The sequence below is a fragment of the Felis catus genome, chromosome A1 (genome assembly GCF_018350175.1).
Source record: "Felis catus isolate Fca126 chromosome A1, F.catus_Fca126_mat1.0, whole genome shotgun sequence".
Classification (NCBI taxonomy): Eukaryota; Metazoa; Chordata; class Mammalia; order Carnivora; family Felidae; genus Felis; species Felis catus.
Window position 1 is genome coordinate 112,168,242 of NC_058368.1, and position 141,525 is coordinate 112,309,766.

The 141,525-nt window shown below is 49.1% G+C and overlaps 3 protein-coding genes, 1 long non-coding RNA gene and 1 pseudogene across 12 annotated transcripts; 3 read left to right on the plus strand and 2 right to left on the minus strand.

The window, feature by feature from the left end:
* Nucleotides 1-60,009: 60,009 nt before the first annotated feature.
* LOC109500655 lies at nt 60,010-60,791 on the minus strand. The gene is made up of 2 exons (XR_002158350.3): nt 60,588-60,791; nt 60,010-60,397 (listed from the first exon to the last, which is right to left on the minus strand). It is a non-coding gene; the product is annotated as an uncharacterized LOC109500655 (long non-coding RNA).
* An 87-nt stretch (nt 60,792-60,878) lies between these two features.
* LOC123385901 lies at nt 60,879-65,297 on the plus strand. Of its 2 annotated transcripts, XR_006599156.1 has the most exons (4): nt 60,879-61,181; nt 63,313-63,768; nt 64,399-64,748; nt 64,832-65,297. XR_006599156.1 is itself a non-coding variant. In XM_045059199.1 (3 exons), the coding sequence occupies exons 1-3, from the start codon at nt 61,140-61,142 to the stop codon at nt 64,678-64,680; spliced, it is 780 nt and encodes a 259-aa protein (XP_044915134.1). In that variant the 5' UTR covers nt 60,879-61,139; the 3' UTR covers nt 64,681-65,297. The 2 variants fall into 2 exon arrangements, 1 of the variants encoding a protein (XP_044915134.1); XM_045059199.1 differs by having other exon boundaries at nt 64,399-65,297.
* An 8,599-nt stretch (nt 65,298-73,896) lies between these two features.
* SLC25A48 (solute carrier family 25 member 48) lies at nt 73,897-117,042 on the plus strand. Of its 8 annotated transcripts, none has more exons than XR_006599141.1 (9): nt 73,897-74,434; nt 80,133-80,176; nt 84,785-84,856; nt 87,535-87,793; nt 103,294-103,551; nt 106,023-106,156; nt 111,615-111,783; nt 113,376-113,505; nt 114,432-117,042. XR_006599141.1 is itself a non-coding variant. In XM_045059185.1 (8 exons), the coding sequence occupies exons 1-7, from the start codon at nt 73,924-73,926 to the stop codon at nt 113,496-113,498; spliced, it is 1,401 nt and encodes a 466-aa protein (XP_044915120.1). In that variant the 5' UTR covers nt 73,897-73,923; the 3' UTR covers nt 113,499-113,505; nt 114,432-117,042. The 8 variants fall into 8 exon arrangements, 3 of the variants coding, with proteins under 3 accessions (XP_044915120.1, XP_044915128.1, XP_019687881.2); XR_006599142.1 differs by having other exon boundaries at nt 114,436-117,042; XR_006599140.1 differs by having other exon boundaries at nt 116,603-117,042.
* A 9,298-nt stretch (nt 117,043-126,340) lies between these two features.
* On the minus strand, nt 126,341-130,177 carry IL9 (interleukin 9). The gene is made up of 5 exons (XM_003980893.4): nt 129,672-130,177; nt 129,332-129,367; nt 129,214-129,246; nt 127,872-128,003; nt 126,341-126,742 (listed from the first exon to the last, which is right to left on the minus strand). The coding sequence occupies exons 1-5, from the start codon at nt 129,783-129,785 to the stop codon at nt 126,632-126,634; spliced, it is 426 nt and encodes a 141-aa protein (XP_003980942.1). The 5' UTR covers nt 129,786-130,177; the 3' UTR covers nt 126,341-126,631.
* Nucleotides 130,178-134,447: 4,270 nt separating this feature from the next.
* On the plus strand, nt 134,448-135,470 carry LOC123379024 (annotated as a pseudogene).
* Nucleotides 135,471-141,525: the final 6,055 nt, after the last annotated feature.

A 141,525-nucleotide genomic window follows, 5' to 3' on the forward strand; every position in this document is an offset into this window, starting at 1 on the left:
GGGTGGCCGTGGGCTGGGCTCTAATCAGCTGTGTAGGGAAAGATGAAAAACCTGACTCTGATATCAGAGGACAGGATAAGGGCTGAAGGAACTAGAGAAGGTAATGCCTTTCAAGCTCGGGCTCAAGTTTGCAACCCGAGGGTGTGTTTAGCAGACCTTGGGTCAGGCCAGAGGATGCTGGGCAAGCTGAGCTCTGGAGTTGGGAGGCTGGTGGTCCTGGGGGAGCTGGTGGACACCGTGCCTCTGCCTTTCTTCTCCAGGAGGCCTGCTTGCTGATGTGGTGCCCTTGCCGAGTCTCACTGGGCTAGGTGACAGCCTGTAGGCTTGAGCCTTGTTTACTTCCCGCTCTGATATGGCATGCAGACCACTCAAGCCAATGTGCTATGTGTGAAGGGCTCCTCTTTTGTCTTCCCAAGGAAACCCAACCAGTGGTCTGTTTCCTGTATCCCTCGGTGCATATTTCTGCCGTCTGATATGGGGGCAGACCCATTAGCTGGCAGACCATCTCTGCTCCCATCTTGGGGGGAGCCCTGGCCTGTCGGCATTTGATGAGATCTGACACCTTCTCACTTTCCCTGCACAAGGTCAGCTGCCTGGGGACGTTGCAGAACATATCTAGGGGAAAGATATTTCCAAGAATTTGAAAATAATGTCAATCTTTTAACAAACAGAAGCCGATTTCATATTCATTCCTCTGCTTTGACCTATCCTGAAATGAGCGAATTTTTAAATTTATCTATCAGATCACACAACAGAAGGCATTAGGTTTTTTTTTTTTTTTTTAATCTCTCGCTTTAGAATTAACATTTTAATTTTAGAGGCAGAGTTAAAAGAAAAACATCGACACCAAGGTATCTAGCATTTCATGAGAAAATGGTGAGAATTTCAAAACAGGCAAGTTTATCAGGCCAGGCCCCCCGCCCCTGTTTTGGCCAATTTGTAGGAACTGACCTTCTCAGAAGGATTGGAAGTCTGAGCAAAGCCAACTACTAGTTTCCAAATTGATTTTCTAACCAAAATTGGAACAGTTCTCAAATGCTCCCGGGATTTGGGGCTATTAATACCGAAGAACAATGAGAAAGGAAAAAGTGAGTGTGTAAGAGGTGATTTATGACCGAAAGGAAGTTGTGAGCTCGGAAACTTGCATGCAACCCAGTCACAGAGCCCTCTGGAGAAGTTCCAGGGAAGAGATGGAGAATGTAAAGGGAGAGCGTTTCCGAGGGATATTAAAGCTTATAAAAGGAGGTAATGTGGGCTTTGGGCCTGAAATGAGCGAGCGAGGAGCGGACCATGTTGAACCACTCACAGTCACAGCAGGTTTCATGCAGCTGTCATCAGCGCCTGAGACCGCGCTCCCCCCCCCCCCCCACCCCGCCCCAAGCCTCTCCTTGTATTTATTTCTTACCATTACTTCGTCACCAAGCAGGTTAAATGGCAGGAAGAGAGTCTCCCCACCAGAGTGTGGGACTATGACCGCTGCTGCTCGAACCCGTGGTGTCGTCTCAGGTGTCAGGTTCTCGGGTGTCGAGGCTGAGGCTCAGCTGCTAACCGTGAGACCAGGTCGGAGTGGAGGTGCACGGGGCAGGGCAGTTGGGCAGTCACAGCCTGGCCAGGTGTTCTGGCAGTGGACACCGAACGTCCTCCTTTTTTTTTTTGCCTCCCGGAGTTCTTGCAAAAATTATCATTTACAGCTTTACTGAGGTAGGATTGATATTCAGTACATCTCTCATATGTAAGGTGTACAAATTGCATGCTTTATGTGTACACATAGGTGTGTATAGACATGCGCATATACAGACGTGCCTTTACTTGAAGGACTGAAGAGAATCAGCTAATTCATACAATGCTTTGGCTCTAGGCAGGGCATCCTCGTGGGATGTCCATACCAATCATATTCCTTTGGGATAACAAAACCAGGAGGAGGTAAGGCTGCTGAGGTGGGCTTCCAGCTCTTAGTCCCTGAAAGGCAAGAGGTGAGACCCATTTGCAAACAAAACCCAAGTGCCTCAAATGGCCAGGTAAACGACTTTTTTGAAAAATGAACAACAGGAAATAATCCCATCTAGGGAGCCAAAACAATACAGTGGGGCCGTCTTTTATAGACTTAAAACTCTCATACCACCAGGATTTCATCCAGGAGGTACAGTGTATCTGGATTGTTATGATTATAATTAATCATCATTGACCAATTCTGCTTCTTGGAAGTCATGCTGTGGCTAAATGGGAGCGGGAGAATGGGATTCACGTCACTGGAGGACTGCGGCTGTTTCTAAGCCCCGAAATCACTCTGGGGAATTCTCTGAGGGGTCGGCCAGAATGACTTTCCAGTGTTCCTACCTCTACTTACGCCACTGATCGCAACCCTCCACCGCCCAGACGGTGACTCCAGACAATGCACGTTGCTGCCAACAGAATGAAAGTGGAGAAAATACTGTGGGTGTAATCAGTGTTGGCCAAGGAATGGGGTGGGGGGGGGAGGGCAGGGGCGCAGAAAGGTCTGGGAATGAGGAGAGATCTAGTACGTGGAGAAGAGTCAGGCCTCATAAAGGCATTTTATGGTGTGGCTAGGACCAGAATTGTTGGCATCAGATATTTACTGGTCCCCCAGGATCTGCAAGAGCTGAGAAGTGCCTCCACTCCCAGTCTCTCCCTCTGCCAACTGGCATTCTTGCTGACTTAGCAGTTCTTGAGAAATTCACCTCTGATCTCACTTAGAATGCTTCAGTTCTATATTCATAAAGGGCATGAGGAAGAAATTTCTAAAGGCAAGGGCTTGGCTCACTGTGGAGGCAGAAGTTCTGTTTGGAGGAAGCATCTGGAAAAGCACACCACCAAATATGTGTTGAAGAGCTGGGTGGTCAGCAGCACCAAGGCAGGGCGAGGCCAGGCATCCAGCTTTCTTCCCAGAAATGGGCCTGGTGGGAAGGTCAGCTCCATCATCGTCAAAGTGCTCCTAACCGGAGGATACACACTACCTTGTAACTTTCCTGTTCTCTGAAGGATAATTTGGTTAGTGCCAAAGACCCGAGTTCCCTGGGTGACACCTGCACTTTGGAAGCAACCCTGCCGATTGCACAGGTAGGGATGCCTGACAAGAGCCATTTCTCCTTTCCAGCCCAGCTTGGATCCAGGCTGTCTCTGTGGGTTTTGAAACAGAAAAGGAATAATGTCCTCCCTGCAGGAGGCCAGAGGGTAACCCAGACTCTCTGATTTCGGTGCTGTGACCCAGGGTGTCTGGCTGGCAGAGACTTCAAGCTGCTGGCAATTATCTAAGGACCGGAAGAGTCCACTTAGGTTTTCTTAAGCCTCCTCTGCCTTCGCTTTTTAAAGGCATTGTTACTTTTTCCGTTTTGTCAGTAGGCGACATATGCCAACGATATAAATTTCAAAAACACTAAAAGGGGAAACCCTTTTAAAATTAAAAAAAAAAAGAAACAAAACTAGAAAGGGTCTCTCTTTTTCCCCTGGCCCCCAACCACCAAGGCCTCCTCCCCAGAGTTAATCCATATTGCACGTTCTTGCTTCTAGAAGTATTTTTTTTTGTACAATCAAGCAGGTATGTAAATGGATAATCTTTCTGCCCCTACCTTCATGCCTTTTTCCCTTACAAATGGTAGCAGCAGTGGTTGGTTCTATGGAAACAGACTCTGAGATGGAGATTGGCAGGGCCGGAGTCAACACCTGTGAGGAAGAGAAGGAAGCAGGATTGTCCAGACGGAGGAATTCTAACTGTAACGCTTTCACGGCAGAGGTTTCAGACCTCCCCACCCCCCTCCCCCATCCCCGACCCCGGGGAGCTCTGGAGCCAGAATGTCCCTCTGAGTTGTCCCAGTTTGGGCTATGGGGGGCCAGTCTTCGATCACTCTTTGCATATGGGCATAATCTTTGGTGAGGTGCTCTCTTCAGGCCTGGGCAACCCCCTGGAGAGAAACTTGGGGTCCCTCCGACACTCCCAGCAGCTGGTGAATCTAGGTGGGCCCAGTTTAGCACCCACTTTAGCAGCATATTATGTATGTTTGGTTTTTTCCCACTGTACAGTAGATCTTGAAGATTTTCACATGAGTACATAAAAAGCTTCCTTATTCCATTTTTAATGGCTTTAGAGTGTTCCATCGGGTAGGTATAGCATAATATAAGTTCTCCATTGATAGACATTTAGTTTATTAGCAGTCTTTCATAAGTACATCCAATTCTGTAGATTTGTCTTTTTACACATGTGCAAGTATACCTTTTTTTTTTTAATATTTTTTAACAGTTATTCATTTTTGAGAGTGAGAGAGACAGAGGATGAGCGTGGGAGGGGCAGAGAGGGAGGGAGACACAGAACCTGAAGCAGGCTCCAGGCTCTGAGCTGTCAGCACAGAGCCTGACGCGGGGCTCGAACTCACGGACCACAAGATCATGACCTGAGCCGAAGTTGGACGCTTAACCGACTAAGCCACCCAGGCGCCTCTGTGTGCAAGCATATCTTATAGTCAAATTGCAAGGTCCAAGACTATGTGTGCCTATAATTTGGAAGATACTATCTAATGCCACCCATTGAGGCTATATCAGTTTACCTTGCCACCAGCAGTGTATAAGCTTGGCTATTTCCCCTACTGTTGCCAGCATTATGCTATTAAACTCCTTTTTTTTTCCCCCAGTCTGAAAGGTTAAAAATAGTATGTCATGGTAGGGTCAGTTTGCGTTTCTCTTTTTATGAATGAGTGTGTCTTTTTGTTAAGTTTAATGCAATTTTCATCACCTTTTCTGCAAACATTTTAATTACAGTCTTTGATTTTCTTTTAGTTGGCTATTTTCTTATTGATTGGTGGAAACTCTTTATATAGTGTGAAAATCAGAACTTTGTAATATAATGTAGTATATTTAGGGAAGTTTTAAGGATTAGGCATTAAGGCCTGCAGTTTCCCTGGATCATTTCCACCTGGGCTTGGTTTTAGTGTGATCTACCTATTTCCCATCTTTCTGTCTCTCAGGTGACTGTCCCTGGAGCTGTAACACCCTGACTTGGGTAGATCTTCTTGTGGGGTGTGCTCTTTATTTTCACAGGCACTAGAGTCGGACAGACCTGAGTTTGAATCTTCTCTTTGTCACTTAACAGCTATGTCGTAGTATTATCAGCCTCTCGGACGTTCAATTCCTCACGTGTACAATGGAGAAAATAATAGAGATCTCTGTGGGTTGCTGAGAGGATTAAATGATATGCCCCTGTTTATCCCTCTAACCTCCCCTCTGTCTGGCACTGTCCCTCTTGCTACTTACACTCCAGCCACCCTGAGCCTCCTTTAGTTGTTTGGAGACACAGGCTCAGGCTAATGGCCACTCACCTGTAAGTCTCAGGGTAGTCTTCTCCTCAGAGAAACAGCCTTCTCTGGCTCCCCTGTGTGATTTAGATGCCCCTTCCAGGGTCAACCCTGGCATGCTGTGTTACAGAACTTTTTAAGCTTCTCCTTTCCTGACCATCAGTCTCCCTCATTAGACTGAGAGTCCCATAAGGGCAGGCCCACTAGATCTCTCTCCTAGACTCACATATATCCAGCAGGCACACCAAGTTTTCTGGAGGACAGATGGGTGGTTAGATGGACAGTTGAATGGAAGGATGGGTGGGTGGTGGATGGGTAGATAGGGAAGAATGGGGGCACCTGGGTGACTCAGTTGGTTAAGCATCCAGCTTTTGTTGTTGTTGTTGTTGTTGTTGAAGGTTATTTATTTATTGTGAGAGAGAGTGTGTGTGTGCAGCAGAGGAGGGGCAGAGAGAGAGGGAGTGAGGGGGAGTAAGAGAGAATCCCAAGCAGGCTCCACACTGACAGCAGGGAGCTGGATCTCACGAACCGTGAGATCATGACCCGAGCCGAAATCAAGAGTCAGAAAGCACCTGACTCTTGATTTCGACTCGGGTCATGATCATACGGTTTTTGAGATGGAGCCTCATACCAGACTCTGCACTTGGGATTTTCTGTCTCCATCTCTCTCTGTCCCTCCTCTGCTTTCTCTCTCTCTCTCTCTCCTATCTCAAAATAAATAAATTTAAAGATAAATCTTAATTAAGAATGGATGGGTGATGAATCACTGGATTCTACTCCTGAAATCATTATGCACATATGCTAACTAACTTGGATGTATATTTTTTTAAAATGAAGAAATAAATTTAGAAAAAAAAAGAATGGATGGGGTGGATGGGTGGGTGTGTGTGTAGGTAGTTGTATGAATAGATGAATTGCCTGGGGTGGGGGTCACCCCTGGCACTTGGGATGGGAGGCTTCATTTATTTCTGCAGGCTCTGACTTGGAAAGAAAGAGAAAATGCTTTCCTAGAAGCATTAGAAATCCGATAAGAACAATTTCTTCTCGGCAGAACCCAGGCCATGATAACTTTTTTTAAATGCACTAAGAAAGCATGACTGATTGTCTTGGCTCATTCAGGATCTCTGTACCCAAAGCCTGTGAGGCTGAGTCTCAGTGTCCTTACGCTCAGGAGCAAGCCCTCAGGGGACTAGGAAGAAAGCTGACATTAAAGAATCTCACTTACTTTCCAAAAAGTTTACCTACAGATTGAATGAGAAGGTGAACCACTTTACCACCTACATTATTTGAAAATCATTAGGTATGCGTTTCTAAAAAAGCCACTCATAATCTATGAAAGGATTAATCCTCAAAGGGTTTACAGTGGCACTTAGGAGTGTAGTATTTATACATGGAAAATGCTTCATTTACTGCCAAGTTGAGGAACATGGTGTTCCAGATGAGTGAGATTTCTTCTTCTTCTTTTAAAAAATGTTTTATTTATTTTTGAGAGAGAGAGCACGAGCAGGGGAGGGGCAGAGAGAGGGAGACACAGCATCTGAAGCAGCCTCCAGGCTCTGAGCTGTCAGCACAGAGCCTGACCCTGGGCTTGAACTCACGAACCATGATATCATGACTTGATTGGAAGTTGGATGCTGAACCAACTGAGCCACCCAGGGGCCCCTAGTGAGATTTCTATATAACGGAGGCTGGGTATTTAAATACTTGCTTTATTTTTCCAACACTACTGTTAGTTTGAAGCATTTTTGAAATCCTTCTTTTAAAATTTCCTTCAAGTTCACTTAGGACAAGTCTTATTTTTTTTATGTCACTGTTTTTATAGAGCTATAGTCCCTTCCCCGCTAAGGAAACAGACCACCTCAGACACAAGTCACCATTTCACAAAGATTCAGGCTTATCATTATAAATAGACCTTGTTTTCCTGAGTTCTTGTGTTCAAGAATGTTTTCTGGGGCTGCTCTAATCTGAAGGGCCGTTTGGCTGTGCGGGAAGTGGCCTGTAGCTGGTATGTCCATTACTAAAACTTCCTCCCCCCCTGTTTGTTTCCTTTCCTTTGTGGTGTCTGCCATTGTCCTGAGTGTGTCTCCTGTGGTACATGGGCTTCTTGATGGCCAGTCACTTCTCTGAGGCCTTTTTGTACAGCTTTCATGGACCTGGGCAGTTGAGAGGTTGACCTTACTGGGGGCCTGATTGCTAGGTCTGAGGAACCACAGTGCTCTTGCATTTCTAAAAAAAAAAAAAAATTTATTTAATTTATTTTGAGAGAGAGAGAGAGAGAGAGAGAGAGAGAGAGAGAGAGCATGAGTGGGGGAGAGCCAGAGAGAGGAGACAGAGAATCCCAGGCAGACTCCTCATGGTCAGCATGGAGCCTGATGTGGGGCTCGAACTCACAACCCTTGAGATCATGACTGAGCCGAAGTCGGATGCTCAGCTGACAGAGCCACCCAGGTGCCCCTTGTATTTGCTTCGGGCTTCAGGGATGTCTGTGAAGATGGCCATCCTGAAACCATGTGTTGCAGCTTAAAAAGAAATAATGGAAAGAAATTGCTCAAGAACCGATTCCGTGAGGGAACGTGGAGATTGTTGTCCAGGAAATATGGATCTAACATTCAGGTTTATTGTGCACATGCCAGAAGTGGAGGCTGAAGTGCCAGCCCTCTGCCTGCAGAGCTGACACTCACCCCGTGCAACGGGACTTGTGGTGAAAGTACTCAGCCCCTGCCGGCGGGCGTGAGTCCACGGAGAAGCGATTGTCTCGGTCACCTGTGCAGCGAAGGGAGCAGTAAGGGGGACTGTGAGTGAATGTTATCATCACTTGCCACCCCCTGCCTGAGCCTGGCTGAGCCCTCACTGGGGGTCCGCCTCCACAGGAGTCAGATTGGCAAATATCAATCCAGTCCCGCTCGATTTGGGGCCCTCTTAAACCACGAAGGTTGAAGATCTGGCCATTGTCCTTAGGGTGTTTGCATCTGCTTGGGGGCTTGGGGCTGAGGATGGGGGAGGGAATAGGAACAGGGAGCATTGGAGAAAGAGCACTTTGGGGGCCAGCCAGGTGTTTGCGTTCAAACTAAGGTGACCTAGTTTGCCTGGGACTGAGGAGTTTCCCAGGACAAGGGACATCCGGTGCTAAGGGACCAGGAAAGACCCGGGACCAGATAACCTCCTCACCCAAATGTTGCCAAACCTCCTTTTGTGCTTCAGTTTTCTTATCTGCGAAATCTGGACAATAACACCAAACCCTTAAAGTTGATGTGAGAGAGGATGGAATGTGATAAGGTTTGTAAAGCGTGGGGCACGTGGGAACACTAGTATATGAATGCCTCAGGACATCAGAAAGGGACAGAGTCCCACGGAGCTGTGGCGCATTCAGGAAAGGACACAGCCGGCATGAGCCGAAGTGAATTGGGGAAGACTGTATGGAGGACATGGGCTCCACAGAGCCTTAAAGAGCAGTGGCACTTGGTCTGAAATTATGCATGGAAGTTCGATTGTCTTCGAACAGATTGAGTGGCTCTAGAAATAACTTCTTCCCTGCTTCAAGCCTCTTATGTTTTGCACAATTTAGCCACTGCTCTGTTATGATTTTCAGTTCCCTCTATCCCCCACCCCCACCTATCTACTCTTTTCCTTGGGATTTGCTTCTGCTTTGCCATAGGCCGGGTCCCCCTTCTCTAAAACACCTGCTCATTAATTGGCCACCCGCCCCCTCCCCATGAGAGGTGTCTAGTGAGCCAGGATTAGGGAAACTTAAGCTCAGAGAGGTCAAGTGACTTGCCAAGAATCACCCAGCAGATCAATTTTGAATCCAGAAACAGGAACCAGATGTCTGCACCTTACTCCGTGCTTACTTTGGAAGGTGGAGTGTGGGGCCCCGGAGGCCCCAGTGGAAACTCAGAGCTCCTCTGGGAAGGACCAGGAGACCAAGAATTCCAAAGGCGTCCTGTAATTTATGGCCAGGAGTTCCCCATAAATATGTGTCAGGGAAAGGCATTTTTATAAAAATTCGTCTTTGAGGATACCCCATGGTTTGGGACGTTTTACAGGTGAAGGAAATTTCTGACTGTCACTAGGAAAAGATGCCACAATGAGTGAATTTAATGAATTAAAGATTTGGCACAAGCTCTATCAAGTATCAAGTAATGGGCTTTCCGTTTCCAGTCCCACATGCGATACTGCTCAATTCAGCCAAAATTGGCGAGAGTCAAGCTGGTTATTAAAGCAAAACCTGTAAAAGGCAATTAAGCACTCCCAGGGTTAAAAGGTTAACTCCAGTGGAAACACGAATCATAAATTTTGCTCACAGATATTCCTGTTATTCGGCACCCTGTGTGAGGGGAAGGCTCCTCACCCAGGCGCGGGGCCGTCAAGGGTGCGGATGGCAGATGGCGCTTTGCCTGTCCCAGGAAACCGCACTCTGGTGCTCTGTCCCGCTGTGGGCCACGCGGGGGTGGGAGCAAGCCGGGGAGTCCGGGGAAGCTCCATGTCTTTCCAGTCGCTTCCCCAGAGGTGGAGGGCACTGTTGGAGCCATCTGGCACGTGCTCCTTGGGCATTTAGAAATAGGCTGAGCAACCCGCCTGGACACTGAGGGGTGTCCTGGGATGCAGGACTTGGTTCAGCACTAAAACTAGAAAAATCCCAGGTGAACTTGGTGACCAGTTTGGTCACCCTGTAAGGGACCCTGGTAGTTTTCCAGGAGTCCTTTCTTCCTGCCTAGTAGTTTTGCAGAATGTTTAAGATCAGGGATGTTGGATATAGACGTCATGCTCCCACGTCCGGAGCTGTAAAGTGAGAAGCTCTGCGTCCCGCCACCTGGGGTGGCGTGAGGCTTCGCTGAAAGTAGGCGGCTGAGTGCCCAGCGGCATGCAGGGCCCGGACAAGGTCACTGCCCCTCGTCGCACCCATTTATCATCCACTCCTTGCTCCGTGTGGCTGCTTTAGGGGCGCTTCCACTTTACCTGCAGCAGCCCAGAGGGCTCGGAGAAATCCCGGGTTCTCACCAAGGGCTACTCACATCGTGCTCTCCAAGCTAACCTGTCTTCGGAAAAGAGGTGGGCATCAGCTCATATTAGTTCTTTGTCTGAAAGTGGGCCCCTTTTCAGAGCAGCCAGCCAGACGGGCCAGAGCTCTCTGGGGAGCCAGGCGTGCTGCCCTGAGGATGGCTTTATCTTGTGTCCGGATTAAACCTGTTTTGAACAATCAGTCGTGCAGGTGAAGAAATAGATGACCTTGGGTGGATTTGTGAAGGCTTTTTGGTGTTAAAGAATTGTATCCCACTTTGCCCTTTCCGGAGGATTACTTGCCATGAGAAAGTGCCCCAGAGGAGACGCTATGGGGAGAGAACGACTGTCACCCCCGGCCCCGAGAGCTGAGAAGAGCCGGCCTTGTCGGCGTGTGTTCATGTCTTTGGAAAAACTTACACGGCTGAGTGTCTCACTCCAAATTTACATGCGATGCAGTCATCCATGGAGATGCTGTCTTTGCTAATAATCTAGCAATTAAAATGCAATGTGGCTGCTCGTTAAGCCTGCCACTCAACTACAAGATGCGTATTTGTTTTCAAGCAGAGCTGGGTTTGTTCAGCCAGCCTTCCATGGGAGCTGAGGATTGAAGATTTGGATTGGAACCTAAGGCCCCAAGAGGAAAGTTCCTCTAAATACGTTTGGATTTTCTTTTTCTTTTTCTTTTTTTTTTCCCCCTTTTTAAATGGACTTTAATACCAGCTAAGAGCGAATCAAAAACTCAAACCAAATAAATCATCTCCAAGTCGAGAAGTGTTTGTCTTCAGGATGTGTTTTCAACATACTTTTTACTCATTTGATTTGTGGATAGAATTTTAATAATTTGAAATGTTGAGACGTGTTTCGCGTTCCACTTTCCTTAAGTTTTATCTGTTTAAAACGCCTGCCATTTAGCTTGGAAGCTGCTTAGGGTGCTGTGGGGGATGCCGGCCCAGAAAGTTCTGGGTTTGAAACCTGCCTTAATCTGCAAATAGGGAATTTTGAGTCCAGGAAAAGAATGGATCAGGCCTGGGTAGTGCTGGGCAGTCCTGTCCTGGGAGACCCACAGGGCCCTGAGTGGGATGGAATTGGGGAAGTGGTTCTACAGAGCGACTCACCTGCCTTCCAGATGCTCAGGTACACAGAGGAAGATGCAGTCGTATGCTGGCTCCCTTTCTGATGTCTCCACACCTGCCGGCCTGTGACAGGATTGGCAAATCAAGGCACACGCACCTCCAGTCTTTTCCCATGCTCAGGGCAGACATCCCTAATCTATTCTTTCCTTCCGTCCTCCTGAACCAAGAAAAGATGCGAAGCCCTTTTTCTCAAAGCAGCCACTGCCAGTTGAGTGGAGCAGAGGCTCAAGTGAGGCATGGCCACCATCCCGGCCACATGGCCTGCCGCCCGAGTGCCTGCCCGGTGAGGCAGGCCAGGTCTGAGATGAGAGGTAAGGAGGCAGGGCTGGCGTGCTACAGCTCCGTCCACAGTCTGAATGAGGATCCCAGGGTCCTCTTCCCCACTCCCTGAGCCCTGCTCTGACTCCCAGCCTGTGGAGTGCATGTGGGGAGACTGGCCTCCCCAGCTCCAGAGAAGCCTGCGGGACCTTCTCGCCTGCAGGCTTCTGGGGCTGGTGGGATGGAACATTCTGGAGAAGGAGTGTTGACTCGCCAAATGCTCTAAGGGGCACACTTGAAAGGCCGCGAGGAAGGTGTGGGTGGTGAGCTCCTGGCCACTGCTCACCTTTGCAGCCCTACCAGGTGTCTGTTCCCGGACGCAGGAAGCCAGACAGCCACGACAGTGGGCAGGACCACGGCGGGCCAGCACGGAGACACAGAGAGACTGCGAAGGAGGCTCTTGGCTTCTGGATGAAATGCGCCGGTCCCCTGGGTGGTCTGATGTGCTACATTTGCTATTTTTATCGAGCCACCGGCTGCACGGATGTGTCCCACCCACGCAGGCTTCCAGAGGCCCCGTCCTGGCCATAGGCTCCACGGAGGGGAGGGCTGCAGAGGGCCACACAATCTGAGCAGTCTTCACCCTGAGGTATATGAAGATGAAGCCAGCTCTCCTCTTAGCAAGACACTGCTTAGGTATTTAGGGATGTGAAATGGCTCCGGGACGTGGCTGCAAATGATATTAACATCGGACCTCTATCAGCTCCCATCGCCCTGCTTTGACTCTTCTCTCCAGAAACTCTGTGTCCTCCTGGCAGCCAGAGTGAGCTGCCCTTTCAGACCCCACCAGCTCCCTCTCTCCTCACGTCCTTCATCTTCTCCACTCACGACTTCCTGCTCCTCCAAAGCACGAGCCTGTTGGGGCCTCTGCCTGGACCGCCTTTTCCCGATACTTGCAGAACTGGCTGCTTCTTATTACCTGTGGATCGATTCAGGGGTCCCCTCCACAAAGGGGCCTTTCCTGGCACCCCGTCCAAAGCAGCCAGCCACCCCCTCCCCCCCGTTTCCGAGTCACTCACCACACAGAGCTCATCACTCTTGGAAGTTGTCCTATTTACTTTTTTTTTCTTGCTTATTGTCAGTCTCCCCCTATGAGAGTGTAAGATCTGTGAGAGTAAGACATAGCACCCAGCCCAGAATATATTCTCAGTATGTGTTTGACAATGAACTTGACTTTGCTAGGTCTCCTAGGACCAGAGGATTGGTTTTTTCTTGTTTTTTCCAGCTGGCTTTGCAGAGTGGTGAGCTAGGATGTAAGCAGTCTGAACCTCCTGGGGATGGTATGCCAAAGCTATGTATGCATATGCCCGGGTGACCCCTTTCCCTTCAGCCCTTGCTGGACACGGACAAAGGGCTGCTTTCCACCCACGGGAGCCTCTCTCGGGCCGGCCTCCCACCTCGGGGCAGCTGTGCCGGCACCTTCCTCCCACTGCCTGTGCTGGAGGCAGCTGTGTTTCCTCTTGGACCCCGGCTGCAGGACAGACACTCCTGGGAGTCTCCTCCGATGCTGGCCACGTGTTTTTGTTCCTGCCACCACCTTCCCAGGACACAGGCTTTTGGGTTCAGAAGTGAAAAGATTCCCAGCCCCAATGGGATGTGAGGGATGTTGGCCTTCCTCATTTGGAAAGAGAAAATACTGAAGTCTCACCACGAGCAGGATCTCTGCCCCTTCCTATCCCAGACAGCCTATCCTAGCCCAAGAACACACAGGTTTTTGCTTTCTAATCTGCCGTGACAAAGCAAAAAACCTAGGGGAGAGATACGTGAATCAGAGCCCTGTGACGTGCTGTGACCATGATCTCTCTTGAGCCTCAGTTTCTTCACCAGAAAAGGCAGTAACATCTATACCCAAGGGCAGTTTTGAAGAGTAGACTGCAAGCCATGCTTGGAAGGTGCCTGGCACGAGGTCAATGAGGAAACAACCAGGAAGGCCAGGGAGTGTTCAGGGAACACAGAGCAGCAAGGTCATAGGTAGGGACCAGATCGACTTGCCTCAAAGGGGATGGATCCTCCTCCCTGCTTTCAACTGAGGATGGGGTGGGGCCAGGAGTCATGCCAAACTTGGTGGTAGGGCCAGAAGTAGAGCATCTCTGAGTGAGAAGGATCTGAGTCGTACTTTGCTCAGATCCCGTGTGCCAAATTCTGTGCCAGGTATACAGTAGGTGTGAATGGGGAAAGAGATTTGCTTGGCCATGAAGTCTAGGAGGACAGTGATGCTCAGTGAAGTACGAATGAGTGAGTGAATGAATGAACGAATCAATCTGTCAAGTGTTGCAGTCTCCGTGGCTCCCGTCCTGTCCCCGCTGGGCCCCTTCAGTTGCATGCCGATTCAGATACATGCTGTGGATCAAGGGCAGGCCCGGGAGTACCACTGGGAGTAGGAACAGGAGGAGGCTGATGTGGGGGTCTCTGCTCCTCTCCAATACGTGCTGGGGCTGCAGCTCCCTGTGCACCTGTGGGAGGTCTCTGGATATGCACAGGTTAACCTTGGCCTTCATGCTGGAGAGCAGCTCTAGCCAAAACTTCCTACCTCCTGCCAGTCATTGTGCTTAGAGATGGGAAGCCGGTCCCAGTTCATGGTGACCTCTCCTCTGAACCAGTGTGGGGGAAGCAAGGATGCCCTGAAGGAGCGGGGAGATGGGGCTGGGTGGGACACATGACGTGGTGACAAGGTACCGCACAATTAGAGCCTCATCACTTAGCATTTACCTCAAGGAGAAAAGAAAGGTAATAGAAGGATAATTGGAAGCCTTCTTTCTTTATTTATTTACTGAAAGGAGAAAGAAGCGGAATGCCTGAGTGTGTAAAAAGTGCTATTTAAATTTCTTGTCTGTAGCATATACTCAAACCTATAATTATGGCTTTGAAGAAAAAGGGTAATTATGAAAATTTCTGGGCTCATTAAAGACACACAATTGACATCCAAAATTATTTGAGTTAGAAATGATGCTGGAATGAATCTCTTATGAGAGAGTCAGAGGAAAAGAACTTGGATATTTAAAAACTCGAAGTTCTGGCTGGACCTAGAGTGTCACAGACCACCTCACGTGATGCTTTTCTCCTTATGAAGGAGATGACATAGACGGTGCTCCCTCTGCAGGGCCAGCTCAGCTTGGCCTCCAAGGCTTAGGCTTGTCGGTCTCAGTGGGTGATGATTTTCAGGGGTTCCCGTAAGCGGCAGTCGCGGAGAGCCTTGCTGTCTGTTTTGCAGAGGCACCTGTCCTGTGCTGAACTGCTCAGGCAGCCGAGGAGGATTCAGAAACCGCTGGTCCATTTATTTCCTTGGGATGTGCTGTGACTCTAGAGTCAGGCTGCCCAGACTCAAGTCCCTATACCATCACTTGTGAGCTGTGTGACCTTGGCCATCTCTTCTTCTTTCTGGAGAGGTTGGACCCATGGAGTGTGGGCAACTGAAAAACCTCCTTTGCCAGAACTTGGACCCTGCTCTTCTGTGAGTCCTGGCAGCACCCTCATCTTTGAAAGTACAAAGAAGAGAGAGAAGCAGTATGACACAGTTTATATTAGTTTTAGCCAGTTCGTATTAACTCGTGTTATGATAAGAGCCGGGTCCAACTAATGAGAGGGTAGACCAGATGTACGAGGGGTAGCTAGTGGAGCCAGCAGGGCACTGAGGTTGTGGCAGGGTTTCTGGGAGAGACGGAACACCCCAGTGGCTTTCTCCCAGGGCCCAAGAGATGGACGTCCTTAGAGTGATAAGAACATGTCTCCTAGGCCCTAGCTTCCAGATGAGCTTACAGAGGAGGGCTTTCACAGGCTGGGCTGCTAAGGCATTTGCTGCTAAGGTCACAACCTTTGGGTGCCTCTCTGCCTTGCGACATCCTCACAGTGACCTCCCACTGCCTCTGACCCAGGATCCCATATCGCTCTATCTCTGGACCTGCCTCCCCAGCTGTCCAGACTGTCACTGAACCATGTGGAGGGCTCTGACCTCTGCTGCAAGCAGGCCCTGCCACCTTCAGGACTGACTACATCCAGCCACAAAGAGCTGCTAAGTCGTGTCATTTTCCAGGTTGTCAGTTCAGGGAGGCTTCTGAGGGCCAGCTGGACCACAACGGGGCGGGCCTCACCTGTATCCCGAGTGCTGTCTCCTGGTGGTCCTCCTAGGTCCCTGGGCTGGGATCTGCTATGGTTCCCAGGGCCACTGTAAGGTCATGCTGTGGTTGTCTGAGTTAGTAATTGGAAGTAATTGGGGAAGTCAACATAGCTTTTTCTTTGGCTGGTAGTTCTTACACAGGCCATTTGTGGCCTGTGGTCATTCAGCCACGGCTCTAACAAAGCCTCTTTCTTTGAACTGATATTATGTCTTTAGCCTGAGGCTTAAGTAAAGTCTGATCTTTTAAAAAGCCTGGGTGTTTTCTTAGCCTTTATGGCTCTAATTAGCAATTTTGAAAAATAATACTTTGAGTCGGATCATAAATCTAAATGTGAAACCTAGAATCAGAAAGCTTCCAGAAAAAAACATAGAGAATACCTTTACTGCCTTGAGGTAAGCAAACATTTCTCAGGCTGGATACAAAAAGCACAAACCGTGAAAAGGAAGAATTACAAACTGCTTGTTACAAGTGACAAAAGGATGCCTTTTACCTTCCACAGACACCGTTAATAAAATGAATGGGTAAGCCACAGAAGGGAAATATGTGAAATACATGTATCTAAGGAATACATATTCAGAATATATAAAGGAACAGTGTTCAGAATTTATAAAGAACTTCTACAGATCAAAACTAACATACAAGTCAACTTTGAGACCGCACAAAATAACACGTACCAATGGCCAATAAGCACGCGAAAAGATGCCCAGCATCATTAGTCATCAGGGAAATGCAAATTAAACACGGTGAGGTATTCTTTCTCACCCGGTGGCAGTATGGCTGACGTGGAAAGGGCTGGTAACAGCAGATGCTGGGTGAGGGTGTGGAACACCCAGGACCTCTCACACACTGCTGGTGGCAAATGTCAGATGGCAAAGGCCTTTGGAAATGGTTTAGCAGTCTCTTACAAACATGTCTCTTCCGTGACCCAGCGATTCCATTCCTGATTATTGACCCAAGAGAAATGAAAGCATCTGTTCACACAGAGATTTTGCACAACAATGTTTATAACAGACTTATTTATCATAGCTCCAAACTCTAAACAAACCAAATGTTCATCCGCAGGAGAATAGGGTTTGAGTGATGTGTTAATACAATGGAATACTATGCACCAATTAAAAAACCAAACTGCTAAAAAAGAAAAATAACAAACTGCTAATACTTGCAATACCATGAATGAACCTAGAAAACATTATACTGAGAGGAAAAAAAAAAAAGCCAGTCAGAAGAATGGGGCCAGGGAATGTACTTTATGATTCCACTTATGTGCTGTTCTAAAATGGACAGAGCTCGACTATGATAATGGCCATCAGAAATGGTTGCCTCTGAGGGCAGCGGAGGCAGAGAATGACCAGAACGGGGTGAACTGGGGTGATTGGAAATGTTTACTCTCTAGATCTTGTCTGAGGTGATGGTTTACACAGGCGTGTATAATTGCCAAAACTCCTCAAGTGAGACGTTTAAGGTCCGTGCATTCTGTCTTACATAATATTCAATGTGTTTTATGTTTTAATTAGAAAAATAATATCAACAGCCAGCATTTTTTGAACGCATACTCTGTGCAGCATTGTGACTGACCTCTCATCAGTGGCCTCAGCAATGCTCACAAACACCTAGAGGGGTGGGACCCATCATGACCACTTTTTTTTAATTATCATTTTTTTAATGTTTATTCATTTTTGAGAGGGGGAGGAGGGGCAGAGAAAGAAGGAGACCCAGAATCTGACACAGGCTCCAGGCTCGGAGCTGTCAGCGCAGAATCTGACACGGGGCTCAAACTCACGAGCTGTGAGATCATGACCTGAGCTGAAGTTCGACGCTTAACCGACTGAGCCACCCAGGTACCCCTTGACCACTTTTTATCTGAGGGGTTACAGGGCCATTTAAATGGGGGAGATAGAACCTAAATTCTGTGGCCTGAGGCTTCACCCACCCTAACTGTGTCTCTCATTCTTACTTGGTTATCTCCATGTCCCCATCAGCATTTGTCCCCAGGCCTTGCAGGCACTTACAAAATTGGAATTCCTGGCATTGTCAAATACTGAGTGAACAAATGCGGGCCATCAGGCACGGTGCTGAGGCTGAGGAGAAGCAGTGAACAATATGGGGGCCACCCCGGGAGCCCACAGCCTGCAGAGGTCTACGCAGGCAGACATCTGGTCTCCTGGGCATATGCTGCCCCAGTATCCCCCCTGACCTGTAAGCCCAGTCTTAGGTTGTATTTTTCTGATTCCTTCCAAGGCTCCACCCTGGTTCCAGAGGGGGCCCTGGTTGGAAAGGCTTCCCTCGATGGCGCAGGTGCCCTTTTATCTTCACAGACACTGGTTCCAGAAGCAGGTCAAGGCACAGACCTCCTGTCAGAGAAAGAGAGGGTTCTGAAGCCCCCTCGGGCTCCGGGTGCACACCTGGGCCTTTGCATGGTCTCCTCATCTCAGGGGCTCTTGGGGAACGTTCCTGCCAGCAGCAACACACTGGATGCCGCCTGTGCATGTGTTGAGGCCCAGGGGCAGGGGGCCAGGCCTGCCCTGGCTTCCAAGTTTCTAAAGACAGGTTTGGTGCAGGTGGAGACATCATGGCCCCCATAAATCACAGGGCCTTAGGGAGCTTGCTTTCCTGCCTTGAAATCCACAGGCTGCTTTGCTGGGCTCTGTCCCACCTGGAATCTGGTGATAGGCATTCTTCCCTATCGTGTGCACAGAGTCTCCTGGAGACCTCAGCCCCCAGCACCAGCCCCGGCAGCAGTGAGCAGAGTCATGTCCACCTACCTCAGAGTTTGGGCCATTGGGCACCCCGTCAAGATATCCTCGTGACAGACCTCTGCTGCCTACTCTGCTCTACATGGCCCAGGCTGTGCCTCACTCTGCTCTTCCTGCACCTGTCTGGTTACGGGCAGTCAAAGACCTCAGCGACGTGGCTGAGGATGGCTTTGGCTGAGGTTCAACACCTTCACATCTGAGGGGACTTTCTCCTCATAACTGCCTCCACCCTGTTCTTACCTACTTTGGGATGTGAGTCAGCCTGACTGTCTGACCGGGGCACTTGGCGACCCGCAGGGAGCAGCATTTTGAGGGGCATAATCCCTATCGTCAACACCATCCCACATAACATACATCTTGAGCACTAATTGCATATTACAGGGCTCTTTGCTGTGCATTTTGTCATTCAATCCCCATGTCATCCTATAAGGGACATAGCAAGAGACTGTCATTCTCACGTGTAGAGGAGGAAACTGATCCCAAAACTTATGACAGGCTGGCCCATGTCTCATGGCGATCGATGTCTGAGCTGACTGTCAGTGGGACAGACAAGACAGCCCTGACTCCATGTTCCCTGGGCAGAGACTCACATGGTCCAGATCTGGGCATTGCTCATACCTATTTTTTTTATTGTGGCCAGGTAGGCTGTGTGGGGTGTTCCTCAGATGCATCCAAGAGAAGGAAGGCCCAGCAAGATGAGGAAGTCTGGTCCTGCCACTCATCCTTCACCCAAAAACCAGGGTGATTGTTTTCTGCCCAAAAAACTGATCTGACCCTGTCACTTTCCTGCTTAAAGCCCTGTTGTGTACCAGGCACTGGGCTCTGTGCTTTATGTATTTCTCTCTTTCATCCTCACAAAAGGCCCATGAGGTCAGTGTTAGGACTTCACACACTGATGAGAAGAATGAGCCTGGGGGTACAACAGTTACTAACTTGCTTCCATTCAGCCAGCAGTTGCTGGTTGGAATTTAATTCGAGATCTGGCTGCAAAGCCGAACCACACTGTGCTCTGCTTCTGGCTTAACATTTTTTTTCGCTCTAACCCATCTGTAGTGGTTGGTGTCCCCACCGCCCCCCTAAAAGATATGCCCCAGTCCTAACCCCTGGTAGCTGTGAATGTGACCTTATTTGGAAACAGGGTCTTTGCAGAAGTAACCAAGTTGAGTCAGACTGGATTAGGGTGGGCCCTAAATCCCAGGACTGGGCTCCTCATAAAAAGGCATGTGAACACAGAGCCATGCAGGGAGAACACCGCATGACAATGGAGACGGAGATTGGAGTGATTTGTCTCTAACCCAAGGAATGCCAAGGGTTGGAGGCACCCACCAGAAGCTAGGAAGGCATGAGCAAGTATACTTCCCCTAGAATCTTCAGAGGGAGCATGGCCCTGCCAACATGTTGATTTTGAACTTCTAGCCTCCTGAACTGAGAGAGAACAAATTTCTGTTGTTTTAAGCCACCCAGTTACACAGCCCTGGGAAAGCAATACACCATCTTACCATGGCAGTGGGAAGAGTCTGGACCACTCCAGGTGCTATATTCCCCTCCCAGAGATTGTCAGTGCCCATCAGCATATGAATGGCTCTGAGAAGTCCCAAAGCCAGGAAATGGATTGAATATTTTTTAGCCAAGTATTTCCCAAACAAATGATCTAGGGACTCCTTTTCTCACAGAACACCTTTTGGCATCATGTGAAGCTAAAGCTCCAGGGAGCACACTTTGAGAACTGCCGTTAAATGCCAAACAGGTGCCCTTGCCAGTTAACCCAGGGCTGATGACACGCAGGGCCCTTTTTAGGAAACTGCCTTCCTGATTGAACTGCCTGAGAATTTCCATCACCCTGTCACCGGCACTTTGGAGGAAAAAAAAAAAAAAAGACATCAAGAAATTAATTATTATAGAAAGGGCTATGAAAATGCCATTCACAGCAGCGAACAAGATGGCAATATTTAATATCGGACAGGGACCCATAGGCAAAAATAGCACAGGCAGATGTGCAGGCTTGTGCTGTTTCATCTAAAGTGTGAAAAAACATCAACTCTGAAATCTGGAGCAGCTCTGTGGGAACCATACGTTAGCTTCTGCAGAGGAATTTCCCCAAAGGCAAACCTGGAAACTTCAATCACTATTCAGGGATGCTTTGGCTTGCCTCCACCTAGGAGCCAAGAATGTCTCAGAGATAACCACGCAAGGCAGCCCAGCCAGGCCTCCCTTTTGTTCCCGAAGGGCAAGGACCAACAGCTTCTCACCCTCTGCAGCTGCAGATACTAAGGCTGGGGGACAGATAAGCCACACCGTTGCTTACTCTGTGAGGAGCTGTTTCCATCCCCAGGCCCAGTGTGTTCTAACAAGCTGGGATGTTTGAAAACAAGGTGAAGTAATGCACCTGACATTCTGCTGCCCACAGTCTTCCCCACCACCCATCCCTGCCAGGTTAACTTCTCAGAAGTAATGTCCCTTCTTCCAGGAAGCCATCCCTGACTCTCTGGTCTATGGTGTCCCCCTGCTTTACTCTCCCTAAACACCCTGGACATCCTGCTTTGAGACACTGACACCACACTGTGATGTGCTAATGTCCGTCTCTGCCAGACTGTGGGGCTCTACGGGGATAGGATGGTCATATTCACCACTGTGTCCCCAGCGCCCAGCCCAGTATCTGGCCCAAGAGGGTGCCCAGAACATAGCTGATGAATGAAGTCTGTGCTTTTCCCTGGGTACCTCCTCAATCCCCACTGCCATGGCCATGAGCATCCTTTCTCTGTGTGTAAGCCCCACCACCAGCACCTGCCCCCTGCCCGCATTTGGGGGAAAATGGCCACACAATCACCAGCACCCACGAGTGCCTTTCTGGTGATCAGCAAACAATGCCAGACTCAGTGTGTGGTGTTTACAGCCGGCTTCTGGTCTTGCAAAGATTTCCTTCCTGAGATGTGGCAACTATCTCTATCAATTTGCAGCATTCAGTGAGTGTTACGGTTGTCACATTCATTTTGGACCTGGGTCAAAGTCCTGAAGGAGGCCTAGGTTTTAATGGTGGGCTTATGCACTGCTCTGAGCTGGGGAGGCTCATGGGCAGAGCAAACTCTACTGCAAACACAGAGGGCCAGGAGAAGGGCATGGGGGTTACACTATGGGGATTTGCCAGGAACACATCTGCTGGGTGTGTGTTGGTGGCAAATCAGAAGGAGAGAAAGGTTGTTTTCTTTCTTTTTTTTTTTTAACGTTTATTTATTTTTGAGACAAAGAGAGACAGAGCATGAATGGGGGAAGGTCAGAGAGAGGGAGACACAGAATCTGAAACAGGCCCCAGGCTCTGAGTTGTCAGCACAGAGCCCGACGTGGGGCTCGAACTCACGGACCGCGAGATCATGACCTGAGCCGAAGTTGGCCGCTCAACTGACTGAGCCACCCAGGTGCCCTGAGAAAGATTGTTTTCTTAACCCACTCAGCTTCTCATTGGCATCAGACACCCCACCCCAAGCTGCCCTTAATGAGAGCTAGTAGATTCTGGATTTGCTATCTAGAGGACAAGGCACTTCTAACTCATCTTCCTCCAGGCTTTAGGCTTTCCAAAGGTCCTCATGCATTGGGGTGCCTTGGTGGCTCAGTCAGTTAAGCGTCTGACTTCGACTCGGGTTATGATCTCACAGTTCGTGAGTTTGAGGCCCCTGTCGGGCTCTGTGCTGACAGCTCAGAGCCTGGAGCCTGCTTCGGATTCTGTACCTCCCTCTCTCTCTGCTCCTCCCCTGCTCACACTGTCTCTCTCTCTTCCTCAAAAATAAATATTAAAAAAAAAAATGAAGAAGACAAAGGTCCTCATGCATTGGCAACAACATAGATTCTTTTAAAAAATATTGAATAACATGCGGGCAATATCTCCATTTTAAAAAGAGAGAACAGACCCAGAGTCATGTAGTTATTTGGGTAAATAGAGACTCAGAACTTGTGACTTTCTGGTCAGTGCTATTTGGCCATTTACTCTAAGGGACACACATAAGGGCCAAATTGGATCAAAACTAGCTACTTTTTTTGTTTTTTTGTTTATTAAGTTCTGGTAGGTATGTGAAGAGCTGTATGTACATTATGTCATGTGATCCCTCTATCAATGCTTTCCAGCAGGTATTATTATGAGCCCATTTTATAGGTAGGGAAACTGAGGCTCCGAAAAGTTAAATAACTTGCCCAACTTAATATGGCTAATAAATGGCAGACTCAGGATTCAAACCCAGTACTGGCCAGTGGCAAAGTTACAATCTTAACTGAGTTTCTAGCAACTTCCACATACTAGATAGTTCCCTGGTGTAGGGCAGACTGTAGTGTGCAGTCTGAGTTGACATGGCAAACACCTTGACTGCTGCCCAGGTGTGGGGGACTAGGAGGACGACCAAGATTAGGCTTTGACATGGATGGGCATGGCCAGGATGGCTGCAGAGGAGCTGCGGGTGGGGGTGGGGGCAGGAGCATTCTTGTCTGGGGGAAGTTGACCTGGGCCTGGGAGGGACCAGCCAGTGTCTCGTGGGGCCTGACCGTGTAGCTAGGCTCTAGAATCCCTTCCTGTTAGAGCCACAGTCTATACTCAGGCCCTCGGGCCTGGACCCCCCGGTTCTGAGCTCCCGTATCAGGTTTGAGACCTGCATTTCCTGGGTCTGACTCGCAGAGCGGCAGTCCCTACAGGGAGAGTAGCTGCCCTCATGACGGTCCCCATATTGCTGCTGTGGCTTTGTTGGGATGGCTGGCTTCACCATCCAGCAACGGAGGCCTTGGGCATGTTCTGTAGCTTCTAAGAGCTTTAGTTTCTTCATCCATAAAGTGGGAACGTTAATGCTTGTCCTACGAGTCACTGTGAGGAATCCGGTAAATATACAAGGCAATTGGTACACAGTAAATATTCCATACCTGTTAGCTTTGAAGATGATGATGATGATGGGGGCAGCAATGACAATGCACGGGCTGTGTACCCGGCGGATCCCAGTCCATGCTAGGCTGCGTACCCGCATCATTCACTGCCCCAAACAGGACACAACAAAACTGCCTAGGCATGAGGCGGGCTGGGGTCATCCTTCTAGTTTTGCATCTGGGCTCTGGTGCCTACTTATCGTGTGAGTTTGAGCAAGTTACTTAGCCCCCCTGAGCCCATCCGCTCAGAAGAGAGCTCGCCTACCACAGGAGGGCTGGGTCTGCTTTCCCCATAGATGGAGCTAGGCCTTCCCAGGGCATTGGGATGTCAGCAGCTCCTGAGGTTGGCTGGTCCTACAGACACATCCCATGTCCCAGCAGCGCCAAGGCAGAGGTGGCCTGGCTGGAGCACAGGCGTGTGTGTGTGTGTGTGTGTGTGTGTGTGTGTGTGTGTGGCCACTTTTGGCGTCCCACCTGTGTTCTCAGGAGTCACTCACCCTGCAACCGCTTTCTTTGAGCTTTCTTTGAACTCTCTTCCCGGCTGCTCATCTGGCCACCAGTCCAGCCCTTTCTTTTCAAAGAGAGCCTCCTGTCTGTGAGGTGCTCTGCCTTGAACCCAGACCCCCCTCCCCACCCAGCCTGGTACACCTGGCACCTGAGTAAATAGGGCCTTTCTGGTGCTTCTTCCCCAGGGCAGGGCCTGGCCCTAGGCCGGGCAGTCAGGACTGGGATGTGTGCTCTGAACTTCCTGGGGCCCTGGTGACTTGTGCCAGGCACTGGGGGTCCAAAGGCGATTCAGACCTTCTCTCTCCTGGGCTTGGCATTGGGGGGTGGTGTACAACTGACCAAGAGCAGGATCTCTGTACTCACACAGACCTCAGTCCACCTGTTGGCTCTGCTACTCACTGGTGTGTGAGGTTGGACGAGGTACTCACATTCTTGTCGCCTCAGTTCCCCCTTCTGTGAGTTGGGTTAACGGTATTACCCACCTCAAAGGATCAATGGGAGCATAACATGCACTTGGCATAGGGCGTAGCACACAACAGATATGCAGCATTGATCTACCACCATCAGTGCTTTGTTCTTACGGAGAGGCTTCTGATTTGTAAGAAGCTCACAGACCATCCCAGGGTGGCAAGGCCAGTGCTCCAGGGGAAGCAAGTGCTGGAGGCACGGGGGCACTAGAGGAGGGCTCTGAGAGCTGCCTGAATGCCCAGAAGGTGCCATGGGGATGAGACTTGAGAGAGGAGCTCCCAGGAGGATGAGAGGTGTAAGAGGCTCGGTCCCTTCCCTTAAGCTGCCGATGTGTGGCCATGTGTCACCTCCCCATATATGACAGGCAAGCCATGACAGATGTCATGTAGGGCAAGGGCAGCAACCTCTTTGCACTTCAATGATCAGGAAAGGTTTCAGGAGAGAAGTCAATGTGTGATGGATTCTGAAATAGTGACAGCCTGCGATCTGATGCCCCCCCTAGTCACCATTCTTGCTCCCTCTCTGTCTTTTCCTCACTTCAGACTACAGTGGTTATTGCATTCCTCTCTCCCCAGTCACAGTGAGCTCCCACAAGACCTTAGAGGACTTGCGTGGTACCCCCAACCCAGCCCACCCCCATATCGCAGTGCCTGCCCCTCGCTCCTGCTTGTTGCACTTCAGCCATTGTGGCCTCCCTGTGGTTTCTCATATACTCCCAAGCAAGCCCTGCCTCAGGGCCTTTGCACTTGCCGTTCCCACTGCTGGAGCACTTCCGTGAGAAGCCCTTATGGTTCATTGCTTCCCTTCACTCAAGTTCCTGCTCCAATATCACCTCTTCAGAGAGGCTTGTCATGACCCCATAGGTAAAGCAGCCTCTCTTTCCTAACATCCTGGTTTCCTGTCTTCCAGCTTTTATCAGTCTGAAATGACCTCAAGCGTTTGTTCATGTGTTTACTGTCTGTTTCCCCAAGGTAGTGTGTGAGCTCATGAAGGCAGGCACCATATCTGGTCTTGTTGAATCCTGGGCCCTGGTGCTTGGCACGGAGCAGGCTTCCTGGTAGGAGGACAGTTAATATGTGAGTGGCAGTGGATGGGCGCAGGCAGTTGAGGCGTCCCTGCCTCAGGCTGCACATGAGGAAAGAAGGAAACATGGGACCCTGCAGCTGTGACATCCCTCCCCTGTTGGCTTCGTGCCATTGGGACACGGCCCCACAGCCTCCCAGGCAGCAGGAACTGTGCAAAGGAGTATAAATTATATCCAAGGGTCCCTTTTTTGATTTTTAACTTTTTATTACAGAAACTTCCAGACATCTGCAAAAGTAGAGAAAAGAGTATAATCTGTACCATCACATATCACCCAGCTGCAGCAGTGATCAACTCCTGGCCCATCTTGTTTCGTGTATTCTGCACACACAGCCCAGTCCCCACCCCCCGCAAGGGTTATCCTGAGGCAAATCCATGGGCCCTCCTTTCGTGTAGAGAGCTTAGAAATACTTCCTGGCAAGTGTGTTCCTTCACTTCCTCCCCCAGGAATCCCAAGTGCTCCTGCTGACTCTCCCCAGTCAGAACTAGCTCCCAGCAGGGCTCTACGAGATACAGTCCCATAGAGGTGTCATCGACTGAGATTTGCTCGGTCCTGGGTGGTGCTGTCATCCAGAGTCTGTATTGCAAGGGCGGGTGTCAGGCCCTGCCCCAGCCAGGCAGAGATGGCCAACCCATCCCAGGGCAATGTGGCCACGGCCGGTTTAGAGCCTGGGACACGACTGCTTTCGTTCTCCGAGGTTGGTGCCCTGTAGGGAATGGCTATGGGCAACGGCAAAGACGTTTGCTGTGAGCTGTTCCAGATGTGAGCTGGGGCCAGGGAGAGCCCAAGTGTCTCCAGAATCACTCCTAATGACTTCTGGTGGAAAAACCCATTTGAGGGAGGGAAGGGAGACAGAGAGAGAGACAGAGAGAGAGAGAATGCCCGCAGGCTGTGAAGGCCAGCGTGGTGGGCAAGTGTGGGCTGTCCCTGGTAGCAGCTGTGGCCAGATGCACCCATGGAGCAACCCCCTTCCCTTCCCATCTAACATATGACATTTACTTTGTTTCATGTTCATCAAGTGCCTTTTCACCGGACAGTGTTTTCATTTATTTAGGTTCATGGCTGTCCTGCCAAGGTGATTTTATTATTATAAAATGTGGGAAAGTATTTTAGGAAGAAAATAATGCAAAACAGATTTGGTGCACATACTGAAAATTGTTGTAAAATTGAGATCTCAACCAGCTCTTTTCCTGACAGTCAAAGAAAGGTCCTTGCCACCTGCTTCGGGGCCCCAGTCCCCAGGGGCCCGGCTGCCCGCCGAGCCTGCCGAGAGGGGGGACTCACCGGCTTCTGGGGAAGGAGTTGGAATCAGAGTCTGGACTCCTCAGCCCTAGGCTCTTGGGCCAATGCCTCAAACTCTACCCAAGTTCTAGACCAACTCTCTGGCCAGGTTTTCCAGTAAGTTTTGTGGCGAGTCATGAGAAGACCCCAGTCCGAGGCTCATTCTTAACCCATAAGTACTGACTCGCAACTTTTAGTGAACAGAAGAATCGCCAGAGAGCTTGATACAAATCCGGAGTCCTGGCCCCTCTCCCCCAAACATCATGACTCAGAAGGGACGGTGTCTTGGAATCTGCATTTTAATAAACCGGCCAGGGTGCTTTGGAAGCAGGGGGATCTGGACTGTATTTCAGAGGCACCGCTATGCTGAGAGGTGTAGTCAAATGGTTATAGGGTGGTTTAAATGAAAATGATAATAGGTACCTAATATGTTTCCTGTGGGTTACCTAAGATAATACCTTAGAAGCACAGCACAATGTCAGGTACGTTGTAAGTGCCTGGCTCATGCTGGTTGCTATTATTATTGCTTCTATTTCCTTCCATGCCTCAGCTGCACATCTCCCTCCCACAACATATATTGTCCCCAAGAACACTATCAACGGGATCACTGTATTTAAAAAAAAAAAAGTATTGATTTGAAGCATTTACCAGTTTCTCTGGTGTAAATGCTCCCACCATGGCTGATTTAAAGCTCATACTGTGATGACATCGAACATGGAATTGGGAAGAGATGTGCACAACTGGCCAGGATGGGCTGCTCCAAGCTGGTACCAGTGCCCCAGCAGAAAGTCCCTCTTCCCTGTGAGATCCTGAGTGTATGTCATTGTCTCAGCTGGGGCTGATAAATGCAGAGGGCTGAGGGCAGAGTCCCAGGTAATTGCTACCTCCTGCTGCAAGGGGAGGCTGTTTTTTGCACAGTTTTGTTACCCGTGTGTACTCCTAGCTAATGCAGGAATGGGAATCGTAGCCTCGAATTACCGGCATTGGGAATCCAGAGAAGAAATGATTATCAAAGGGCAGGGATGGCCCCAACATGCTAATTTTTACCATTTGCCACGGACCGCGTGAAAGGGTGCAAGGCCTCTGTTGTTTCCTTGCAGGTTCTGCTTTTGTTTTGGATTGATCGCTGAGAAAAGCAGGCTTCTGCCGAGGAACAGGTGTGGGTCTTGGAGCCAGACAGTTTGGGATCATATCCCAGGACTGCCATGTGACAATAGTGTGACCTTGGTGCAAGTTAGCCAGCCTCCCTGGTGCTTCGTTTGCCCCTCTGACAAGTGGGTGTATTTGTGGATATGTTGCAGACTGTGGTGAGACACAGACGTAACACACATCGTGTGCCTAGGATAGGGCCTGGCAGAGAAGCACGGCTCCGAGAAGGGGCACCAAGTTATGGCTAATCCTGGCATGCCCCCGTGGCTTTTCGGAAGCTGTCCTTCATCCAAGAGTTTAGAAGCTCGGTGAGAATCCAGCCTCACTCGTACGGATGAGAAGGAGAGGTCATTTCTGTCATGGCAAGTTTCATTTCCTCCTCGAAGAGACATTTTCGACACAAAGAAATATTAAGTTCTTTCCTATTATTCCAGCATGTGAAAGAAGCTGGATGGATTATTTTTTTCTTTTGCCAAGTTTGGAGGAATCTTTGGAACGCTTTGATTTAAAAACATAAGTGGTTACATGCCATTTAGAGGCCTGGCTGTAAAATATGACCGTCTTTGAGATGGTGGAGCCACACGGTGGAAGGACCCAGAATGCCGCCATTCCCGCTGGAGGAGAGCTGGCTGGCTGATCAGGGGTCCACTGTGGACTTTCTGTGAGGGGGAAATAAACCTGCTGTGTCATAAGCCTTTGAGGTTTGAGATATTGCTGCTACAGCAACTAGCCTTAGCCAACCCTGACTAATACACTCCCATTACGCAAACACTTTGAGAAGCTGGGTACCACCCAGGGAGATGGTCAGGTATAGTCCAGAGAAGCTCCCGGGTCACTGCCGTTGTCTTTGACATAGAGCAGCTGTGAGAAGACCCCGACGGAAAAGACGATTAGCGGAGTCAAATATGAACCTCACCTTGGCAGGCACAGGGCACAAGTCTGCGTTGCAGATGCTTTTCCTGTGGACGGCTCTATGTGTCAAGGTCTCTTCACTGTCCTGTGCCCCCTCCTACCCTTCACTCCAGGGGAAGTCAAGGTGGCAGAGACGAGGCTCAAGTGGAGTTGATGATACTCAGCTCAGTGTGGATATGATTGTCCCCAGCCTGTGGGGAATTGCAGCCCTCTCCAGGGCCCTGCCTCACCTGTTACCTTTTTAAAAAAATTTTTTTAAATGTTTTTATTTATTTTTGAGAGAGAGACACAGTACAAGTGGGAGAGGGGCAGAGAGAGAGACACACACAGATTCCGAAGCAGGCTCCAGGCTCTGAGCTGTCAGCACAGAGCCCAACATGGGGCTCGAACTTACGAACCATGAGCTCATGACCTGAGCTGAAGTCGGACATCTAGCTGACTGAGCCACCCAGGTGCCCCTCACCTGTTACTTTTGGCCTCATGTGTGGCCCTGCATGGACCAAGCAGTCGCTTCTCAGGAAGACACTATGAGGTGCTATTTTCATGCAGTTTGGAAGGAAGGGAAGCTTCAGTGCTCAGAGCCTCAAGGAGTGTCCCCAAGAAGCAGGGCCCCCACCATTTCCTTTCTCTCACTAATCCCCTCGGTTCACTTCAATTCCCTCCCTTCTTGGGGGCCCAGGAACATCTTGGGGCTGCGGGGACACAAGAAGCAGGCCTACCTTCACACTGCTGCTGACCCCACAAAACTCTCCCCACCATGTTTTAGTCTGCCATCCTTTGTTTCCTCTCCCCGTTGCTGGACCACGTTCTTCAGTCACTTGGAGGTGGCACCTCGAGACGGCTGTTGTCTCCCGGACCCCCCTTCCGTACACTTTATTCCCCGCTAGGCCCTCTTGGTTCTGCCCACGCAGGCTTCCACCTGGATCCCTCTTCCCAGCCTCCAAGCTGCCACCTCTGTGGGCCTCGAGCTTTGTCACCTGGACTGTGGTAGCTGTCTCTTTCTGGCGCCCCTGCCTCTAGGAGCCCCTCATCTTACCAGGGATCCTGAGGCCTGTTTTTCATCACCCCCTGAAGCACAGCACTCCCAGCTCCTTGCAAGTCTGCTCCAAAACTTTCCTCGTCTCTGTTGGCCTTGACCCTGAATTGTCGATGATTTTCTGATGGAATCAGAGGCGTCCTTTGTTCCAAAGTTTTCTCATTGTTTTCTTTCCATGGGATTGTAGAAAACATCTCCCGCCAGGCACACCCTACTGTTTTTGTGAAAATTATAGGCTGCAAATAACTGCTTAAGTCAACTGCCAGACGAGGTACTCTCTTCAGAGGGAAAATTCCAGCTGTTGAACAAGTTTATGGGCTTTATTTTTGGCGCAAAGAGTTCATCAAGTGAAGAACAGTATTTTCCAGGTGCCCCAACTCTTATTGTAAAGCATATGTGTCTGAGTGGGCGACTGCTCCCAAGGTCAGATTTATGACCCCAGTACTTATTCACCCCCTTTCTTTCTGTTGACTTCCTTGGGCCCCTTCTGCAGCCCTATGGTAGACACCTTGGGGAACACAGACAGGAACAAAGATGAGAGAGAGAGGGCCTGAGCAGGAGGTCAGCCCCCAACCCTCTTCCTGAAGCCTGACAGCATTCCCTGCTGCAGACTCCCTGAGCTGATGCTCTGCCCTTAGGATATTTTCTGGCTTTAGTCAGACTGAGCTCAGAATCCAGTCTCGACTGAGACCCACCAAAAGACCAGCCTCCTCCCCTTGCACACGTGTAAGTAGAAGCGGATGCCCCCAGAAGAAGCTGCCCAAGACCCGTGCCCAAACTGTGTCAACCCCTGGCAACCTGGGGCAAGCTGTCTTTCTGCAGAGCATGCTGGACCCTCCTGAGGAGCCCATGAAGTGGGCTCGTCTGTCTCTTCCTCCAGACCTCACGACTCTCAAACGTCCCTGCATCTCACTCTGCCCTGTAGGTGCGTAGACCACCCTCACTGGCCACCACTCAGGGAGGTCCTGTATTCTCTTTTTACTAGGTTTTCATTTTTTTTTTTACGTTTCATTTATTTTTGAGAAGGAAAAAACAGAAAGAGACAGAGAGTGAGCAGGGGAGGGGCAGAGCGAGAGGGAGACACAGAATCCGAAGCAGGCTCCAGGCTCTGAGCTGTCAGCACAGAGCCCGACGTGGGGCTCGAAGTCACAAACCGTGAGATCATGACCTGAGTGGAAGTTGGACACTTAACCGACTGAGCCGCCCAGGTGCCCCAGGAGGTCCTGTATTCTAAAACTTGCCTGGTGTCAGGCACTCCCATCAAAACTTATCCATTCTATGTTCCCCTCCCAGCAAATCCTGCAATCAGCTGATCTGATAAACCAAGTTGTATTTTATGTTTAATGAACGGTAATCACTCAGCGTTAACCTGATACCTCACTGTTCACAACATGGCCCACAGCCCAGGAGCTGCAGTGTCACTTGAGAGCTTACTAGAAATGCTGAGTCTCAGGTACATCCCAGCCCGTTGAATCAGAATATCCGTCTTAACAAAATCCTCAGGTGATTCTAGTGCCTGTTAAAGTCTGAAAAGCACTAACCTAATATACGTTTTGCCCTTTTCGGCAGATAATTACCTTTTCTAAAAAAAAAAATTATTTAATTTATTTTTTAAAATTTACATCTAACTTAGTTAGCATATAGTGCAACAATGATTTCAGGAGTAGATTCCTTAGTGCCCCTTACCCATTTAGCCCATCTCCCCCTGACAACCCCTCCAGTAACCCTCTGTTTGTTCTCCATATTTAAGAGTCTCTTATCCTTTGCCCCCCTCCCTGTTTTTATACTATTTTTGCTTCCCTTCCCTTATGTTCATCTGTTTTGTCTCTTAAAGTCCTCATATGAGTGAAGTCATATGATTTTTGTCTTTCTCTGACTGACTAATTTCACTTAGCATAATAGCCTCCAGTTCCATCCACGTAGCTACAAATGGCAACATTTCATTCTTTTTGATTGCCGAATAATACTCCATTGTATAGATATACCACATCTCTTTATCCATTCACCGATCGATGGACATTTGGGCTCTTTCCATACTTTGGCTATTGTGGATAGTGCTGCTATAAACATGGGGGTGCATGTGTCCCTTCGAAACAGGACACCTATATGCCTTGGATAAATGCCTAGTAGTATGATTGCTGGGTCGTAGGGTAGTTCCATATTTAATTTTTTGAGGGAACTCCATACTGTTCTCCAGAGTGGCTGCACCAGTTTGCATTCCCACCAGCAGTGCAAAAGAGATCCTCTTTCTCTGCATCCTCACCAACATCGGGAGGTAATTACCTTTAACGTGAGTTATTCCGTGTTAATGATGTCGGTGTGGCATTTCACACTTTAATGAAGATTTTTCACAACTATGGACTTGAATGGTTATCCAAGCAGCTAGATTGGGAGCTCCTGGAGGCACCAGGGACCCGCAGGCTTCCCCTGACAGCCCCAGCTCAAGCCTGGCATTTGACTGCAATTTAATTAGCTGCACAAATGAATAAATGTCGAGGCCCCTGCAGGAGACAGGACAGAGGGCATTATTTCCATTTTGCACATGAGGAAACTAGGACTCAAATCAGCCAAGATTGTTCCAGTTTATTTCCTAAGTGTCAGAACTGAAATTCACTAGCCTCCCATCTCGGGGTCACTGCAGGCTGTTTTTCATGTTCCGTTGCAGGGGATTTGCGCGGTCCCCCTGTCATGGTTGTGGAGTCTGCTTGCAAGTTCTAACAGGAACCTCTGTGCGTAATAACCTGCTCTGGGTGGGGACACCCTTTACGGCCCGCCTGAGTCTCTATCCTGGCACCTGGCACGGTGTCACAGGCCTGTGGCCACGGGAGGCCCCCTTGCAGGCTCTGTGGCTGGCGGTGGGAAACCATGCAGGCAGGTGTTCCGGAGGATGGGAACACCTGCTTGCCCACTGCCTCCCCCGCCCCCCAACCCTTCCGCAGGACTGATGGGAATGGGAAAGAGTAGGGCAGGAATGCTGATGAAGCTTATTGAGAATAATTTCCGGTTGTGAAGCTTGTTAACATGTAATGATTCGATCAGGAGCCCCTTCCCCGAGGGCACTGGGTTCCGCTACCCACCTGAGTGTGGAGAGGCATGTATTCGCAGAAGAGCTCACAGGACCCTGCCATGAGACCTGTGGCAGAGTGAGTAATCAGGGGGTCAGGGGGGTCTGAGTGCTGAACCCCAGACCACAGGAATGTGGCAAGCTTCCCTCGAGGATCCCTGCAAGTGACAGAAGCCGACGAGGCCTTTGGTGTTCCACAGATTCATCCAGGCCCTGTCCTAGGCCTTACACGAGGGGTACCTGAGCCAAGAAGGAGGCAGGAGGGCAGATGTCTCTCTCTGCCATCTTCCACAGTTGGAGGCCCATCATCTCATTCTTTTGTTTTGTTTTTTGTTATTGTTTTTTGTTTGTTTGTTTGTTTGTTTGTTTTTTAGTTTTTTGCAATTGCTCAGCTTGTCAGCAGCCTGGAAGTCTGCCCACCATCTCTGGCTGGTGGTGGAGGCCGAGCCCAGTGGGGTTGGTATAGCATCTTCTCCCACATGCTTTGGCTTCGGTGCCCTGGCTGAGGAAGGCCCCCAAGTAGAGGTGATACCGCCAGTGATGGCTGGCACTCTGTGAGCACTTCCCACACCAGGCACGCCTCTAAACACTTGACCTGCATTAGATCCTTCGACCCCCTACCCCAAACTAGGCGGTAGGGCCTGTTCTTATCCCCATTCTACAGATGAAGCACAGGGAGCACAGAATGGCCACATGATTGCTCCCAGTCACACAGGGCTGACTGGAATAACCCTTCTAACCACCTCTCCAGGTTAATTAGCTAGGGGAAGGCAGGGGGCCCCCGTGGTCCTGCACAGTGCAGCGGGAGTCAGTACAGAGCACACGAGCAAACCGTGCGGTGCTCTGCGCCCAGACCTGGAGCGGTGCGGAGCCGCGATGCTGAGGGGCAGGGTAAGGAGTCTGAGCTTCACCCTGCAGACGAAGGGAGTCCCTGAAGGGGAGTTCAAATCTGACGCGTGGTTCAGGAAGGTAGGAGGTGGCATCCTGGGCCAGAGACAGGAGGCCCGGAGGCCACACCTGGAGGCTGCTTCAGCAAGGCAGATCGATAGGAGGTGAGGGCTGAGCACCCAGGCCACATCTGCAAGAAGTTGCAGAGGTGTGGCCCCAATGGTTCCTCTTCCGGGCCTGGGTTTCCAGCCCCAAATGGGCACTTTTCTGTCTCTCTTTGCTGTGTGAACCATGTGAGTCACTACGGCGGAGCAGAGGAGGGTTGGGGTTGTGTTCAAGTTTCTGAAGTTTGGCCTCAGGGCCCCCACCCTGGCCAGGGTAGCACACCTCTTCCTGAGGGTCCAGAGGTGGTGGATGTGCCTGAGGGTGTCTCCATCCATAGCCTTTTCATATCCTTCCTTGTCACCCAGCATGGCCTGAGCCATTGTCCCTCCATGGGCTGTTAACAATACTATAGTTACTGGGTGGGCCGCTGCTCAGGTGGGTGCTGAGAGGCTGTGGCTGGCCAGGGGTGACTTCACCTCTCAGGACTCTCTCCAAAACCCCAGGGGGTGGATGAAAGGCTTGGACATAAGAGTGTTGGCCTAAAGCTGCCAACTCGCAGTAGGAAAAAACAAATTTCTTCAATTACTAATCCATCCATTCTGTGCTAATGCCTCCTGAAAGAAAACTTTCAACTTGGATAGCAGTCTCTTCTCTCTTGGAACCACTTGTACCTATAGTTAGGAAGCTGTGTCTCATTAAAGCTGTGGTCCTAGATTACAAAGCTGGAAGACCCAGCTTGAGCAGGGCATGCCTGGCTTTCTGCGGCTAACATCAGATTTCATTTTTGCCATGGTATAGTCCTGTTTCCCTGGGCCACCAGGCTCCCGTTTTGTGTTTCCTGTTTTTTACTTGGAACAAGTGATTCTTATGGAGATTTCCTCTTTAATTCCCAGCACTGATAATAACGAATGCCCAGATACACAGTTTCTGAGTCTGTTCCAAGGCTTTTTGGTGCAAGTAGCTTGGACCCCTTGTTGCCTGGTGATGTATTTCCAGCTTGAAAAAAGAACGTTCACCTACAGGGGAAAGTGAGCCTCAATCTTACCTGGTCTCCAACTACAGGACAACCATCAGGATCTTCCTCAGGAAGAGAAGCAGAACTGACCACATCACCGAGAAAACTGGGTGAGAGTTCCTCACACCCACAACCCTTAGCCCACACACATTGTTGGTGTATTGACTTAGACAGCTGGGGTTTTGATGAACACCTTTACATGGGCCAGCAAGAAGGTAGTGGGTTTGAAAAAGGTGAGCCTCTTGCTCACCTGACGTCCCCTAGAATCTTCTGACAGAATCTTCTGTCCCCCAGAATCTCCCGACAGATTCTTCTGTTCCCCAGAATCTCCCACCGAGGGGAGATAAAATGCCTCAGAGTGACCATTCTCTGATATCATTGATTTTTGTTTCTTTATACCATAGTGTGTATGAATCGGCTACTTCCTGGGGAGTATTTGCATAGTAAACCTCTTTCATGGTAGATAATTGACTTTGTTTCTTCTTCAAGAGCTCTCAGGCATCTGTGAGAGGAATCCTGTCCTTGTTCGAGGAGTCTTTCCTGAGATTGTGATAGGAAGGCAGTCCCTGATTCTGTCCACGTAAAAAGTTAATAAGAGACAGTTCATGGGGCTGAAACCTTAAATCACAAACATGGGATTTGGGCTGTCGAAAGCTGTGGACTAGGAAGAATGACCTTTGAGACTGTTCACCCCAAGATCCTGCCAGCATAGAATTCCCTCAATAGCATTGTTTTTTTTTTTTTTTAAAGCTGCTTTTTTTTTTAAATTTTTTTTTTTAACATTTATTTATTTTTGAGACAGAGAGAGAGCATGAACAGGGGAGGGTCAGAGAGAGAGGGAGACACAGAATCTGAAACAGGCTCCAGGCTCTGAGCTGTCAGCAAAGAGCCCGACGTGGGGCTCGAACTCACAGACCGCGAGATCATGACCTGAGCCGAAGTCGGCCGCTTAACCGACTGAGCCACCCAGGTGCCCCCCTCAATAGCATTGTGATTCAGCCTGTTCACTTTCCACCTATGAAATTTCAATACCTCAGAAATACCATATATCTGTTTATGTGCTATGGCCATTTGAAGGGCCACAGCCATTGTAAGAACTCTCAAGAACTGAGTTTTGTCCAGCTAGGTGTATATCACTCTCACTGAGATAGGTGGCTGGATACCATATCCCTGAGGAGTAGCTAGCCAGCTTCTGCTTGGATGTTATAAGTATCAGGGAGCTCAACTACCTGCCTCCTTCTCGCGGTAGCCTTGTACTTAGCAACAAAAAAGGAGCAAACTATTGATATACACACAACTTGAATGAGTCTCCAGAAAATGATGCCACATGGAAAAAAGCCAGTCCCAAAAGGTTACATATTGTATGATTCCATGAATGTAACCTTTTGAAATAATAGAATGTTAGAAATGGACAACAGATTGGTAGTTGCCAAGGATGGGGGGGCTCGAGGGAAGTGGGCGTCAAGAGAGATCCTGTGGCTTTGGAACATTTCTGTATCTTGACTGTGGTGGCGGATCCACAAACCTTCACGTGTGATAAAACTGCACTGAACTAAGCACACACCTGAGTACAAACAAGACGAGGGACATCTGACAGTGCTCCGCGGGTTATATCAATGTCAGTATCCTGACTATGATATTGTACTATTTACTGTTTCACAGATGTTACCATTGAGGGAAGCTGGGTAAAGGCTCTCTCTGTGTTACTTAAAACTGCATGTGAATCTATAGTTATCTCAAAACATAACATTTAATTTAAAATATAACTAACTTAGGGGGTGCCTGGGTGGCTCAGTCGGTTAAGTGTCCGAATTCAGCTCAGGTCATGATCTCGCCGTTTTTGAGTTTGATCCCCACGTCGGGCTCTTTGCTGACAGCTCAGAGCCTGGAGCCAGCTTCAGACTGTGTGTGTGTCTGTCTTTGTGCCCCTCCCCACTTCTTGTGCTCTGTCTCTGTCTCTCTCTTTCAAAAATAAATAAAACATTAAAAAACAATTAAAAAAATAGCCAACTTAAAAAAAAATAGCGAACTTGAAACTAGAAGTGTTGGGGTGCCTGGGTGGCGCAGTCGGTTAAGCGTCCGACTTCAGCCAGGTCACGATCTCGCGGTCCATGGGTTCGAGCCCCGCGTCGGGCTCTGGGCTGATGGCTCAGAGCCTGGAGCCTGTTTCCAATTCTGTGTCTCCCTCTCTCTCTGCCCCTCCCCCGTTCATGCTCTGTCTCTCTCTGTCCCAAAAATAAATAAAAGTTGAAAAAAAAAAATTAAAAAAAAAAGAAAAAAAAAGAAAAAAAAAGAAACTAGAAGTGTAAACAAAATAAAAGCCCATGTTTTCATTTTACAGGTCTAGGATTTATTATGCCCTTTGGGATTTTCTTAAGACCCACTGTCTCTTTGTCAAATTCAGTCAAATTGACTGACAAGAGAGGTAAATGAGCCCGCTGTGTACCAGAGGCAGCAAGTATCTGCGTGTCCCAGTGTCCTGGAGGTTGGGCTGGAGGCAGGGGTGCCGAGCAGGCTTGCAGCAGAGGCGGGAAGAATGGAAACCTGGATTCCGTCCCTCCCTGTGGAGCCCCAAGGGTAAGGATGGGGACAGGCAATGGGGGACAGGAGAGGATGCTCCCTGCATTCCCCTGGGGGAGCTCCTTCAAAGGAGCAGCAGGAAGGGAAGGTACTCAGATTGCTACCTGAGGACGGATCTGGAAGCATAAAGAAGCTTCAGTGAGGGAAATGCCTAGGCCTGCTCAGGAATGTGGTGGGGGTACTGGGGGGGGGCAGGACTGGGGAGGCACAAGGGAGAGCCCAGTGGTCTCCAGTGCTGGGCCTGACCAGAGGCTGAAGGGCATCATCACCTGTCACTGAGGAGGGCCGAGAAGAGGCTCTGGATTCTCATTGTAGCAGCTGAGCTCCCCGATACGGGGTGGGGGCACTTTCCCCCCGGGGACCCTCCCCCATCTGGAGCTAATTCACTTGACCCGGACCAGACCCATCCCTGGGGCCTTACAGACAGACTCCACATTTTGGGTCCCAGTGGGCTGAGGTGCCTGGACCCGGGGAAAGGATCTCCATTGCTTGCTCAGCCTTCTGTTGCCAGGGCCCAGCTGGCAGGCTTTTAAAGCAAGCCTCAAAGTCTCGGGGGCCCTGGATGTGCTGTCTGGGCCTGGCCCTTTGTGAGTGGGTTTGGTGGATTGGGTGCTGAAGGCCAGGCCCTGTACTGAGGGATTCAAAGGACACACGCGGAGCTCACACACTCTCGCCCCGGGCCTCGACGTGGTCCTCCAGTCTCCTGCTCCAGGACAGGCCCGCTGAGTGCCCGAGGTCCCACAGCCGGCTGTGTTCACACTCAGACCCAGGGCGGTCTGGACCCCCGAGCTGCGCTCCTCACGAGATGGCTGTTTGCTTTCCAATCGCGTGTCCCGCTCTGCAGGGCCTCTCACAGCAGATTGGGTACCAACCAGGCGAGGGAGGTGGGATGGGTGCTCAGATCCCGGAGACGGTGACATGTGCGGAGGTCCCCAAAGCTGACAGCAGGGTCAGCTTCTGACACGCACTTCTGTGTGCTTCACCTGAACTGCATGACCCGTCCCGTGACCTGGGAGCCTCGTGTGGCTGAGGACACATTTACCGAAGAGTAAGGCCGCTCTTCACGGGAATCGGTGGTCCTTGTGAGCCCCATATTTGCTTTTTTTGCTGGTACTGAATGACACTGGGTTCCTCAGAATGGTTTGATGCCCAGGGATGGTTCCAGAAGCCCCAAAGCCCCTGCCCAGCCCAGCCCTGGCACAATTCTGGCAGATGCTAGTCACCTGATTATCCCCCACAATCCACTGCACAGAGATGCCAGGGTGGAAAAAGGAGAATAACATTTGGGGCCTAGACACTGCTGGGCTCACACCAACAAATGTGGGGAGTGAAGCAGGATGGTGTGGGGAAGGGAGACTATTTTTGGGGGGGGGTCCTCTGGGTGGTGGCTTTGGTAGAAGCTTCTGGCTGCTGTCGGGAAGCCCAGGTTCTGGCCGTCCCTCTGACACTGACCTGCCGGATTATCTGCACATTCTCGGACATATGCATGTGCAGAGGCTGCTGGGAGGAAGGGGCATCCTGAGGGGCCGGGGGCACAGGGGAACCTGGCGAGGGGGCTCTGCACGGCCATCCCCATTTTAACCACTGCTGTTCCACTCGCATGTGATTGCACGGTGGAGGCCACCTCGTGTGGCGCATCAAAAGGATTCCCCCCAGCTGAAGCTGGTTGCAAGGCAAACTACAGGGTTCCACTCTCCAGAACCAAGTGTAAGAGGCGAGAGAGAGAAGGGAAGAAAGGGAACAGTTCCTGCAGGAGGAAGGGACTTCAAAAGCAGGTGTGGGTTAGGGAAAGGGAGGGAAGGATGCAAAGAACTGGGTGTCGACCGCAGGCCGCTGACAGCCTTGGTCACTGACAGGGATGACTCCAGAGCTCTGGGAACATTAACCTGGACGCAGCCCAAGAAAGATGCGGTTGTGATGGCCCGGGATTACTCTTCGGTTATTATTAGACGTGCTCTGGCGACAACGCGTTGCTGAAAACCAGCAGTGACGGCATCCAGCCCGTGCACGCGGGGCTTCCGCAAGCCAGCCGCAAAGCATCCCCGAGCAGGGTTCAGGCCACACGGCTCGAGACCCCAGGCTCGCGGGAAATGGTGCATTGTGGTTTTGCCTCTGCTGTCAACAATTTCAGAAGGCCCAGGGCAGAGCAAAAGTTCAAGTCGAATATCTCCTTCTGAGTCTGTGTGCTGACTGCTGATTGAACAGCCAGGGATCCGGATTCTGGTTTCTTTGTTTTGTTTTGTTTTTTCTCTTCTATCTTCTGCATCTCTGACATGGCTCACTGTGTTTGCTCTCCACGAAAACAGCACTGGGTCAGGCCCTCTGACCAGTCTGCTGCTCCGTCCACCGCAAGCTCCGTGCTTCTGTCCCCAAGCTTCTCATGCTGTTAGCAGCAGTTGGCACCTCCTGGGCAGTTTGACCATGTAAACCTGCTGTCTGAGGACTCTGTGGGGAGCGGGGTGTGAGCGCAGAGGGAATTGTGCCTGCAATTTCCCTTTTCTTCCTCTTGTCAGGCACGCGGCTGCCCTTTCCTGTATTTTCAGGAAACAGGCAGGAACAGGATGTGGGCTTGAATCTCACCCGGTCACTTACAGGGACACGTGGCTTTGACCTTGAGTAAGTCATTTGTTTCTTTGAAGACTTACTTTCCTCACCTGAAGAGATGCACTATTCCTGTTTACGGACTCTCCCTGGGAGAGACCAAAGACATGCGGAGCCTTACTGCATCACAGCTGAGCTGACGTATTGCCTGGCTGGGCCCCATTGAAGGGGGGGGACAAGACCCGCCCCCCCGACTGTCAGGACATTGATGGGGGTCATTGCTGTTGTTTCCATCGTGAGTGATTATCTACAGTATTGCATCTCCCCACCCTGGCTGCCAGGAGGGCCAGAAACACAGGTCCCCAAGTGACCGCTTTGCTCACGACACAACCTCTGCCCCTCTCCGGAGAGGCCTTCCTGGCTAGATATCCCGTGGCTAATGAAGTAGCTGGGCCCAGTGGACTCTACCTGAGGGGCCAAGGCTTTCTCTCATTCATCAGGCTCCTTGCAAATACATGTTTTCATGGCTTGCTCCCCCTGCCCTTAAACTCTTCCAAACTCCCTGTTGTGCCGCAAACCTTGATAACAAAGCCCAACAATGTTTTTCTCATTGGCTACTCAATTTGCTCTTTTCTGAGCTACTGTAAATTTGCAAAAATCCCTCTTGGACAGGTCCTGTTGGCTAGAGCCATTTTGAACGGTCGCAAGTGGGAGAGATTGAGTACCAGAGAGGGAGAATGAATGAAGGAGGCAGTGCCAAGCACCCCTACATACATACACGCCAGTGCAATCCTAACTCGCTCCTTTTTACTGTAAAAAAAAAAAATGACAGAGACCACAGTGTAACAACTGGGACAAAAACGTTCTTTTAATCACCCTCGATGCCGTCACTCAGGCAAAGCGGCTGTTTTTAATCTTTGCTTCTCTAGCCTGTGTGCAAGCAAACGTGTTTCTAAGCAGCCATAATTGGAACACAGTTTTGCATTCCGTGTTTCTCCCTATTTCCTAAGCCTCGCCTCGCATTGCTACACAGTCTTTATAGGTATCATTTTTAGTGGCTCACACTCAGTTGTGGCTTCTGGAATGTACTTCCTGTCCCCCTGCATGGCCATCACATCATTACCCGTAGGGGCCCACATCTGCGGGGAAACAAGCGTGGAGGTCACTTGTGCAATCCGTCCCTGTTATTGAATTCTAGAAGTATCTGGCGTGAAAATGCTTCCTTGGGGCAGACGCACGACTGGTCCAGGAAGGGAGCCCTTCCGTGTGCTTCGTGTATAAACAAATGCTTTCGTTTTCGAAGAAGACTCAGGCCCAGACCCCTTGCACGCACACTTTAGTCTCTCCAGGGTATAACCAGAGGTCATTGCTTTTGCTGCTTTGTTAGGGTGCGAATTCGTCTTCCTCCTCAACTTCTCCATCATCCTCGTCCTCGCTGTCGTACTCAGGGCTGCTGTTTATTGAGTGCTTACCCTGTGCCCGGCCCTGTATGTCGTCTTGCATCCTGGTTGTATCTAACACCATCAGTTGCGCTGTTGTTATTCTCAGTTACAGATGAGGAAACTGAAGCCCAGGATGCTGAAGTGACTGTCGAAAATCTCCTAGCTCTCAAGGGTCAGAGGCTGCCTGCCTCCAGATGGGGGAGGGAGCCTTGACACCACCTGGCTCCTCACGTGAGGGCCTTTCCTCCAGGGCAGAGTTTGGTCTCAAGCCCCTAGGTTGGGCCGCGGGGTCTAAGGAGCCTTACTATCTTAGTCCCTCTGGGCTGCTATCACACAATATCACAGACTGAGTGTTTTATAAACAACGGAGATTTATTTCTCACCGTTCTGGAGGCTGGCAGAGTTGGTGTCTAGAGAGGGCCCGCTTTGCTGTATCCTCACAAGGTAGGAGGGACAAGGGAGCTCTCTGGGGTCTCTTTTATAAAGGCACTGATCCCACTCATGAGGGCTCTACTCACATGATCTAGTCACCTCTCCAAGGCTCCACTTCCTTTCACCATCACCTTAGGGATTAGGTTTCAGCATATGAGTTGGGGGGATGCAAATGTTCAGTCCGAAGAATTTACCACGATGGACCTCTCTCTCCAGGGGAGAAAGAAGGCCTCTCCCCAATCCCATAAGAACCCTGGGCAGGATAGGGTGTGCCTGGCTATTAAGATGGCAGCTGAGAGGCCATGTGCCCTGGTCAGAGGCTCCAGGCATGGGACACACTTCCCCCAAGGTCACACGGAGAGGTGTTGACGCAGCCGGGCTAGAATCTGGGTCTCCTGACTTGTGAGCAGGGCTATGTCCTTCTTGCGGAGAAGTGATTTCACATCTGAAATTGAGGGAGAGGCTTTAGAATTACCCGGCTCCTCTGTTCTTAGAAACTGCTGATGCCGTCGCGTAGGTATCACAGGGCAAGAGAGAAGACCGGGGAGGAGACAGTGACTGAGCCCAGCACGGGTGGGTGAGGCAAGAAAAAACAGCGTGACTTAGAAATGTCAGAGATACCGCCCCGGGGCCCCTGAGCCTGGCCTCAGTCTGCTGACTGGACTTGTCAGACTTAGCGAAGCTCCTGCCAAAGGGATTTCCTAAAAGGTAAAGGCTCTTTGCTCTTCTGAGTCTCCCATGGGCAGCAAAACCCCCTGAGAGGAGCCTTTATTGTGACCACAACCTTTCCTGAGCAGAATTAACCCAGAATTAAAGCTGCTACAGGAAAGGAGATATTTTACTTATGATTCTTTCAATGGGTATTCATTGACACTTTCTGTGTCAGGTAATGGGAATGAGAGACACATTTCCTATCTTTATGGTGGGGATAATACATTAGTAAAGATACGCTCTGTATAGGACACCGGTGAGGAGATGTGGTAGGGACTGTGGGTAGAAGTGGAGGCCGGAAGCCAACTTGGAGGGAATTGTCAGGGAAGGCCCTTCCCAGGAAGAGGCACGAGTGTCGAGACCCAGCAGATACCTGGGCATCTTCCCAGATCTGGGGGTAGAGCATTCGGGCAGGGGGAAGCAGCAAGTGCAAAGGCCCTGAGGTGGACTGTTGAGTGAATTACAGGAACAGAAAGAAGACTGATGGGAGCAGTTTTCTTCAGGTTCAGGATTGGTACTGTTTCAAGCAACGAGAGAGCCGACCCAGTGGGATTGTTGGCCTTCTCAATACAGAGCATCCACTTGGACTGTATTCTGCCTTTGCCTCCATCAGTCACTACTGTTTTCCCCTCCTGCCTGTGTTTGCATGCTGCAGGGAGTGGCGTGTGGCTGGTGCTCTCATGCAAACAGTAGCTCCTCTAAAAGGCAGCGCTCCCTCCCATCTCTCAGTACCCTCGATCTGATGGTTTGTTTACATCTGATAGCTGTGTCCTCATTAGAGCCAATTAACGTGGCATTTCTTGGACCTCGTAAAAGTAATAAATCATGTTGTGTTTACCTTTTGGTTACTAGGCAGAGTGCTAGGGTTTGCAAAACAAAACAAAACAAAAACCAAAAAACCCCTGCCTGTGGTTATTTAATTGGAGAAAGCTGCTCTTGTTGCGGACTCAGCTAAACGGGCCATTTGCTCTGGAAGGGACAGCCCTGAGCCAGCCGCACCTACTCATTTGCTGGTTGCTGATGGACACTGACTCCAGACCGCACCTGGGAAGAGACAGTGCCACGGTTTTATCCTGCCCGTGGGCTGGGTTGGTCCAGGTGCGTGTTACAGTGAGGTCTGCTGCTGGGATCTGGCCCTACCAGGACAGGGGTGCCGGGCTGGCTCGGCCCACCGGCCCAGACTGACTAGGGAGAACCCCTGCCACCCTGGCTCGTTTCCTCCCCTTCCCCTAAGGACCGCCAACAGGACAGGGGGAGGCTGTGCCTTCAGAAGCTCAGAGGAGCCTGACAGACTGTTGGGGACCCCGCCATTGCCCTCATTCTTGCCACCCTGTTGTCACTTGGATGCTGAGGCACTCCTGGGCACACACAGTCTGCCCCATCTGGGCTCCCTACTGGATGCGAGGCCTTCGATGAAGCCCCAAGCAGCACAGCACACAGGCCCATTTCTGCCAGTTTTCTGGGGACAGTCTCATCTCTGTCCTTTTTATTCTCACGACACTTTAATTTTTTTTAATTATTGTTTTAATGGTTTCAGGAGTGGAATTTAGTGATTCATCACTTACAGATAACACCCAGTGCTCATCCCAGCAAGTGCTCTCATCAGTGCCCATCACCCATGTAACCCATCCCCCTACCCACCTCCCCTCCAGCAGCCCTCAGTTTGTTCTCTGTATTCAAGAGTCTCTTCTGGTTTGCCTCCCTCTCTGTTTTTATCTTATTTTTCCCTCCCTTCCCCTATGTTCATCCGTTTTGTTTCTTAAAGTCCACATAGGAATGAAATTATATGATATTTGTCTTTCTCTGCCCGACTTATTTTGGTTAGCATAATACATTCTGGTTCCATCCGCGTTGTTGCAAATGGCAAGATTTCATTCTTTTTGGTTGCCGAGGAATACTCCATTGTGTGTGTGTGTGTGTGTGTGTGTGTGTGTGTGTGCGCGCGCGCGCGCGCGTATACACCACATCTTCTTTATCCATTCATCTGTCGATGGACATTTGGGCTCTTTCCATACTGTGGCTATTGTTGATAGCACTGCTATTAAACATTGGGGTGCATGTGCCCAATATTTGTATCCTTTGGATACAAAATCAGCATTTTTGTATCCTTTGGATACATACCTAGTAGTGCCTTTGCTGGGTTGTAGTTAGCTCTGTTTTTAATTTTTTGAGGAACTTCCATACTGCTCTCCGGAGTGGCTGTACCAGTTTACATTCCCCCTAATGAAACTTTTAATTTTGAGATCACTATAGATTCACATGCAGTTTTAAGGAATAATACAGAGAGACCCTGCATACCCTTTACCCAGCTTCTTCCAGTGGTAACATCTTGGAAAACTATTGTGCAAGACCACAAGGATCTTGACCTTGATAGTCAAAATACAGACATTTCTGTCACCACACAGGATCCCCCATGTGTCCCCTTTATAGTCATACCCGCCTCCCTCTTGCTTCTAGCCCTCCTTAACTATTTGCAACCACTAAATGTCTCCATTTCTGTAAGTTGGTCATTTCAAGAATGTTACAGAGAAGGAAGCACACAGGACATAACCTTTTAGCATTGGCTTTTTCCACTTAGCATAATTCCCTGAGCATCATCCAGATGGTTGTGCATGTCAGTGGTTCTTTCCTTTTTACTGGTGAGTAGTTTTCCGAGGTATGGACATACCACAGTCTAACCTTTTACCCATTGAAGAGAATCCATGTTGTTTCCAGTTTTCGGTTCCTATGAATGTGACTGCTACATACACTCTTCTATAGATTTTGGTTTCATTTCTCTGGGATAAATGCACAGGAGTGCCATTGCTGGGTTCTCTGGTAGTTGCATGTTTCGTTTTTCAAGAGACCATTTTCATGAGTGAATGTCCTCTTTTACTTTCTCACCAGCAATGTATGAGTGAGTGATCCAGTTTCCGAACATCTTCACCAGCCTTTCGTGTTGTCACTATTTTTTATTTTCCCTATTCTGACGGATGTTTAGCGGTATCTCATCGTGATGCAACTTACATTTTCATAATGGCTAATAATGTTGAACATCTTTTCCTATGCTTATTGGTCATATGAATGAGGTGTCCTTTTCCTAGTTGGACTCTCTGGGTTTTTTTACTGCTTGGTTTTGCAAGTTATTTACATGGTCTAGATACTGGTCCTGTGTCCCATGTGTGCTTTGCAACTATTTTCTCCCACTCTGTAACTTGTTTTTTAGCCTCTTGCAGAGTCTTTTTCTGAGCACAAGTTCTTAATGGAGTCTAGTTTATCAATTTTTCCTTTTATGTATTGTGCTTTTGATGTTATAGCTGAGAAATATTCCCTGGCCCTAAAGAGTTTCTCCTAGTTTTTCTTTTCCTAAAAATTTTATAGTTTTACATTTTACATCTAAGTTTGTGATCTGTTCTGAGTTAATTTTCACATAAGGTATAAGACAGGTTGAGGATAGTTTTTCCCCCCACAGATGGCCAATTTCTCTGGCACCATTTGTTGAAAATACTATCTTCTCTCTGTTGATTTGCTTTTACACTTTTATCAAAAGTCAGGCCTACTTGTGTGGATCTTTTTCTGGGTATCCCTGCGTCTCCACCTATCCCACATAATCTTGACTGCTGTAGGTACACATTAAATCTTGAAATCAGGTAGAATGATTCTTTCCATTTTAGTCTTTTTCAAAAACTATGCTAGCCATTCTAGTTCCTTTGTCTTTCCGTATATATTTTAGAATCATCTTACCTATATCTACAAGATATCTTGCTGGCATTTTGATAGGAATTTGGGGTTCTGTCTTTTTTTTTAAATGTAACTTTTCTATAGCTAGCATGTATTTTGTGTAGTATTTTTTACAAGTTGAAAATAAAAAATTAGCAAAAAGAGAACTGAGAACATACATATATATATATATATATATATATATATATATATATATGTATAGACCGTTTCTTAACAAGCTGTCTTGGGGCTCCTGGGTGGCTCAGTCAGTGAGGCATCCGACTTTAACTCAGATCATGATCTCGAGGTCCATGGGTTCGAGGAATGGGTCGAGCTGTATGACAGCTCAGAGCCTGAAGACGGCTTCAGATGGTGTCTCCCTCTCTCTCTGCCCCTCCCCAGCTGGCACTCTGTCTCTCTTTCTCTCAAAATTAAATAAACATTAACATTTTTTTTAAAAAACAAGCTTTTACTTAATATATTAAGACTCGTTTTTGTATGGCAACAGATGCATTTCTATGTTATAATTTTTAATTGTTTCATAATATTTACTCGTGTGGATACATTAGCATTTATCTGACCAATCCCTCGCTACTGGATATTTGGGAGTTCTCTTAAAAATTATTTTTTATTTACTTTTCCCTGTTGTAACCAACACTGTGCTAAATATGTTAAAAAGCCATATCTCTGTAAGTACCCTCAGTCATTTCCTTGGAAAAAAATTCTTGAGTAAAATAGCCGGCATCTTCTTGATTCTTATGTGTTTTTTGAGTTTTTCAAGAGAGCGAGCTTGAGAATGAGCAGGTCAGAGGGAGAGAGAGAGAGAGAGAGAGAGAGAGAGAGAGAGAGGGAATCTCAAGCAGGCTCCACACTCAGTGCAGAGCCTGGATGCAGGGCTGAATCCCACAACCCTGGGATGGTGACCTGAGCAGAAATCAAGAGTCAACACTCAGCCGACTGAGCCACCCAGTTCTTCGGTTTTTCTGATCACGGATGGAGATCCAGTTGCTTGAACGGAGTCTGATGTTTGGTTATTAGCTGAAAAAAGGCAAACCACTTTCTGCCTCTGGCTTGCCTACCACCTGGGCTTGCCCTCACCCTCACCTGGACCAAAACTTGGGTGCAGGCATCCTACAGATGGGAGATCCAAGTTCTCTTCTGCTTTTTAACTATCTTGGAGGCTCTCCCTGTGGTTGAGAGCTCTAAGGCCTGTTTCTAACCCCAGATGTAAAACAGATGGGAAATGGACCCTGTGCCTTGCTCTTAGGAGATTTCCCCCGCACCCCTACATTTGCCTAGTGATTCTCTGAGAGCTGTTCTCCCTTTCTGGAAAAAGGTACATGGGGACTCATGGGGCCTTCCACCTCCACCGTCGCTTAAAAAAGCCTCTCTCCTCCACCCTGAGTAGCGTGTGACTATTTTAAGAAAAATTCTTTAAGGGCTTCAAAGAGTAATAAGATAGTCTTCCGGGATGACTATTAAAATTCTTGAATACATTTAAGGGATTTACATTTTCAAAGAGAGAATGTTTTCTGTTTGATGTTGAAAAAAGATGATTTTTTTTCCATCCCTGTGAATTTAAATAATTTGCTTGACTTTCTGGTGGAATAACCACAGTATTCTTACATTCTGGATGCAGCATTTGTTAGGATTCTCCATGACTGACTGCAGGGAGATTGTGTGTATAAATGATTTTGAAATATGTTTTCAAACCAACAGCCATCTGTAAGTTGTCAGCTTAAAAAAAATGGCATCTTCCTCGCATAGAGAAATCTCATTTGAGAGAAATAGTCACACACACACACACACACACACACACACACACACACACACACACACACCCCAGAAATACCAGTTTGAAATGATCTTTAATGATGAGCCAATGGAGACCTTTCAGAAGAAATGGAATCAGTCTTCCCCCTTGTGGATAACTAGGAAAATGCCTATTTTCCCTGCTAAAAGTTACATGTAAGAGTCTTGAGGGAACCATAGGGTATATGATGTTTTTCTATCTCATTTAAAAGTAATTTTAAGTATATTTTATCTAAAATTTGTGGTAAAGTGACAAAATATCTCTGTAATAGGTAATTGGCTTTATGACTAGAATTTAATTTTTTTAATTTTAAAAAATGTTTATTTCTTTATTTTGACAGAGAGAGAGAGAGAGAGAGAGTAGTCAGGGGAGGGGCAGAGAGAGAAGGAGACAGAGAATCCCAAGCAACCTCCACACTGTCAGCGCAGAGCCAACCCAGGGCTCGAACTCACGAACTTTGAGATCATGACCTGAGCCAAAAATCAAGAGTCAGATGCTTAGCTGACTGAGCCACCCAGGCATCCCATGACTAGCATTTTAAAATGAAACACAGAAAATATAAGTACAAGGGGTAGTGTGAGACATATATATTTTTATATATAATAGAATGTTTATATTATATGTATATTCATATATACATACACATATATACATATGTATATATGTATACATATATGTATACATATATACATATAAACAGGGAACTCTAAATTTTTATATATAAATATAAAATTTTATGTATGTATACATATATGTATATATATGTGTATATATATGTGTGTGTGTATATATGTATATGTATATATATATAAAATTTTAGAGTTCCCTGTTTCACATGCCCAGAGTATTGGCAACAGGTAAGTCAGTCTTTTTTTAAAGTTTTTATTATTATTTTTAAAATATTTTTTAATTTGTATTTAATTTTGAGAGATTCGAGAGACAGAGTGCAAGCAACAGAGGGGCAGACAGAGGGAGACACAGAATCAGAAGCAGGCTCCAGGTTCTGAGCAGTCATCCCAGAGCCGGACTCAGGGCTCGAACTCACAAACCGTGAGATCATGATCTGAGCCAAAGTCAGACGCTAAACCGACTGAGCCACTCAGGCGCCCCTAGTTTTTTTTTTTTTTTTTCCTTAATGTTTATTTATTTTTGAGACAGTGTGTGTAAGTGGGGGAGAGGTGAAGAGAAAGGGAGACACAGTATCGGATGCAGGCTCCAGGCTCTGAGCTGTCAGCACAGAGCCCGACGCAGGGCTGGATCTCATCAACCGTGAGATCATGACCTGAGCCGAAGTCGGACACTTAACCGACTGAGCCACCCAGGCATCCCATCAGGTAAGTCAGTCTTCATGTCTCTATCTGGATCTTGGAAGCTGGGAAGTTTGGGAAGAGCTTTGGGGACTCACAGGTAATGATCACCATCATTTGGGAGCAGGCTACTATATGTCAGGCACTATTCTTACCCTTACTGTCTAAATTAAGAAGCGTATGCTGTTCTTGTCCCCAAATGACAGCTGAGGGATTGGAGACTCGGGCTTTCTTCCCCAAAGTGACACTGTCACGTCATAGAGCTGGGATATAAACACCCACATTTGGATGCATCCGGAGGGTGCAAGGCAAACTCCCTGCTGGGTACCAGGAGACACCAGAACAGCCCTGGCTGGTAGCTGAAGCAGGTGGCCTGGCTCCTGCCCCTGAGAGATCATGGCCCTTCTGTCTGTGACACAGCCTGAGGGGCGGGGGCAGAAGAGGGCTGAGCGCCTCACAACCCAAACAAACAGAAAGCAAAGCAAGGTGAGAACCCCTCCGACCCTTGGCTGAGAGGAAGCCAAAGACTAAGTCTGAGGATGGAGAAGAGCATCTAGAATTTCTAGAGTCCACCTCAGAGGACTTTATAGGCTAAATTGTGTCCCCTAAAATCCGTGTGTTAAAGCCCTAACCCCTCGCACCTCGGAATGTAACCCTGTTTGGAGATAAGATTTCTTTACAGAGGTAACTAAGGTAAAATGAGGTCATTAGGATGGGCCCTATTCTAAGATGCTGGTGTGTTTATAAGAGAGAAGGACATACACACAGAGGGAAGACCGCGCACAGACCAGGGGGAGGCTCAGCCTCCAGAACTGTGAGAAGATAAAATTTCAGTGTTGAAGCCCCTCAGTCTGGGGTCTTGTGTTAGTTGGGCCTAGGAAGTGAATATAGCACCCCTGGCCACCTGGGCCGTGTCTTGGGAGAAGGCTGCGGGCTTGCTCAGGCGGGAGCGTTACCCCACGTCAAGAAAAGCACAATAGGGCAACGTGCCAGCTTTTAGGGGCTTTGCCAAATCCAAGGTGGCTGAGGGGAAATTTGCTTTGCATAGTAGAGAGGCAGCTAGATTGTAAAAGCCCTGGGGCACCAGACTGTATGGTTTGGATTTGCTTTCTTTTTTTTTTTTTATTTAAAAAAAAATTTTTTTTTCAACGTTTATTTATTTTGGGGACAGAGAGAGACAGAGCATGAACGGGGGAGGGGCAGAGAGAGAGAGAGGGAGACACAGAATCGGAAACAGGCTCCAGGCTCCGAGCCATCAGCCCAGAGCCTGACGCGGGGCTCGAACTCACGGACCGCGAGATCGTGACCTGGCTGAAGTCGGACGCTTTAACTGACTGCGCCACCCAGGCGCCCCTGGATTTGCTTTCTTAAACCAGAGGGACCCACCAAAGGTTTCTGAGCAATGAAGCAATAGGAAAAAATCAGAATTTTAGGAGGAGATGTCTGGCAACATGTGTGGTTGGCAGGGGAGCATCTGAAGGTCGGAACCAGCTGGAAGGGACTGCAATTGTCCAGGATCAGAGTTTTAAGTGTCAGAATGAGCGTGGCTGGAGGTCAGGGTCACATGTAGATCCGGGAGAAGAAATAGCGAATAGGTGACATAGAGGCCCTGGGGCGGGGGCGGGAGGGACGGGGGGGGGGGGGGGGGGGGGGGGGGGGGGGGCGGTGCAGATGATGCTGATAGGCAAAGAGGTGTGGAGACCAGAGTGGGCAGGGAGGTGAGGGTGGGAGAGAGCCAGGCTCTCCAGTAAGAGCTACAACACTCTCAGGTGGCCCTGGTACCATTCCTGGGACTGCTGTCTGTAAACGCGTGTCTTTGGTTTGCCAGTGTTGTAAAGCAGACGGCCCTTGTTAAGTGAAGGTCTGTCCTGACAACTGCAGACTTATCTGGATTGCACAGAGGGTGGGTGACATGCTCACCTGGTGGCCTGGCCGAAAGGGGAAAGTAAGCACATCATCAATCCTTGTGGGAAGAGATAAACGACATAAAAAGTACTGGGTTATTATTACATCTTGAAAAGGCCCTAGGAAACTTGGCATGCTCCTGCCCTGAGGTGGCTTAGAATATCAACTTTACTGGAGCTTTTCCCTGGAAGACAAAAGAAGATGAGGACATCTTGAGAGAGGTCAGAAGACACTAGAAGCCCGGGGGAGGGCTTCCCAGAGGCAGGAGGCGAGTTCCACCCCTGGAGGGACCCTCAGGGCATCTATTTCCCCTCCCCCACCCCCCACAGAGCAGCAAACCCTGGGGGCAGCCTCCAGGTGATAAAGGTGTCACTCCTGGCCTGGCCGGAGGAGGAAAGCACAAAGAGCCATTTTGGGAGCAGGAGCGCCCAGGGAGCGGACTTTGTTTTTTCCCAGCGAAGAAAACCAGGTGGCAATTGACACAGAATCCGCCTAGTGGTTGAGCTGCAGACTTTAGTCTGACTTCTCGTCAAGCGTGAGGTCCCCATGTGGCCTCTGCGCCCTGGGCCTTGTCCATGCTTTGTGTCCTCAGCAGGGCCATTGCAAGGGCATTTGTTCCTCACGTACATTCCCTGGTGGGACAGAGGCACTCTGCCTGCAGCCTGGGCCCTTGTGCCTCCTGCGGGTGGCTTCGCTGGTCACCCCGCCTTCTCAAATCTCTGCTTCCTCATCTGGATTGCCCAGGCAGCCAGCGTACTCCTCCTGGACGACAGGGGCTAAAAGCTCAGGCTGAAGGGCCATAGGGACCTGGAACAAGACACTCAGCCACGCTGGCCTCACGTGCCACATCTCCAGAACAGAGATTTGAATCCCTGCCCCCAGGATTGCGAGGGTTACAGGGGAGGGTATGTTCCAGGTGCTTCCTAGGCACAGTGCTCGGTACCCGGTCCTCGCTCCACGTTCTGTGACTCCAGAAAAGTCAGTCCGCATCTCTGGGCCCCATCGTTCCAGCTGGTCCACGAGTGTGGGGATCGAGAGGGGATATGCAGTGAAGCCACAGAAGGCCCATGCCTCGTGAACTGGCGGCAGCCCCCAGGGGATGGGTCCCCAGTGGTAGAGGCTCTGCTGAGCCAGATGCTTGCTTGAGCTACAGTTAGAGTAAGTGGCACAGCAGCTGTGAGGAGGGGGCCCTCTAGAAGTCGCCTGAGACTTCTTGCACGTGGGGAGGAGCACCAACCCCACGAAAGGCCAGAGGGGCTGGCTTTAAACTATATGGAGGGGCGCCTGGGCGGCTCAGTTGGTTGAGCGTCCGACTTTAGCTCAAATCATGATCTCAAAGCTTCGTGAGTTCGAGCCCCGCATCAGGCCCACTGCTCTGAGTGCAGAGCCCGCTTCGGATCCTCTGTCCCTCTGTGTCTCTACCCCACCCTCACTAGTGCTCTCTCGCGCGCGCAAAAATAAAACATTAAAAAAAAGAAGACTATACTGAAGGGGACGGGCTAAGTCCAGCACATATGGAATGAAGAAAGCACATTGTGACGCCTGAGTCCTTTTATGTAAAATGAGTTACAGTCATCCACGTCTACAGAGGCACGTGGACGCAGGGGCCAAACTGGAAGGGGTGAAGTGTAGTACGTGCGGCCTGGAGCGCAGGTGTTCTCACGTCACCTGTGTGTTTTTGCCGTATCTGATGACAGCTTGTGATCAGTATGCAAGGAGACTCAGCATTTTATCGAAAAACAGTCTACCTTAGTCTTGTCCCAGGCAGAAATACCTGAAAAATCATGGCTTTGATGGGACAATTACATTTTTTCTAATATGCGGTAAATCAAATGTATTTGCTGTTAAAATAAAAACTGATCACATGGTCACCTAAAATAATTTTCTTTTTTTTTCTTTTTTTTTAATATGAAATTTATTGTCAAATTGGTTTCCATACAACACCCAGTGCTCATCCCAGAAGGTGCCCTCCTCAATATAAAATAATTTTCAATGGCAAAGTGATTAAATACTTTGGCCTCAGAATCCGGCTGCCTAAATTTGAATTCCAGCCCTGCCATTTACTGGTGGCCTTTTATTGCCCTCTTTAAACCTCCTTTCCTTATCTTTACAAAGGGGTAATAATGGTACCTCGCTGATAGGATTCTTAAGAGGACATAAAGTAATCAACAAAAAATGACCAGCATGGGTCCCGGCCTAGAGTGACCACTGAAATAAATGTGACTATTAAAAACTGGTTACAGCGATTTCTGCTTCTAATCACATCGATACTGCTGGTATTAGTTGTTCTCCCACTGTGAACAACTAGAAAACTGGATAAAATAGGAAGCCACTATTTGAAGACAGTGGAAAACAGAAAGTTCTGGACAGTGATCTAGGAGGGAAAGGGAACAAATGAAATGGGCCCTAACCCTCCCCCCGCCCCCCGGCTTTCTGTCTGATTGAGAATGCAGCGAGAAGGGACACTGGTGCAGACTCCGTGGCCTCTGGCAGTCCAGAAGGCAGAGATCTATGTTCTAGAGGATGGGAGACTGGAACTTGCATCCGATTCTACTTATGTGAGTTTGGGGAAAGGCAAAACCACAGGGACAGAAAGATTGGAGGTTAAATAGAGGCGAGAAGGGTTTTCAACTGAAGGACACAGTGAGTGATGCCCTAAGAAGCAGCTTACAGGTGCCCAGTCCGCACCCCTCTTCCCAACTGCACATTTAGTGATGCCGTGTCAGCAGTTTGAAACTGGCCAGGGTGGGAGTGTTGACACCAGGGAAATAAGCCAACAGTCAAGGCTCAGTTGTGTTGTCTTCTTTGTTTGTTTTTGAGAACCGGTTTACCAGCACACCACTGGGCAAAAGGGAATTTGGGGAGTAATTGGACTGGTCTTTATCTTGATTAAGGTGGTGGTTACTTGATGGGATGATTGGTTAAAATTCATAGATCTGCAAACTATCGAAGGGGTAGATTTTACTAGCTAAAAAAGAAAGTGCAAAAAGCTTGAAATTTAGAGATAAATTCAACATAAATTTCTATGAAAGTGTGGACATAGGCTTTTTAAAAGTATTTAATATTAATAATGTGTTAACGTTAAATATTTAATATTATTTAATATTTATTTAAAAATTTTAAAATATTTAGTGTATTTTTTTTTGAAATTTTTTAATCTTTATTTTTGAGAGAGAGCGCACGAGCACACACAGAAGTGGGGAGGGGCAGAGAGCGAGGGAGACACAGAATCTGAAGCAGGCTCCAGGCTCCAAGCTGTCAGCACAGAGTCCAACGCAGGGCTCAAACCCAGGAACCGCGAGATCATGACCTGAGCTAAAGTCGGACAGACACTTAACTGACTGAGCCACCCAGGCACCAGTGAACTATTTAATGTATTTTTTAAATGTTAAAGTATATTTTGAAAAAAAACGAAATTGGCAAACTACTCTAGCTGATTTCAAGGCATAGAGTAAATTTGCAGCTGTCCACAGGACAGCTCCCACATCAAAGAGTAATCTGGCTCAAACTGTCAATAGTGCCAAGATTGAGAAACACTGATCACAGTAATCAAGAATATGCCACAGTATTGGTCAGTTGGACAGAGCAGAGAGGCCAGGATGAATGGACCTGTGCATATAGTACTGATTATGAGAAACAGGAAAAGTCTTCATCCAATGACATTGATATAGTGGAGATCTAAATGGAAAAATAGATCCTGATGCCTACCTCAAACCGTATCGATTAACTCAAAAACAATTATAGGAGACCTAAACATAAAAGGTAAGGGTGTAGAACATCTAGAAGAAAACATAGGAAGAAATCATCACAGTCTTAGGATAAGCACATGTTTCTTCGGATACCAAAAGCCCAAATGAGAAATGCAAATTGGATTTCCTCAAAATGAAAAAAATTTCCTAGAAAGACATTGTTAACAAGATTGAAGTCAAGGCACAGCCCGGTAGAAAATATTCACAATACATATTTCTGACAAAGGACTTGTATCCAGTATATATAAAGAACTCTTACAACATAACAATAAGAAGACAAAAAACTTTATTAAAAGTGGGGGAAAGGAGCTTCCAGTGTTGGCATGGTAGCGTAAGCTCACTTAGTCAACTCCTCCCACTGATTATAACAAAAACTTTGAGCCATATTAAAAATCTAACTACCGGAGAACTCTAAAGAGTAAACAAAAACAGATTTTGGAGATGACACTTCTAGACAAGTGATCCATGCAGGGGGAACTTTCCCATCTTCTCTCTCTCGGTGTCTCTCTGTCTCTGTCTTTGTCTCTGTCTCTCGCAGTCTCTTGGCTTTACCCAGAGGGCAGGCTCCACTTGCACAGCAATAATGCAGCAGTGGCAGAAGGGGGGCCCCGGGAGGACACAGAGTGTGGAAGGAATCCAGGAGGAGAGAGAGCCAGGAAAGTGGTCTCTTAATTCTGTGAATCAGTGCACACGGATGGCCTAACCTCTGAGCTCTGCCTGAATGGGACAGACCCAAACCAGCACAGCAAAGCTTTGAAAACCAAACTGAGCTTTAAACCATGTGCACGTATCTTTTTAGCCTAATCACTAAATAATTCATGCTCAAGAACAGAGCCAAGCCAATACAGCGCAGGCTTAGAGAACTGAACTGAGATTTGAGTCGTTACGTACGGAAGGTAAGACAGAACATGCAGCTTGAACCTAACCCAGTTGATTGTCTGCTAGAACAAAAATATAGACCTCTCTGGAGGATTATTTACAGGACCCAAAGTCTACACAACATAACATTCACAATGTCTGGGACAATTCAAAATTAGCCAACATACAAAGAACCAGGAAAATGTGGCCACTTCTCCAAGGAAGAGACAATAAATGCCAATGCCAAGGTGGCCCGTGCATTGCAATTATCAGACCAAGAGTTCAAAGAAGCTATTATAACTGTGCTCCATTAGGTCAAGAAAAACACATTTGGAATGAATAAAAGGATAGAAGTTCTCAGCGTAGACACAGGACCTATAAAAAGGAGCCAGATGGAAATGTTAGGACTGAAAAATACAAAATCGGAATTTAAAAAATTTACTGATTTCAATAGCAGCTTGGTGATGATGAGAGGGCGAAAAAAACCTATAAACTTCAAGATAGATGAATAGAAATTATGCAGTCTGAAGAACAGAGAGAAAAGAAAATTAGAAAAAAATGAGCAGAGCACCAGGGACCTGTGGGAAAATATATTTAAATTTTTTTTCAACGTTTATTTATTTTTGGGACAGAGAGAGACAGAGCATGAACGGGGGAGGGTCAGAGAGAGAGGGAGACACAGAATCGGAAACAGGCTCCAGGCTCTGAGCCATCAGCCCAGAGCCCGACGCGGGGCTCGAACTCCCGGACCGCGAGATGGTGACCTGGCTGAAGTCGGACGCTTAACCGACTGCGCCACCCAGGCGCCCCTATATTTAAATGTTTAAAGGTTAAATTTAATTTTTTTCTTTTTTAATTTGATAGAGAAGGCATCAAGGATATGTCATGGAGAAGAAAGGGGCAATGCTGAGGGACTGGGCACAGACAGGTCAGGAAGGGTAGGCATCTAGGTCTGACCCCACCATGGGAGGTCCTGGAGCCACTCCAGGGAGGGGAGAGCCCAAGGATCTTGTACCCAGTCTGCCCTGTGCCTTCAGGTGGGACACTGGCTTGGAGAGGGGCAGATGGTTCTTAGGGTCACAAACATCAGGAAGAGGCAAGAGCCATAAAAGGGATAGTTAGAAGGCCCAGGAGGAACTCCCAGCTCAAGAGATTCTCCAACAACCCCCACTGCCATTGCAGCTTGGTTCCTGTGCCCAGCCCCCACCCCATCCAAACAACAAGGTTCTAGACCAGCCCCCACATGAGTCCATGCTGCTCAGGGTGGAAGCCCAGAAACAGGGGCTAGGTGGTCCCTCAGAGGTGTCACTGGAGTCCCAGCAGGAGAGGAAAAATCAACTGCAAAAAAATATTGGAAGAAATAAGCCTTCCAAGATTTGGTGAAAGATGTAAACTGATATATTCTGGAGGCTCTGCAAACCCCCAAAGGATAAGGTCATTGGAAACCATGCCTAGACACATTATAAATGGCTGAAAATGAAAGCTAAATACCATCAAAATAGCTGGAAAAACATGACACGCTACATATTGTAGAATAAGGATTGTGATACATCCGTACAATGAAACAGCACTCTGTAAGAAAAAAGGAACAGACTATTGGTACATGCAAAAACATAAAGGAATCTCGCAAATATTATGATGTGTAAGACAAGTCAAAGTAGGGGCATCTGGGTGGTTCATTCATTTGAGCGTCCAGCTCTCAATTTTGGCTCAGGTGATGATCCCAGGATCGTGGGATCGAGCCCCACATCAGGTTCTGTGCTGAGTGTGGAGCCTGCTTGAAATTCTCTCTCTCTCCTCCCCTGTCCCCCTCTCCCCCATGTCCTCTCTCTCTTTCTCTCAAATTAAGAAAAAAGTTAAAGTATCTGGTGTATGATTCCATTTATGTAAATTTCTAGAAAATACAGAATAATCTATAGTGACAGAGAGCAGATCAAATAGTTGCCTGGACATGGGAGGGACAGATTACAAAAGTGCATCAGGAAATTTGGGGGACTGATAAAAATACTTGGTATCCTGATTGTGGTGATGGTTTCCCAGGTGCATACATATGTGAAAACTGGGCAAATTGCATACTTTGCATATATGCGGTTTGGTGTACTTTATAACAATAAGGTTGTTAAATACGCAAAAGATTCAAACACTTAACAGATGAAGGTATATGAATTGACGATATGCACATGAAAAGATGCTCAACATCACGAGTCGTTATCGTAAACTAAAACCATAGCGCTGTCCTCGTACATACCCACCAGAATGGCAGAACTTTAAAATTTTTTTTTTCCAACGTTTTTATTTATTTTTGGGACAGAGAGAGACAGAGCATGAACGGGGGAGGGGCAGAGAGAGAGAGGGAGACACAGAATCGGAAACAGGCTCCAGGCTCTGAGCCATCAGCCCAGAGCCCGGTGCGGGGCTCGAACTCCCGGACCGCGAGATGGTGACCTGGCTGAAGTCGGACGCTTAACCGACTGCGCCACCCAGGCGCCCCAGAATGGCAGAACTTTTAAAGTGATGGAGGAAACTCCATCTTTCACACACTGCCCCTGGGAACGTAAAAGGGCGCAACCTGGCTTGGGAATCAGTGCGTCAGCTTCGTAAACACGTGCTTACCGTGTGATCAAGCTATTCACATCGTGAGTGCTTACCGAAGAGAAACGAAAACTTTGCCCCCACCGTCTCGTACACTACCATGCCCAGCAGCCTAATTGCTAATGGAAACAACCCAACGGCCCACCAGTGAATCGACAAACACACTGTGGTGTAGAAAGGTGCAAACAGAATGCCGCCAACGTGGATGAATCTTAAAAACAAAATGCTGAAAACTAGGAAGCTGCGCACAAAACCACGTACTGTGTGATTCCATTTATTCTAGAACACACAAAATGAATCTCTGGCATCAAAACGCAAATCAGTTGTTGCTTGGGGCTGGAAGGCCGGGGCGGGGGGTACTACGTGAAGAGAGGCATTTCTGTATATTAATTTGGGGGTTGCTACATGGATTTTTAGGTTGGGAATGATATGCTTTATAGTGTATATAAACTAGACCTCAATAAAGCTGATTTTTTTAAATATGGCTGTATCAGGGGGCGCCTGGGCAGTTCAGTGGGTAGAGCATGTAACTCTTGATCTCAGAGTCATGAGTTCAAGCCCCGCATCGGGCACAGAGCCTACTTATTATTTTTTTTAATGTTTATTTTTGAGAGAGGCAGAGACAGAGAGACAGAGACAGAGGCGAACAGGGGAGGGGCAGAGAGACAGGGAGACACAGAATCAGAAGCACGCTCCAGGCTCCAAGCACAGAGCCTGACGTGGGGCTCGAACTCACAACCTGCAAGATAGTGACCTGGGCTGAAGTCGGATGCTCAACCGACTGAGCCACCCAGGCACCCCGGAGCCTACTTATTAATAAATAAGTAAATAGGGGTGCCTGGGTGGCTCAGTCGGTTAAGCTTCTGACTTCAGCTTAGGTCATGATCTTGCAGTTCATGGGTTTGAGCCCTGCGTTGGGCTCTGTGCTGACAGCTCAGAGCCTGGAGCCTGCTTCGGATTCTGTGTCTCCCTCTCCTGTGTCTGTCCCTCCCCCGGTTACACTCTGTCTCTCTCTCTCTCTCAAAAACAAACAAACAAACAAACAAACAAACAAACATAAATAAATAAATAAATAAATAAATAAATAAATAAATAAATAAATAATGTATGGAATTGGTACCAAAAGAGACAAAGAGGGACAGAGCAATAAACAAATTAGAGAAACTGACTGGAGTTTAAAATAGTTATGAATTTCAAATGTGGTTACTCTGGCTTTTCAAATCAGGTTGGTGGAGAAATCCATTATTCATCAATGGTATTGAATCAACACATATAACTCAAAATAAAATTAGAGCCTTATCTGTTACCACTTACAAAACATACATTCCATGTGGATTAAATAGTTAATTCCATAAAACAAGAAAACCAAGCTTTAATGGCCCCGGAGTAGGGGTTGGGGGTCCGGGGCCATCCTGGGTCACACTGTGCTTGGAATCCAGCAATGGAGAAGCCTGAGGTCCTGGAGATACCAGGGCCTTGTGGCCCTCGGCTGGGGTTCTCCAGCCTCCAGCCCTAAGGCTAAAGACTACCTCTGAAGGCCGTCCTAGCGGAGGCTCAGCTCCCCAGTCTCTAACACGGCACAACAGTGGTACCATTTCCAACTTGAAGGTCTGTAGAGAGGGCTGCATGTGGGGAAACGCCCAGTGCAGCAGCTGATTCTTGGGAGGTGTGACAACAAAGGCTGGTCTCTTCCCTCTGTGCGGGACCATCAGGCCTGGGACAGAGCTGGGAAGGGTGGCTCTGTGGGGGAAAGTGGGCATTAGGCTTTGTGTCTCACTCTGTGCTCTCAAGTGACTGGGAAAGACCCACAGAGGAGAGGGGGCTAAAATCAAGTGGCAAGAGTAGAAACCCAAGGGGACTGAAGCACTCAGGTACGGAGCGGTCTAGACAGCCTGAGACAACAGCATGAATCCTTGGGGTGCCCCCTCACCTTCCTGGGGAGGCTGCTGAGGCGCTGAGGCACTGAATCTCTGGGCACAAGTCCTTGAGTGAGCTCACTGGATCTGTCATGGAGAGCTGTTCTGATTCCAGAAGATGCCTGCCCTCCCTTTGTATCCTGCAAGTCCCAGGGGGGAGATCTGGATTAAGCTGAATTAAGAGGCAGGTGATGATCACAGGTGTTGGGTGCTTGGGCAGGGGTCTCCATGGTAACGGTGCCATCTGGCTTTCTTGCCTGGCAGCAGGCCTTGTGACTTCATGGTGGAACCTTCTCTGACAGGCAGAGGGGGATTTGCCAGGGGGAAGAGCAGGTCAGGAGGAGGGGATCTGCCAAGGGCAGCTTTGTCTTTTCCATCAGAGTCTGAAGATTAACCTTGATCATGGCACAATGTGGGGCTACCACTGACTCCAGAACGGATGCCGAGACAGTGGCCGAGGGACAGCATAAGCCCCTCTGGAGAGTAGGTGGGGACATACCTGGCCTCCTTGAATCCAGAACCCACTGGTGAAGTGGAGCCAGGGCCCAGGCGGGCAAGACTCGGACATGGGAGAGCCTCTGGGCCAACACCTCTGGATGGCAGGAAGGGTAAGGTCCAGGGAGACCCAGCCCCTGCAGGGAGACTCTCCCCATAAACTGCTCATGAGGCTCTGCAAGCCTTCATTCTTGTGTCGACTCCCTTCACTCACACAATCAGCCATCTAACCCACCTGTATGTGTGAGTGTCCTGGGGCTGCTGAAACAAGTCACCATAAACTGGGTGGCTTAACACAACACCAGTGTATTCTGTCACAGTTCTGAAGGCAGGCTCCTTCTTGGGGGCTCAAGGAGAAGGTGCTCCTTGCCTCTCCTAGTTCCTGGTGGCTCCTGGCGATCCGTGGCATCTCTTGGCTCGGGCAGCATCCCTCCCGTCTCTGCCACCACTGTTGTATGATGCTCCCCTTGTGTCTGTGTCCAAATTTCCCTCATAAAGGACACCAGTCATTGGATATAGGGCCATCCTAATCCAGTATGACCTCATTTTACCTTGACTGCATCTACAAAGACTCTCTTTCCAAATAAGATCCCTTTCCCAGGTACCAGGAGTTAGGACCTCAACATATCTTATGGGGGACACAGTTGAGACCACAATACCATGTAGGTCATTGTGAAAAGAGCACAGGCTTCAGAGCAGGGTAGGCTTGGCCTCCAACCCTGACAGGGCCTCCCCATCATCTTGTTCCCTAGGCCCAGCAAAGTTGGGCGGGGGCTCCCGTGGTCTACCTGCAGAGGGGCCGTGGTGTGTCTGGGGAGGAGGAGGAGGTCTGGTCCCTGCTCTTCAGGAGCTCACAGTCTGTGGGGCACCAAGGGTTAGGACTCTCAAAAGGGACAGTGGTGGTCAAGCTGCACACAAGGAGTTAGGACAGGCATGACCACACATGTGGCTGGGGTGGAGAACTCAAGGCCCAGAGACCCCAGCAAGGATCAAGAAGGCCAGGGCCAGACCATAAGTCCTTCCTATGGGACTCAGAATCCACGGGGTACCCCTGCACGCCACATGTACCCATGGGCTCTGGGTCTGACCCTGATGGGCAAAGGTGGAGAATGGGTTGTTTTTTCACTGATGGGTGCTCTGGGATTCTGTGTCCCACTCTGAGCCTGGGAAGTAATTCCTTATTCCCCTTCCCAGCCTCCCCACAAGACCTGCCTTCCCCTTCCTATTGACAGGGAGTCTGGCAAGGACTTTGCTCCTGGACAAGCCCAGTTTAATATTCTCTTTCTTCCTCCTTCTCTCCCACCTTTCTTTCCTTTATTCCAATATTTGGTATCTTCCATATGCCAAGGCTGTTCTAGGCCTTGAGGATACAGAAGACAGATGGACCTAGCCTCAGTGGAATTTATAATTGGTGAGATGAGAGATATTAATCAAGTCACCGTGCAGATGAATGTTTCACAGCAGAGGTGTGGGTGCTCCGAATGAGGGGCATCAGGGTGGTGGAAGTCAGCAACAGAGTGAAGCAGCTAAACCGGGGAAGGGTGGGAGCCTGGAGCCACAAGCTGAAGTTGTCAACCAGGAAAAAGGAGAAGGAAGAGATTCCAGGCAGGAGCATTAGCATGAGCGAAGGGCCTGTGGCAGGAGGCTGCTTGGCGAGTTGAGAAGGACTGAGAGGTCTGTGTGGATGGACTGGACAGTGCAGGGAATATGAGATGGCCTGAGATGGTCAGCAAATTAGCCCCGTCATTTGTTGGAAAAGTATCAATATTGCATGCCCACAATTAGACGAGACCACCACACCCCAGAATAGGCAGACTCAGACCAAGAACGTCCCAGCGTGGGAGATGTGAGGCTGGAGTGATTGGGAGTCAGCGCAGGGATTGGGGGAGGCAGGGGCTGGGAAAGCTCCTTTGAACTGAGAGGGGAAGGGCAGGTCTGGGCATAGGTTCTAAAGCAGGGCCAAGCTTCGTGTGACCAAGGAAGGGCAAGGAGGCCTGTGTATACAGAGTGGAACCAGCTGTGCGTGGGGGAAGGCTGCAGGTGCTGGCAGGGCCAGGCCCTCCAAGGCTCTTGGGTAACCTGACTGGCTGGCAGCTGCCGCTGGGTTCTCCTGGAGGGGAGCACACTCAGGTTTATGCTTTGGAAAGACCCCTCTGGCCTCCAGTGTCAGCAGGAATGGGAGAGTGGGCTAGGGGGTGGGGACTTTGGGCTGCGGTAACAGGTGGAACACCATTCTCTTTCCAGTCATCCCAGAAGAGCTGTGAGCCTGAGCCCAGCGTCTCGGCTTCCCAGAGCCTCCTAGAGGCGGCCGGCCCAGACCCCCTGTCCCAGCACCCACAGGCCAGCCGTTCAAGGAGCAGTGAGCCCCTCAGCAGCCTTGACCTCTCCCATGGGTCTCCGGTGGCCTTAGAGTACCTGCCCTTCTTTCGCACCTATGGGACTCTCCTGGCTGTGGGGGAGCTGGTCCCACAGCCTGAGGCTTGCAGGGACCAAGAAGGAGACCAGACTGTCAGAGATCCAGCATTCCATGAGGACTCAGAACCGCCCAGCGGCTTCTTCCCTTTCTACCGCTCCAAGGAGGAGTGTTTTCCCAGGCTGGGCCTTCCTGGCAGGTCATGCTGGGGCTCCCAAGACCCATGCACCAGGAAGGAGGCGCTGGCTGGCTGCGTCTGCAGGATGACCGTCAGCTGCGCGTGCTCTGTGAGTGGGCGTGGCCCCGGGGAATGTGTTTAAGCCCCTTGAGCTTCAAAGTCCTTACAAAGGGAGGCAATAGTGGAGCTACTGGGGGAGCCGTTGTGAGAATTACGTACAGTAACGCGGTCATTACACCAGGCTTAGCCGGTGTTCCCCGACAGAAGCACCTGTGTAGTCCTTATGACTCGCTCGGCACCCCAGCCGATGCTCCAAGTACATCATCTCACCTGTCCTAATAATAGTCCGATGAGAGACGGTTGATTGCTGCTCCCACATGACAGAGGGGAGAAAAATGAGTCTCAGGGCAGTTAAGTGACTTGGTAGCAAGAGCAAACCTGGGCTCCGACCCCAAGCCGGTGCCCTGTCATGTCACTACCAGTCACAGAGCTGGGGGCCGTGCCGTGACCACAGAGACGGAGCAGGCGGGATGAGTGGATTGTGATCCCAGATGCACTCCTTCCGGCCGGGAGGCCCGGGGGGCTGAATGATATTGCTCACTGTTCTCCAGTCTGCAGAGTAGTCATGCACCCTGCCTCCTTCCCTACCGCTGCTGGGGTGTTGCAGGCACAAGGCCAGCGCTGGATTTCTAGCCAAACTTGGGAGCCTGGCTGACCGTCTTGTCTCCTTCCCACGCAGGCTGCCTCGGCAAGCCCAGACCACCTCCCTGGGTCCTCTCGCTCGCCACCCTGCTGCCCCATCCTGCTGGTCCCAGAGGGGCACTGCCATGACAGCGGCCTGACTGCCCCTTCCTCCAGTGATGCTGCCTTCAGGGACCATGCCCTTGGTGCCTCGGGATTCGTGCCTTACTACAGAACCCTCGAGGAGGAGCTGCACGCCAGCCCTGGGCCTCCAGTCTCTCCGCTGGGGAGCCAGGAGCCCACAGGGATGCTGCCCAGGCCTGGTGCAGCGACTTTGTGAAGGAGTGTGAGTTACTAGCAGCAGGAGCCGCTGAAGATTGGGCCCCAGCACCTGCTCATCCGCAAGAGGTGAACATGGCTGGGGGTGAGGGTTCCAGAACTGGCCTGGGACCACAACTCTGCCTTACCTCCCCCTCTGCCTGGGTGCCTAGGAACCACGGAGCTGGCAGGAGGAGCCCAAACGCTGGCAGGCCCGTCCATCCCCTTTCAGTCTACTTGGGTGGGCCAACAAGAAGATCCTGTGCCCTGCCAGGGTGCACCTCCACACCAGTGTCCGACTGAGCAGGCCTGGGGCAGGAGCAGTCCTTCTCCTCGAGGACTGGAGGGGAGATGCTCAGCCTGTGCCCCCCGCAGCCACAGCCTCAGGAAGTGACCCCACAGCCCTGGGTGCTCCCTCGGCCCTCCTAGCTGGAAAAACTGCCCGAGGCCAAGGGGACAGCAGCAGCCCCCAAAGGCGCTCCACCAAGGAGATGTCTGCCTGGCCCAGCACTCAGACTGTCCCACGGTCCTCCTCTGCAGTAGCCTGTTCCAAGCTCAGAGGAAGGGAGCAGGACCAGGGTCCTCTGAACAACTGAGGGATGCAGACCAGAGACTAAATAAATCACTTCACTACAAGGATTGGAGTTGGTGCGCTAATGTGGTGCTTTGGAGTAATGCGTGCAGCTTGCATTAAGTGAGCATTTGCTATGTGCTAGGCACCTTACAGAGACCATCTCTGTATCCTCATGGGGGTAGACCCTTGCATCAGCTCCATTCTCCAGATGAAGAAACAGGCTCAGAGAGGTAAGTTGCCTGCCTGGGCTCACACAGCTCACAGACAGCGGAGCTGGGGTTCATAGCCAGGGCTGTGTGGGCTCAGGGCCTGAGTACTTAAAACCCTTCCCTACACACCCCTCCTCAGTGGGTCTTGATGCAGCAGGGAAAGAGCCAGCTGCCAGCCATCGAGCACCGTGGAGGCCACCCCACATCGCCTTTCCTCCTTCCCCCTTTCCTTCCCTGGCTCCCCATGCTTTGCAGCCGCAGGTAGGGGAGAGCAGCATATGACACATCTGCTGAGGCCCTCCCCTCCCTGGCCTCTCTGGATACCATTTCCTGGTACCCCAGCCTGACCCCAGACTCCAGGCTCACCCCACACCATGGCAGATGGCTCTGAGGCTGCAGCACGTGGTTATGATGACAGCATGCGCTCACCCACCCCACCCGCTCCTGGGACTGTGCACCGTGGTACCCACGTTCACAGCCACTCTGTCCCGGTGCACTGGTTCCATGGCCCCCCTCCTCCCTCCCCTCCCCGGTGACCTGATGGCTGCCCCTCACCTGCTCCCTAGTCCTCCTGAGGACCGTGAAGTTGAGAGGCCATGGGAGAGAAATCATTGGTCATGTTTCAGTTATGTCCAAGAATTTCTTTTTTAAAATGCACTTTTAAGTATTTCTTGAGGCATTCCTATGACTTCCCTTTGGGCGGGGTTGGCAATATGGTGAAGAAATATATGTGCCCTCGCTGCAGGACTCCTTGGCTTTGTTCTTGGAGGGGGTGACTGGTCTTTCCCTTCTTAGATTCCCCATGGCTGGGTCCAACCAGCTGGCATCCCTGGGCTGTCACCGCCCTCAGAGACACAGATTGGGTGGGGAAGCGTCTGGCTGCGTGTTAGAAACTGGGGCCGCTCTCTCCCCGTACAGCCCAAGCTGGGTCGGCCATGTGGCTCCCTCTTCCCATACAAGTGGCCTCCCAAGCATCAGCAGGGCCCAGAGCCCTGCAGGTTCTAATCCCAACGGTCCTGAGGGGAGATGCACAAACCCGACTGGCTAGCAGGCTGAAGAGAACCTCCAGTGTTCAAGACTGAGAGTTTTCTTGAGGGAGCTATTGGCAGGAAGGATCTGGGGCAGGAGAGGTCCTGGGTGAGGGAATGAGCTTATCTGGAAGAGCAGTCTGCTTCTGGTCGGTCCAGCTGGTGTCAGCGAGTTGTTCTGTGCTGACACAGACCAGGCATGAGCACACGTCAGGATGCAGAGGCCTAACAACAGTAAGAGCTAACTTTCGTTGTTGGCCCTGTGCTGGCCACGGGGCTGAGCACTTCATGGGCATTGATTTTTCAGTTAAGAATGAAAATCTTAACTGGGGCCTGGGTGGCTCGGTCAGTTAAGCATCTCTTGATGGTGACTCAGGTCATGATCTCACGGTTCCTGAGTTCGAGCCTCCCACTGGGCTCTACACTGACAGTTCGGAGTCGGCTCGGGATTCTCTCTCTCTCTGCCCCTCCTCCACTTGCACTCTCTCTCTCTCAAAATAAATACACTTAAAACAAAAAAAGAATGATTTCATTTAGGTACAAGTAGCACCCCCATTTCACAGATGAGAATGTCTAGGCACAGGTTGCTTAAACGGCTGGCTGAAGACTACAGAGCCAGAAAGCAGTAGAGGCAGGCTTTGAACGTATCTAATGTAGACCCCATGGTCTTGACCATTATGCTTAGATATAATACACGTTAATAAATGGTGGGCTTCCATTAGCTTATAGTAGACCTCTAGTTCTGTGTAATAATAAGTCATCTCAAAATGTAGTGGTTTAAAATAACGACATACGTGCATTTTCTGACTGTTGTGAGGGTCGGGAATCGGGGAGCAGCTTGACTGGGCCGTTGTGGCCTGCGATTTCTCGTGAAGTTGTGGTCAGGGTCTTGGGCAGGGCTTGGTCATCTGAGGGCTTGATGGGCTGAAGGCTCTGCCTGCTCACTGCCTCGGCTGCCAGGTTGGTGCTGGTTGTTTGGGGAGAGCCTCACAGCATGGTGACTGGCTTCCCCAGTGACCCTAGAGACTGAGACAAAAGCTGTCATGACAGTTACAACTTAGCCTCAAGAGTCACATCTTCTCACCGTTGTCATACTCTGTTGGTCACGCAGATTAGCTGCAATTCAGTGTGGAAAGAGACCTCACAAAGGTATGGATGGTAAGTCTGGGGGGCCCTGTTGGAGACTGGCTGCCATAATGGTCTAAAACAAGATAGCCAAATTCTGGTGATTCACGGGGAGAGAGAGCTCATTCACCGCGGCTGGTGCACAGGAGGAGAAGGGGCGGCTTGGCAGGCAGGAGCCCTGCGGTGGAGAGGTAGCCGGCTGACGTCATAGGACGCCGGCTACAGCAGAACCACACAGGCTTGGGGGCAGTGGGTGACTTCCCTTCTGCCCCTGCCCCAAGTGGGCTTGTACCTCGTTTAAGTATGGTTCTCCTGAGCCTTCTCCCTGGCCAGAGCTTTTGTCACTTTGCAAATCTCTATTTTGGAGAAAATCTAATCCATATGGCTTGGGGGGATTTTGCTCTTTTAAATTTTTCCTTTGTACTTTGTACAAAGTTGAGAGTTCTTTGGAGTCCTTTAAAATCTCTCCTCCCTCAACAACAGGAAGTGTGCTCTTTGCCATGTACACAGGGACCCTGGAGCACAGAACAGTGGGATTTGGGTGGGTTCAGAGCTGGGGGGTTTGTCATACCCTGTGTCTTTCCTGAAGGTGACTCACAGCAAGTGGGAAGACCTGTACTGTCCCTGGAGGTGGAAAGTAGCTCTAATTCCTGCCTGCCCCTCCCCCCAGTCCCCGGTCCTGGCCCCTGTTCTCACACAGAGGGCGTTCAGGTCACACGTGCTGGGGTAACAGTGAACTGCCCAGGCAGCTGTGGGGAAGGAGACCACAGCTCAAGCTGGTTTGCAAGGAGCCAAAGCCTGCCTCGGCGTGGGCCCGGGGAGTTTGTCTCAGTGAGATGCAGGCAGATGGCTGCAGGACGGGTCCTATGTCCACTTGCGGGGCAGCATGAAGACTGAGGACTGCCCACAGTCACTTTGCTGGCCAAGGTCCTCTGCCATCAGGCTCCCAGCCTCAGCCTCCCCTCCCACAGCAAGGAGCATCTTCCAGGCATCCTGCTTTCCCCGCTTGACATTGTCCAGCCTCTTCCTTCTGGCCACCTGTCCTTCTCTACTACCTTCATGGGTCAAAACCCAGCTCATCTCTTTAGGACCGGCCCAAATGTCACCTCCTTCCCGAGGCTTCTGAGTCTGCCCTCAAGACTTTCCCCTGTCCCTACTGGCCTGTTTTCTTTTCAGGTGAGGCAGGGTATGGGGTTTTCTGGCTGCCCCTCAGGGTCCTGCAGCTGATGCTTGAAGAACACATTATGGGGGAGACCTGCCCATGGCGGAGCAGGTAGACATCTTCAACACAAACTTGTCTCTGCTATCAGCGTCTCGCGCCCTCTGCACCCCCAGCAGGCTGGCCCACGGTAGGTGCTCTGCAGGGGCTTTGGGATGTGATCTCAACTGCTGTACTGGATCCTCCCCACCTCTCCCATGTCCCTTTCCTCCTACAGAAACTCCTCCAGTCTAGATCTACTGGTCCCTTGACCTGCCTGGCCTCCACTTCTCCTCAGCACCAGCCCACGTGTGTCCATCAGTTGAGAAGAAAAGGTCAAGGAGAGCCAGGCTTTCCTTCCTCTCAGATGAGCACAGAGCCAGCAAGGCCCATGGGAGTCTGTCAGGAAGGAATGGATGGAGGGTACCCCAGGGTACTCCCCTTGATGACCATGGCATCTGCTCCAGAAGCCCTGAGAATATGAGTGTCATTGGCAAATGTTAATACCAGCTTATTGATGGTGGGGAAAGTGAAGCACAGAGGTTAGGACATTTATACAGAGGGGCCAGGGCAGGGATGAGAGCAAGGGCTTTGGGGAAAGTCACCTCCACTTTCTGAGTCTTGGCCAAGAGGCAGCACCTTGGTTAAGAGCTGGTCCTGGAGTCCTACAGCAAGTGCATAATCCTCCATTCACTGCCTGTGTGGCTTTGGGGAAATTGTGAGAAGAGCCGTACTCTTCTCACCTATAAAATGGGGAATTTCTTCCCAGAATACAATGAGATGGTATAGGTGGAGCATATAGTACTGGGCCAGCTTAGAGCCCTGGTTTAAAAAAAAAAAACAAAAACCGTGGTATATTTGAGGTCTTGATGAATCAAGGCAGGTGAAGAGATTGGGGCTGTCACCTGTCTTTCCTGAGGCATTCTCCCTCCAAGTACAGTCAACTCCAAAAATCCTCTGCTGGGTCCTCACCAGTCCCCTCTGACACCCTCAGACTCCTCTGAGTCTCCCAGGTCTGCACCTTTTTCAGTGCCCAAGTGCATACTCCGCCAGCCCAGGGCAGAGGAAACCTGACCAGAAAACTCTCCCCACTGGGGCAGCCAAGCGGTTTTTCCCCTCCCTCCTGGGAGTCCCAAGTGCTGTACAGCAGCGCCCTCTGCTGGCACATCTTGACAAGACACGCATAGCTGGTGGTGCTGTGGCCCAGAAATTTCAGACCTTTTGGACACCACCTAAGAGGGAACTCATCTGCACTCTCTCTCCAAAAGACAGAGGGGGAAATTGAGGCCTGGACTTGCCCAAGGGCAGCGGCAGCACCAGAAGCAGAGCCCAGGCCGCCCAGCCTCCCAGTGGCTGCTTGGCCCCACTTCACAGCCCTACACCTCTTTTCTTGACTGGGAGTCACATTGAATAGACGCTGGGCCAAATACAGTCTGAACATGCTCTGAATAGACTTTCTCAAAGAACTGTCAATGAGAAGCTCAAATAGCAGCTAGAAAATCACCGTATGCTCCTTCCCTTCCCGTCAGAATCAGGGAAGGGACCCGAGAGCTCCCATTATCTGAGGCCATTGCAGGACTGCTGCAGCAGGTGCAGCTGGAGGGTAGATGGGACGGGGCAGAGGGCCTCTGTCACCATGATCCAGGCAGAGACGTCAGAAAGGGCTGCACGTCAGAGCCATGGAGGAGATGGCTGTTGGGATGGGGCCCAGGGAGAGAAAGGAATCGCAGATGGCATCGAGGATCCGGCCTGGGTGACTGGCTGGGTGGGGACACGGAGTAAGGCATGCTTGGGGAGTTAAAGAGGTCATCAGGGACGTGTCACATGGGAAATGCTGTGGGGTCACCCAAGTGGAGGTGTTGAGTAAAGATAGGGAGGCTCAGAAGTGAGGTCTGAGTGGGAGATGAGTGCGGGTTTCCTGGCCTCCCCCCTCTCCCCTCCCCCCCTCATGGAAGCACCGGGGAGGAAGCACCAAGGAGTGAGAGCAGGGCAGCAGAGAAGGGGAGAACAGCTGAGGGGTAGGGGGATGGGCTTCCAGGAGGCGAGAGAGCAGGAGACAAGGCCACGGCCACAGGTCATCAGACTGACTGGAGCAGCCGGCTCAGGACTGTGCTTCTCCGCTGGGCTCGGCTCGGCAGGTGGGGAGCGAGGGCTTGGCCGAGGGAGAGTTGAGGAGCTGGAGCCGTGGGGCTGGATGGACTCAAGGGCAGCTGGGAGACTCGAGGCCTGGGGGCCTTCCCTGAGCCCTGCCTGCCACACAGGTCCCTCCCCAGTGCTCCCACAGCCACCTCCGTGTGGCAGCTCAGACAAAGTGTCTCCTCTCTGACAGCTCCCAAGAACAGAGGCTGGCACACAGTGGGTCCTCAGGCAAGTCCTTACCTGAAAGGGCAGATGAGAGGTGGGAAGTGGTGGCTGTCAAACGTCAGCCCATCCCGTGTGCACCACCCCCCCCCCCCACCACTGCAGTGGGAAATGCTCCTGGGGGCTACCTTCCAGGCAGGAGTTGAGGGAGCAAGGAAGTGAGGGGTGTTTTTCTTGCCCTGGCAACCCAGGAAGCTGATCTGTCTGTGCCTTAGTTTCTGTACCTGCTCTCTCCCGAGGGCAGAAGACACGTGTGCGTGGCGACATGGCAAATGCTCCAAAGCAGGGAAGCCAGGTGTAAGTGGCAGGCCGGATCCCACAGCCTGGTGGTCTGGGATTCTCCAGGCCTGGCCCTTGACTGCCGCTGGACCTGGGTCCTCCCCCTGCCTGGCGGTCGGTGTGCCTCATGGGCAGACCTGTGACATACATTTGGGAATGGAACACGGACTGTGGTTCCTTCTGGAAAGGAGTCTACTCCTTCCCTCCTGCCGCATTCATGAACGGTGCAAAGCAGCAGATTTCGGGACTCAGGCGGCTGTCCCAGAGCTGCCGGAGCCACTGCCTGCCAGGTCGTGCTGACACGGGACCGAGGAATGACAGTCCGCTCTAGCACCCTGTAGGTGGTCCTCCAAGAGAGTGGGTCTTTCGACCTGTTGACTTGCTCAATAGTGACGGTAAAAAAAGGGCCATTCTTTGGAGACCTTTCATTTATTCTAATGTCCCGGCACACATCCCAGGCCCCATAGGTAGGCCAGTGCTGATGGTGAGCCCCGACTCCTCAGCAGCCTCTTGGCCCTTAGGATCAAGCCTCGGTGGTCAGACTTTGTCTTGCTTGGGAAGAAGGAGGCCTGGGTGACATGACGTGGATGTGCTGGTGGGAGAAGAGCAGGCCCAGCAGAGCCCCCTTCTTCTAGACCATCCCCTCACCATTTTGGGTGCCAAGGTTGGGTTCCTGCCGGGCATTAGCATCATCTTCCTTCTTGGAAGGGGATCAGGAACTCCCACTGCACCAAAAGAAGCCTCTCCACACAGCCAGGCCAAGCTGGGTCCCTGCTGGGTTCAGGGCCTCGCTGCAGAGAGGATACCTGAGGAAGAGAGGACTACTCCTCTGCCTTCCTGGGAGCCCAGGGTGGAAAGTGTAGGCTGAACCCGGGGCTGGAGGGAGCTGGGTCCCTGGAGAGCTGGAAATTAGACATGACCCTGAATCCCCAGGTCTTGCTTGGGCCCAGGATGCTGAGTGGGACCAGGCTGCGTGACAATAAGCATCACCCCCTGGGGCTGGGAGGGGGAAGAGAAAGCCCGCAGCTGATTGGAATCTGTACTGTCAAGATTGTGTCAGGTGAACAGAGGGGTCTACCAGAGAAACAATCAGCAGGAGACATATATATTAGGTAAGCGTGGGGTCTAGCTGGGAAAATCTGAAATCTGGAGCACAGGCTGGAAGGCTGGGAATGCTTAGGAGCTGACATTGCATTCTACAGGTGAAATTTCCTTTTCCTCACGGATGCCTCCATTTTGTTCTTTAAAAACAAAATGAGGGGTGCCTGGGTGGCTCAATCGGTTAAGCATCTGACTTCGGCTCAGGTCATGTTCTCGCGGTCCGTGAGTTCGAGCCCCACATCGGGCTCTGTGCTGACAGCTCAGAGCCTGGAGCCTGTTTCAGATTCTGTGTCTCCCTCTCTCTGACCCTCCCCCGTTCATGCTCTGTCTCTCTCTGTCTCAAAAATAAATAAACGTTAAAAAAAATTAAAAAAAAAATAAAAACAAAACAAAAAAACCCAAAACGAAACAAAACAAAAAGCAAACAAAAACATTGGGGGAACCTGGGTGGCTCAGTCGGTTAAAAGTCTGACTCTGGCTCTGGTCAGGATCTCATGGTTCGTCAGTTCGAGCCCTGCATCAGGCTCTCTATCCCCTCTCTATCCCTCCCCCACCAGGATTCTCTCTCTCTCTCTCTCTCAAAAATAAATAAACATTTTTTAAAAAGATTGTATTTGTAAGTAATCTCTACACCGAACTCACAACCCTGAGATCGAGAGTTGTATGCTGTTCCAACTGAGCCAGCCAGGCACCCCTCCACTTGGCTTGTAAGGCCTTTCAACAGTTTGGGTGGAAGGCACCCAGATGATCAAGGATAAACTCCCTTAAAATCAGCTGGTTTTAGGTGTTAACCATACCTACAAAAATACCTTCGCGGTCCATTAATGTTTGACTGAATCACGGGGTGCTGTTGCCCACCCAGCCAAGTTGATACAAAGCTGACCCTCACTGGGGGGGATAGTAATGCCTGCTCACAGCTGCTATGAGGGGGAAGCAGGACCATGCATAAAGCACCCCCTCCCCCCCACTCCTTCCACGCACAGACCCTGGCCTGAAGACATCCTCATAGCTAATGTTTATTTAGAGCTGACTTGGAGCCTAGCCTGGGGCTAAGTGCTTTCCACACACTATTTGTTACTCATGGATAGATAGGGTTCTGCAACCTGGGGCTAGCCAGAGAGGTGTGGAGGGTGTGTCGAGAAAGAGTCCCTAACCTCTAAAACGGGCAAAATCGTGTGTCCTGTGTCTAGTGAAACTGTCTCTGGCTTCCAATCAGATCATCACAACTAAGAACTTGTGGCCGAGCTGAAAGCCGCTCATTCCGTTAGAATTCTTTCGGTGCTCTTTTGGAAAGAGGCTGTATCCTCGCAGGTAAACAATCCTATCACAGGTCTTGGTGTTTGTAATCAAATACTTCCCGACCTTGGATAGGGCCTTTCTACCTCTTGTAATGAGGCCGGCCAAACTGTCCCGGACACCACTTGCAGTGTCTCGGAGGAGGAGTGAGCGAGGCGGGGGCGGGCATCTGGGCCTCGAGGCGCCGAGGACGTGTGGTGGCAAGGAGTGGGCGCGGGGAGAAGGGCGGGCTAAGGGAACGCCCCGCGCGGGCCCCAGCGTCCCGGACGGGCGAGGTGCGGCGCCTTTAAGGTCCGCTGGGGGCGTGCTAGCAGCGGCCACGGGCCCTTGGAGAGGTGAGCGCTGGCGCCCCGCGGGTCCTGTGCTCGGAGACGGGACTCGAAGTAGGACCTACGGCGCGCCCGAGTTTCCCACCTCCTCCCCCGAGCGCGGGCCGGCGGGTGGTACGCCCCGCGGACTCTCACTGGGCACCCACCCGGCTGCGGGAGCGCGAGGCGCCGCTACTGTGGCCATGGGCAGCTTCCAGCTGGAGGACTTCGCGGCGGGCTGGATCGGAGGTGAGCCCGGCCCTGGATGGGAGGGAGCCCCCCACCCCCACCCCGGAGGTGAGTGTGCTTGTGGGAGACGCCCGGGCCAGGGAGAAGGAGAGAGAGCCGGACGAGCTCCCACACGGTGCTGGGGTCTGGGGGCTCCGCACCGGTGCGCCTCCGCTTGGTGCGCAGCGTGCGCGCCGCCTGCTGCCCGAGCGCCCCTCTGCCGCTGGCCTCGCTGTGCTCGCGGTGCCTCGCCTGTTGCCGGGGCTGACCCCCGCCAGCCTCGCAGCTACTCTCTGAGCTGCGGCTTTGCCTCAAAGTGAGGACCCGCCCAAGCGGCTCCGGTAACGATTAAACCGGCCGTCGAAGCCGACAGCCAATGGAGAGTCCGGGCGCGCACACACCCTTCGGAGACTCGGTGTGTGCCTGAGGTTGGGGTCCTGACTGCAAGAGCTTGTGGGCGAGGGTGGCGATTGCTCCCGGCGCGGGAGGGCGCCTGGCTTCGCGATCCGGCGGCTCCCAGGAGGAGCGCTGGCTGAAGCGTGCCGGCGGTCTGGGAGCCCAGCCCCTGGCGGCAGGTGCCCTTTGCCAGATAGGAGGAACCCTTCCCGTTTTCAGCCTTTGTCGGCTGTCCGGTCTCTCCTCCCAGCACTCTTGGACGAGGTCGTCCCTTTGAGCGGCTGCTGGAGCCGCTGTTTGCTGGACCTGGGATGGGCTTGCGTGGGCGAGAGTTGCATTGATTTCCTTACTTCTCTGATCTTCTCTTTCCAGTAGATTTAGTTCTCCTCTTTTCTCAGCTACTGACCAGGTTTGGGGAGGGTTTGAGAAGGACTTCCCTTTTTGTTAAGTATTAGCTTTCTTTTGGCCCCATCTAAGAGGATCATCAGAAAAGGGGTGCTGGCAAATGCAGCCGCTGCCCAAAGACAGAATCCAAAACAAAACTAAAAACCTGAGGGACTGAGGCAGAGGCTATAATTAGCATGTTTGTGCCCCACCAAGAGTTTTGGAAATGGAGAAGACCAGGCGATTTGTAGGAAAATGAAAATGAAACGACAGCCACAGACCAGATAGTATTCCCGCCCCCCCTTCTGTCCCTTTCTGGTGGCCCCTCCCACCTCTGTCCACCCACAGGTGGCTGCAGGGCCCCTGCTTCTCCCTGTCATGAGCAGAGGTCTTTCCTTCTACCAAAAGCAGGTTTTTTGTACAGGCTGTCTTGAGTCAGACTGAGACCACCGTGTCCTAACTTTACCATGGGGGGGTGAGGGAGGGGGTCGGGAGGCTGTACCCAGAGGCTCATTGGCTATATCCAAGCCCTCTTCTTTTTTTTTTTTTTAATGTTTTTAACGTTTATTTCAAAAGAGACAGAGCGAGTGAGGGGCAGAGTGAGAGAGAGACAGAATCCCAAGCAGGCTCTGCAAGCCAGATGCCCAGCTAGAACTCCTGAACCTCTGAGACCTTGAGCCAAAACTGAGTCAGATGCTTAACCTACTGAGCCACCCCTTTGGCCAACCATCACCCACCCTGAGGGAGAGCCTTCCCTGCTTAAGGCTGTCCACTGAAGTAGCCAGACCAACTTCAGGAGGGCTGCCCCTGGCTGGGTTTGAGAAATGCCCTAGAGGGTGAGGCTGTCAGAGTAGCTCCAGGTCTGTGATGACTCAGGGGCCTTCCCCAAGTCACGCAGTAAGCAGTGGATGGTCCTTTATTCTGCGATGGTCCTTACTTTCTTTATGTTAACATTTCTGGTGTTTTGCTCTCGGGGCTTTCTCACTTCTGTGAAGTGAGAAGAGTGTAATAACTGAATACTTAGTAGGTAGCAGAGGCTGTTTAAGTGCCACGTGTATTTTTTAATATTTATTTATTTTGAGAGAGAGAGAGAGTGTGTGAGCTGGGGAGGGGTGGAGAGAGAAGGAGAGGGAGAATCCAACCACACTCCATACCCAGTGTGGAGCCCAACGTCGGGCTCAGTCTCATGATTGCAAGATCATGTCGTGACTGAGCTAAAATCAGCAGTCGGTTGCTCAGTGCAGGGGCCCTCACATGTGTTTTTTTAAAGTTGTTATTTATTTATTTATTTATTTATTTATTTATTTATTTATTTAGGGGGAGAGAGAGCAATTGCTAGTGGGGGAGGGGCAGAAAGAGGCGAGAGAGAGAATCCCAAGCAGGCTCTGCGCTGTCAGCTCTGAGCCGCATGAGGGGCTCGAACTCACAAACTGTGAGATCATGACCGAAGTGAAATCAAGAGTCGCTCAACCGACTGAGCCACCCAGGTACTCCCCGCACACATGTATTTTTAAAACAACTTCACTGTGGGGCACCTGGGTGACTCAGTCAGTTAAGTGTCTGACTCTTGATTTCGGCTCAGGTCACGATCCCAGGGTCATGGGGGTGAGCCCCTCATGGAGCCCATGTCGAACCCCATGTCCAGCTCCATGCTGAGTATGGAGCCTGTTTGAGATATTCTTTGTTTCCTTCCCTCCCTCCCTCCCTCCCTCTCTCCCTCCCTCCCTCCTTCCCTCCTTCCCTTTCTCCCTCTCTCCCTCCCCCTCTCCCTCCCTCCCCCTCTCCCTCTGCCCTTCACCCACATGCATGCTATCAACATAAATAAATAAATAAATAAATAAATAGTAAATATTAAAACAACTTTCTTGAGGCTATTTTACATATCCTAATATATACTCATTTCAAGTATGTAATTCAGTAATTTTTAGCGACTTTACCAGTGTTGCAGCCATTTACCATAAATTTGTTTTAGCCCATTTTCTTCCCTGTGAGATCCTTCATGCCCGTTTACAGTTAAATTCCATCCCCTCCCTCGGGGCAGCCGTGAATTTCCTTTCTGGCTGCATAAGTTAGCCTTTTCTTGGCATTTTGTATAAATTGAATCATACAATGTGCGGTCTTCTGGCTATTTATATATTTCTTTATAACCCCAGTGAGGTTGTACATCCCCATGGTACAGATCCTCATTTCACAGACGAGGAAATGGGAACAAAGGGGCATCCAGTGACTTGTCCAAGGCCATGTGTCTGGCATGAGCAGAGAGTCTGATGCCAGGCCGTCTTAACCCCTGTACTCATCTGTACCTATTTTCTTTCTTAATGAACTTGCATAATAAAATCTCACCATCGTATCCTTTACATTTTGTTTGAAGTTTCACTGGTCTGTGAGGTCCTCGGGTCTGGAAACCCCTGGCCTGATTGTCTTGTTTCTTATCTTGCATTTCCTGCTTTCAGGTGGGTGGGCTAATGAATGAGCAGGGAGACACAGGTCCAAGATGGGCTCTGGGTCTGCTTCCCTGGGCCAAGAGACACCTGTAGTGAAGGCTGCCCTCACTAGGGAGGAAACAACTGGAGTCTGGGACCAGAGGTCCTTTCTTCCCCTGCTGGGAGGGGTTCCTGTAGAGTGAACTTCCCGCTGTCACCTTTCTGCCTCTGCCCACTTCTGTGGGAAGGAGGGGCTGAGAGGGACCTGGAGGTTCTAGACCAAGGGTACACCTGTTCTGGTGTTAGCTGCTTCCTCTGCCTCTCTACCCATCTAGTATTCCAGCACTGTTTTACCTGATGAAATCACGGCTGCTAGCAGAGAAACTTCCTCATCTGGGTGACGGGGAATTTGTCATAGAGGATTGGTTCCCATTTCAACCTCGCAGTCACCAGCTTCTGTAAGGGCGTCTTCATCTGTGTGGCCTCGGAGCAGCCTTGCTTCCCTCTGAAACTGCAAGCCTTGTGATTTTGTGTGTCAATTGGCTTTTTTCTGTGAGAAGAGAAATCCAGAGTATCCTTTAAAGGAGAGGCCTTCTTTAAAACAAAACAAAACTGGATAGTGGCAGCATCTCTCTCTCTTTTTTTAAATTTTTTAATGTTTATTTTTGAGAAAGAGAGACAGACAGATAGAGCATGAGTGGGGGGAGGGGCAGAGAGAGAAGGAGACACAGGATCTGAAGCAGGCTCCAAGCTCCAAGCTGTCAGCACAGAACCCAACTCAGGGCTCGAACTCAAGAACTGTGAGATCATGACCTGGGCCAAAATCAGACGTTTAACCGATTGAGCCACCCAGGTGCCCCCGCATCTCTCTTTCAACAGCCTATAAGAGCCAGGACTCTGTTGGTACTTTACAATCATTACCTCTCTTCATTCTTACAATGGAACTGTGAGGCAGGTGCTGATGCTACTCCCACCTACACGTGCTAAAAGCGAGGTATCGAAAAGATGAAGTAATCTTTCAGGTAACCGAAAAGTTTGTGGGTTTTCTCCTCACACCCTCCCCTTTTTATTTGAGGTGACATTCACATAATGTAGAATTAACCATTTAAAGGTGCCCGATTCAGTGGCATTTCGTATGGTCACAATGTTGTACAACAGCCCCCTCTGGTCTAGTTCCAGATGTTCCTCACGCCCAAGGAAGTCACTGGACCCAACAAGTCATTCCTATTTCCCCTCTCTCCAGGCCCTGACAACCACTTGTCCGCTTTCTGTCTCTCTGGATTTGCCTATTTGGGATAATTCACGTAAATGGAGTCAGATGATATGTGACCTTCTGTGTCTGGCCTCCTGCACTCAGCATCACATCTTCAGCGTTCACCCACGTGATGGCGAGCATCGGCCCTACATTCCTATTTATGTCTAACAACATTCATTTTATGGATTTACCGCATTTTATTGGCCCACTCACCCCCTGATGGGCATTTGGGCTGTTTCCACCATTTCGTCATCATGAATAGTGCTGCTGTGCTCACATATGTTCATGGACATGTCTCAGTGCCTGTTGTAGTTCTTTTAGGTATCTGTCTAGGAGTGGAATTGCTGGGCCATGTGATAATTCTTTGTTTAAGTTCTTGAGGAAACGACACGCTGTTTCCACAATGGCTGCACCATTTTGCATCTCCACCAGCAACGTACAAGAATTCCAGTCCTCCATATCCTCGCCAACCCTTCTTATTTTCCTTAAAAAAAGAAAAAAATTAGGGCCATCCTAGGAGGTGACAAGGGGGACTGCCTCTCACTGTGATGTTGATTTGCGTTTCCCTAATGACTCGTGATGTTAGGCATCTTTTCATTTACGTGTTGGCCGTTTGTATATTTTGTATTTTCTTTGGAGAAATGCCTATTCAAATCCTTTGCCCTTAAAAAAAAAATCCCTTTTTTTTTTTTTTTTTTTTTTAGTTGTAAGTATTCTTTATAAATTCTGGATACTAGAGCCTTATCACATATATGATTTGCAGATATTTCTTCCCAGTCTGTAGGTTGTCTTCACTTTCTTGATAGTGTCCTTTGCTGCACAAAAGTTTTTAATTCTTATGATACCCACCTCATTTTTTCTTTTGTTATTTGTGTTTTTAGTGTCCTGTCTGAGAATCTGTTGCCCATCTAAGGTCGTGAAGATTTCCTCCTGCATTTTGTAAATGATTTTTATAGTTTTAGTACTTCCATTTAGGTCTTTGGTCTGTTTTGAGTTCATTTTTTGTGTATGGTATGAGGTAGGGGTCTAACTTCATTTTTTGGCATGCGGGTATCCAGTTTTCCCAGCACCCTCACTGTCCTTTTTTGGGGTGCTCGTTTCTCGAGGCAGAGCCCAGGTTTCACTTCCTTTTCTCTGCCTTCCTCAGTGCCTTTGCCAGTGCTCGGCACGTTCCGGGAGGGGGAGGCAACTGGGCATTGAGTGAATGAGTGAATGTGAGTGCCTGAGCCCCTGTCTTATCCCAAGAGGCAGCCCACGCACGTGAGAAGCCCAGGGGCTGAGTGACCAGGTCCTTTTCTTTGATCTACAGGTGCAGCCAGCGTCATTGTCGGTCACCCTCTGGACACGGTCAAGGTACTTCAACCACGTTTGCCATTACCTCTTGGAAGGGGGCCTGGAGTGAGTCTGCCTCCAGGAATGCATCTGCTGTTTCTGATCCCAAGACAGTCTCCAGCCCAGGGCAGATTCTGTGTGCCAGCCCAGGGGGGGTGGGGCGCCAGGAAGACTGGTTTGGATCATCCTTCTCCTCTCATTACTTGGCAGTGATTTTGTTTTTGTGAATGTTCCATTTCTGCCTTGAGGTTCTCATGGGCTGTGGGGGAGGGGGCCAAGGCAATGGTGAGTATCCCCTTAGTCTCTGTGGAACTAAGAAACTGGGAAACGCTTCAGATGTGAAGTGGCCTCAGAGTCCAAAATTTAAGGTTGGGTTTTAGGTGATTAGAAAAGGTGTTCTAGGCATGGAAAGCAGTGCGGGCAGAGGCGGAGATGGGGACACTGCCTGGGGGCCGTGCTTGGGAAAAGCGTGGCCAGTGTTGCTGATGCATCAGGTTTCTGAAAGCACCTACAGGATCAGAGTCCAGGAAAGGTGGGTCAGCGCTTAATCTTTGGAAGCCTTCAGTATCAGGTGAGGACTGTGGATTTGGGCTGGGGTGGGCAACTGTTGTAAGGTGATGTGGTGCATGGAGTGTGAGGACTCAGTGGGGCCATCTGACATTGGGATCATCCATGCTCCTTGTTCTACAGATAAAGAAACTAGCCCGAAAGGGGAAGGGGCTTGCCTTAGGTCAGACAACAGATTAAAGCATTGAAGAGTGAGGTGACTCCCCCCCATCCTTGCCACCTGTCCCCAGGACTCAGAGCCTTACCCTAAGAGCATGGTCACGAATAGTGCCTTCTCACCCCTGACTTGAACATTCATGTCTAAAGCTCTGGCTGGATCGTGCACAAAGAGGAGCTGTTCAGGCCCTTCCCAGCCGGCTGCTACAGTCCCTTTTCTCCCTGTCTTCCTCCTTTTGGGACAGTGTGCCCCTCTTAGGTCAGAGCCCCGGCCTGCTCTCTTCTTGACAGGGCGTCAGCCCATTTGTCTTGAATAATTGAAGATATTTCCTAGCTCCTTGTATCCCCCTATGGCCCTGTCTTTTGCTCATACATCAAACACCTACTAGACACGTGTTTTTGCAGGCATTATGGGGGTAGCAAGGCATCAGTAGGAGACAAAACATGTCCAATCCCTGCCCCCGTAGGCCTTCCGGCTACATTCCTGGCACAGGCAACCATTGTGTCTCCCGGGGAGAGTGTCCTTCCCTTACCCTCAGCGTGACCAGGGGCTGATAGGGCTTTTGGAGGCATGCCCTCCCCACACAGGCAAGTCTGGCCACCTGAAAAGGTGGAGCTGTCCTCCTCTCCACTTTGCCCCTTCCTGATACATCAAATCCAGTCTCTGCCCAGCCTGAGAGCCTCTTCACTCAGCACACCAGCCTGGTGATGCCAGCTTGCATGGCTGGCCTTGCATCCCATCCGGGGATGTGGCCCGGGGCCCTCGTAACTGCTCAGAACAAGGAGCCTTCCTTCCTTTCTTCTGGCTGATGTTTTCTCTGAAGTTTCTGAGAAAGGTCCAGGCAAGAGGCTCAGAGTCTGAATCACCTAGAGGACAGTCTCTGCCTCCCCACCTATTCTCCCCTGCCCAGGGTGCAGCCCTTACCCTCCCCATGCCTTGCTTTTCTCGTCTGAAAAATGGGCAAAGAGCATCTCCCGGCAGGGCTGTCGTGAAGATTGTCGCTGTGCCACCGAGGCTAGAGTAATGAGTGAGACTTTCGCATCCTGATGAACACCCCTGCGGGGATGTTGGGAGTGCATTGTGACTTGTCCGAGGTCCCAGGGCTTGCCCTTGGAAGAGCCCAGCTAAAAGGACCTGGTCAGGCTCTTTCCCCTGCCCTTGGCTACCTCACCCAAGTATGAGAGCCAGCCCATGGCTGCTTGCTGGCCGTGGAGCTGGGATCCGGATTCTCACCTGGCTCTCGGTGCGGCTGGGGCATTTGGGGTGTATGCCTGATGCAGTGTGACTTACCAGGGTTTGTTAATCAGGGCTCAGCTGCCTTTAGACCAGCTAGTGAACTATGGGAGAGCAAGTAGGCATTGTTGCAAGCCGCTACATTTGTCATAATTCGTTACAGTGGCAACAGGAAGCAAATAGAGGAAGACAGCTTTGTCCATCTGTGAAAGGGGATAGTATCCATGCTGCCTAGTGTTTGTGGGGTTCCGCGAGAGAAGTTCTGTAGGATGCCCCACGTTTCCCCAGGAGTGTAGTTGTCCTACACTGAATACAGGCACCTGTTATGACGGTGCACTGTGCTGCTGGCCACAGGGGCGGCCTCCTCAGGTGCTCAGCGTGGCGGGGAGACCATCGCTCCATGGTTTTGCAACTATTCTGTGATCTGGGTTTGACTCTTGAGTTGAGTTTCCTCATGTACGGTTTGCTTGAGTGATTCGAGCCCGCGAGTTTTTCAGTGGAACTTGATTCTTCTTGGGGACTCAACCTTTTTGTGGATTCGGTGCCCAGAGGCATCCCTGTCAGCGCTGGGGCCAGTGGGAGAGGGCATTCGGCCTCTTTATGCCAGTCTTAAATGGGGACGAGAAAGAGGCCCGTGCCCACCTCCCCTTGCCTACGTTCTCATCCTGGTTGGGGATACCCCACCCCCAGGTAGACCTCTGAGGGTCTGCTTAATGGGAAGACCATGAATGCCCTGCTCTCATCTTGCTACACCTTCCGGGGTGTCTTCACCTCCGCCTGACTTAATATTGCATTTCCTTCAACCAGCCCACGCTCTTGACCCTGGGTCTCTTTTTCTCCATGGCACCTGTCATCATCTGGCATATATATTTGATTGGGAATTACCTTTTATTGGCTGTTTTTTCCATCCCCACTTGGGTATAAGTTCCAGGAGGCCAGTAAGTTTGTTTTCTCTACCGCTGAATTTCCTGAGAGTAAATCAGTGACTGTTATAAAACAGGCGTTCAATAGTACTGGTTGAGTGAGTCAATCAATACATTTCTCTGATTATGAAAGCAATCTTTATGAAACATAGGATACCATTTACGTATCGTACCTGTAAGAGCGCTACAGATTGCCTGTGGCCAGCTGGGTTTCTAACACTGTTGTGATGAACGTCGAGCTCTTAGCCGTGCTGTTAGCCATCGTTATTAGCTCAGAGAGGGGGTGCGGAGGGAGAATGTTGGAATTTTTTTATTAAGAAAATGTATTCCCACATGAGCTGTGTACTGAAAATCATTTTTAAATTATGTAAGCTAAAAATAATGAAAGTAACTCCTGTCTATCGTAGGAAAGTTGGAAAACGAAATGCAGTTCAGTGCAGAAAAACATCACCCATGATTTTCCCCTCAGAGGCTGTCACTTTTATGATGTGTGTTCTGCCTAAGTTTCTGCTACTTGTCTACAGACTGAGCTCAGGCTGTTAGTGTAGACTATTAGTCTGCCCCGTGGGTCTTAGTGGTCCCTGGACCCTGTGGATTCTAGGGGGCAGGGTCCAGATCATTCCTTCTGTGGTTCTCAGGGCTCCTTCTTACCAGTTTCAAGGGGGGTGCCCTGGCCCTTTTGTGGGCTTCCTCAGACCCTCTGTGGCTGTCAACTCATGCCCCTGATCACCAGAGCCAGCCTCCATCACAGGACACCACATCTTCCCCTCCAGCCCCTCCTTCATCCAGTGCAAAGGGGACACGTGCTAGGGCCATGCTCAGCTTGGGGACAGGAGGGAAATACGAGACGACCCTGCCATAGAGAGGGAGCCCAAATAAGCCATAATTAAACAGAGAAAGGACACCATTGCAACATTTAAGTTCAGACCGAAAAGATGAGCAGGAGCTGGAGGAAGAGCCTTCTGGGGGGAAGGAAGGGCTGATAGAAATTTCAGGCAGGGAGGGGAAGGGGGAAAGTGACATTCTAAGGACTTGGGGACGTGCCACGTGGTGGGCACAGACGGCAGGGGCATGGAGAAAATGACATGCAGGCGTGAGAGGCAGGCTGTGCCAGGCCTCCTGGACGCTGGCAGAGAGGGTGGGGTTTACTCTACGTTTGCTGGGAAGCCACCAGTGAACTTTGAAGGGCAGTGGAGCGATTCACTGTGGTTGGAAGAGAACAGCGTGACTGCTGTGCAGATGCAGGCGAAGGGGTGAGAGGGAAGACCAGCCCATCCTCCAGCGGGGAGACCAGTGGGGAGACCAGCCCATCCTCCAGCGGGGAGATGCGGGGGTTCCAGGGAGTGAGAAGGACAAGTCGCTCTGCTAATACTGAGGACGGCAGAGTGTGGACAGCAGACGGAGCAGGGCCACGGATTAGTTTTTGTAGTCAAGAGACAGGGATCACATGTTGATCATTCAGGCATCACTTTGGAACAACAAACGGGCCTTTGTTCTTCTCTCAGACCAGGAAGACTTCTGCTATGTTCAGCAAGGTCTGAATGGGACATTGAGGGAGGCGGTGCAGGTAGAGGACAGAGCACAGGCCTGGTGGGGACAGAAACGCAGCCCTCCTCACTGGCCAGGTCGCTTGGGGCAGGGCCTTCCCCTCTCCGGGCCCCGGCGCCACAAGGGTCAGCAGCATCTCTGGGGCAGCGGGGATGTGAATGATCCCGGCCTGGGCCCTCACGTCACTGCATCTCTCCGCAGACCCGCCTGCAGGCCGGCGTCAACTACGGGGACACCATCAGCTGCATCCGCACGGTGTACAGGAGGGAGAGTGTAAGTGCCCCCCGCCCCGGGGCAGGGCTTGGAGCCGCACCCGCCAGGGACTCCCACGAACGAACGGCTCGAAGCCTGCCCAGGGCCGGGCACCGTGGCCACGGTCCTGACGCCAGCCCATCGGGCGGGAGGCCTGATCATTGCTTTTGGCTCAGCGTTGCCTCCTCCCTCCTCATCTCACACCACCACACCTCAAGTGTCGTGCGTCACCTAAACTTAACCCTGACACCTTGTGCAGTGTTACTGGAGAGAGACCTGATTTTGTGTAACCTCTCTGGAGAAATTCTAAGGAATTTGGAGTCACAGGAAGGAGAAGTCCTGTGAAAACAGGGTGACCCGTCCATTTTCAAAGCCAAACGAGAGGTCACTAAACCACGCACTCACTGGCTTCCCTTCCTGTGGCAGGAGCCAGGCCCTTCTGATTCCAGATGTCCAGCGCTGACTTATACCTCAGGTTTCTTGAGACCAGGAGGCCTAAGATTTTCCTTTTCCAAGGGGAAAACTGAATAATATTTTTTTAAGTTTGTTTATTTTTGAGAGAGAGAGAGGACACGCATGCATATGAGCGGGGGAGGGCCAGAGAGAGACAGAGAGAGAGAATCCCAAGCAGCTCCCACCCTGTCAGCGCAGAGCCTGACTCAGGGCTCGAACTCACAAACCCTAAGATCATGACATGAGCTGAAATCCAAAGTCGCACACCTAACTGACTGAGCCACCCAGGTGCCCCAGTTTTGAATAATATTTTATAGAGGGTATCAGGTACCCTTCTTGAGAATTAGCGTGTGCTTTCCGAAGACTTTCTCAGGCCCCTCTTTGGGGAGTTTAAAATACATTTTCTGATTTGTGATGAAATGACTATTTATTTATTTATTTTAACGTTTATTTATTTTTGAGACAGAGAGAGACAGAGCATGAACGGGGGAGGGTCAGAGAGAGGGAGACACAGAATCTGAAACAGGCTCCAGGCTCTGAGCTGTCAGCACAGAGCCCGACACGGGGCTCGAACTCACGAACTGTGAGATCGTGACCTGAGTTGAAGTCAGACGCTTAACCGACTGAGCCACCTAGGCGCCCCTGAAATGACAATTTAAAGAAGCGGTCAGTTACAAGCCCTGTGGCAGCCCTGGGCTTTCCCTTGAGTCCCTGGAAACCTGGCCCCATTGCTGACCACCACCTTTTCCACAACCTCCATCATAGGAGGTGCCCTGGGGCTCTGGAGCCTCCCATCCGCGCTCGGAGATTTTCCTCAGAGGTGTGTTTTTTGTTTGGGTGTTCTAACTCTCTTGATAGGCTTCTTGACAACGGACTACAAACCTCACTGTAGCTGTTCCCGGCGATGTGCAGTTCGTCACTCCCCTGAAAGGTGGCCATCAATTCTCCTTTTTGGCACACATGGTCCCCATTGCCTGCCAGCCAATATCCCAGCGCCGGGGGTTTTGTGGGAACTGTGGGCGTTCCTTGGAGACACAGCACTTTGGGGCTAAGTGATGTCCCACATTATCTGGAGGAGCTTGTTTTGGAGGGAGGACCTGAGGCAGGCTGTGTGTGAACGTGTGCGTGGGAGGCGTCCTGCCTCTGACAGATAGGGCACAAACCCCTAGGTCAGGATTAGCAGGTTTGTGTCAGCCCTGGAGTTTGTACAACAGCTTCCTGGTGCTTTTTCGCTTTTGGCACAGAGCTAAAAGTATGTGCTGGCCTAACTCCTCCAAGGGCCTCTGGAATTTTCCAGGTTTCAGAGGAGTGTCTGTGATGTTCCTCAAGAGTGCAGGGTGGAGGGGAGCCTGGGTGGCTCAGTCGGTTAGGCGTCCGACTTAGGCTCAGGTCATGACCTCACAGTTTGTGGGTTCAAGCCCTGCACTGGGCTCTGGGCTGACAGCTCAAGTTCTGTGTCTCCCTCTCTCTCTGCCCCTCCCCAGCTCGTTCTCTGTCTCTCCCTCCCTGTCTCCCTCCCTCCCTCTCTCCCTCCGTCACTCTCTCCCTCTCTCAAAAATAAATAAACATTAAAAAAAATTTTTTTTAAAAGAGTGCAGTGTGGAAAGGATCCTCTCCTCAGCCTGCAGCCCCCTCTCCTGTGGTTTCCGCGTATGTGCAGAAGCCTTCTGAGGACTCTGCTCCCCTTAGACCCTCCCCATAGACTTGGCCCATTGAATTTTAGTCACCTGTCAGTTTGTCTGGCCCTGTCCCCCTCCCCTTTCCTGCACCCAGAGCGTAGGCTCAGTGAGGGCAGCGAGGATTTCTTATGGTGTCCCCATGTCCCCCTGGCACCTGGCAGATGTTTCAGAGAATGGTGCTTGGCAAGTCTGTGCTACCCTCTAGGGCTCCTCGCAGCCTGATATCCGTCCAGCCCAAGAACACGGCCACCCTGGTGGCAAATACGCATTCCAGGCCCAGGACACCTAGACTCCGGAAACAAAACTGCATACACGCGCTGATTTCTCCGCCCAGGGCAAGAATGCCCTGGAGAGCACCCCCTCACCTGCGATGGCTCTCCTATCACTCAGCATCCTCTTGTATTCTTGTCACTGTCATAATGATTTATTTTTCCTGTAGTGTCACCTCACCAGCCTGCGGGCTCCCAGGCGGGCAGGGACTGTGTGGAGGGCAGCGTGGGGAGCTCGGCGCCTTGGCCTGCAGACGTCCCCGGGCCCTCATGCTCCACCGCCCTCGTTTTCCCACAGGTCTTCGGCTTCTTCAAGGGCATGTCCTTTCCCCTTGCCAGCATCGCGGTCTACAACTCTGCGGTGTTTGGCGTCTTCAGTAACACGCAGAGGTTCCTCAGCCAGCACCACTGCAGGGAGCCCGGGGCCAGCCCGTCCGGCACCCTGTCTGACCTTCTCCTGGCCAGCATGGTGGCTGGCGTGGTCTCTGTGGGGCTGGGCACGCCTGTAGACCTCATCAAGATCCGGCTGCAGATGCAAACACAGCCTTTTCAGGAAGGTAAGAGTAGGGGAGGGGTCCTGATGCCTGGGTACCTGCGACCCTTGGCTGGTTCGCCGGTCTGGGCTGCAGTTGTTAATATCCTTTGCATTGAGCAGAGCATCTGCATTGTCACGTGATAGTCTATAATTATTCTTCTTATCTGTAGTAGCTATCATTAATTAGATGATTAATCAGTTGTTCTGTGCCAGGTGCCTACCTAGAGCCCTGTGTATGTTCACTTAATTGGTCTTCATAACAATTGTGTAAGGCAGGTACTATTACTGTGTCCATTTTGCAGAGGAGAAAACCAAGTCTCTCAGAGGTTGAGACACTTATACAAGGCCACACAGCTAATGACCGGTGGGTGAGGAGCAGCTACATAATTTGCAGTGTCCAGTGTGGGAGGAAAATGTGGGATTCTTTATCGAAAAATTATTAAGAATTTTCAGAGAGCATCCCAGAGCATTAAATCAGGCATGGGGACCTGAGGAACTCACAGACGGATCTGAAACCCACACACTTGTCCACAACACCAGGGTGTGCAGCCAGGACGTCTCATACCTAGACCACCGGCTATAGGGGGTGAGGGGTCACTCCTCTCCCCCTCCTTGACTTTGTAGTTAGAGCTTCATTTCTTGGTGTGCTACACAGCAACCCTGTACCACATGCCGAGTCTGTTACTTCCTCTCTGCTGAGAAAGGAGTTTCTGCGTCTTTTCCTGGGAGTGGTTTTGATAAAGGAGGATGGAAAGAACGGGAAGGCACTTGGTGTGCAGAGTAGAAAGTGCCAGCTTGCACGGAAGGACAAGCTGGGGGCCTTAGGTTTCAATCCCTCCACGTACAGTTCTTGACTCTGACTGCACTCTGTCTCATCAGGTTAAGATACGCCCCTGCCTGGGCCACCGTCTCCTTTCTGTATAATGGAAGGGCTGGATCTGTGGTGCTTCCTGACACCTCAGATGTCTGGTCTGGGCTGACAGCTCTCATGGATAAGACTCCTCTCCCTGGCAGCCTTTTGAATGACCTGTATGTGACGTCTTTGCCCTCAGAGGCTGGGGCTCAGCTGAGCTCCACAGTCAAAGCCCTGTAATATACTGGGGAGCATTCCAGCCAGCCCAGCAGCTCTTCTGCCTTGATTCAGCCCGCACATCTTGTCCAGCCCAGGATGTATTCGGGACAAGGCTGTACATTCCCTGAGCACAATGCTGGTATCCCCACTGGGGCATGTGGAGGGCCTGGGACCAGCGGCCCTAGCCAGTTGCGTCATGCCTCAAGGATGCTCAGTACCCCCCAGGCCCACGGTCACTGTCATCATGTGGGTGACACAGGGCAACAAACAGGTTGGCTCATCCGGAGGGTTACAGCACACCCCTGTTGGGACCTCTAAGAGACCTGCGGAGCAAGGGGATCCCACCTCCGCCTGTTTGACATACTGAGTCATGTCTTGGTACAACTTAGTTGAGTCGAAGGGTTGCACCTCACAGAAATGTCTGAAGCTTGCTGATCTGGTCCTGTCCCAGAGGCAAAAGCAAAGATGTAGAGGAATGAACATCATGAACAGACTGAGAACAGGGAGTCCTGGCCCCCAGCCTGGTGTTTTCTCTGTCCTATTTCAGGAAAGCTTTATGTACGTCTCAGGCAGAGAGGAACTCTCCCCTTAAGTCTTAAAACTCTTTGGGTCTGGATGTTGGAAGATTTACCATTGATGAGTCTTCTGCTCCTGGGGGCAGACCTGCGTCCTTCACAACCTGGGCACTTTGACCCCGGAAAGGGAGGAAAAAGGGCTAGGCATACGTGTGCCTACTGGGGGAGGCGAGGCACAGCCAGCCCAGACACCGGGGGAGGTGTTTCAAGAAATGCCTTCCTTAGGAAAGCCATTTGGAGCCAAATTAAGTGATTCCATCCTCTGTCCTGCCCTCTCCCACCCCCAACCTTCCCCACGGAGGGTGCTAGAATGGTGGCTATAACCTGACAGGCCAAGGCCTGAACCACAGGGGATCTTGAGGCCAGGCTAAAAGCCTCTGGCGCTTGGAGGAAGGATGGGAGACAGTCCAGGAAGGGCCAGACCCAAGAAGGGTCCCAAAGCTGGGTGCAACCAGCCAGTTTTAGGGAGCTGGGCAGCTGCAATAGCTCACTGGATGCCTGACCGTGTGTGTGCCTTTCAACTCACACCCCAGCTCGACACTGTAAGGTCTGTATAGCTGTTAGCCCTGTTCATTTACCCAGCACACTAGGTACGCACTTGATCCGGGCCAGCACAGCACTGAGGGTCACCTGTGCTTGCTCACCAGCAACCAAGAGAGCCTGACGTATAGCCCTCCCAAGCTATAGCCCTCCCAGGCTATAGCCCTCTCTTTAGCCGATCCCTCGAGGCAGCAACAGAAAATGAACATGTGTTTATTCTGTCCTTTTCAATGTGCCACGAAACTGGCCTTTTGTGGACTTAGGGGAGGCTCTTAATAAGAGGACAGGGGAATTTCCTGCAGGCAAACATTTCTCAGCTCTGCAGTTCTAAGTCTTAGCACCTGGGCCCCCCGGGGCTTAGCTGGCAGGTGTGAGGACAAAGGCGGTTTACCTGAGCAAGTGCAGGGAGGGTAGAAACGAGGACTGCAGCATCCGCCTGAGCTGTGCTCCCCAAGCCTCTCGTCTGGGCTCAGCCAGATCACAGCAGTGGGGGCTGAGTAGCTAGTATTTACTGAACCTGTATCCTGTGCCAGGCACCATGTGAAGAGCTCAGTGTGAGTCTCATCTTCCTAGCAACCCCGTTCCTAGACCTTTACAAAAGGGAGCCCGAGGCATGTCGTGAGGTTCCTCCCCCGGGGGGAAGTGGAGTGACTCAGGGCCCACTGGTGCTGTTTCTTTGTCTGCCCGGATGTAGAGGCAGCTTTGATAACACTCCTCGGGCCTTGGCACAAAGTTACCCCAAATCTAGCATCGGTCTTGAGGGAGAAAGTGGGCTGGGAGCATGTCTCCAAAAGGACATTGTTTAAAGTAATAGGCCCCGCTCCTGGAATCCAAGGGATGGGTGTGAATTCTGTGTCTGCCTGGTCTGTTGTTCACCCCCAGTCCAGCTGCCTGGGGCGGGAGAGCGGGGGTGGGGGCTGGGGGGAGGTCTTTGGTAGCTATCATACTGCGGGGTATGGAGCAGGAGAGGCTGGCACTGGGCCACCAGGCCGTACTTTGCGCCAGGAGCCTCTCCAGGAAAGCGGAAGGACGCGGCTTTCTTTTCCTCGTCCCTCAGAAACCCTCTAGGCCAGAGATGGAAGGCTCAAAGACTCACTGAGACCTGGGAGGTATCATAAGTGAGCAGAGGTGCCTGGAAAGTGTACCCACTTCCGTTTTACTTGGCACCCACAGCCCTCCTAACCCACATCTCATTTTTCCTCTTTTGACTGAAACGTGGACACAGAACACGTTTCACTTTCGCTATCACTCTGCCATTGCAAAAGCAGCAGCTCAGGCACGAGTCAGCTTTGGTGCCAGGGAAGGCAGCAGGGAGTGGTGGGGACTGTGGCAAGGGTGGCTCACATCCTGTCTGAGGGGTCAGCTATGACCCCATCCCAGGTCCCAGTTGCCGCATGGCCTGGATTGGAAATTGTCAGACAAACTAATTAAGAACAAAACCGGACACAGACACAACGCCGTGAAGCCCGAAGCACTGTGTGGACTGGATCAGCGTGTGGCTGGTCCTGACTTACCAGCTTGTGGTCTTGGTTCTGGGTCAGGCCCGCTCCGTGTGGTGACTGTGCTGAGCTGGGCGTTTGCAGGCAGCCTTGGGCAGGGCTTGTGGGATTGTCCACGGTTTGTGGCTTTACCCCAGAATTGTCCAAACCACTTCCTGGGTAGAGACGATGGGCCGTGAGAGACTGTGCCCATATACTGAAGCTGGGTGCCGGGGGTCTCTGGCATCTTTGCTTTGGGACATGTGACAGGTAGAATGGAGGCCACGTCAAGGTCAGAGTTCAGCTCAGCTGAAGGCTTGCAAATATAGCACCAGGGAGCTCATCCTGATTATCTACCAGTGGTGACCCGTGGTTGAAAAGGTACAAAAGACATGAAGCTCCTGGGTGGCTCAGTCAGTTAAGTGTCTGTCTCTTGTCTTGGGCTCAGGTCCTGATCTCACAGTTTGTGGGTTCGAGCCCCGCATCAGGCTCTGTGCTGACAGTGCAGAGCCTGCTTGGGATTCTCTCTCAATCTCTCTCTCTCTCTCTCTCTCTCTCTCTCTCTCTCTCTCTCCCTCCCCCTCCCTCCCTCCCTCCCCCCCTCTCCCTCTCCCTCCCTCCTTCCCTCCCTCCCCTCCCCTCTCTGGCTCTCCCTGACTTGTAGTTTCTCTTTCAAAATAAATGAATAAACTTTAAAAAAAATGTAAATAAGACAGAACATTAAATGTAGAGGGAGAATGTCCAAATATAATCACTGTTACTACAGTAATGTGTTTCTTTTTCTAAATAAAGTATGTATTTTAATTATTTAAATATAAAGTATTTTAATTAAAATATTTTAAGAGGTTGTCCTTATATAGACAGTTTCATATTCTAAGTCAATATTATAACAAATATTTTCCATGTTATGAAAATGGCATATAAAATTACTTAAAAGAGATGGCTAATATTTAAAATCGATGTGCATCTCTGTGCACACAAGGCCCACAGACACACATGTATCGAGAGGGATGATACAGTGTGGCAAAAATGCAGTTTCTGGAGTTAGACTGCCTGCTTCTAATCCTACCTCCGTGAGAACCCAGGACCTCTGGGTAGCTCCCCTAACGTCACCCAGCCTCAGTTTCCTCATCGGCAAAGCAGGCATAACCATACTAGCTACTTCATAACTGGGGTAGAACGGAATGATGTATCACACGTGACTATTTTAGCACAATGCCTAGCTCGTTGAAAACATGAAATAAGTGTTAGCTGTACTATTAAACTTCTGAAACCACGTTTCCTGTGATGGACGTTTAGGTTTTTGACCGTTTGTTCTCTTTTGAAAATAGTAATGTGCTCAGGCAACGTGTCCATAAGGAGTTGCTTTCAGTTAGGGTTGTTTCCCTAAATGTGTGGGCTCTTTGATTCATGAATGAGTCAAAAGTTCTGGTCATTTTTAAGATTCTTGGCACATACTGTGAAATTGTTGTACAGAAGCGTTTTACCAAATTACATCAGCAGTTGCCGAAGTTGAGAGGGAAGTTCTGTCTGGCTCTGACTGCCGCTGCATACTAAACAGCAGTTACCCGGCACGAAAACTCTTGTAACTTAGCAGAGGTTTTCTGTTGGTGCCCCTGCCGCTTGGCCGGCAAGGAAAGGCTGGCCTGAGTTCAGCTGGATGTGGCCTGGACTGTAAGGCACCTGTGAAGAAACCCTCCCTTTTGAGTCATCCTTACCCTGTGTGTGGGCATGAGCCTCCCTGGGTGCCCCACCGGGCCTGAACTGGAATTCAGGGCTGTGGTCCCAGAGGCCAGCAATCCCTCTGCCGCCTGGGCCAAGTCGTATCCTGGAGGTCTATGGCCATTCACACTCACTTCTCCATCTTGAGCTTTCAGGTCTGTGTTTTAACTCAGAGCCTGATTAATGTGCGTATCACAAAGACCTCAACCCCCCAGGAGGGCAGAGTTTGGGGCCTGGAGGAGGAGGGCTCAGCATTAACTCTGTGCTGACCAGCCTCTAATTTCACCAGGCCCGGTTGAAGGCAGAGAGCTGAGTGTTCTACCTGTTGGAACACAGTCTCTGGTTCTTTCATTCACAAGCCTTTCCTGAGCTCTTGCTGTGAGCCACGCAGAGTAGATAAATCAGAGGTATCAGATGCACAGCCCCTGCCTCCAGGGAGCACACAGTCTGGTGGGGTGTAGCGAAATGAGAAGGGCCTATGGAAGGCTCTGGCACCTCGGAGTCTGGCTCTGCAGGTCAGGAAGACTCCAGGGAGCAAGTGGCCATTGATGGGGTGTTTGAATATCGGCTAGGCTTTGGAGAGGAAAATGTCGTGATGGAGAGGGGTTTCAAACAGAGGAAACCTGTAGGGACAGGGTCAGAGGTGGGAAAAAGCAGGCATGTGACAGAACGAGTGAACCGTTCTTGGTTAGGGCAGGGAGGGGAAGGTGCAGGGTGAGTTGTGAACATCTTGGATTTCCTTTTTTTTTTTTAATTTTTTAATGTTTATTTTTGAGAGAGACAGAGTGTGAGTGGGGGAGGGCCAGAGAGAGAGGGAGACACAGAATCCGAAGCGGGCTCCAGGTTCTGAGCCGTCAGCACAGAGCCTGATGTAGGGCTCGAACTCACGAACTGTGAGATCATGACCTGAGCTGAATTTGGACACTTAACCAACTGAGCCACCCAGGCACCCCTGAACAGCTTGGATTTCTTAGCCGAGGGTGGGCTAAGGTGCCCTTCGGCAGGCAGCGAGGCGTATTGGACACCAGAATGACCACGCAGAGCTGTGTGGTAGGAAGGTGGATCCGGCCTTCAGAAGAAGGAGAGGTGAATGGGTTGTTTTGGGGCTGTAGCCTTGGACCAGGGAACAGGGGGCCCAGGGCTTTGGGGACCGAGGGGAGTGGTCCATGGGAGGCATCTGTGATGGAGAATCAGTGGGCCAAGCAGGAGAGAGGGAAGGGTCCAAAATGACCCAGGACTTGACATTTCGGTGACTGTCAGGGAGGAAGCCTCCCACACGGGGAATTAAGCGGCACGTGACGTATGTTGAGGCTGCGCTTGGCGTGGAGCAGGTGACCCGTATACGCTTCTTGTCCCTGCTGCAGTTTTGGAGACTGGCAGGAGGGCAGGCTTGAGTGAGAACATGCTGAGTTTGGCTGGGTTCCTGTGCGAGGTACTGCAGCTGGAATATCAGGGTGGGAGCAATAGTCAGGGGTGTGACAGCGAAGTGACAGCTGAGGTGAGCCGCAGAAAGGAAGAGGGTGGAGATGAATGGGAAAATGCCAGGAAGGAGCTCCTGCAACACCAGCAGCTGTACAGTCAGCAGTTACTGAGCCCCTACCACGTGCACCCCGCCTTTAAATCATCATACCATTCTCTGTGTCTTACAGATAGGGAAACTGAGGCTCAGGTCGTGTGACATGTCTGTGCTCCCTCAGCTGTTACATGGTGTCTCAGGGCATTGCTCCCGGCTGTCCACCTCCATGGTCCCTGGAGGCAGAGTCCTGGGAGGCCCCTGTCACCAATGTCGTGTAAAGGGAATCAAGAGGGGAGAATTGCTGACGAGGACGTGACACTGGGGACAGAGACCAAAGGGTGGGGAAGGAAAAAGCCTTTCGTTTCCAGGTTGTGAGAGAAGAGCAAAGCAGATGATGCAGGGCCAGAGGAAGGAGGTTGAGGGAGCCCTCATTGGAAGGCCTGACTCTACCACGTTCAAGATTATATGAACAGAACGAAGGGGAGAGTGTGGCCAGGATTTGAGGAGAAGAAGGTCCTGATTTCCGAACATGCCTAGGTGAGATAAATAGGGCTGGAGTGGTGACAGCAGGGAGGGCCACGTGAGGGCTAGATCTGGGCAGGCAAGATCATCAACCACGCACCAGCATACAAAGCCTGTTTGGGCTCCAGGATCTGCATGATGACAAGATGGGGTAGAACCATTTGTCCGATTTTTCGGAGTCTTCAGAGATGTCCGGCTGGGAAAGTCGCCAACCGTGTCTGGGAGGCCCTGACTACCTCGGTTTGTCTCTTTGGCAACAGAGTTTTATTGCCACCATAAAGATGTGTGGCTGCCAAGAAAAACACTCTTCTTCAGGAAGGTTGGCCTTGGGGAGGAGCAGCCTTCTGATAGAGCAGATCTTTCAAGACTTTCCCATTGCAGGGCAGGAATTATTGATACTAAACTCCCTTACTCTTGGTCCATTTAACTCCTGAAGAAGAGGGCCTGTGTGGGAGGACAGGCACCCTTGGAGCATGTCAAAGGACTGGAGACAAGCCAGGACCATACTGCCTGAGCCTTCTTCTTATGTAGGCTGTGAGCTGCCAGTGGTACGTGAGGGCTGGAGCAGTAGCAGCCCTAAAGTGAAAGGAAGAAATGTGTGCAGAGGCCAAGCCTTTAGCCATGTAGTTCAAGAGGAGTCCTTGAATTCTGGATGGTTTGGCTGAATCTTTTCCAAACTGTGGTCCCACACCGCTAGCAGAGATGAATGAAGGTGCGTACAACGTAACACATGCCACTGTGCAGGTGATATACCTGGGTGACACATCCATTTGGTCTCTAAATCAATTGATGAGGGCAAATATTGTTCTGATTTCAGACTTGACGTTAGCATTGGTAGTTTTTGGCCCTGCGTGGGCATCTGCAATCTCCCATAGTAGGTTTGGCCGCAGGCCACTGCTGCCCGAGGTTGGTACTACCAGCACTTCCAGAATCTGGAGTCGTATCAGGATAGGGGTGCTAAAAATAGGAGTGACTATCCGCCTCAAGTAAAGTTCATTTGTCAACATGCTCACTCAATTTTCACAAAAGCCAAAAGAAATTGACAGGCTATTTATCCTTCCCCTTTTGTAGATGATGAGGAAACTCAGGGCCAGTGTGGTTGAATCTTTTCCACCAGGTCGTACAGTAGATAGCAACTGAGCAACAAAGCAAACCCCAGCTGCTTCTAATCCGGGGCTCTTTCTACTAAACCATCTGCCTGTCTTGGACTCTTCAGACCATAAGGAAACTGCTGGACTCACTGGAAACAGGAAGTGGACGAGAGCTTCCCAGTTGGTAACATTCCGAAGAAGTGCCCTGAGGGGTTTGCCCAGCCTGCGTAAACCCACATCTTAGAAGTTACACCCGGCTTGTCTGCTGGAGGATGTATATCCACGGTACGGCTTGCTTCCATGACATTTTGGAATAGCGCAGTGGCCGGGACCATGATTTGGGAGTTTCTTCCGGTATCTACAGCCTCAGGGACAAGGACCAGACAGGACCAGGACTGGATGAATGCCAAGCTAGGGAGGGAAACTTTGGGAGGCCTAAGTCCTGAGAGCTGCCTGGTCAGATGCTCAAGTGTTGACCGAATGGATACTGAGGCACAAAGCAGACACCGTGTCAGGTACAGGGTCACGGTACTCTAGGACAGGCCGTAGCGTGGGATTCCTGTCATCAGGAAACTCCTTGCTTGGTTAGGGTACAACAACATGTTCAGAAAACAGCAGCATCTAGAACAGAGCTTTTAATAGGGGGTAGCGCCTTTGCAGGCACTGGGTGGGGTGATCCCAGCTTTTCCTAAGAATACCTTTAAAATACAGGGGCGCCTGGGTGGCTCAGTCGGTTAAGCGTCCGACTTCAGCTCAGGTCACTATCTCCCGGTCCGTGAGTTCGAGCCCCACGTCGGGCTCTGGGCTGATGGCTCGGAGCCTGGAGCCTGTTTCCATATCTGTGTCTCCCTCTCTCTCTGCCCCTCCCCTGTTCATGCTCTGTCTCTCTCTGTCCCAAAAATAAATAAACGTTGAAAAAAAAAAGATTTGAAAAGAGTTTGAGCCCCGCGTCGGGCTCTGGGCTGATGGCTCGGAGCCTGGAGCCTGTTTCCGATTCTGTGTCTCCCTCTCTCTCTGCCCCTCCCCCGTTCATGCTCTGTCTCTCTCTGTCCCAAAAATAAATAAACGTTGAAAAAATTTTATAAAAAAAAATAAAATACATTAAATGGGGTCCAACCCATAGAAGAGCAGCTGTACTTTAAGTGTCCATGGATAAAGCAAGCACCTATGGCAAGAAGTTACTATGGATAATTAGTATATTTAGGTACATTTTTGTCATGTCCCCCACAATAACGCCTACACATAGGAGAAAAATGGTCATACATGTATGTGAGATATTTTAGGAATTATGTGAATCTATAATGCTAACCGATTTGCGGGTCCCTTGAAATAAGTCCATGCTCCCAACTTGCTAGTCCCCTAGCCTAGAAGTGTTTGAACACAGAAAACTTGGTAAACCTGCATGTCACTGACTGGGACCAGCAGGACCTTGTCCGTGGATGGCTTATTTGTTAAGGATTTTCTGTAGAAAATGACCTGCTGAGAAATATTGTTGTGTTCCCGTCCCATCTCTAACTATGCACCCACGGGAAAGGTCTGGTGGCTCTGTCCCTTCCAGAGAATGGCCAGGCCTTTGTGTTCCTTGTGGCTGGTCCTCTTACCGCTGTGGATCAGTGACCCGCCATTGTGTTTCAGCTGACTGTCCTGTTTCCACAGTCATGGCCCATTGAAGAACTTAAACAGCACTATTTGAGAAGGGAAAGAGATGAAACTGTGTGGTTCTTTGTGTCTGAGAAGGGCCCAGCAGTATTCTGTGGCTGTATTTGGGCTTCTGAGAAGAGGGGCAACAGTGGCAAATCTGTGGGGACCCCAGCCTGCGTCTGGGTTGCTTCAGCCCCTCTGAAGTGGGAGAATTCCCAAGAGGTGGCCGCGTGGGTACCTGTTAGGATTGGCCCAACATGCAAACCCCCACCCCATGCAGAAGCATCTGCATTCAGAGGAAGCTCTTGGCCCTGGCAGGGACCAGTAAGCAAGACACCTGACCCTGGTGTGGAGCAGTGGAGCCAGACGGCCTCACTGTGTGGCCTAAGGAGTAATGTTAGGGACCCAGCTAGACAAGGTGAGGGAGCCTGGAGGAGAAGCGATGTTTTTAGGACTGCATAGGCTCTCCTCTGCTCCTGGATGAAGATGATGAGCATGGTAAGGGTCTGTTTCATTGACTCTGAGCATCCTGCCTGTCTTGGTATAGGGGGCTTGAGTTTGTCCTCACTGAATTTGGGAAAACAAAACCACAGATGCCCTGAGTGTTTCGGGTATTTAATCCACACCTATCATAGTAAAAGGTAATAGGGTCTTGATTTAGGGAAAAAAAATATCAAGAAAAAATGGTCTAGATAGCAAAGCCTCATGATAAGAAATCAAAATTTGATTTATAATTTATCCTCATTTTAGAACAAAAAACTCTAATTAGAGAAACGAAACATCTTTTGTCCTAGAAGTAAGTATGTCTAATGTGAATCCCTTCACATGCACCTGTACACCCCCAAGCCAAGCCCTGAAGGTTCAGGAACAGCAGTCTCAGAGCTGGTGGTTCAGTGTGAACAGAGTACTGACCCCAGCATCTCACCTCCTTTCTCCAGTTCCTTCCACAAACAACATGCAGGTCCACGGATTTCAGTTGTGCACATTTCCCAGCGCTGCTTGCCGGCAACCTCCCAAGTCCGCTTTTAAAGGTCACCCAAGTTTGTTCTAAATAGAGTTAACTGTGAACTCTGATTCAGCGCTTTTCTGAGGTCTGCCAAGCCACGCCTCCCCAGGACCTGTCTTCCAAGCCCCGCCCCCTGGACTCCGCCTCCTAAGCCGCGCCTCCCTGCACCAGCCTGTCAAGCCACGCCTTCCCAGGTCCTGTCTCTCAACTTCCTGCCTCCCTGGATCACGCCTCCAAAGCCCCGCCTCTTTAGGCCATGCTTCCCGGGGCCCAGCCTCAGAGCATCTTTTGGCCGCAGCAGATGATATGAGTTGCCGCTGTTTTCTGCTTTGTGGTCCCGTGTGAATCATCATGCCCCTGTTGCTAATGCAGATGGGCCCTAACAACCATCGTCCAGTTGAAAGATTTGCTCTCACTGAGTGACACGTCATTGATGCCACAGAGTTCTTTTACCTTGTAAAGCAAGCAGGAGAGGGTAGGTAGGCTTGGAATCTTCACTGGGACCAAAACAGTTTGTTTCAAGTGTAAGGCGTCATTTTTTCAGTAAGGTGTGGTGACCCAGGTGCATGCAATTGTCACAGCTCATTAACTGTGCACCTATAAGCAACATCTTTTATTGAATGTAAATTATATCTGAATTAAAAAGGAAACTAATAAAAACCAGGATACGACGAGGCCAGAGAAGACGACCAGGGGCTCCTGAGAGTCATTAGGCCTCATGGGAGAAGAGGTGAAAACAGGGAGGAAGTGCAGTGGAAGAATGCATCATCTCAATGAGATAACAAGGAAACCTCAAACAAACCCCAAATGAGGAAGGGTCTATTCATCAGAAGGGAGGCAACATACTCTTAAAAAATGCCTGTGTCATTAAAAGCAAAGAAAAGCTGTAGAAATGATCCAAGTTAAGGAATCTGGGGGCGCCTGACTGGCTCAGTAGGTGGAATGTGTAGACTCTTGAGTTTGGGGTTGTGGGTTGAAGCCCCACATTGGGTGTAGAGTTTACTAAAAACAAAAATAAATAAAGGAAGCTTAAGAGTCATGACGACTAAATGCAGTGCCTGGTTAGACAAGATCCTGCCCTTGGGAGAGAAGGAATGCCATACAGGTCAATATGAGATCAAGTGATAACTTGAGTATAGACAGTATATTAGGTAAAGGTATTGTGAATATAGATTATGGCTCTGATTACTGTAGCAGGTAGGACAATATTCCTATTCTTAGAAAACACATACTGAAGCATTTAGGGGTAAAAGGCCATTTTGTATCTAACCCTGAAATGGCTCAGAGAATAATGTTATGTATGTATGTGTGAAAAAAATATATACACGTATGTACAAAAGAATTTCCTCATTGCTTACCTTGGGGAAAAGAGTGAAAAAAGTACAAGTTTGGGTCTTGTTGACAATGCCGGTTCAAAGTTTGTCAAGTATTTTTCCAACATTGGCACCTCTAAACAAGGAAGATTTTTATCCAACATCTCCTATCAGTAACTCCTGGAAGCCACATCATACCCGTAGCTGATTCATGAAACCTTTCATCCCGGGTCAGGTCACTGTTACCTGGAGAAGAACACAGCCCAGGCAAAGTTTATGCATTGGGACAGGGGCATCTGTTCAGTGATGAGGGGAGGGGAGGGGAGAGGAGGGAGGGGGAGAGAGAGAGAGAGAGAGAGAGAGAGAGAGAGAGAGAGAAGGGAGGGCAGAGGAGGAAGGGGGAGAGAGAGAGCACACAAACCATACATTTTACAAATGAGGTAAGATGTTAACAATAGGTAAATCTGGGTAAAGGATATAGAAAGGTGTTCTTTGTGCAGTTTTTCTTTTTTGCACTTTTTTTTTTTTACAAATTTGAAATTATTTCCAGATAAGTGTGTGTGTGTGTGTGTGTGTGTGTGTGTGTGTGTGTGCGCGCGTGCGCACGCGTGCTTTACCATTGGTGATGAGGGAGCTGGAAAGAGTTCCAAGGCCTTTGCAGCATCAACTGGTGTCCAGAAGGCATTGGCTGCTGGTTCCAGATTCGTGTCAGTATTCCAGGTGATGGTAGTCACCATGGCAATTATATTGCTTTCATAGTCATAAATGGATATGTCTCAAGCAATAAAAGCTAGGTGGCCTATGTTACAAACCTGGGAGAATATATGAGAGAATTTCCTTATTGCTTATTCTGGGAAGAAAAGGAAAAATGTTCAGGTGTTTTGTTGATAAGGCATGCTGGAGGTTGGGCAAGTATTTTTTTTAAACATCTATACCTCTAAACAAGCAGAATATTATCAGGACACGCTCCTTCAATCAGTAACTTCTGAAAGCCATATCATACCTTCAGTTGATTCATGAAAACCTTGACTCCTGGGTCAGGTCACTGTTATTTGGACATAAGCATGACACAGGTACAGTTTATATGTTGGGACATTTACATCTGTTCTGTTTCATACCCAAATTTCCCAGGATGACCCTAGCAGCATTATAGTGGATTTGGGAAAGGAAGGGGTGTCCAGTGACCTCTCAGTGGGCTTCCAAAGACCATAGTGTCTGACCTTGCTCTGAGCTCAGTGGACGCTTTGCCCCCAAAAATGGCCATGACCCCTGCTCACTCCCTGGGGGATCTGCTATGAAAGTGGATGGGACTCTGCCTCCTGCCCACACTGTAGTTGGCCAAGCACACATGACAGTGATTATGACCCTCTTCCCCCCCACACAAAAAGAAAATGTGGGATTCATTTGTTCAAGCACACTTCCCAGGCAGATAGGAAGTTCCCCCTGTACCCCACCTCCTTCTGGGAGGGGTAAAAGGACAGGTTGCACCTGATTGTCAAATCTGCAGTTTGGACTCTGGAATCATGAAGCTGAGTATTTTCTCTCAACCGTTCATCTGATAAAGATGGGACTATTTGGGGAGCTTAGAAATTCAACTGTGTAATGAACGTTGCTGCCTCTTTGTCCGCATGTGTAAAACCAAACTGAGGTGCCACATTCAGGGAACTAAACCCAGGTGGCAAAATAGGTGTGTGTCACAGGCAGGCTTTCATTCTGTGTCCTTCCTGGTCATGCCATGTGAGTTCTTCAAGAAGAGAGTGTTGAGAATAAGAGTCCACTTTATCTGCAGCGGGTCTGGGAGTCCTCTCTGGTCCTGAAGCAAAGCTGAGCCAAAGGGCCCGTGGAAGGGGAGATGAGCATCAGAGATGGAGACGGGAGAGCCAGCTGGAAGGGTTATATGGAAGAGACGGAGTCGCTGCTTGCCGGCTGCATACAGCCCTAGAAGAAGCTAGGGACACCGTACCCCGTAATCTGCCAGTAGACACCCCAGAGGTAGACAAGGACATAGTGGCCCTGTGCCCCTGGACTTTGAGGAGCCAGTGGCATCAGGGCTGCCCTCCAGCTGTTGCAGGGCACGGCCTGACCAGGGCTGGAGTTACAGAATGTTTGGCCCTCCAGCCCCTGTATCCTGCCCCCTACTTATGCCAGTCACCTCAGTCTCACTAATAATCTGTTGATAACTTATTCCACTGCTACAATGTACCTGAGCACTTTATAGGTGTTACCTTATTTATGTTCACCTGTTATCTTTTTTCCTTTAAAATATTTTTCAGCTTTATTAGGATATAATTAACATTGATATAAATAACACTGCGTAGGTTTAATATACATGTGTATTTGTTGAATGGTTACCAAAGTGAGGTTCGCTAACATGTTCATCGTGTCATATAGTTACCGTTTGTGTCTGTGAATTGAGAACTCTCAAGATTTACTCTCTTGGCAACTTTGTATACAATAAATATTGGCCTGTTCTCTTTTTAAAGATAAGGACCCAAAGGCTGACAAAAGGTAGCTTACCAAGGTTGAAAGGTTTTTAAGTAGTGGGTTCAGGATTTGGAACCAGAATAGTCTGGGTCCAAATCTCTTATGCTCTTTTACCACACTGTGCACAAGTACACACACCCACAGACAACACACACACACACACACACACACACACACACACACACAGAGTATATGGGACTTTGCAACCTCTTTTTTAAGAGGGAGCTTGGCACAGCTTGTCATATTTGATCCTAGACAGTCTGCAGTCCCTGCTGCTTACAAAGACATAGTGATGGTTGACCAGAAACCTCTGGACGTCCTATGGCAGCTGGTACTTTATCACCTGGCAGGCATTGTCTCCAATCTGGCTACACATGTTGGCAGGGGCTTTCTGCTGGGACTTGAGAATCGTGGTTTGAGCTGCCAAGGTCAGCAGTTTTGGTAAAAACCAACAGGCCATGTGAGTGGACACTGTCAGTGGGCTGGGCTGGGTCCGGTGCCGGAGAATGGCCAGTCTCTTGACCTCAGGTCGCTTGCCATCTTCTCTTCCCTGTCTTTGCAGCCAACCTTGGTTTGAGACCAAGGGCGATGACTCTTGGGAAGCCACCAGTCTACCAGGGGCCTGTGGATTGCATTGCAACCATCGTGCGGACCGAGGGCCTGGCAGGGATGTACCGGGGTTTTGGCGCCATGCTGCTGAGGGATGTCCCGGGCTATTGCCTCTACTTCATCCCCTATGTGTTCCTGAATGACTGGATCACACCCGAGGCCTGCGCAGGCCCCAGCCTCTGTGCTGTGTGGCTGGCAGGCGGCGTGGCAGGTAAGGGCAGCCGTACTGACCCCTGCGCTTGTGCTGATCCCCTGTGTTGGGAAGGCTGGGGAGCCCATCACGCCCTTCTCTGCCCCAGGGAAGGGCACGGTTCACCTAGCCACTCATCCAGTGAGTATTTGGTAAGCACCTGCTATATGCCAGACCTAGCCAAACAAAGGAAGGGCTGGGAATAGAGAATGGTCTCACTCTTTTCTGCATCTCCTTCCCTCTGGACCTATGAGAACAGCAAGTCCCTATTTGGGATCGTTGAACCTTGGGTCAGAAGATCTATTCTCCCCTTTCATTCTGGGTCAGGTCTCCTTGAGCTCTGAAAAGGAAATCTGTTATCATGGTTCACCTTTTTTCAATGTCGGCACATAGCAAACCTTTCTAACGTGAGCATTTCATTAGCCCTGTAAGGGAGGAATGAGTGTCCCCATTTGTCAGATGAGAAAACCGAGGTTCAGAGAGACTAGGTGACCCACCCAAGGGCACACAGCTAGTGCATGCAGACAGTACAGCAGGGACTCTGTAGTCAGTGAGATCCCAGTTCAAATCCACACTTACTCAGCTTGTGACCATGGACTGGTTTCTTCACCCCCCTTCTCAGAACTCATACAGCATCCCCATTTCCTTTAGGGTAAAAACCAATGTTCCCGCAGTGGTTTTCAGTCCCTGTATGATCCAGCTGTCTCTTGCCCGTCTGCACTCAGCTCCTGCTCTTGCCCCTGTACGTGCTCTGCTTCGGCCACACTGGTCTCCTTGCTACGGCATGACCGTGCCTGGCTCCTCCCCACCACAAGGCCTTTGCACCTGCTGTTCCTGCTGCCTGGATTTAGCCATATGTAGGTCATCAGGGACTGTGACAAGACCCATGTTGGTGAAGGGTGGGAACACCCAATTGAAGAGAGATCGGGAGAGAAGGGGATGGAAGAAACAGGACAGTCCAAGTACACACGACACCTCTGAGGGGCTTGGTGGTGCTGTGAGGGGGACGGGGACGAGAGGTATGCAGCTAGAGCCAGAGCAGGGTGTGGAAGCCAACAGGGGGTTGCTTCTTAAGGCTGAAAACGTGGCATGTGTGATGCTGTGGGGAAAGGTCTGGAAAGAAGAAAATCGTCGTTGCTCCTCCACTTCCTGCTTCTCCTCCCCCTCCTCCTCATTAGCTATGCTCAAAACTCAGCAAACACATAACAAAGCCCGTGTCTTAGCCACCAAACACCAGTGTCCAGCCCGCTGCCCCCGTGTGTCTGCGGCCTGGCCAGAGCTAGCTCCTAGTAAGGGCTTAGTAAGCACTTGCCGATGGAGGACAAACAAGGCCCCATCTGCTCTCATTTCTGGTGAGAGCAGGTATGAGGGGCCTGGTAGGCAGACCTCACTTTGTAATACCCTTGTCCATGGGCTAAGGAGCCAGGGAATATGCCAGGGCAGCACCTGGACAGACTCCAGGAGAATCAGCTTTGCTATTCTGGCAGGAGTCAAGAGGAAGGGGAGGTCCAAAGGGTTCCCAGAGGGTCACGGGCAGGAGGCCATGGGGGTTGGAGGCTGGGATGGGCAGAGGGCCCAGGGCAGGCTAGGACCGCTTTTGGGAGCTCCTGGGCAGCAATTACAAAACCTTGCAAACAGCTGCCTTGGACTTTGGCATCAGTTTGTTTTTCTCTTCCTGTCCAAAAATGTGCCAATTTCTGTGTTTATACAGTAACCTGGCATTGTTTTCCTAGAGTCCTTTCAAGTCACAAAGGTGCTCAAACTGGGGCACCTGAGCTTCTCCACCAATGATGAGCCAGGCTTGTGTGGTCCCAAGGCCTCTATGTCACACCTCTGGAAAAGTCACAAGATTTCTAAAGACCTGCCCCTGCTCTTTTCCATCTCTGGGCTGGTCCCTCCCTGGCAAGCAGCCTACCTGCAAGTGTTTGTTTAGCTTCTCTGTATGCAGAGTCGCTTCTGTCTCTGGGGAGCTGCAAGCCTTCAGCCTCAGGCGTCGCTCTGGGCTCTCACCCTTGGTGTCCTGGAAGGGCGCTGCAGAGTATTGGTGGGGCCTGTTCCCACCTGTTCCACCTGTTCCACCATTGTGGGGCACCATTGTGGGGCACCATTGTGGGGCCTGTTTTACTGCTTCTCCAGTAAAAGCTGCTAATAAAGGCATCCACTTAGGAAGCTCTGGCTGTGGGCCTGGCATTGTGCTAGACGTTCACGTGCGTCCGTTTATTTGTCCTCACAGTAACCCCATGAAGATGGGTGCTGGTGCCCCACTTTACAGATGGCAGACCCAAGGCCTGGAGGAAGAGACTTCTGTAAAGTCCCACACACAGCAAGGGATGAGTGAGGTTCAGAGAAACCTTTGCAGCTCTTGACTGAACTCTTTCCACTTCCCCTAGCAGCTTGTTAAGCCTGTTAGTGGTGGAAATGGTCAGGGAGCCACGTCCCCTCCAGATCCCAACCAGCCAGCCCCTGACACTTGTTTGTCTCTCTCTTTACAGGAGCAATTTCTTGGGGGACAGCGACTCCTATGGATGTCGTGAAAAGTCGACTCCAAGCTGATGGGGTTTATTTAAACAAATACAAAGGTGTCCTGGATTGTATCTCCCAGAGTTACCAGAAGGAAGGTCTTAAAGTAAGCCCCACAGTAGTCATATGGGGTCAGTGTCAGTCCCTGGAAGGTGGGCCAGACGTTTGGGGGGTATATGAGGTTACAGAGAGGGGAATCAGGAAACTAAAGTGCTCACAGTTACCATATCAAGCACGACTTGAGATTCTTGTCTCATTTAGTCCTTGCCCCAGGCTGGTGGAGGAGACAGAGGTTCAGAGAGGACTAGTAACCTACCTGAGGTCACACAGCTGGTGCATGGCAGAGCCAGGGCCTAGACCCACATCTGTGTGTCACCAAAGCTTCTCTTTCATAGGGATAGGCTGAGAGCTGCTTCCTCACTCGCTGCTCTGTGCCTCACTCTCCTGCAAGCTGGGGGCCCCAGAGCTACCTGAGTCATCACATCTCCCAGTGTCTGGTCACTTGGTCTGTCTTCTCTCTCATCCCACTTGAGTCCTTACACCATCACCTCTGGTTTCAACTATGAGGCAGACTCCAACATGGCCTTCTCTTTCCTCTTCCCTGCACCCAAAGGGCTCATTTAAATCCATGCCCCTTCCAGTCAGCAGACTCGAGTTTAAAGGCAGCCTGGCAGCCTGAGCTGGGGGGAACATCCAGGCAAGTTGCTTCACTGCTCAGCCTCTGTTTTTCCAAGGATAATCATCCCTACCGTGAACAAGGGGGATATTTGTCAGTGAAATACAAAAAGTGCCTAGCTTCGTGCATAACACAGTATATTTAAAAAGAGCTACTTGTCATTGGCTTTAGTATTAGTAGTTTAATTAGTGCAAATGTCACTATTGAGCATTGGGTCTTTGCTTATATGTGTCGCATCCCCAAATATATGCATACGTATATATGTATATATGTATGTGTATGTATGTGGATGGATAGATAATTTTTTTTTTGCTTCAATGGAGTGCTGGAACTTCTCTGGAAACCTGGACTTCCACAAAGCCTCTTTTGTCTGCACATACATCTACATGTACATGTATATGTATGCATACACAGACACACACACACACATATATACACACATATACTCACATATATACACATATATGTATATATATATGTGTATATATGTATATGTGTATGTATATATACGTGTATGTGTATATATATATGTATATTTGGCTTCAGTGGAGTGCTGGAACTTCTCTGGAAACCTGGACTTCCACAAAGGCTCTCGTCAGTAGGTGACTAACCAAGGCAGTGTTCTCCAGGTGCTCCCAGACAGCAACTGAGGGGGCTGGAGCCAGGTCATACATAGGCTGCTGCAGGTTCCACTGGCAGTACTGAGGTCTGTCTGCCTAGTACCTGATACACAGAGGGACAGGACTCTGGGGTACTTGACATGTGATCCTGGATCCCATGACTCCCTCAGAGGCACCTGTCTTTGTGGATGGATGTCCAGTTTTTGTTGTTGAGGTGGGATCAACACAGGGACGTCTTGTACTGCCATGATACTGACATTACTCTATGTATTTACTTTTATTGAGGTTTTTATATCTTCATACAGCTTCAAGTTACTCTCTAGTGCCATTTCATTTCACTCTCCAGGACACCTTTGAACATTTCTTGCAGGGTAGGTCTTGTGATAATGAACTCCTTCAGCTTTTGTTTATCTGAGAATGTCATAATTTCTCCCTCAGTCTTGAAGGATAGTTTTGCTGGATATAGGATTCTTGATTGACTGTTTTTTCTTCTTTTCACACTGGATATGTTGACCTACTGCCTTCTTGTCTTTCAAGTTTCTAATTAATAATCTGCTGGTAAACTTATTGAGGATTCTTTGTATGTAATGAGTTCCTTCTATCTTCCTGTTTTTAAAAGTTTGATTATAAAGTGTCTTGGCTTGGATCTCCTTAAGTTTATTTTGCTTGGAGTTGGTTAAGCTTCTTTGATGTTTATATTCATGTCTTTCATCAAATTTAAGAAGTTTTTAGGAAGTAATTTAGGAAGTTTTTGGCCTTTATTAAGCAAGTTTTTAGCCTTTATTACTCCAAGTATTCTCTGCCCCTGTCTCCTTTTGCTTTCTGGGATGTCCACAATGCATGTATTGGTTTGTTTGATAGTTTCCCACAGATCCCTTAGGCTGTTTTCACTGTTCTTCAATCTTGTTTCTATTTCTCAAACTCAATAATTTCCGTTGTCTTATTTTTAAGTTTGCTGATTCTTTTTTCTGCCTGCTCAAATATACCTTTGAATCCTTATTGTGAATTTTTCATTCCAGTTATTGTATTTTCAACTGCAGAATTTTTGTGGTTTTTTTTCTGGGTTTCCTATTTCATATTGATGTTTTTGTTTTTGTTCATATATTATTTTCTAGGTTCTCTCCACATTTTCGTGTAGTCTTCAAGCATCTTTAAGACCCTTGCTCTAAAGTCTTTGTCATGTAAATCTGCTGTCAGGTCTTTTTCAGGGACAGTGTCTCTTGACTTATTTTTTTCTTCTTCTTTAAATGGACCATACTTTCCTGTTTCCTTTGAGGCCTTGTTATTTTTTATTGGAAACCTGACATTTGAATCTAATAATGGGTTAACTCTGGAAATCAGATTTGGTGTCTTTTGTTATTATTTTTGTTGATTGTTACATTTTTGTAATTGTTTTAGGCGGTCTCTATGCCAAAGATCAGCCTGAAATGTAAACTCGAGGTCTTCTCAGGTCTTTTCTGAGCCTTTCTCTGGGTATGCACGGTTACTTTCTAATTTTCCCCATACATGCAGTTCCTTTTTAATGTCATAGTCTTTAATGTCTATCTCCCAAAGAGGAAAAAGAGAAAAACGAAGGGGGAAAGGGTCATCAGCCAGAGGAGGAAGGGTTTGCATCAGTGAAACAATAATGACTACCTCCCTGTTTACACCTCTGTGCTCAGAAACAGCAGTCAGTGATCAAAACATAGATCTCTAATATTTGGAGAACAGGGTCCTTATTGCCCACTCTGGCTCCCACAAGCTATGTGTGCAGGTTGCTCCTCCAGCATACATCCAGCTGCCTGCCACAGGCCTGGGGGTGAGGGAGGGGTAGCTGCTACCTTTCTGAGAGCTAAAATTGGCCGCACTTAACCATATTTACTGTGCAAACCTTCTCCTGGAAGTTGTAAGGATTCGCCAAACTGTAGAATTTCAGAAAAGTTACATCAGATTCCATCAGTGCAAATTTTATCTAGGTAAGGAAACAGTTGGCTGGCATTTCCTATTCTGCCACCTTCCTAGAATCCTCACCTCACTTGTCTTTTGTATTATTTTAGTAGAAGCACAGTTTGTGATTCAGTCAACTACAGAGGGACACATAAGAGACATTCGCATAGGATGCTTCTTTATTTGAGATACTTTGTCTGGTATTAATTATTAATGTTTCAAAAAATTCAAGTTAATGTATCAAAACATTAATGTTATAATTCTATAAAGTCTATAGAGGCTAAATATATTGCTGATATTATTTCCTCCAAAAATTACTGTGCTCTGTTAAAAACAAAGTCTGGGAAGGCAACTGAGGTCAGATTATAGATTTCTTAATCTCCGTAGCATTTGGTTCAGTTTATATTCAGAGACAGGTTTTAAACAGAGGCAGCCGTATTTAGCTTGATTAACCACTCATTGACTGAAATTAATTTTTTTAATTTTTATTAGTTCATTTTAAAAATGAATAATATATGAACATAGGAAACTTCAAAAGGTAAAAGATGATATACTGTCTAAATGTCCCTCCTTGGTCTTCAGTCTTCTCTCAAAGATAATCACTGTTACGAGTTTCTTACAATATATTCCCAAAATAGTCACAGCCAGTGTGAGAATATATGTGGATAGGTATATTTATATATGTTTGTATTATGTGTTTGCATATACACAGAAACCGTAACATGAAGAAAACATCCCACGCAGTCCTGGACAGTTGGGTTGTCTCACAATCAGATTTCTGGCAGCAAGAGGAATGACTTTTCCTGGGGCCTAAGGGGTGTCCCCAGTGACAGATGGCTGTAGCACTGGCTCTATGGGCCACCCACTCCCAAATAGTTTTTACTGCCACTCACTGAGGCATGGTAAGCCAGCCTGTTCCCATTTTACCATGGAAGAAGAACTCAGTGAAAATAAAGAATTAGAATGGAGTAAAATAATGATGACGGTACCCATATCTGGTAGTTCTTTGTAACTCACTTAATGATTACCAGTAAAGCATTCCCTTTTTGATAGAGGGAATTAGAAGTCTAGGACTTAGGGGGCATTCCCAAATCAAAAAAGAAAGCTCTGGAAGTAGACTTTTGGGTCTACTCTGCCTGCTGTGATGATCGTCATGGGCCACATGGGCCGTTGCTCACACTTGGAGAGCTACCATCTGAAATAAGGAGGCCAGAGGAGTGACTTGGCATCTTTGAGCTGCACAGAGAGAGCTGTTGTTGAGGGGGTTTGTGATAGTGGATTGAGAGAGGTGGAGGAGGAATATTTAGGCAGTCTCTATGCCTCCCTAAGGAGAGGTGGAGAGGAATATTTGTAGGAAGAGAAGTTTCCTGAGGCACCAGAGTTGATTGCCCTTTGGTTCTGCCATCCGGGGACTGGAACCCTCCCTCCACTCTAGGAATCCCTCACTACTGCTACCACCACCAGCCCTCTTTCAGCTTGGAACTGTTTCCTTTTCACAACAAGGAATTTGTTCATTCTTTTGTGTGTCCATCCATCCATTCATCCATCCACTGATTCATTTAGTGAGACTTATAACAGACCCTCTGGGCCAAGAAAAGCATTTGACGCTGGGAGTTCCAAGGTGTAGATGCTGAGGGTTCCAAGGTATGGATGCTGAGCGTTCTTAGGTGTAGATTCTGGGGGTTCCAAGGTGTAGATTGGGGCTCCAAGGTGTGGATGCTGAGGGTTCCAAGGTATAGATGCTGGGGGTTCTGAAGTGTAGATGCTGGAGTATAGATGATAAGTTCTGAGGCAAACCACACCGTAGCCCTGCTGTCACTGCCCTGACTGGGATTATTAATGGGGGTACAGACAAATTATGGGTGGTTAGGGACAGTGTGAGAAGTGTTGTGACAGCAGAGATGCTGAGTGCACAGAAGACAACGGGCCACAGTCCAGCTTGGGGTGCCCATGGGAAGACTGCTAGAGGTATAGCCAGGTTTGGGGAACATTCCAGCAGAGGGAGCAGAAGATACCCAGTGGTGGGAAAGAGCTGGCTCCTTAGAGGAATGACAGGCTGTTAACCTACCCAGAATGTCAGGTATAAGAGGCAGCCCAGGTAAAGTGCAAGGCCAGAGCAAAGGGGTCTTGTCAGGCCAGAAAAGGGTGTAGACTTGACACTGGGCAGTGTGGAACTATTGAGGCTTCATGAGGACTCAGTCTGGTGGTTTTGTATTCAGAAAGCTTGGGATAAAAGCCACCAGGTGTGTGCTTTGCCATCTTCGGGCCTTACAGCAGAGCAAACCATGGCTGCTGGAGGGAGGTCATGTCCATATGTCTGAAGAGTCCCATGGTTCCTTCAGGGCCCAGCACTGTGGGAGAGGAGATCCACATTCCAAGCTGGGCCCTGCCTGGCTCAGCCTCACAGAACAGAGTCAAGCCCAGGCCCACAGGGGAGTGTCTGTTGCACCCAGCATGGAATTTTCCTCTCGGAGCTCGAGCCAGTTCCTTGCTGTTATTCAGTCACTGCAGGTGAGCTTGGGGAATTCCAGAAAGGTTAGACGTCAAAGAGCAGCCCTGATGTTAAAGGGTCCTCCTTGCCTTATGCCTGCATCACTCCAGGGTTTGGCTGAGCCACTTGCTTACCTGTGGGGGTCCTTGTCCATCACCTCCCTTCTCTGTGAGGGTCAAAGCTTCCCCCAAGTTCACAGAAGCCATTCTCTCCCCTTCACAACCAAGCTACATCTTGCAGGCTGCCATGGAAGGCCAAGGTGCAGGTGCCTCTCCTGCAGAAAGACATCCTGACATCCTGACCAATGACAGAGGCCTGTAGCTACCCTGAAACCACAGTGCCTGACAGCTGAGAAAACTGGGGAAATATAAAAGGGCTGGATTTCTCCTTCCATAAAATTACAGTACCAGTTCTATTTATTACACTTGGTAAATATACAGGGGTCAGATAACAGGTTTATATCATAGGCTTGACAGTTCTTGGGTCCTTTACGTTTGAGTAGGGCTTCCTTTAGATGTGTTGTTTATGGAAGACATTTAAGGACCACTCCTCCCCACCGCACCCCTCACCAAATCCCTTAGCTGTTCTCATCACATTCTAGATTATATTGTAATTATTCCCAAATGGGGCCTATCTCCCCGCCCCCAGGAGGTTTAAACTGGGCAAGAGCTGGAACTACATCACACTGGTCAGATCTACTCAATGGGAAGATTCAGGGAGGAAGTGAAGTATCTTATCATATGCCCTAGGGATGGAATACAAATACCCTGTTCTTGTATAAAAGGCTGAGTTAAGCAGCTCATCAGTACAGGCCAGGCCAGGACTCCTCCGCACTTGTACTAATGATCTAAGGTTGAGTGCCACCCTGTGTAAAGATGGCTACTGATAATGATGATGATGATGATGATGATGATGATGGAGATAGTCAACAGGTCCATGGCAGGTACTGTACAAGCGCTTTAAGAGCTTCTTCTCGTTTATTCCCTCAACAGCCATATCAAGTCAATAGTATTACCCCCATTTTATAGCTGGGAAGTTGAGTTCTAGAGACTTTGCTACTTGCCCAAGCAAGAGCTATTAAATGGCAAAGCTCTGTCTCGACTTCATGCCTAGTGTCTGAAAAGCATGGCCTGAGTTCTTCCCCACTCTGCCTCTTGGGGGACATCCTGTCAAAATGGTTGGTCCTGACTGGGTGCTTTGTCTACCATTGCAGAGTGAGAGTGAGTGGAGTGCAGAGCTCGGATTTCCAGGTTCCAGAGAATTGTGTGTGTGTGTGTGTGTGTGTGTGTGTGTGTGTGCGCGTACATATGTGGGGGTACATACATGAGAAATAGCAGCAATTAAACAAGTGTATGTGGGTGTTCATGGTCAGCAGCTTGCCCACAGTATTTAGTTGTGTGTGTACCAGGCCTGGGAGGAGAAACCCCATCACAGGTGACATGGGTTGAGACAGGAGCATGACTAGGGGGCATCCGGGGTGGTTTTGGCTTGTAAGGGCCCTCTGGGCTCTGTGGGGTCCAGCCTGGGACAAGTGGGCAGCATCCCCAGCCTCTCTCTGCACCTGCAGAGGGTCCAGGTCAGTCCCCTGTGATAATGTTACGTTCTGCCAAAGGTGTTTTTCAGAGGCATCACTGTGAACGCTGTGCGCGGCTTCCCCATGAGTGCTGCCATGTTCCTCGGGTATGAGTTCTCGCTGCAGGCAATCCGCGGGGACCACGCCGTGACTAGCCCCTGAGCGCCAGGTCAGTGTGCTTCCTTCCCAGCCCGTTGTACCTCCTGGGAGCTTGACACTGTCTTCTTTGCCATGAACACGTTGTGACTTTCTGAAACATCCCTGCCATTTGTTTCCTCTCTGATCCGTGTGAGTTCTGGGGCTACAGTGGCCAACCTTCTTGTCATCAAAAAGCCCTTCTGAAATGCTCGCCTGTGACTGGTGGTGAGCTGGGTGCTCGCGAACTGAGATGGGCACAGAATTTCCCTGTTTATAGTAAGCTCGCCCATCTGTTTTCCCATCCAGCAGCTTCAACAACCCTTGAAGGGAAGTGTGTTTCACTTTATTATACAAATTCAGTGGCCCAGGCCCAGAAGTGAGGCCTTAAGTTAGAGTGTCCACCCCCTGCCACAGGGCACCATCTCTCCATCTTCCTACTGGACTCAGATCGTGAGTCTGAGAGCCAGCGACGGGCTCCCACAGCCCTGGAGGACAGCCTCTGTCTTTGTTCCCTGCCTCCCCCCTCTTTCTTTCTCCTGCTCTCATTGCAGAAAGATCACTACAGCCCAAGGGATCTAAAAAAAAGAAACCTGACCAAGTGGCTCCCTCTTGGTCACATGCCCTCTGTGGCTCCCCATTGCCCTTTAGGTAAAGCGTTAGCCCTTAACCCGTCATCACCAGCACCCTAAAATAATTTTCTCACTCTTGCCTCTGGATCTTTGCACATGCTGTCCCTGCCTGACCCCCTTTTGTCACACCCTTCCTCTTGTCCTTGGCTTTACCAACTCCTCTCTGTCATCTGGGCTTTGGTCAAGATATCTCTTCCTCCAGGAAGCCTGCCCCGATGCCTCCCCTAAGATGAGTTGTGCCTGCTGTAGGCGCTCCCTAACAGCCCCTTCTCAGCCCCTACCACATCCCCTTGCATCATACCTGCTGATGACTCTCCTCACTCCTCAGCCAGTGTGCAGTCCTGGGAGAGCTGCCACCGTGTCTCCGCCTCTGTGTCACTGGTGCCTCACGCGGAGCCCGACACCCAGATGGCCCCTCAGAAACATCACTGAGAAGATGGGCAATCAAGTGCCAGCGTCCCCTCAGCTCCTCCCCTTCTTTTCCTCCCTGTGTCTCCTTCTCTGGCTCCACACTGGTGTCCTGCAGAGCTGAGAAGACAAGGTGGAACGAGTCACTGAATTTTCTAGTCAACAAGAAACCATTTTGCTTCAGCCTTGGCGACTACAAATTCTCTCAAGAAGGATGGCTTTTGTCAGAAAGGTCTCACAGTCCTCTCTGCTGCCTTCCCTGGGCCAGCAGAGGCCTGCTAGCATTCGTGGACGGGCCCAGACCCTAGACCCAGGGGAAGGGTGTGATGGATCAGGCCGATGAGACTGAGCCCAGGACAAGGCTTAGAATGCCGGCTTCATCAGATGATTTAGCTTTTCACTAAAGCACCCACATTCACAGCTCTCCCAGCTTTTGGCTCTCTCTTACAAAAGGAAAAGAGTAGTAACACATTTTGCATAATTAAACGTCTTGAGTGGGTTTTGTCCAGGGCGAGGAAGAAGAACGGCCTGGTACTTAAAGCTTTGCTCAGATATCAGCTGCTCTCCGCCTTGAACAGGTGAAAATAGCTTTCAAAAAAAAAATCCTATCATAAAATCCGTGCCTCTTTATTGCAGAAAAAAATAGAAAATACAAACAGAACACAAGAAAATAACCTATTTTCTGCAGTATTTTGTAACTCATCCTTCCCATTTAATAGTTCAAGACCATTTTTTCCATGTCATTAAATATTCAGCAGCAAGGTGGTTTTTGTGCCAAGACCTGGCAGATCCCAGAGTGGCTGGACGCTTGCCCGAGCTGTCACACCCGGCAACTTGTGACCGCCCTGGTGGTTGGCTACTTCTGGAGGAAGGAAGAAGTTTCTAGCAAGCCAAATTCTGATCATCCTGGATTTAACCTTTCAGAGCAGCGACCACCCCAGCTGGAAACCGCCCTTTCCGGAAGTACTCTCACGGTACAAGAGGCACAGATGTGTGTCAGCCTTGCCTCTGCTGGAGTGAGACAGGAGGCTGTGGCCCCCCGGGTGGAAGAAGGGGTTTCCCAACGACTTTTCTGGAGCCTCATCTTGAACAAGCCTTCAGTTTGTTTCAACTTCCTGCTCTAACCTAACAGCCCCAAGGTCCTTTATCAAGCCCTGGATTTGAATTTGCCGAGTAGCTCTGAGGTCATGGGCAGGTCCTCTAGGCAGCAGCAGTAGCATCTACTCTTTGAAGACTTGGAAACCACTGCCTCCCTTGTGGTCTAGATGGGGGGCAGAGTGAGAGGTGGTGTATGTTAGAGAACCTCAGAGCCCTACGGTCCCTAATCGGTGGCAGGAGGGTGCCCATCTTGAGTCCCTGGGTGCAGGTGGTAGGATGGCATGGAATGGTTTCCATTGTCTAGACTCCACCGGAGCAGCGTCCAAACCACAGTACCTACGGCCCCCTTCCAACAAGCAGGGGCAGGGTCAGAGCTCTCCCTCAGCCCCCACCAACTCCCGTGGAGGAGGAACACTTCACTTTCATTTATCCTCTCCCCCAGTTCACACACACACGAGTGAACCAAGGACCATGGCAAATCCAGTAAGTGGGGCGTGAGGTCATTGGGATGCGGCTAGTTTGACCTGTTCTCAGGGAGTACCAGACTCAGACAACATGAGAAAGATGACCCTGGGTGGTAGAAGTGGGGTCCCAACCCTGGTCAGAAAGTCAGCTCTTAGGTTTGTTGGAAGCCCATGAGTCCAGCTGGGCCATCCCCACCGTCCCACCAGGATCTCCTATCCCAGAAGCTTCCTGGAACAATGCTGGTCTGCCTCCTGACTTGACATTCTTGCTCCACACCTCATGGATCTACCTTTAAATCCTGGAAAGTCCATTTCCCAGGAAATAAGATACATTCTTCCTATAATACCTTTTTTTGAGCATTTATAGATGACCTCAGACAAGCTCCTAGCCCTTCACATCTGCCCTCATGGTGATGCCCTGCCAACTCTTGCTTCATATACACAGTTTTCCCAATGGATTGTTGACCCTTAGATCCTGCTTGATAACTTGGGTTTGATGAAAGCCTTATTTTTCATTCTGTTCCCCTAGGGCCAGCGTCACCTGGCCAGAGCTGGTGTCATCTGACCAGAGCCTCTTTTTGCTACAAGTTGGTGCTGGAGGCATGGCATCTCTAGACTCCTCAGTAGTGAACTTAAGAGAAAGAAGGCCTCTCTTCCACCCGTGCTGTGGGTCAGGTGGGCCCTCAGCCATCGGCGCCGACCTCAGAATCCCTTCTTTCCTGAGGACTCTGCTCCTCACCTCCCAGCTGCGGCCACTCACCTGCTGCCTGGGAAGGAACTGTTGGACCATTGGACCCACTGATGGACCACCAGCTCTTTCAGATCTCCACTGGCCCCAATACAAAGCAGGATAAGATCGGCCCTGTCCCCATGCCTGCTGTTAACACTCACTGGGAGCTCATGGAGGAGCTCAACTGTCTGCATGTTTCCAAATAAAAACACTGAAGACCTCTTCAGGTCATTACCGAATCAGATGCTTCTGCCTGGCTTCCACAGGATACTGGCCACTCTCGTTCTTCCCTCTGTTTAGATCTCTATAGATGGTGCTGGCCCAAAGAACCCGCTCCACACAGGTGAGAGGAGAAACCAAGGATGGCCGTCATGCTTCTTTATGCCCTGCTGCCTCCGGTGGGCAAGGAGGGCACCTGACTCCGGTGGCACGTGCTGACGGGGCCCCTCAGAGTCGTGTTAGTGAGCGTGCTGGGATGGGCGTTCTCTGGGCCTTATTTCCACACGGAGAACAAAACAAAACAAAGTACTTTGTCCACAGCCTGGTTTCCAGAATGGTTTCATTATTCTAAATGTTCTCTCTCACTAGAACCATGTAGGAAGTCCATTGCTCTTTTGCTGTCCTGTGGCCTGTGTCCATGACGCCTCTCTCACTTTTGTGCCTACGACAGGCATCCCTAATCAGTCGTAGAGGCTTTTCCTGATGAGCCGAATGCTACTTCAGAATCCTCAGCTTAGGACCCTGGGCAGCCATCACCAGTCAGTCAGAACTGGCGCACAGATTAATCTATTTGCCATTCTTAGCTTACATCCCAGTGGGGAAAACATCCTTAGATTATTTTGCTTTCCCCTTTGAAAGTGTCTTCCTTGATTTCTCTCTCCCCGCCCCCCCCAACCACTGCTATACAAAAAAAAAAAAAAAAAAAAAAAAAAAAAAAAAAAAAAAGTCCCCCAATGGTTCTCTTGGCTGATAAACTCCAGAATCACCACTTGGTGGCAGCAGAGGTCAAGAAAAGCCTCCACAGATGTCAGCTTCTGGTAGCTTGTGACCATGGTCCTCAGTGGTGAGAGCATCTGAACTCCATGACACTTCTCTTCTGGTTTTCTGGATCTCACCATCTCCCTTGTTGTGGTCCTTCTTCTTCTCTGTGGTGGAACGAACCTCAGACTAGGGAGAAATATACTTTAGGTTCCAGGTCCAGTCTGTCATTGGCTACCTTCCTTCGTGATCTTGGCAAACTTTTGGCCGCTCGGGGCCTCAGTTATCTCATCTGTAAAGTGGGAGAATTAACAATAGGTCCCCATTATTTGCCTTCCAGGGCTTTAGTCAGAATCAAATGCAAACAGGGTTTTGTAAACTGTAAAATAAAACACACACACACACACACACACACACACACACACTCACACACTAACAGGAGTTAAAGAAGGCAGAGGAGGGGAATGCTTGTGTGATTTTTCTGGTTTCTGGTTTTGACTTGCCTTCTTGTCTGTGAGTCTGGGTTGTTTGCAACACAGGGTAGCTGCAGTGGTGTTCCTTGGGCCTCGTTTCTACAGCTCAAACTCTAAATGCTACAGATGCCTGGCCTCTAGGCCTTTAGACTTCCCCATGGACATCCAATGCCCATGCATAGGTCAGGATGGGTATAGACACTGCTGTGGTTCTTCTGATGCCTGGGGTGTCTGATTAATCACTGATGCAAGCCCTCCAACCTGCTGACTTCCAGTGCCCCTTGCTGCCAGGCTCCCATCAAAGGGGTTTCCAGGAAGCATTTGGTCCAGCAGAGGAGTCCAGCCCATGAGTTCCCGGAGGTAGAAAAACCATCCAGAAAATTGCTGCTTCTCTCCTCTGGCTAAGAGTGGGGAGGGGCCAGCACGCTCTGGGGTCAGTCACTCCTGCCAATCATAGGACCCATCCCCAGCTCCTGTGCCTCCTGCCGACCAGGTCGGTCTCTCCCTCCACATCCATATATTCTGAAGACGTCCCTATAGGTTACGTTTGTGTTGAGTCCGGGACCTGCGCTCACTGCCTGCCTCACTGCCGTTAGCTGAATGATTCCCCCACACCCTTGTGTGTACAACACATAAACGGAGCTTTTAAAATTTTTCTTTAAGTTTAGTTTTTTCCAGGCCTCCATTCTATCACAAAGTAATTTTGCCATTTTCACGGACAACTCAGAAGCTCCCAAGTTGAGGGCAGTCAGTTCAGGGTTTTCTCCTTCTCCTCCCTCTCCTTGGGATGACTTTAGGTTTGGCAGCTTGGGGTACAGAGAGAGGCTCCTGGCTCTTGGGAGGCGCTCCGTCTTATGCTGGTCTAGTCCAGCGTATCTTCTTCCTGTCTAGTCCTAAGTGTGGCCTTCCCTCCGTAGTGGCTTCTGTGGAAGCCTCTTTATTCCTCTCTGGTCCTGCCCCCATGGTCCTTGCATGCCACATCTACCAAGCCTCGGGCCTCTCTCTGTCCTGTGGAAAGTCTTGGCTTCTCCATCAGAACTCGGGGGCCTGTGTTAGACCCACCTTTGGGGCTGTCTGTGCCACACCGTGTGTAGATGGCAGATGGCATTCTCTTTTCAGCGTGCTATCTCCCAGGACAAGAAATCCAGAGCCCTCCACTCTCAGGTCCTCACCCCTCCCCGGAGTCCTGCCACCACCGTTCCATGGCTCTGCTGTGGGCATAGTACTCACCAGTGTCTGCTGTCGTCCTCTCCTCTCCAGTGTCTAATACTTGTTTGTGATAAAAAATGCTCCACAAATAGAATAGAAAGGAATTTCCTCAGCCTGGTGCAGGGTATCTATGAAAAGTCCACAGCCAACATCACACTCAGTGGTAAAAGGCTAGATGCTTTCCCACCAAGATCAGGAACAAGACAAGGATGTCTGCTCTTGCCACTTTTATTCAACATTGTATGGTGGTTCTATCCAGGATCATTAAGCATGAAATGAAATAAAAGGCATCAAAGTTGGAAAAGGAGAACTAAACCACCTCCCGTGCAGATGATAGGATTTTGTACATAGAAAACCGTAAGGAATCCATTGAAAAAATATTAAAACCAATAACCATGTTCAGCAAGATTTTAGGATACAAGGTCAATGACAGAAGTCCGTGGTATTTCTATGCCCTAACAATAAACATTCCAACAATGAAATTAAGAAAACAATTCCATTTGTAATACCACCTGAAAGATGAAATAACTAGGCATATTTTAGCAGAAAAAGTGTAAGACTTACACACTGAAAACTACAAAACCTTGCTGAAAAAATTTTAAAGATCTAGGTAAATGGGAAAGTATTCGATGTCATGGGCCAGAAGACTAAATATTGTTAAGATATTAAGACTCCCCTAATTGTTCTGCAGGTGTAGTTTAACCCCTCCCATAATCTCACCTGGCTTTTTTGGGGGGGGGGGAAAGGGGGTGCATAATAAAGCTAGTCCTAAAATTCATATGGAAATGCAGAGGACTGAGAATAGCTGAAATGCACTTGACAATAAGATTGGAAGACCAACACTTCCCTAAGACTACAGTAATCAAGAGAGTGTAGTTCTGGCATTATGATAGATGTGTACATCAATGGGATACAAGTGAGAGTCCGGAAAGAAACCCTTAGATTTATGATCAATTGATTTTTCCCAAGGGTGCCAAGACAATTCAATGAAGAAAAGAATAGTCTTTTCAGTGAGTGGTATTGGGACAACTGTACATCCACATACAAAAAAAAAAAATTTAATTGGACCCTTACTGCACACAATATATGAAAATTAACTCAAGATGGGTCACAGACCTAGATGTGAGAGTTAAAGCTATAAAACTCATGGAAGGAAATATAGTAATAAATCTTTATGACCTTGCATTTAGCAAAGGTTTCTTAGAATACCAAAAGCGTAAGTGACAAAATCAAATATAGACAAATTGGGCTACAATTAAAAACGTTTGTTGCTACAAATGATACCATCATTAAAATAAAACAACCACCCGCAAAATGGGAGAAAATATTGCAGATCTTAATTCAGATAAGGGACTTATTTCCAAAACATATAAACAACTCTTAAATTTAACAATAAAAAGCAAGTAACCCAATATAAACATGGGCCAAGTATTTAAATAGACATTTCTCCCACGAAGATATACAAGTGGCCAGGGAGCATATGAAAAGATGTGTCTGTAGTTATTAGGGAAATGTAAATCAAAGCCATGATAAGATATCACCTTATAGATGCAGGGAAGGCGATCGTTGAAAAGATAGAAAATAGCCAGTATTGACAAGGATGTGGAGAAATTGGAACCCTCACACCCCGCTGCTGGAAATGTCAAATGGTGCAGCCACTTTGGAAAACAGTTTGGTAGTTTTACCATATTACCAGTCAGAATTACCATATGACCTAACAGTTCCACTCCTAGGTGCCCACAAGAAATGAAAACATACGGAGTCACCAAAGCCTTTACATGAATATTCATAGCAGCATTATTCATAATGGCCAAAACGTGGAATCAACCCAAACGTCTGTCAACTAACGAGTGGATCAATAAAATGCAGTGTATCCACACAACAGAATATTATTTAGCAATAAGGAAACGAAGTATTAATATATGCTATGACATGAATGAAAACATCATACGAAGTGAAAGGAGCCATTTAGAGAAGAACACATATGATTCCATTTATAGGAAAAATCCAGAAGAGGCAAATTCACAGAGAAGAAAGATTGTTAGTTGATTAGGCCCGAAGAAGGGAGAATGGAGAATGGCCGCTAATGAGTGCAGGGTTTTTTTGGGGGGTGATGAAAGTATGCTGGAATTAGACAGCGGTGATGGTCACACAGCCCTGTAACTACACTACAAACCGCTGAAATGTACACTTTAAGTGGGTGAGTGGCCTTATGTTTCTGCCGAGGGCTCCCTTTGCAGAGGAAGAGAGGCCTTGGTCTGGGGTAGGTGAGGAAAGCAGGCTAGGAATGGAATGGAACAGTTGAGCCTTCTTCACAGTATCTTCCTGCTTCAAATTGGTTGGATGTGCAAATAAAGAGACGGATGGATGGGGACTGGTCAAGACCAGTAACCTCTGGGCTTAGTTTCGTCAGCATCAGTGTGCCCTGGACTAGAATACTCTGGAAACAACTCTGCCTGGGCCCGGCCAACCTGGACAAGGCTACTGGCGCTGTGGAGAGCTTCCATACTCCTGTCGGTTAGATGTAAATATGGCCCTAGAGTTCAGTTACCTGAGTGGGAACCTTGGCTTCACTTCTTTTGAGCAGCATGCCTTGGACGAGTTATACTAACCTCTCTGGTCCTCAGTTTCCCCATCTGTGCGCTAGGAATAATTATATACAATAATTCTACATCTACCTCACGAGGTTCTTTCAAAGATCCAACTAGATATTCCACAAAACATGCTTGGCCGAGTGCTTGGTACATTCAATACATATTCGTTCTTCTTTCTCCAAGGTGCTTTTTAGATAAATCTCAACTCTCCTGACACAGGCAGGAGAGTAATTATTGTGCACTTCATCACAGGCCCTGAGAACTCTAGGTTGAGCTTGTCTGCAGGGGTGTATCCTGTGGGTTATATGACTTTTGCAGAACAGCTGAGGGAAACCACCAAGTTACACTGGTGACTAATCTGGGACACTGGGCTGCCGCTCATCTCTCTGCCCGTCTTCTCCGGCAGCCGATTGTTCTGAAACCATCTCCAACCACCAGCGTCTGTCTGTCCTTGCTATGATCCCTGTGTGGGGCAAGCACTGGTGACGTGGCAGCTCTCAGTGCTGCAGGCTGTAAACCACAGCGTGTGACTTATGTCTGAGGCCATTCAGAAAACGCAGGTGGAGGAGACGAGAGAAGGCCCTGTGGCCAAGGCCCATGTGGCGGCCCTCCAGGGAGCTACAGGACCCTCTGTCCCTCCTGGAGATGCCCCGACTGGCTCCAGATAAGCCCTTGGGAAAGAGTGCCCCCTATACGTGGGGCCAGAGCTACGGAAGTATCACAATTCTGAAATCCAAACGGCTCTGAAAGCCCAAGATTTGTTGAGACGCATTTCGCTGCCAAACCTGACGGCTTTGAGTACTCCTGTGTGTTGTTTTGTTTGTTTGTTTGTTCGTTTTGCAGAATATTAATGTATTTAATTGCAAAATCCTGCCCCAGGTCCTGGGTGTTAGGTAACATATGGCTCATGAGCTATGGGTTCCCCATCTAGAAGGCCAAACAGTTTAATTTCTGAAAATGATCTGGTCCTCAGGTGTTGGGATAAGGGCATGTGGTCCCAAATTATTATGAATCTATTTTACCCTCAGACTGTAGTCAGAGGAAACACACCTGCTATACACAGCATAAGAAAAGAACAGAGAGGAGAGAGCCTTGGGTTTCTCCAGTTCTCACCAGCTGCAGGGCCCTGGGAATGTCTTTAACCACTCTGAGCCTCGATTTCCTTGCTTATATAACAGAAACAATAATCCCTACCTCCTGTGGTTATTAGGGGATTAAATGAGATAATGCATGCTTAGCACATACAGAGTAAGGGCTTAGTAATTGATTACAGGCTTAATATTAATAGATAATGATATATGTATTACCTGGATGGACTCTTTTCCTCAGTGCCATGTGCACAGGCGTCCACAGACCAGCTAGGGAGCCAGGCCAGACAACTGCACCTGGACGCTGTGCTCAGTGTATGGGAGGGGGATCCCAGTTTTGGGAACCCTGTACAGGAAGGGGGGTGAGGCGCTGAGGACACTTAGTGCCCAGAACTTCCGGTCTTAGAGAGGAAATTATGTGGAGGATATTGGAATACGCTACTAAAAAACAGTAATAACGGTTGGATGCTTGGGTGGTTCAGTCTGTTAAGAGTCTGACCCTTGGTTTTGGCTGAGGTCATGATCTCACGGTTGGTGAGTTCGAGCCCCACATTGGGCTCTGCGTGGTCAGTGAGGAGCCTGCTTGGGATTCTGTCTCTCCCTCTTTCTCTGCCCCTCCCCCACTGGTTCTCTCTCTCTCTCTCTCTCTCTCAATAAACAAACAAACTTAAAAAAAAAACAGTAATAATGGAACATGAAGTCTCATACCCACTCTTACAGAGATGATCAGAAATCCTCTTTGGCAGAATCCGTGCCCCAGTGCTGCCTACCCCCCCACCAGTGCTACATGATGCTGCTCACTTATCTGGGGAAGCAGAGGGGTCAACAAGATGTGATGACTATTTGTCTCAGGGTCTGTGTCCCCTATAACATGTTGGCAGCCTTCAGCACTGAGGACAAAGGCTAAACCAGTGGTCTCCTTCTGAGAGCCTCTTGACCGCGAAATCTGACTTTTGGCCCTTTCATATGCATGCCACTATAAGGAAATCATTGAGAAACTTTTCTTTCTGTGCAAAGTAAAATAATTATAATTGGATGTCCACAAATAATTATGATTGTGTACGCACCATTTCTGCAGCCCAGAAGATAGCAGAATGGCTCAGCTGACCTTAGGCACTCCTCGCTAAAACCGCCGCATCTGCCCCAGGCAGGAGGGGCTCAGCCGCAGGTGCAGGACCGAATTTGTGGCACTCCATCGCTAAAAGGTTTGCACAACTCCGGGGACCGGGGCTACTTAGAGTATCAGAGAATCTCACCTTTGGCCAAGGGCTGTTTAAAGTGCAGATCACATCTGATATTGCTTGACGTTGTGACTGATGAAAGGCCGAGCAGAGCTCTTTGAGGAACCTTTGATGCTCTGAACTTTCCATATTATTGTGGTCAGAGGTACTCAAGGATGGCTTAGCTCAATGGGGTGGGGGGGACGATTCTAATTTTGACCGTACCTGGAAAAAATACTCCCCACGGGAGATTCTTCCCCAATCCTCTCACCCGTCAGGTAGCGGGGGAGAGGGCGATTGTGATTGTCAGACCATCCCAGTCCAAGACCTAACCCGGCCTCCCCCAGAATGCATCACACACAGCTGGCAGGCGGCTCCCTCCCCAGGGGCCAGATCGTGTGAACCCCAAGCTTGGAGGCTGCCTGGAGCGTGTTTCTGGATACCATCTCTTCTCCAGGTGAGCACTTTCCTGACCTACAGACCAGTTCATACTCTGCTTTGGCGTCTCAAAGGGCTTTCGTTCCCTCGGCCAATATTTATGGAGTGCCAGCTCTGGTAGAGGGGTGGTGCGGGCTCGGGAGAGGCAACCGGGATTCAACAGTGGGCTAGCAAAGCTCTCCACCCTCGGGGAGCTGCCCTTTGAGCAGGGAGAGACAACGAACGGGGTAAAGTCATAAGTGGGAGGGCATCTTAGAAGGTAGTGAGTACTGTGGAACAGAAGACAGGCTCTGGGGTACTGGCGCAGGGGGCAGGTTGAATATTAAGGTAAGATGGATAATACATTAGGGTCCTTCAGAGAAATAGAACCAATAGGCTGAATAGATAGAGGGATAGATAGATATACAGATAGATAAGAAGAATTTGGCTCGTGGGATTGAGGCGGCTGAACTGCCCCAAGAGCTGCTGTCTGCAGTCTGGAGGCCCAGGAAAACAGCTGGGGTGGTGATACGCGTCCACAGGACTGAGAGGCAGGAAGCTGCTGTGTTTTAAGTCCCAGTCCGAGTATAGAAGAATGTCCCAGCTCAAGCTGTCAGACAGAGAGCCAATTCTTCCCCTGCCTCTTCAGGGCCTCGGTGGGATTGAATGAGGCCCACCCACACTGGGCAGAGCTTTTCAGTCTACCAATTCGGATGCTCATCTCATCCAGAAACGCCCTCCAGACACACCCCAAAGCAATGTTTAGCCAAATATCTGGGCGCCCTGCGGGCTGGTCAAGCTGACATGTAGAATTTGCCATCAGAGACAGCCACACTGTAAGCCAAGCCAACAACCTGGTTCAGGGATCCCTTGGGTAGACCCCCCACTAGGCTCCGCACGTCAGCCGGGCACTCCGCCTGGCTGGTGGCGGGTTCTTACCTGAAGGTCTTTGGCAAGTGAACAGGTGACTGTATTGATCCCAAGCTTTCTGGGCTTTGGGCTCTAAGTCAGGAGGTCTGCTCCCCGGGTCTTCCCCTGGCTGAGCTTCAAGTACTTTCTTCTGTTCTGGGTGTACGTGCCTACATTCCTGGGTAGGCTCCTGCCTCCTGGCCTTACCACACTGCCTTCTCCCATTTCAGGGACGCAGGTGGCTCCTCAGGACCCCAAACTCCCTGGCAGTGCCCAGGGAGCATCCTTCCCCCAGCGCCCACACACAGGGTGCCTCAGGCGTGCCTTCAGCCTCCCTAACAGCAATGGTCAGACTGTCCCCACATACCCTTCACAACTGTGCTTTCTCTGTCCCCAGGCACAGCTAGTGGGACTTCCAGTCTGTTTAGGGTAACGGGTCTTAGTACAGGAGCCTTTGACCCATTCAGTCCCTTGACGGAGTTTGCAGGGTTTTTTTTTAACTTTATTTATTTTGAGAGACAGAGAAAGTGGGGGAAGGGCAGAGAGAGAGAGAGAGAGAGAGAGAGAGAGAGAGAGAGAGAGAGAGACAGAATCCGAAGCAGGGTCCAGGCTCTGAGCTGTCAGCACAGAGCCCGACGCAGGGCTCAAACTCACAAACTGTGAGATCACCACCTGAGCCGAAGTCAGATGCCTGACCGACTGAGCCACCCAGGTGCCCCTGTAGCTTGCTTTCTTCTGAGCAGCAAGGAGTGAATAAACACCTAGCGACCAGACTGTGTTCTTTTTCTTCATATATATTTATTCCAAAATACAGAAATAATTTTAAACACATTATTACAACTGAATTTGATTCATCATGGCTTTACTAAATGTTTTTACCTGCCCCAACTCAAAGAGGAGGCTTTTAAATTCAATAAATAGCATAAATAATATTTCATCTTCATACTGTGCCTTTCACCCTTTCTTTCTGTAAAATTTCCTGGAGACTCTTCAGGAACGTCAGCACGTTGCCTGTTGCAGTTTGGTTACACGGCTGTTCACAGGAAAAAAACTGTGGGGAGAAAAGTTAATGGAGTGACTAAAAGAGTGTGGACCAGGAACCACCCTGCCTGCAGCCCTGTGAGAGGCAGGGTAGGGGTGCAGTGGGGTGGGGTGTGCACACAGCAAGGGCTTGAGACATAGAGCAAATGCATGGGGAGGTCCAGAGCTAGCATGTCATGTAGACCGTGTAGATGGCTGACTTTGTGCTACCATTTCAGGGGTGCCCCCCACCCCCACCTATCGAATAATCCTAAATCTCACTAGAGGGAACCTTTTCTCAGGAATCTTTGAATCCTAACGTTTTATTATCCTTTTTTGGTCGTCCTTCCAAGGTCACTGAAGAGCTCTATGGCCGAGAATGGGAATTTGGCATCAGGTAGACCAGAGTTCCCATCTCAACTCTGCCACTGCTTAAGTATCCAGCCTTAGGCAAGTTAGTTAACCTCTCGGAGCATCTGTTTCCTTGGAATGAGGTGAGGGTGGTAAATGATAATTGCAACAATTGTTACTGAAATGCTATTGTCATGAAACAGTATATATTAAGCATTTAGAACTACAAGCTGTTGATGGTAAGTAACTCAGCTGAGTAGCTGGGTGAAGGCTGTTAGCCTTCTGAGGACACACATGGATTTGCTAATTCCCAAAGAGTTCACGTCCTCCCTTCCCTCCAGGGACCAGGGCACATGCAGAAAAAGAGAACATACTGATGGGCACTTAAGGCAAATGGCAAGCCTCCATCTGGATTTGAGTGCTCCTTCCTTTAAATACCTTCTTAGCCAGTCGGAAAAAAAAAATCTTCTTTTTACAGGCCACAACACCCACTGGGTTAACAAATGGACAGCTCTGATTCTCTAGATCTCAGCTTCTTATTACAATCAGGACCGATTCTTTCATTATTCAATAGGTGGAAAGAAGTAAACGGCAACATGGGTGTGTTTTTTAAGCCAGGGGGAATTACAGGGCTATAGGGGCAGATCTCACTTTAATTTTGTCATTCTGAGTACATTTCTTACAGGTCTCGTATTGGCCTCGAACTACCAATTCCAACTTTATCGCCGTTTCTCATTTAGCTAGAGTCGTCATGGACCTTCACATAAAAAGAACTAACCAGAGCGGAAGACACGGAAAAACAAATTCACCTGGCACTTGCTGCTCTTTAGGTCTTTGACGTTTCTTTTTAGTCGGTTGAAGATCAGAGGGAAACTTGTTTGCACCGTGGAGTTGGTCATCTGGGACAGCCCTTCCTGGAAGCACGGTGTGGTGCAGTCGTCCTGGTCAATGAAAAGAATTTACTAAAAGAAACACCTTGAGGACCACTTTGAGAAGAACCACAAAGAGCTTGCTTTCAGACACTACCTTAATTTAACCAACGTAACCTAAAATGGTATTATTTTTAGACAGGTCCCTCTCCCCATGTAGGAAAGGACTTTCAGCATTTCAAGTCAAGGCCATTTTTCCACAGTGTCACTGCCTGGAGATTTCCAGTATGTTCCAGCAGAGGAACACAAAGCCGATGGACTCTGGAAAACAGCTCGTTCTAGTCTCCGTTGCAACCGATGTTCCTGGGCTCCGTGTCTTGTAATAGTAGGTTCCCAAGGAGAAAGAAAGGAAAAGTTTTCTCACACCAGTCTGATGGCATGAGTCAGTTGAATACAGCCAGTGTTTCAGCAGTAGCTAAAATCACGGACCATAAACTGAAGGGTGGGACTGGGCTATAAATGCATGGTTCCTCCTCAGAAGGCCCCCTTGCCTAGTCTCGTGTAATGGATGCAGCCTGATGGGGTGTGATATCTGACCCCAGCGAGGATGACAAGTTCAGATTCTCCCAGGCCTTGCTTGGGACGATAATAATACAGGAGGCACCTTCCTCCTCCCCTGAACCAGAAAATTCCTGCCTCGCTTACTCTTTGTGAAAGTAGGGAATCACCTTCTGGAAGTGCTTTTCGTTTTCTCTCTACCTTAGACACCCTGTCCTCCCAGCATTCAAACCATGAGAGGGCCACCCCAAATCAGCTAAAAAGATAGGAAGGGAGGAGTGAGGGAGAAGGTATAGCACCCAGAGAGGTTTTGTTATAGGAAAGAAAAAAAGTTATTTTACTTCCTTGTTGTGCAACCCTTGAGTTTTAGGAAATAAATTAGTAAGCAGTACGATATAAGCTATATCGTTTGTTACATTCTCAGCTCCAGTTTGATTTAATTGTGCACATGGCCACTAATCTAAGAAGACATACAAGATTCTTTTTAAAGTATTGAATAGTGTTCAAACTTCCCAAAGGGCATAAAAGCAGACCAAATACAATGTATACTAGTGATGTATCTAGTATAGAATTCAAGGGCCTGGTTTTAAAAGGAAATCCTGAACTGTAACAATTGCAATTAAGCAACATTTTCTTATTTCAAATATCAAGTCGAGCAATTTATTTTTACTTGAAAACTTTTTAAAATTACACCGTCAAGATTATATTGTTTTACTGTACTTACAGAAGGAATGGGCAGACACAAACAATCGGTCACCTGCAAAAGAATAATCCCAGGGTGAAGATTCCAGATGCAAACATTAAAATAGGTTTGGAAAGTTCTTAAAAGAGCATTTACTCACGTTGGTGCCACAGTCACATTTTGAAGGTGGATGTTCCTAAAGTAAATAGAAAAACAAGAACCCATAATGGGTGGTGTGCTTTTCATCCTTTTGTTTCACCTACATTTTTTTGTTTCTTTGTCTCTTCTTTTTTTAAGTGAGAGCGAGAGAGGCAGAGGGAGAGGGAGAGTCTTAAGCAGGCCCCACGCCCAGCACAGAGCCTGATGCAGGGCTTGATCCCACGATCATGACCTGAGCCGACATCGAGAGTAGGACATACAACCGACTGAGCCACCCAGGGGCCCCTCACTTAAACTTTCAAGAGTTCCCTTTCCCACTGGCGCCCCCCTCTGCAGCTTACCTGCAGTTTGTTAATGAGGTACGTGACATCTTGGATCCCTGACAAGGTCGAACACCTCTGGCTGGCCACAGAGCAGAGAAGGAGGGCAGAGGCAAGGACCACGGACAGGAGCATCTTGACTTGGAGCTGCAGGGTGGCTTGTAGTTGCCTTGAAATCGAGTCGTATTTAAAGCTCCCTCTTGCAAACCTGGAAAAACCCTGACATCAAACTGATACCAGGTGCCCACTTCTTCTATGTAAGTTTGGGCCACTTGACATTGAAAAATACATATATACATTGAACTGAGTCACTTGGCAAAGACTATGTTATACTGTGCTAGGAAATATCATTCCCCAGAAAAGATGCTTTTCAAAATTTGGGTACTGAGATGCTGTAGGAAAAGTTAAAGATCTAAAAACCATAATTTTTTTTTTAAGGCAGATATTCTAGTTGTGAGAGTTAGAATACTTTCCATGAAAGCCCAGGTCTGTATTTTCCCCTTTTTACTTTATTGGAAATGCTGATATAATAGCCAGTCACAGGTATTATAATGAAGGGGCCAGGGAGGGGGCGGGAGGGTGAGAAATCATGCAGGAGAGCTGCTCTGCTGGGGTTTTTGCAAGCTCAAGCTCGATGAAGTCACTGCAACTTTAATCTTACTACATTTTATTCTCAAATCTTAACAGCGTTTTTCATGCCTGGGGCCAGATTCTCCACCTAGCACAAGGCATTTTTGTGCCAGTATCTCTTTCAACAGGTGTCTGAAGGAGGGAACTCTTCAACTGTACCAGCAAGAATGTAGCCACAGTGTCTGTTAAGATTGGTCTTGAGGATTCCTTAGTGTCTGTAGGGAACTTATGTCACCCTGCGCAGCTGTCAAGTCAAAACTCGGTGCTTGAGATAGGATAACGTCTCACCTGTATTGAGCGCTTACAGCATACCAGCCACAGTTTTCAGCTCTTTACGGGAATTGCGTCATGTAGTACCTACAGCCACCAAATGAGGTAGGTACTAATTTGCCATTCCCATTTCTTCATATCTTAGATTAGAACACTGTCTGTATCTTAGCTTCCCAGCCCTTGGATGAAGCTGTTCTTAACCACTGTGAGCCAGAAAGATGTCTCACTGTAGCCCTATAAGTATTATGGTTATTCCCATTCTTTTGTAGATGGGGAAATTGAGGCACAGAGATGCAAGTAATTCGCCCAAAGCCACACAGCTAGGAAGAAAAAACAAAACAAAACAAAACAAAACAAAACAAAACAAAACAAAACAAAACAAAACACTGTATTCAAATCAGAACTCTGGCTCCCAGCTTCAGCTGCTCCCCTACTTCTCTGTTTTTTGCCTGCCTCTCCCCCTGGGATATATGCCCCGTATGGGTCTGGTTCACCCTCATATCCTCAGCCCTTGGAAAACTCCTTGAGGAGCAGTGAGCTATCACTAAATGCCTCTTGAATCAAAACGTGAATGTGAAAGGCAGTTTTTGAAGTAGTAAGACAGGTACTCAAAAACTATGATCGTGTAAGGTTACAAATCTAGTTTCTGGGCGTGTATGTGGAGGTGTGTGGGCTTAAGAAAATTTATCTTCTACACGCTAGAGGCTGAAAAAGTGGGGATTCTCTGGCTTAGCATTTTGAGCCATACTAGCAAGTGGGACACACTCGTAAGATTTTCTCACCACTGCTGGAAGAGTATATGGTAATATTGCTTTTCTCATTGCATGCTGTTCCTTAGGAGCGGTATTGGACTATGGGGAAAGGGGGTGTCTTGGTAGCAAAGAAGGTAAAAAAAATGGCTTCTTGCTAACTTCCCCAGATCCTCCTGCAGCTTGGCCTCCATGCCTGCCCTGTGTATGCACCAAGGAGACGTTTCAAAGGCCTGCCAGCCTGTGCCGAATACTTTCATGCCAGAGTCTGGTAGTGATGCCCTTTTCTTGCCAATAGAAGCTCGATTAGTTCAGGATGGCAATGAACCCAGCCAAACACCCACTTTTTCAGTCACTCTGCTGCACTGCTGCAGGTGGCCATGTGACGTGTTCTGATGGTTGCAACGTCTGTAGAATTCATTTGCTTTTCCGGTAACAGGAGACAAAAGTAGCTGACACCCGTCGTTACCACCTTATTGCGATCTGAGCGTGAATGTGCTAGCAAGAGCTTCGGAAGCGATCTTCTAACCATGCAGGGATGGACCAGAGAACTGTAGCAATAACAACTCTAACGTTTTACATAAATGGGAAAAAGTCCTGAAAAACAAAAATAAAACCATGAAAGCGACGATAGAAAGTAACAGTAAGAATACCAAAGTGAGGGGCGCCTGGGTGGCGCAGTTAGTTAAGCGTCCGACTTCAGCTCAGGTCACAATCTTGCGGCCCGTGAGTTCGAGCCCCGCGTCAGGCTCTGGGCTGATGGCTCGGAGCCTGGAGCCTGTTTCCGATTCTGTGTCTCCCTCTCTCTCTGCCCCTCCCCCGTTCATGCTCTGTCTCTCTCTGTCCCAAAAATAAATAAACGTTGAAAAAAAAATTAAAAAAAAAAAAAAAAGAATACCAAAGTGGTACTAAGTTCCAGCTGGATATCACTGCCTGCTGAAGACCATGCATCTTGACGCTCAGGAAAAATGGAAATTAGCATGTGCTAGAGTCATTGCAATCTGCATGTTGCTGTCTTGTGTCTCTTCCTCCAAGCGGGACTGAGTTCCAGGAGAACTGATAGGATGTCAGACTCTGCTTCATTATTGTATTCCCAGGGCACAGTCCATACTCAGTGCTCAGGAATTGCTGGTTAAGTGAATGAATGACGAATAGCTGTCCTTTTCTTAAAATGTATTAAATGTATGGGGCGCCTGGGTGGCGCAGTCGGTTAAGCGTCCGACTTCAGCCAGGTCACGATCTCGCGGTCCGTGAGTTCGAGCCCCGCGTCGGGCTCTGGGCTGATGGCTCAGAGCCTGGAGCCTGCTTCCGATTCTGTGTCTCCCTCTCTCTCTGCCCCTCCCCCGTTCATGCTCTGTCTCTCTTTGTCCCAAAAATAAATAAACGTTGAAAAAAAAATTAAAAAAAAAAAATGTATGTGATTTGTGAAATGACCAAGATGTGTTCCCAGTGGATCAGTAACAAAGAACAGAAAGAGCCTTTACAAAACCTGAGCAAGGAAAGCATTTGAAGAGTAAGCAATGAACAAAATACACCCTCCTGCAATGCAGTCCCTTCAGAACTTTGAAGAGTTCTTCAAGCTCTTCTCCCTTTCAGTTCTCTTAGCAACTGCACGAAGAAGGCAGGACAGGTGAAGGAACTCCGAGTCTGTACAGGATGAAACAGGGAGAGAGAGAGAGGTAGGTGATTGTTCTTTGCAATTCTTTTCTATCTTCCCAGCCACTTCAGTTATAAAAATGAAAAGAATTAAGAATATTTAAATGGCAGCTCTGTATTTTAAAACCCTGTTAAAACAGCAGATGTTTATCTAGGCAAAGTCTACAGCTTTTGAGGTTTAGCTTCTAGGATTTATTGCGATACCGGAATGTGAGTATGCAAATGATCTCCTGCAGAGGAAATACACCAAGCTCAGAAATGAACTACTCGCTTGTTTTAAATATCAAGAAGATTGGAGAGTGGGATGCTTACCAAGATGTAGCGTAGATAACATATTTTACAATAAATGACAAAAGACAATACTCCACCATTTATTTTGTTTCAAAGATAAAGTTTGACATTTTTATTTTGTGATTAAACACCCATGTGTCAGGGATTATTTCTCTAATAAAACAAAAATGGTTATTTGTTCTAGGAAGCCACAGCATGAAATGACACACACAAAAAGACACTAAATTTCTAAGTAAAACCCATTCTGTCTTTTCTTCTGAATAGCCAAGAGATAACGTTATGAGAATCTTTGAGCACTAATTTCTTAATCAAATAGTTCTTTCCAAGTCATTATTTCCCAACCAACTGTGAGGGGCAAGCCTCGCTGGGTGCACTGTTATCCCTACTGGGGTTTCTCCCCCCGGAAGGGGGATTTCTACGTGGGAGCTCTGCACCTCTCCTTTTGCAGCTCCTAAGCAAATTCCGGGGCCATGGACCTGGGGCCCTGTGCTTCCCGTTTAGCTTCCATGAAGTTTCCAGAGTTACAAGATGCAGGCTCCACTCCTCTCAGCCCCCACCCCTTCTACACTGCTACTCCTCACCAAAGGTGACTGACGACCCGGGATATCCTCGTAAAAGGAATTTTTACATTCTCCCACTGATACAGCCCTTTGTGGCCTGAAACCTGACCCTGTGTTTCTTAAGAGTCTGTGGGACCCCACCCCCGCTTTGCTGTGGACACTTTACTGGTGTTCATCTACTAAAGAAAGGTATGAAAGGGGCGCCTGGGTGGCTCCGTCTGTTGCGCGTTCGACTGTCGCTCAGGTCACCATCTCATCATTGGTGAGTTCGAGCCCCGCGTCGGGCTCTGTGCTGACAGCTCAGAGCCTGGAGCCTGCTTCGGATTCTGTGTCTCCCTCTCTCTCTCAAAAATAAACATTAAAAAATAATAATAATAAAAAATTTAAAAAAAGGATGAGAACTCCTGTTTTGGGCCACATTGGGGAAGGCACTACCATTTGTTGAACCCTTACTATATGCAAGGCAATATATTAAACACCTCATATGTATTAACGCACTCAGCCCTCTCCAGTCTTTATTAGCCTCACTTTATAGATGTTGAAGCTCAGGAAATTGAAGCTCAGGAGGGCTAAGAGGGTCCCCTTAATCACACAGCTAACAATTTGAACTGGATTTATCTAATCCTAGAGCCTGTGCTCTCATGGCCTATGCCATATATCAATCTGTATTTCTGCTGACCCACCTATACGGCATTGTTCTGGGTACCTGTCGTAACTTGAAGGGAAACTTTCACAATGTCCAGAGCACTTGATGCCCTGCGAATGAAGGGGAGGATGTCCTCAAATTCCTTGCAGCAGGAACCCACTTAGGTGGCACCAAAGTTGACTTCCAAGTGGAACAGTGCATTTGCAATAGGAAAAGTTACAACATCTATGTCATGAATCTGAAGAGAACCTGGGAGGTTTCTACTAGCAGCTTGTGCCATTGGTGCCATTGACAACCCGGCTGATGTCAGAGTCCTGTCCTCCCAGAATACTGACCAGCAAGCTATCCTCAAGTTTGCTGCTGCCACTGGAGCCACTCCTGGTGCTGGTCACTTTGCTCCTGGAACCTTCACCAATGATCCCGGGGGTGACCTCAGCCCCACCCCAGATCCAGGAGCCATGGCTTCGGGCGCCTAGTGACCCCGGGGGTGACCTCAGCCTCACCCAGATCCAGGAGCCATGGCTTCGGGCGCCTAGTGACCCCGGGGGTGACCTCAGCCTCACCCAGATCCAGGAGCCATGGCTTCGGGCGCCTAGTGACCCCGGGGGTGACCCCAGCCTCTGATGGAGGCCTCTTATGTTAACCTGTCTACCCTCACTCTGTGTAACACAGACTCTCCTCTGCCATCCCCTGCAGCAACCAGGCTGCTGCCTCAGCGGCTCTGACGCGGTGGATGCTGGCGCAGGCAGTTCTGCGCATGTGCGGCGCTCTTCCCCAGGAACTGGCGAGAGGTCACGCCTAACCCAGACCGCTAGGAGGTCCCTGGAGGGGAAGAACAGGCCGCTGCTGACAGGGATTGACCTGGGAGGCACGTCAGGGTGCATGGACTGCTCCAGTGCCCCAATTTACTGCTTCTCACCCCCACACGGCAGGCTGGTCTGAAGGTGAGCGGTGCCTGGGTGCTGGTGCAGCCCACCCCGCGGAAGCCTGGGTGCCCCCCTCCCCCCGCCGCCACTGAGGACTGGCCCGCGGTTAATGCGTGGGAGCAACCACTGAGTGGTCTTAAGCTGTTTTTTCCAGACTCTTAAGTAGAAAACGGAAATAAGCTTGATGGAAAACGAGGTTTCTTTAAAAAAAAAAAAATTGCCGAATGAATTGAGTTCTGATAAACTTGTCCAGAAGACGTGCATCTGATGGCTTTGGGGCGGTAATTTTTTGGAATTTTATGCTTTTTTCTTTTTAGTGCTATTTTAGGTTTTCTCCTTCTTAGTTTTCTATGTGTGGTTTCCTGGAAAATGATCCCTGAATAATGCTAACAAAGTAGTAAGATTGTGCATTTTACCCACATTTTCTCTTTGATGAAACTTGTAAGAAATGTGTATATTTGATTATTTTCAGATATTTAGGTTATGCTTTTTATTGGTCATTTCTGGATATGATTTTCCTCATCTTTCCAATTTGGCATTTTATGCACGTGCATTCCTTCTTAGGTGATTTGGATTTCCTAGATTGTTTTTTATTTTTATTTTTTAGTATTATCTGTGCCCAACGTGGGGCTCGAACTCATGACCCCGAGATCAAGCGTCGCATGCTCTACTGACTGACCCAGTCAGGCCACCCCTAGATTTATCTTCTTGTTCCTCTTCTAGCTTCTTGAGTCGTATGTTTGCTTCAGTGTTTAAACAAATATTAGCTTCAGTTACTGATTACACCGTGTGGCAAGCAGAGCGCAACATGCTTTATTTGCATTATCCCACTGAATTCTCACAATACCGTCTGCGGCTTCCTAAGAAATATTTGTAGCTTAGTGGTGGTGAGTGCAGACTTGAGCTAGATGGTTGCTGCCACTTCTAACTCTGTGGCCTCGTGCACGTGACTTCTCGGCGCTTCAGTTTCCTTAGCTATAAAATGGGATAATCGTATAATCCACATTACAGGTCTGTTGTGGGGGATGAATAAGTTAGTTCTTAGAGCCCCTAGAACAGAGTCCGGCACGTGATCAGCACTATGGAAGCAGTCCATATAATTATTTAAAGATGAGGGATTGAAGCTTTAGAAAGTTAAGCAACTTTCCTAGGATTACACAGCTATTCCCAGATTAGGGGCCACCTTCTTTTGAGCACAGCCTGGGCAGCATCGCGTAGATTTTGGTATGTGGTTAGCTCACTCGCATTGATTTCTTAACAGTCTATAATTTCAATTTTGGTTTCTTCTTTTTTTAAAGAAATTTTTAATGTTTGTTTTTGAGAGAGAGAGAGAGACAGTGATAGAGTGTGAGCAGGGGAGGGGCAGAGAGAGAGGCAGACACAGAATTCAAAGCAGGCTCCAGGCTCTGAGCTGTCGGCACAGAGCTGGATGCGGGGCTTGACCCATGAACCATGAATGAGATCATGACCTGAGCTGAAGTCAGACACTCGACCGATGGAGCCACACAGGTGCCCCAATTTTGGTTTCTTCTTTGATGAAGTTCCCATTATTTTTTTCCTCTGTAGGAAATCATTTTGGGAAACCCTTTGCTTTCTACCTGAATGATCTTCATCCTTGAAACTCAGAAGTTTTGCCAGAATTTGTCTAGTTGTGGCTGTTCTGTTTTTATCCCTGATCAGCACATAGCCCATTTGATCTTAAGATCACAGTCTTTCTCCCATAAAAATATTTTCCTATTTGTTCTTTGATCTCCACTTCTCTTTTTTCCCCTTCTGTAATTTCTATTGTACACAGGTTGAAATCTTCTAAGCTTATTTTCCATGGCTTTGTTTTCCCCTTGAATTTCTTATCATTGTTTTTTACTTCGGATTTCTGGGGGGTCTTCTGGATTGGGTCTTTTAATTACCAGTTCAGTTATCTGCAGAATCCATTCTGTTTTTAACCACCTCTACTGAGTGTTTTTGTTCCCACCAATGCATATTTCCATTTTAATATTTTTAAATTTTAATATGTATCCCAACAAGCATGTAACAAGCTCATGAGGGCCACCCTGCACCATTTTTTAATGAAAATGTGGAAGAAAGATGGTATATACAAATGGCAAAGACACACAAAATGGCCTTGCATTTTCCACTAAAATTAAATGAATTAAAAATTCCAGTGAAACGTTCACTTCTACTAAAGTTTTTCTGTCCTGGACACAGCCATCCAGCCTCTGTTTCTCCAAAATCTGACACCCACTGCCAGACCTTAAAGGCAGCCTACACTCTGCCATATTTCACCAGTGTCTTTTGGTCTTCTTTTTTGAATTTTATTAAAGTTTTTACCTTAGAACAGTTTAAGATTACGAGACAATTGTTGACATACTACAGAAACTTCTCATATAACCACATCTAGTTTCCCTGTTGTTAACATTTTAACATTTGTTTATATACACGATACATTTGTTACAGTTAATGAACCAATATTGATAACATTGTGGGGTTTTTAAAGTTTATTTATTTATTTTTGAGAGAGAGAGAGAGAGAGAGAGAGAGAGCACAAGTGGTGGAGGGGCAGAGAGAGAGGGAGGTACAGAAACGAAAGCAGGCTCCAGGCCCTGAGCTGTCAGCGCAGAGCCCGATATGGGGCTCGAACTCACAAACTGTGAGATCGTGACCTGTGCTGAAGTCTGATGCTTAACTGACTGAGCTACCCAGGTGCCTCTTGGTACATTTTTTTTTAACTAAAGTCCATATTTTATTCAGATTTCCTTAGTTTTCACTTAATGTCCTCTTCTGTTCTAAGATCCCATCCAGAACACCTCATTACATTTAGTCATTATGTCTCTTTAGGTTCCTCTTAGCTGTGACCGTTTCTCAGGCTTTTCTTTGTTTTTAATGACCTTGATGGTTTTGAGGAGTACTCGTTAGGTATTTTGTACAATGTCTCTCACTTTGGGATTTGCTTGGTGTTCTCATGATTAAACTGAGGTTAGGGAGGAAGACCACAGAAGTCAAGTTTTATTTTCATCACATTGTATCAGAGCATTTGCATCAGCATGACTTATCCTTGTCGATGACCTTCATCCTCTGGCAGAAACCACCTATAGATTTCTCTTTTCCCCTCCTTCCATACTGTACTCTTTGGGGAAAAAGTCACCATACAGATAAAGAGTGGGGAGTTATGTTCACTTCCTTGAGGACTGAGTATCTGCATAAATTACTTGGGGTTATTCTGCCTGGGACATTTGTCTCCTCATTTATTGATTGATTCAGTTATTTATTTAATTCAGGATAGACTCATCAGAATTTGTTTTCCATTTCGGGTTGCAATCCATTACTGCTTTATTTTGTTACTTGGATTTTTCCAGCTTTGGTAATCGGGAGTTGTTTCATTTGTCCTCTGTGTCCTTTTCGACTCCACCATTGTGCCTTTTTTGGTTCTGCTTTGTGAGCACCATGTTACTTTCTGGCACCACAAGATGTTCCAGGCTCATGTTGTCACTTTGCTGCGCCAGTCCTGGAATCAGCCATTTCTGCAAAGAGTGCAGATTCCTTTTATTGGAGCCTGGCATCAAAAAGCAAGATGGAAGCTATCCATGCTTAGTGCGACTGGGATCCTGTTTTTCTTTTCAGTTGTGCAGTTATATTTCTTATCTTTCCTGCCATAATTGCCTGCTCTCATCTTCTCATCTTCTCAATGCAATGTAAGAATAAGAATTATACATATATATACATACATATATATATATATGTATATATATAGTGAGAGAGAGAGAAGAGAAAGGAGAAACAGAGGAAAGAGAAGCTCTTTTATTTATTTTTTTTACCCTGGGTTATTCACGCTGAATGTTCTATTTAAACTGCTGAGGTTTTACATATCTGGCAATGTTTTGCTTTGCTGATACATATGAACAGTCGTTCGGAAAGATAACCTGAACGAGATGGGTCCCAACAGAGCCTGTGGCAACCATTGCGATTTCTTTCTGTCCTTAACACAAATAGGAGACAAATTTAGATGTACACTTTTTCTCTAGTAGCCGAGAGGGTGGGTCGTTTGTTCAGGGATAATGCGGTCAGCAGGGCTGAGAGCTACTTGATTTGGAATCTCACCTTAGCTCCGGACCCAGGTCTCCCTCTTGTCTGGGAGGCTGGACATCAGCCAGCACAGAGGCCCTCTCTGGTCTCCCATCGCAAAGGAGGCGGGGCTCTGTGTACCAGCATTTCAGGATTGTAGGGGGGTCTACTTCTTGCACACCCCCGCTGATTGGTTAACTCTCTAGTTGGCCCTAAACGCCAACTATTGGCTTCTGTTTCTACCTCTCTGTCCTGCTCCCTTAGATAGAGCTCTTCAACAAGACTCTCTTTTTAGTTCATGCCTCAGTCTTTTTCCCCAGAGGGAAAGCTCTGCTCTCCCTCCATGACTAGTGACAGGTTCTAGAAACCCAGCCCAAGTTAGCGGCCAAGCTTCCCACCACCATTCCCGATAGTACTATATTACTTAGACCTCCGAGGTCATTCACCTAGCGAGAGGAACAGCCAGGATCCAACCCACTCTGTTTGCATTACCGTTTGTGCTGCAGAGGCCGACCAGTAAATTAAATAGATGATTCAAACTCTGCACTCAAACACCATTCAGGAATTATTATTTCCATGGTGTAGATAATCCAGTTTGATGAAATAGGTAAAATGGGATAGAGAAAATGAATAAAGTTCCTACTGTGCATAGTCAGAACTGAAAGCGAAGGTCAGGGTAGGAGCGGTAGGGCCGTGGGAACTCAGAACCATGGTGAGTAGGGATATCATGCACACCCCAAGGGTTTACTTCACAGCTCCTTTTGGTGGGAAAGGAGGCTCCACCTCTGGCTATACCTCTGCTGTCTCCACAACACCAGGGACGCCAAGCATAGCACCCAGAAGGGCCCCACCCGCAAAAGCATGTGCTTTGGTGTCCATCTGAAAGAATGTGTTTTTCAAGTTGGTTTCAGAAAAAGATAAGCAAAACAAAGAAAGAAACCGTTACTCAGCTTCCCATGATGCTTCATCAGAAACCAACTGAAGGATCCTGTGGAGTACTTCTAAAAGTTCTCAGTAACAGCAGGGGATCCCCACTCGCCAGTGCTCATTACCTCAGTCATCCCAATGGGGTTTCCGTCTGCCTCAAACAGCACAGCACTCTCTGAATAAAGCATCGTATTAATTAAAAATGGTGCCATGATTTTATGAAGCTTTATTACCACTGGTCCTTTTACATGGCATATTATCATTATTTTTTATTACTGTTATTAATTTCCATTTGTCCTCATGATCCTTCTAAGGAAGAGTGGAGAGTTTGTGGCAGGGCAGGGGCAGGCTCAGAGTGTGGGTTAGGTTCCTTTTACAGTCTTGACCCCCTGGGAACTTTTGATTCCCCTGAGTGCTCCCTTCCTTTTGGAAACCTGCTCCTCTCTTGGCCTCAGTGGCACCACATGCTCTTCTTCCTACCTCATACACCATCTCTCTGTATCCTTTGCTGGCTCCTCCCCTCCTTTTCTGCGTCTCCATACGGGGTTGCCCCGGTACTCATTCTGGGCTCTCAACTCTCCTTTATCGTGACTGAGATGTCTCCCTAAGTCCTGGCTTTGCCCCATCCACATGCTGATGATTCCCAGATTCTACCTCTATTACTGACAGCTTCACTGAGCTACAAACTACAAACTTGCATTACAAGTGTAGTATATTTAGGGCACCTGGGTGGCTCAGTCGGTTGAGCATCCAACTTTGGGTCAGGTTATCATCTCTTGGTGCCTGGGTTTGAGCCCCACATCGGGCTCTGGGCTGACAGCTCAGAGCCTGGAGCCTGTTTCAGATTCTGTGTCTCCCTCTCTCTGCCTCTTCCCCACTCATGCTCTGTCTCTCTCCGTCTCTCAAAAATGAATAAATATTAAAAAATTTTTTTACAAGTGTAATATATTTAAATATGCCCAGATTCTGCCTCCCTGTGAAGGATCATATCACCACTTCTTTTTTTAAATTAAAAAAAACATTTTTTTAATGTTTATATGTTTTTGAGAGAGAGAGAGAGAGAGAGAGAGAGAGCAGGGGAGGGGCAGAGAGAGAGAGGGAGACACAGAATCTAAAACAGGCTCCAGGCTCTGAGCTGTCAGCACAGACCCCGATGTGGAG

Bases quoted from the DNA above. Each gene is read 5' to 3' on its own strand.
- LOC123385901 (XM_045059199.1), top strand. From the start codon at position 61,140: ATGGGAGAGCCTCTGGGCCAACACCTCTGGATGGCAGGAAGG. The intron at 61,182-63,312 runs GTAAGGTCCAGG...TTCTCTTTCCAG, and splicing joins ACCTCTGGATGGCAGGAAGG to TCATCCCAGAAGAGCTGTGA. The intron at 63,769-64,398 runs GTGAGTGGGCGT...CTTCCCACGCAG, and splicing joins CCGTCAGCTGCGCGTGCTCT to GCTGCCTCGGCAAGCCCAGA.
- SLC25A48 (XM_045059185.1), top strand. From the start codon at position 73,924: ATGAGGCCGGCCAAACTGTCCCGGACACCACTTGCAGTGTCTCGGAGG. The intron at 84,857-87,534 runs GTAAGTGCCCCC...GTTTTCCCACAG, and splicing joins CGGTGTACAGGAGGGAGAGT to GTCTTCGGCTTCTTCAAGGG. The intron at 87,794-103,293 runs GTAAGAGTAGGG...CTGTCTTTGCAG, and splicing joins AACACAGCCTTTTCAGGAAG to CCAACCTTGGTTTGAGACCA.
- IL9 (XM_003980893.4), bottom strand. From the start codon at position 129,785: ATGCTCCTGTCCGTGGTCCTTGCCTCTGCCCTCCTTCTCTGCTCTGTG. The intron at 129,368-129,671 runs GTAAGCTGCAGA...TATTTACTTTAG, and splicing joins ACCTCATTAACAAACTGCAG to GAACATCCACCTTCAAAATG. The intron at 129,247-129,331 runs GTGAGTAAATGC...ATTCTTTTGCAG, and splicing joins AATGTGACTGTGGCACCAAC to GTGACCGATTGTTTGTGTCT.